General features: G+C 45.6%; 1 protein-coding gene and 1 long non-coding RNA gene across 9 annotated transcripts; one reads left to right on the forward strand and one right to left on the reverse strand.

The window, feature by feature from the left end:
* Positions 1 to 8921: 8921 nt before the first annotated feature.
* LOC125687203 (uncharacterized) lies at positions 8922 to 61599 on the reverse strand. 4 transcript variants are annotated; one of them, XR_007374021.1, is made up of 5 exons: positions 61448 to 61594; positions 57965 to 58046; positions 39389 to 39509; positions 13090 to 13579; positions 8922 to 11885 (listed from the first exon to the last, which is right to left on the reverse strand). It is a non-coding gene; the product is annotated as an uncharacterized LOC125687203 (long non-coding RNA). The 4 variants fall into 4 exon arrangements; XR_007374020.1 differs by having other exon boundaries at positions 8922 to 13579; positions 61448 to 61598; XR_007374023.1 differs by lacking the exons at positions 8922 to 11885; positions 13090 to 13579 and adding an exon at positions 26254 to 33280 and having other exon boundaries at positions 61448 to 61599.
* Positions 61333 to 103629, forward strand: KATNAL1 (katanin catalytic subunit A1 like 1). 5 transcript variants are annotated; one of them, XM_048931967.1, is made up of 11 exons: positions 61333 to 61461; positions 71336 to 71511; positions 77907 to 78067; positions 79982 to 80150; positions 87230 to 87357; positions 87856 to 87961; positions 93606 to 93764; positions 94521 to 94647; positions 95608 to 95742; positions 98569 to 98695; positions 100103 to 103629. In XM_048931967.1, exons 2-11 carry the CDS (start codon positions 71350 to 71352, stop codon positions 100299 to 100301), a joined length of 1473 nt encoding a protein of 490 aa, XP_048787924.1. In that variant the 5' UTR covers positions 61333 to 61461; positions 71336 to 71349; the 3' UTR covers positions 100302 to 103629. The 5 variants fall into 5 exon arrangements, with proteins under 5 accessions (XP_048787924.1, XP_048787960.1, XP_048787933.1 ...); XM_048931976.1 differs by lacking the exon at positions 61333 to 61461 and adding an exon at positions 67511 to 67961; XM_048931986.1 differs by lacking the exon at positions 61333 to 61461 and adding an exon at positions 68801 to 68889.
* Positions 103630 to 131118: the final 27489 nt, after the last annotated feature.

Raw genomic sequence — 131118 nt, forward strand, 5'->3', positions numbered from 1 at the left:
GCACGACGCGAGCAGCGCCGAGGAGCGGAGCCCGCCCGCCTCTCCGGTTACCACGAGGTGAGTAAACAAACACGTTTATCGCAAGGCAGCGGGGCGCTCCGCCAGCTTTGGTTAAAATTAAACAATAAAATCATGACGGCATGAGAAAAGTCCTCCACGAGAACGCTTATCCACACGAGCACCAGAAATACATCTTGTCACCGCGCCGGGCCCCCACATCTGTTTTGCCACCAGAGGATTCTCCACCAACAGCGGCTTTAATGGGAGCAAGCAGCCTGCTTGCAGACACGGGCTCCAAAAATACATCTCCTTTCCTCCCCGTGCAGTCCCGTGCTTGGCAGGGAACCAGACATAAGGTTCAGCTCCCAGTTCAAAAAGCCCTTCTGTAGGAATCGGTTGGGAGCTTGATTTAATAAAAACCCGCCCAGCTTCCTCCCGGGGGGCTGACGGGATGCAGAGCCCCGCAGCTCGCGGGCTCCATCGAGGCACCGCGCTGCCGGACCCCATGGCTGCTCCCAAGGCCAAGACGGGGCGCTGAATCGGAGCTGTTGCCCCAGGCTCCCCCCAGGCACTGAGGAGGAAGAGGAGGGTTTCTCGGTGTGCAGCACAGCCGTCAGCCCCGGAGTGCTGGTCTCTGATAGAGCGTAGCACAGTCGCAGTGCAACTCACAGCTGAATTATATCTTGAGTGTTGGAAATCTTGTAAATGATATTCCATTGACGAGCATCTACCCGCTCGTCAGCTGCACCACGCTCAGGAGGACGTCCTGCCCTAACCAAATTCCATCTCCATGTGAGCGCAGAGGTGGGATCGGCCCTTGGAAGGTCCTTCCTTCCACAGCTACGGAGCTGCGTCAGCGCCCTACAACCCAACACCTGGGGCTGAGCCACCGTGAATCCAGCGCTTCCTTCACCTGTTCCAAGGGAGCAGCAAAAAGCAGGGAAGGCAGCACAGGCAGCACGGGAGGCAGACGCAGCCCAAATAGTAAACATCGAAATGAGCCCTGCTGAAATTCGTAAATTTCCTGGATCCGTTTCCCTCCTTTCCCAGCGTTTTGCTGAGCACTGTGGGATTCGAGCCATTATTATTTTAAGCAGTTTTTTGGCTTTTCTGGCTGCAAAAATAGTCATCACTTGTAAATTTAAGGCATTGCTGTCTTATCTGGTGTGCAGCCAAAGCGGATGGAAACAATAGAAGAAGTGTGAACTTTCTCCTTCATCTCAGTGAACATTAACTTCAAAGCCTGGCTGTAAAGTCTCAGATGTAATGACTATTTGTCCAAAGGAGAAACACATCAGCTTGATCAATGAATTAAAGTTATAAAACACAGAGGTTACATTTGCTCGGCACTTGTGAAAAAACACATGGCTGTGCTTGGGTGTGGGGCAAACTGTTACCGAGTTATTGGGGAGCGGCTGGTGCTGCTGGGCTTTCTGTCCCCATGGTCCCTCTGTCCTCGGGCGCAAGATGGAGCTCGTTTTGTCACTGAGGTTTCCCTGCAGCACTGCTAAGCTCTAGCAGCCAAATGCCATGGGACGTGGGCAGCAGCGCTGGCACAGCTACGTGAGGATGCTCAGGGATATCAAAGAAATGTGGTAAGATCCCTAGATCCCTCATTTTTCCCACATTTTCCATTTTTCTACCAAATAGTCCATGAAAATCTCCTGGGCACCCTGCTCTGGGTGTCCCTGCTTGGGCAGGGCTGGGCCAGGTAGCCTGCAAAGGTCCCTTCCCCGTGAAAAAGGACAAGAGTCCAAATCTCTTTTTGCTTCCGTAACTTCACATCAGGAACCTGAAGGGAAGGACACTTCTATTATTTGAGTTTTATCAACTATTTTCCTAAAGATGACCACTCCATGACCCCTTCCAGAAAACACTCCTCCTTTCCTTGTTGTAGCTGATGTGAAGAGCCCAGACCCATCCCATTCCCAGGCAATGGCTGCATGGGTCTTGTCTGGGAGGTTTGCCTGTAGGAACATGGCCTGGCTGGCTCTGTGCTGGCAGTCTCCCTAGAAGAAGCAAGCAGAACCCTGCCATGAGCACCACTTCTCCCTCCTGGGCAACAGGGCCGGGCAAGTGGAGCACGCTGCAGCTCTGCCTGGGGAAGGAGAGGAGGAAGTGCCGGAGCATGAAAGGAGGGTTTGTCTGAAAGCTCCCTAACATCTTTTGCCAACAGCTTGTTTGCATCAGCTCTGGGCGAACACGACCAGGAGAGCTGTGTTGTTCTTGTACAGGAGCTGGGTTCAGCTGGAGCAAACTTCACCTGGCCCTGCTCTGCTTGGCCTCCAGAAGGTAAGTTACCAAGAGGCCTCCTCCATGCCATCCCTCCACCCCATCAGTGTCCCCAGGGAACAAGTGGTGGGACTGGCCATGAGGGGCTGGAGAGGGCACCCTCCTTCTTGTCCTCAGTCCTCAGGAGACCTGGGGATGTCACCACTCCTGGGCTTGTACGTGTATTCGATCTGCTCTTAGCAAAGGGGTCAGTGACAGCTGTCCCCTTTCAGTGCTCCAAGTCCCACTTTTCATCTCCAGTAGGTCAAGTCCTGGGCTTTGGAGCAGAATAGGAGCAGTGACATGTTGTGTTACACAGTCAAAAAGCAATGGTCACTCTCTGGTTCAGTATGAGGCCTCACCTCGAGTGCTGTGTTCAGTTTTGGCACTCAGCACAGAAAAGACATGGAGGTGCTGGAGCAGGTCCAAAGAAAGGGCAACAAGGCTTGTGAAGGGCTTGGAGAATATGGCCTATGAGGAAGGCATATTTTGGGGAGAAGGAGGCTGAGGGGAAACCTTATTGCTCGCTTCCAATATCTGAAAGGTGTTTACAGCGAGAGCGGGTTGGTCTCTTCTCACTGGTGACAGGTGGCAGGATGAGGGGAAATGGCCTCAAGTTGTGCCAGGGGAGAGGTTTAGGTTGGATGTCAGGAAACACTTCTTTACAGAAAGGGTTGTGAAGCACTGGCATAGGCTGCCCAGGGAGGTGGTTGAGTCACCATCCCTGGATGTGTTTAAAAACCGTTTGGATGTGGTGCTCAGGGACATGATTTAGCAGAGGGTTGTTAGAGTTAGGGTAGGACGGTTAGGTTGTGGTTGGACTTGATGATCTCTAAGGTCTTTTCCAACCTGAGCAATTGTATGATTCTGTGATTCTATTTGTAAACAGAGGCCTGACAGACGCTTTGGGTGGGAGGCGTGAGATTTATCAGGAAAAAGCAAGAGGAAAGCAAGAACCTTGAAGGCTTATGATCTGGCTGTGCAGCTGCAGTGACAGAGTGAACTCAAGATCAAAGGCAACGCACTGTTGCTCTCCAACACCTCGCCTAGACCAGGGATTAGACCCAGTATTAGTTATCAGGCAGTATAAAAAGCACAAACATGCCCTTTGCTCTTTGGAATATACGGAACCCAGAAGGATGCCAGATTTGATTTAGGAAAGCACATTTGCATGTGTTGGTTTCTTCAGCCCTGCACCGTTCCTCAGAACCCTCTGCGGCTCTGGGTGGAGACAGAGCAGGGCTTCAGACTACTGCTGCTGCAGGAGTGTAATTGCAATTGCTGCTTGGTGCTTCTGCTAATCTCTGAGACCTGCAGCAAGCAGTCAAAGTGCAAACTGGGAGTGTTTTGGGGCAGGGATGCACTGCATAAAACAACCCCACAGGACTGGAAAAATCCCACGTGAAACCTTTTGGTGCTTGCATTTCACTGAAGGAAAGGAGGCCAGACTGAAGCCCAGGCTTCTCACTTGGATTTCGGCTGCTTGGAGAGAATCTCCAATACCCGGTTTTGCAGCAGGGTTTGCCCAGTGTGCTGAAGTCTCAGTGTGGTTCAGCTCTCAGCCCAGTCTCTGACCAGAATTGTGCCATCATTCTACAAAACTCATTAGCTCACCTTGTGTGTCCAAAGGGGTTTTTGGCTTCTGGGGCCGCAATAGGAAGGTGGCAGCAGTGAAAACCCGTGTCAGCCTCTGCAACAACCATGCTTCAGCACAGGCTGCCTCTAAAAGCCACGTACTGCAGAACAGATGGTACATCTGTTTCTATTTCCAGTATGATCTCACTAATCACTTTTTAAGAATCTAGCATTCAGAGCTAATCAACATGAGCTGAATTGCAGTAAATGTTCCTACAACAATGGAAAACCCTTTGCAACTGCCTTTCCCTAGGTTATCCCCTCAGGAAGCAGAGTTTATCCTCTGCCTGAATTTGGCCAGAAGCCCCATGATCCCTGCAAAGCCAGGGCCTCTCCCTGAAGAGCTTCTGCCTCATCTAGGTACTTGTCTGTTTGACAAAGTAGAGCTGACTTTCCAGTTCAGTAGTCAAACCAACAGCTAAACGCTCACTTTATGGGTCAACCCCAACTCCTCACAGGGATGGAGGGGAGAATCCCCACGGAGACCTTGCCATGAGCACAAGGCTTATGAAGAAAAGCCATCGTCCTCTATAATCTGCGATGTACAGCATAAGCTCAAAGTTCAAAACCCTCCTGTTTGTCATACAGAACAAGATTTTTAAAGAAGACTCCTGGAAGCAGTATCATGTCCAGCATGCCAGGCAGCCCAGAGGCACATCAGATAGCTGAACTCCCCAGGTGACTCAAGGATCCTTGCCCCTGATGTCCCCTTTGTGATGGATGTGCCTGGGCTGTCCTCTGGAGATGGATAAGTGCAGGAGCATTGCTCTGGGCATAGCTACTCCCAGGACAGCTTTCAAGGGCCCATGGGCAAGCTCTGCCTCCCTGCCAGATGGTGCTCCTCCAGCATGCCCCACTGGGCTGTCCATCTATCCACCAGCTCTCCTCAATGCTTACATGCCTCAGCCCAGGGCATGCAGCACCCTGACCTTGTCACACTGCAGAAACCCAACACTGGTGAGTTATGGCATTGCTGTCACTATTTCAGGCATTAGGACCTAAGAAAAAGAAAGAACGAAAGAAAGAACGAAAGAAAGAACGAAAGAAAGAACGAAAGAAAGAACGAAAGAACGAAAGAACGAAAGAACGAAAGAACGAAAGAACGAAAGAAAGAAAGAAAGAAAGAAAGAAAGAAAGAAAGAAAGAAAGAAAGAAAGAAAGAAAGAAAGAAAGAAACACCCCAGACCCTAAAAAAATCCATTTCTTTCCTAGGTCCACAAGCACAACCCACAAGACCAAGCAAGACCTGAGATCAGACAGAATCACACAGAATTGTAGGGGTTGGAAGGGACCTCCAGAGATCATCGAGTCCAACCCCCCTGCCAAAGCAGGTTCCCTACAGCAGGTCGCACAGGTAGGCATCCAGGCAGGTCTTGAACGTCTCCAGAGAAGGAGACTCCACCACCTCCCTGGGCAGCCTGTTCCAGTGCTCCGTCACCTCACTGTAAAGAAGTTCTTGCGCATGTTTGTGCGGAACTTCCTATGCTGCAGTTTCCGGCCGTTTCCCCTTGTCCTGTCTCCACTCACCACTGAAAAGAGTCCGGCCTCGCCATTCTGCCCCCCACACCTTAGATATTTATAGACCTGGATCAGGTCCCCTCTCAGTCTTCTTTTCTCAAGGCTGAACAGACCCATTTCACTCAGCCTTTCCTCATAGGGGAGATGCTCCAGGCCCTTCACCATCTTCGTGGCCCTCCGCTGGACTCTTTCCAAGAGATCCCTGTCTTTTTTCCCTCCTGTCTCCTCCTGTCTGGGGAGCCCAGAACTGGACGCAGTACTCCAGATGAGGTCTTACCAGGGCAGAGTAGAGGGGGAGGATCACCTCCTTTGACCTGCTGGCCACGCTCTTTTTAATGCACCCCAGTAAGCCATTGGCCTTTTTGGCCACAAGGGCACACTGCTGGCTCATGGCCAACCTGTCGTCCACCAGGACACCCAGGTCCCTTTCCGCAGAGCTCCCCTCCAGCAGGTCATCCCCCAACCTGTACTGGTGCATGCAATTATTCCTCCCCAGATGCAAGACTCTACACTTGCTTTTGTTAAACCTCATCCGGTTTCTTTCTGCCCAGCTCTCCAGCCTATCCAGGTCTTGCTGAATGGCAACACAGCCTTCAGGCGTGTCAGCCAATCCTCCCAACTTCGTATAATCGGCAAACTTGCTGAGGGTGGCCATTATCCCCTCATCAAGGTCATTGATGAAGATGTTGAACAAGACCGGACCCAGCACAGACCCCTGAGGAACACCGCTAGTTATAGGCCTCCAAGCGGACTCTGCACCACCAACAACATGTTGATGTTACATGAGATGTAACACATGGCAGAGAAATCCTTGCTCTGGCTGAAGTGTTCTCAATTCCCTTCCCAACATGACTTGTCATTGATGTTTCGATGCCCCTGCTCTCAGGACACGGCTCTTCATGACTCCATTAGGTTATTACATTCACTGTCTGTCTGATTTTAAACAGGGACAGGTATCAACGCAGCAATGCTAACTTTTATTTTCAGGACACGGCAATGGGTCTCAATGGTGCTTTGCCACATGTCCTGAGAACACATTTCTTTGTCCCATTTTTTTTTGCTGCCTCCATCAGCATCCATTGCTGGGGTCACACAAAGCACAGCGGAGCTGTTACAAGCCTTAAAATGGCAACCTCAGCATTTGTAGAGCAACTACTGACTGCAGGGGGTGGTAGGCGTGCATTTGCAGCTGTGTTCCTTTTAAAGCTGATTTATTTTAACGAGAATTTCACGGCACGCAGCTGGCAGCAGCCGATAGACACGGCAGTTTCCAGTTTCTCTGCTTTGGAGAAGTCTGAGGTACTCAGGGCCTTCTTTGTCCTCATCTTTCCAATGAGACCAGGAATCTGGAATCTCAGAGTCCTGGGCAAGTCTGGAATAAGACTTACCCTGTTGGTGGGACCTGATGGGAGGTACCCATGAGTGCAGGGAGGGAGTTGGCCAATGTTACTGATGAAGTATAGACTAGATATGTAAACAGTGAGGTGGATGTGCAGAACTGCCAGGCTCAAAGGATTGTGACCAACTGCATGAAGTCCTGGTGGAGGCCAGGCACTGACAAAGTGCTACGGAGTCAGTACTGGGTCCAGCACATTTAACATCACTGATTTCCTGGAAGATAAGGCAGCATGCCCTCAGTGAGTTTGCATAGGGAGGGGCAGTCTGCAGAGCAGGACCTGGGGTCCTGGTGGACACCAAGCCAGCAATGTACACTTATTATGTAGAAGACCAGCGTCCTCCTGGTCTGCATTGGGAAGAGCATCACCAGCAGATGAAGGGAGGTGATTCTTCCCATCTACTCAGCACTAGCGAAAAACATCTGGGGTGTTGCGTACAGATTTGGGCTCCCTAAAACAAGGGGGGCTTTGATACACTGAAGTGAGCTCCTTCAAGAGTCACAGTTAAGGGACTGAATCAACTGACATGAGAGGCTGAGGGTGCTGGAATTACTGACCCTGGAGAAAGCTCAGGATCTTATCACAGCGTCTAAATCAATGTGTTTAACCACTTGATACTGAGATTCAGAAAAGAAGACTCTTCTAGGTAGTGCCCAGCTCAGGACAAGAGACAGTGGACACCAACTGAGTAACTCTTTTACTATGAGGGTGGTTGAGTGCTGGAAGAAGTTCCCCACAGAGGTTGTGGAGCTCCCATCCTTGGAGGCACCAGACCTGACTGGATGTGATCCGACACATTCTGCTCTGGGTGTCTTTGCTTGAGCTTGGGCCAGATGCTTTCCAGAGATGCCTTCCATCTTCAACCATTCTGTGAAATATGTTTAATTCTCCAGCATACAGCACAGTTACTTTAAAGTATTTCAACATTTTTACCTCATTACAAGAAAATTGGCTTTAAAGCCCAATAGCACAATGAATCTTTGTCAAACTTGTGGGGCCAGAGTTCCGAAAGCTCCGAGCTTTAACAATCTAACAAACTAAGGTACAAAATGCACCACGTGACTCCGATGTTCCTAGTGCAACAACCATGCAATCAAAAGCTTCTCAAACATAGCCATTTGTTGGCAGGACAGTGTGGAGCCAAGTTGCTGTGATTCAAGTTTTAGAAGAGACTTTATAAAATGTCAGGAGTTACCCAGTGCCATCCAGTGTTGGTAGGTAGAAAGGATAAACATGGTTACAAATGGGTGTAGCCCAGTGGAACAGGAAAACAGAAAAATCCCAGTTCTTCCTTTCTGTATCAGGGGTCAGTGATGGCACAGAAGATGTGCAGCACTGAGGTCTGTGAGGCAGCTGTTCCTCAGCAGAGATGTGCCTTAGTTGTCTTGTTAAAAACAATCTTTCCCCTTTTACAATCACTTTTCAAACCATGTAATCAGTTTGAGAGAGATGTAGATGGCCCCTTTTGTCATGAGGCACGTGCCTGTAACATCAGTCTAGAGAGAAAGTCGTGCTGATTATCCTGGTTAGATGTTCGGGAATTTAGATTAGAAAAAAAATACGTAGGAGGTGTCTCCTTCCTGAGATAAGTGTAGTTAAAACATTACCTTTTCTCCTCCTTTATCTCAGATGCTGCATTTGACCTGCCTTTTCCTTGCAGCCTTTTAAATTTCACAAGATCCCATGCATATCAGACAAGGAAACACTCTCCCAGTCATGGTCTTTTGATAACTAACTGTACTTAGGTTTTGTCCTTCAGAAGACTGCATGAAACTCAGTCAGCACCATGGTCCCACTTAACAGAGAAGGAAACTGTGGCACAGGCCCCGATCTCCCCAGTACAGCAGAGAGCTGGGCTCTGTCTGGGGGGCATGGAGAGAAGCTGGATCTCACAGCCCAAGTGAGAAATAGGAGAAGGGGAACATGAGGCACTGAGATGCCTCAAATCCACCAGGGTTTGGGTGGTGAGGGGATTCCAGGGTCATGATTTCATCTGTGGTGTGCATGGCAGAGAAACCCTCCTTCAGTCACTTACAGTACTTCAGACTCACTTCCTCTGCCCTGAAGCACTCTGATTTCCCACAGAAAAGAAGACAGCAGCAATTTGAGCAGTTCTCTGCCAATTCTTTATTTTACCCCCTAGAAGACAAAAGGCCAAGGAAAGACAGCAATGGGAGTACAGCTCAGATTAACACATCACAAAGAGTAAAATGAATGGCACTTGCTCTCCAAAAGACCACATTGCACTGTGTGTCTGGAGGGCTCCTCACATTTTTCTTTTCTCCTCCACCCACACACCTCTGCAGCAGATCCTTGCTGCCTGCTGCCAACAGCCCACCTTCCTACCTTACCTTCTCCTGAGCTCCTGGAGATGGGCCAGGCGGTGTGGCTGCAGCTCACGTGCTGAGAAATCCTGTCCTGGAGCCAACATGCTTTTTCTTTTCTGGACAGTCCCAAGAACCTGGGAACTGAGTGGCCCTGAGTGCCTGTAGGAAGACCCCTGGCTCATTAATAATATCTGCACGCTTCACTGGGGCCACACACCGCCTAGGTGCTCTCCACAGCTACAAGATGCTCAATCCACCTCATGCAGAGCTTTCAGCTTGAAGCCCAAGGCAGAAAATCACTAATTCCTATGATGACTGCCCAACCTGGGCCTCAGCAATTCTTCAAAAAGAGAATTTTCCGTAACAGGGGCCACAGGACAAAGCACAGAAGGAGCTGAGTGGAGAAAGGACACTGGACAAATATAACATTCATGGAAAAACAAACCAACAGTGCGTATCCCCCTCATTGAGAAGGTTTATAATGTAAGTTTGCAATGAGCCAGTCCTACTCCAGGGGTTTTAGAGTCTCAACAACCAGGATGAAATAAGAGGAGTGGGAAGGAGGCAAACCTGTGATTCTCTGCATTACGCAGCATAACTCTGCTTTGTTTACAGGTTGGAGACTTTTTTAAACCTATAAATAAACTGGGGATGTTAATGATACCATTAATCTTCGCTGGCCACCGTCCCAGCTGTTTTCAATGCTGAGGTTACCTTGCATCCCTCAGCAAACACCAGTCTCCAGGGGAGGACTGGATGCTGTGTACCCAGCCCCGGGCCACTGCTCTCAGCAGGACACTGCTGCGTCCCTGGCTATGCACCAGGACGTGTTCCCAGTGCTGGCCCTCCTGGCCACGGGCCTGGAGGAAGCAAAGAAAATACTCAACAGGGAATAAATGACAGGAGAATGCACGATCTCCTTGTCTCCTGCTAGGAAATGCCCTGATGGAGACCCTTGCTTCTCTGGAGGTCTGGCAGCCTGCTCCCCTTCGTCTACCTTTCCAAGGGGAGAAAAGTGACTACATATTGCTCTTCTTCCGCTCTCATACAAAGCTGGTCTGAAATAGCTCAATAATATAGGGACTGCAACACATCCTTGCCTTGTCAGGTATGGTGGGACACAGAAAAAGCTCCATCTCTAACAGCATAGAGCTGCACCACAGGAGGGTCAGTCTTGGTTTTAGGAAAAGGTTCTTTACCGGAGGGTGGTGGGTATGGAAGAGGCTCCTCAGGGCAGTGGGCATGGCCTTAGCTGCTGGATTTTGAGGAGTGTTTGGACAACAGTAGCAAACATAGAATTTGAATTTTGTGTGTTCCTGTCTGGAGCCAGGAGTTAAGCTGATGGTCCTTGTAGGCCCCTTTCAATTCAGGATATTCTGTGATTCTGATTCCTCTCAATGAGGCGTCAATATGGCATTTGTTGAGGACAGCAACACCAGGACCATGTCTGCTAGGTATGGTGCTCATGATGCACCAGGGGCTGGTTTGGCTGCAGATGCTAGTCTGGCAGTAGCTGCCATGCTCCCTGGATTCACCTCACAACTGTAATATGCTTTTGTTTATTATTTCTGCTACAATATGCCAGAAATATGAATTCCTAGAAGAGTAAACAAGGATTTCTCTCCTTTTAGAAACAATGTTCACACTTAGTGGAAATAGGTCCCTTTGAAAGCCAAGCCTACAGAGTTTTCCTTTGAACTCCCTGCTTGGATACCCAAGATGGTCAGGGTACAGCCACATGTGGCTAGAGAAACAAATGTTCCTGTACCACCAGATAATGATGCTGGCCACCCTTCTATTTTCTGTAACCTGCCAAGAAGTTGCAACACTCTCTCAGCAGTAGCACAGAGTAGTCATTCACACCCTGGTCCCAAGTGATGTTTGGCTATGGAAGTTATGAGAATTTTCTCTCCTGAAGCACTCAGCATTGTGACGCAGTTTCCTTACATTCTCAGGAAGCACACTGAGTTTTCTCTGTGCTGTTTACTTTGTGCTGTTTACTGTTATTTCCCAATTCCATAATACCTATTGTTGTCTGGATGCCACTTCCTATAAAGTATCCACAAAGGACTATTAAGAGAAGTTTGGATGCTTTTCCTTGCCTTACCAATGACATTTCTGGGCCTGTGTCAGCAATTTCTCCGTGGAGATCCATCCCTCCTGACCCGACTTGCAACTCACAAGTAAAGCAACCTGCTCTCCCTCAGGAACTGCAATGAAATTCATTTAACTTATTTGGGTTTTACTGTGCTTCCTTGATGATACACAATGGACAATCTGAAAGCACTGTTAATGCCACAGCTTCCAAGCTATCTAACCTCTTTTGGGGTTCCTAAAGACAGGGAAAACCATATGTAAAGACCAACGGCAATTCATCAGATGAGTTGCTCTCCATATAGAAGATGGCTGCATTAGAGAGTTAGCCATCTACACTCTATTGGGATAAACTGGAGTAACATCAGCCTCAGAAAGGGAGTGGGGAAAAAGCCCCTCAAAATCCCAGCTTTTCTCCTCATATTATTCTGTGCCTAATGAAACAGTGTGTCTGGTGAGAAACCAGCTGGCATCAGACACACAGAGGTCCTCCAGACAGACTCAACTGAACATTCACCTTGACGAAGTAATCAACTTGTCAAGCACAGGAAGTCCTCGCAGCCAGACCGATGATGGAGGGTAACCAATACTCCATCTGCAGCATCAAGCAGTCAAGGATTTGAAATATTACAAGGCAGGAGACCTGAAACGTTAGAGAAGAAAGAGTGTAGACAAGGGGATAGATTAGCAACATGTATAGTCCAGAAAAATGAAAAAGAAAAGCCAGCAATGTTTCACACTGGCCCCAAATGAATAGCAGCCTCATATGAAGTGGTTACGGCTTGTTGCATATGGTGAAAACACAGGCTAAGCCAAGCAAACAATCTCAGGCTAGTGGCACAGAAGAAATAATCTCTCCAGAGCAAGAAAAGGCATCTGTTTCTTCACCCCAGATATGAAAATGTCCATGCCCAATGTGAGCAGTGCTGAGTGCTCTGTGGGCAGGTGACACCATCTCCCAGCTCCTGAGGGGGACAGACAGCCACTGCCCCGGTGTGTGATGCCTGCAGGCAGCCTGACTGAGCCCCAGCACAGGGGTTGGATGCTCCTGCTCCTGCAGATCCCACTGCTGCAAAGGAGGGCCACTGGCAGTGGTAGTGTCAGGAGATTTCCCCACGCTCTTTTGAAGCAGCACCTCAACAGAGACGCTTGATTGCATAAAAAATGCTCTTAAAGCCAGCTAAAATAATTCCTGCCTGTTGACCCATTATTATTGCTTAGAAAAAACACCCAAATAAACACAAATCCTAAGAGGGGGAGTTCTCTGCTTAGCATACAGATAAAGCAGTGCGATCCAGGGGTAGGAAGGTGCAGCTACAACAGGGACAGGTGGTGCTGCCAAAGATTATCCAAACGGTGGCCATTTCTTTCCACGTTCCCAAAAGGAGGGAGAGAAGGGCGACAGTGCCTCAGAGGGACAACTGGAGCTGAGCCCCATGCCATGCAACCCACAGCCTGTGCCTGCTGCCTGGAGAGCCAGTGGCTGAGGATCCACACCCTGTCTGGAGAAGACACTTGGGAGACTGAGATGTTATGTACATTGGACATAGAAATGTGAAACTCACTTGTTAATGTTGATAATTAACTACTGTTTGCCTAGGAGAGTGTGCTGAAGCTGTTTATTTGGAAGGCTGCTCCCAAGGCAGCAGGAGCCCATGGCTGCGTTGTGTAGGTCACACCAGACTCACAGATGAAGAAGTTCCTTCTTTGGTCCTAAGTGCTGCTGAACAGACAGCAGGATTCAAGAAAACTGGAAATGAGCACTGCTCCATAAACCCAGCATTTCAGCATACTATGATGGAACAGAGCCTCCTACCTGCAAGCTGTAGCTAGGTTGGGTTTCTCACCTGTCCTGGAGGAGATACTGGCCAGTTGTGAGATTCATTCTCTAGTCAGGTCTCTGTAGTAGTATGATTGTTTCCTTCCTCTATAACCACTCAGTGGGAACCAGTGCTTTCTCTTCTGTATTCAGCTTTTTTTTCTTTGTTGGATGCAAAAACTTTGACATTCACCTTAATGATGTTTCTTTTGAGTTGCTTCATGTTTCCCCTTGTCAAGCTCTTCCAGCAATATTAACTGCAACTAATGCATTAACTCACAGCTGAACCCTGCCAGTCTTTTAAACCCAGTGCTGCTTTAGATTGCTGGTTTAATTTTTAACCCTCCTAGAATTGCTGCGTTCAAGCTATCCCAATGCACACCACGGTCTGGAGCAGGTTCCTGGTTACACAGCACAACAGCTGTGGGCAGTACACATGAATCAGGCACGCTGGGGGACTCTGCTTCTCCTGCAGGTTATCCACAGGAAACAGTTCACAGCAAAAGTTCATCAGAATCCTGGAAAACAAAGAGTCTTACTAGTTTAGGCATCTGAAAAACGATGCAAATGATGAGCACACATTTCACTAGCATTGTACACGAGCAAGATTAGGCAAATGGACATTTTTCCAGATCCTCTTTTTTGTTTCTCATTTCTGAGCACATCCTTAGAAACGAACGGAGTCCAGAGTTTTAGGTTAGGATCCTTGTTTGATCCTACACCAAACTGGACAGATTTGCAGACGCTGCCCTCTCAAGTCCCATGACTACTTACAGGGTCTGCAGGTGTTCACCTGCTGTGAAAGCCAGGATATTTGTATTTTGGTAACTCGCAGGTGGTTCAGGCACCCAATTTTCATCAGTTTGACTTTAAGTTCTAAAATTCTGGCCTAGAGGTAGGCAGAAAACTGGAATTTGTCGGCCAGAGCCTGGAATCACACTGGCCATTTGAGTGCCGGAGTTCAGGCTGAAATGAAGGCTCCTCACTTGTCAGAAGGTTTAAAACAAAACAGGAAGTTATTAATATCAGAGGCTGAGCTGACTGGAGAGCCAAACAATATGAAGCAGAACGTGTCTCCCCATTTTCCTGTTTATCTCTTGCTATTTTAGAACTCAGGGGAGATGAAGAGTCACAGTTTCTCCATTACAGTGCGGTGCTACAAGGCAGTGAATTCTGTCCATCATCACAGTACAGATACAGAATCTCCTACAGTCTCTAAAGTTTTTGCCACGCTTTGAAATAAATATGCAACTGATTTTGAAATGATGGAGTGGAACACAACAAAATGATGCAGTGCAGCAGCATGCAGGAGTTCAGAGAAAGTGAGCAGTAGTGAAACTACAGGGGAGGGTGATAGCCTGCCTGGATATAATTATCTTAAGAAAACACTGGAACTAACGAACTTTGTCCTGAGGAAGAGCCATGAGATTTTTAATTAACACAGGCATTAGGATGGTTTATCAAAAAAGACAACATTGCTCACAGTGGGAGGAAAGAAAAGATACCGTACGTATTGAGTGACCACTTATGGGACAGAGATGAGCCAAACTTGCAGGCCTTACAGCCAAGCCTCAGGCAGTAGCACTGCAGGTGACACTTCCTAGTGCAGCTTGGCTTTTCTTAAAAAGCACACTGGTGGTAGATAGGCGTCAGCTCCCTCAGAAAGTTTTCCACTCTCTGGGGGAGACTGGGTGTGAAGGTTCATTCACTCGGTCTCTTCCCTCTTGCAGCATTTTTCTCTTATTCAGAGACTGGGGGCTTCTGCTTCCCCCCTCCCCCCCTACCTTTTGCTAAGCCACTCACAGCTGTCTGAGGCAAATTCCTTGAGTCAGACTATCACCACAGAGCCTTCCTCCTCTCTAACTTATACCAAAGCACTACTGGTGGAGAAAACCTTTACATATTAGAAACAATTTCTTCTCAGGAGTGATGAGGCAGTGGCACAAGCTGCCCCCAGAATCTTTTCTCCTACATGTACCACGTAGGGCTATGGAACAAAGGGAGGCTCAGCACACGATTGCAAGGCTCCAGGCAGCAGTGGTCATTGCTGCAGCCATTGCTAGATTCTTCCATCATCCCAATCTTCATCCCTACAATGGAGGGAAGCACAGATAGAGACAATGGGGGCACAGAATGACAAAATGACCATCTCACCAGCTGGAAGATACAACTTGGTGTCACAGCAGCACAGCTGGTGGGGAGCATAGTGATGGGTGGCTCCTGCCTGAGCTTGTGATGGAGCAGCAGGAGGAGGAGGGCAAATGTAGGAAGGGCGGTTTCAGATGAAGTGGAATTAGGCAAGGCTAATGAGTGGCTACTAGGAAAGGAAAATTAATGGTAGAAAAACAGTTATTAATCATTTTCATGTTTTAAACAAGAAATATGAGAGGCAGGTAAATGAAGACTAGGGAAGTCAAAGTGTCCTACAGAGTATATTAGAGAGCTTTAGGACAGCGCCTTAGCTCTCCATACAGCTCCAACCAAACATCACTCCGCATTTAAAAGGCAGCTACTGTAAGTGCTCTGAAGGATTCTCTTTGCTGTCCAAAGCATGCAGTCAAAAGACACCTCAGAGCAGATCCACTCAGGACCTGGCTTTCCCCAGTGCCACATCTGAATGCCTCCCAGACTCTTATATATGAATCTTGTGTGCCCTAAGGTACAGAAGTGCTTTTCTTAGAGAATAAGGGAAAATGGCTGACAGCCTACCAAAGGATTCACTGGCAAAGCAGAAACCTGGCTGCAGCTTGTCTAACACCTGAATGTCCTGACACACCCTCTTCTCCCCAAAAATGTGGGAAAAGAAGAAACAAAAGCAAAGCCATAAACCGGTGGTTAAAGTCATTTGCGAGCCCTCACTGCAACCTCCCAGGCAGTGATCACTGCAGATCCTGGCTGGTTTTACTGCTACCACACTACCTTTCCCCTCTCAGGGTTTCTGCAGCATCCCAGCACGAGGTGGGAGCTGCCTGGGGCAGAACCTTCCCCATCATTTGCATGTGGCACTTGGTATAATGGGGTCTGAGAGTCACGTTATTTCATGCCACTCGTGTCTGCCTTGTGAAAACTGTGAGTGGCTGACACAAGTGAAATATGCATGAGAGAGTGCCATCTGTGCACACCAGGCAGCTTTCACCTTCTCTACTTGCTCTGAGATTTTTAACTTTTAGGGAGATTATTTAGGGTGCAGACGATAGCTCTTGGGGGTGACGAGGATCTGGCCAGTGAGTCAAACCGAGCCTAGAAGCCCTGCATGTGGCAGAGGAATTTACAGGAATAAGACCTGGCAGATGAATTGTTTATGAAAACTCTGACATCTCAGCTGCTGCCGTGAAGGATTTATGCAGTAGAGATGTGCGTATTCCTGCTCCACTACTGCCTATTCCTGTGTATTTCTCTCTCCCTGCCTGTCAAGGCTTTGCTTGGGATATATCGATGTACACTGTTCCTGAAGAGTCTTGGGAAATAATCTAGCGGGTAAAGATTTGCTTCAAAGCAGATCTTCAAACATCTGTTTGTACTTACTGCACAAATATTTAGTGCACTGCAGGACAGAGCTGCCTGTAGCTTCAAGGCAAACACAAATGCTAAGAGGTATTAAATGCTCTGCAGTATAAACAAGATAGCCTGGAATAGCTTACTGGCTAGGTGGTAAGGGGAGGGGAAGCCACACAGTGTACTTCAAGCCTAGTCCTTTTCCCACTATATTCCCTTGTGGCATGTTTTATTCCCACTCTCCTGCCAGGTGAATGAGGAGATCACGTGGCTGGCTGGAGTCCCTGTATCACCTCCTGGAAGGATCTGCAGTTCTGGTGCACAGCGGGGACAGAAACACAGCACTGATGCTGTAAGGACATGGCATCAACACTCATCTTGATGGGCACAAAGCACCACGAGCAACATCTCAGTATCTCTAATTCACAGTCTTCTGTACGGTCTAACCCCACCTCCTTGGAGATTTCAACTAAAACACAATTTGGAACAGCTCTGCCCTGTATGTATGTTATCTCCTGCCAACTGCTGCAGGGACAGTCATCAGTGCCAGCAGAGCAGTAATAAACAGCTGGGCTGGTCGCCTTCAGTCACCTCGGCGTGATTTGCTAGAGCTCATTTGTCAGAGCCCTAAATCACAGCACAAATGCTGGAAAACAGCCTAAAATGGATACACACAGATCTCAAAACCTGCAAATTCTCTGAAAGCATGCGGCGTAGGCCAAAAAGCAGTGCCTTCCCTAGGACAGCTGATGTTGGTTCTCTGATTCAAAAAGCATCAACAGTCACATTGACACCGGTGTCTCTGGAGGTACAGAAACATCGCTGCCAATGACAAGGTACTGCACAGGTAGAAGTTTCTAATGCAGATCGGATTCAGTTCTGCCTTTCTGGAGTTGAAGAGGGCTTTTCTATCATGCTGAGTTAATGCAACTGAGCCAACAGGGATTAGAGCTATGCCCTTTTCTGCCTGTTGAGACACAGTGAAAGAAAGCAGCCACCTTAAATCAAAGGGTCCAGATTCAGGGAGGTGCTCGAGCTAGAAATCAGAAGGCAGTTTACAGATACTTTGATAACTTGAGCTTTTATCATTCCACAGGCCCCGGAGATCAGTTGGTGAGAGCTGAGTGAGTTTCCTCATATGGTATTTGAAGGCAAAGTCAATCCACGTTTGCTTCCCAACAGGCAAGCCCAGACAGCTACAGTGAGTTATAAAAAGGAGAGATTAAATACAAGTTTTGCAGAGCTACTCTCTGAAGAGATACAATCAGTTCTATCATTTGTGCTTAGGAGTCTGAATCAGATGCAGGCAGCTTTGAAGCACCAGTTTTGTCAAGAATATCCCTTACTTTGTCCTATCTTGAAAACTTGAATTGTTTAGCTATTAAAAGAGATTAATGTAATCTCTCTGTCTATGAAATTGGATTTTGAAATTGCTTGCTCACTGTACTACCGTGAGTGCTGTGAATAAAGCCTCTGCTCCTTCTCGTGTTGCTACAAACTATGGGTCACACCTTGTATGGGCCAAGAGCATGTTGGCATCACACAAGGATAAAATGACAATATGAGAGGCCACAGAGCCAGGCTGGAGTCTGGGAGATCATTATGGACATTAGGAAGGCATCTCCCAGAGAGAGGAACTCCCCACCCCTGGGACTATCAAGATTTGGCCAGGCAGTGCCAAGGCTGACTTGACCTAGAGCCATGATGCTGTGCTGAGAGGAGCCTCAACAAGCTTGCGACCTTCAGAGGTCCCTTCCCACCAACTGTGTTTGGTCATTTTCCTAGTTCAAAGGAGCTGAACGCTGTTAAGCTACGTGAATATGTATCCTTGTACGCTACCTAAGGAGCTGAGATCCCTGCAACAGCATTTAAAAGACACTTCAGAAAAATGTTTTCTGGTTTGGAAACTTTTTTGCTCCAGCATTCAGCCTTGGTTTACTACAGAAAGCTCTGGAAAAAAAATCCCCCAACTTTGCTGGCAGCACCAGATCTCAGGGCATTTCCACATCTTGCAAAAGGCCATGGTGGCCACAGTTGGGCTCTGGGAAGACAAACGTAGATAGACAGCAAAGTGGTAGCAGTGGAATGAAGAACAGCACTGAGTCAAAGCAATAGGCTTCTGACATGCATGCACTGCTACACTGCTCAGTGGCACAAACATTCTTCAACATCTCCTCTCTAGGGAGGAATGTGCTATGAGAGGTGGGGATCATCACCTATCCCATTCAGGGCTGCCTGCAAGATACACCATGGGAGCCCCAGAATAGCATCTCTGGGCTGTACACTAAGGAGGACATTGAGACACGGGTGAGAAGCATGAGGAAGATTCTGCTGGCCATACAGCAGCTTGGGGAAACTGGGGAGCTCATAAAAGCTGCCTTTGAAACCTGAGAAACCAAAGGTGAGGTTGAGTCTAGGGAATCAGGGGTAGCAAGGCAAGGCAAGGCAAAGCAGCCCTACTGAATGCTGCATTCTTTGCCTCCCGTTCTTCCACTACTTTTTTTTTTTCTTTTCTTGGCACACTCTTTTACCTAAGGAGGGTAATTTAAAATGGGTATCATTATCCATGCATAGGGGGGGGGGAAATCAAGCAAGGTTTTCCTCTGCTGGTTTAATAAGCTGCTGGCTGCCAAGAAACTAACAGTAAATGTTAAGAAATCTGAGCCCCTCCTGCACGTTGCTTCCCTTCCTGCTGCCAGAAGCAGCATGTTGTGCTCTCCTCCAACAACCTGGGAAACACGGCTCACAGTCCTGTGAACATGATCTCGCCACAAGTGTTGACAGTCCAGTGGCTTCACTCAGAGGTAAATGGTAGAAAAAGAGATATCTCAGGGCAGGAGGCAATTGCAGCAGCATCAGAGATTTCTGCTTGTCGGCAGCTCACTCATACTGTGCCTCATTGCAGCAGCTTCTGTTCACTTGAGGTTCCTGACTGTAATGACTTTATTACCACTTCCACCACACACTACGTATGCACACCACTTCATAGGCACTTCACCTTTCTGCTGACAGAGGGACAGTGATGCATCCTCTTGCAGTCTGAAGCAATTGCTCTTTTCAGCTCTTGGGTATCCTTAGCCAGGGATCAGCAACTCCACACTCCAAGCTTTGTTATGTCTGCAAGCCCCATGCATCCTCTGGATGGTCCCTGCCAAGTTCCCTCTCTTGGGAGAAGGGAACCTATTTGCAGAGTAAACTCACAGTGGCAGCACTGACTTCTGACAAGACATCCCTGTGCAGTGCCCTACAGTGCTGTTCCTTAAGGGTGGGGAGAAAAAATGAAGAGACATAGATTTTAAGTGGTTGTTCTTTCCTTTGTGCAGCAGCTGGAAATCTATGTTTTTTCCTGACTTTCCCAGAAGTATCCTTGACTACAATGGGTTGAGAAGCACCCTGGCAGGAACAAGTTTGTTGTTAGTGACCAATTACTCCAGGATGGTGGAGGAGTTGGTGCTTTTTGATTTTTAGGACCAGAGGCAATGTTTTCAAGCTACGGCAGGGGAGATTCAGGCTGGACATGAGGAAGTATTACTTTTCAGAAAGGGTGGTCAGGCACTGGAATGGACTGCCCAGGGAGGTGGTGGAGTCACCGAGCCTGGGGGTGTTCAAGGAAAGGCTGGATGTTGTGTTGAGGGACATGGTTTAGTGGGAGCTATTGGGAATAGGTGAACGGTTGGACTGGATGATCTTTTAGGTCTTTTCCAACCTTGGTGATTCTATGATTCTATGATACGTGGAGAAGGGCAGAAGTCAAACTAGCAGGTGCTTGTTTCGATACATCTGGTAGAGACTGCAGAAATGGTTACATGACTGACAGGAGTACTAGTGTAATATGGAGGGCCCTACACCCCGAATCACCACAGGCATAGTCAGAGCCACCATCAGCATTAAACTATCCAACACTGATGGAAGGGACAGAAAATAGTCAACGTTACCATTACTTTCAGGCAGAAAAAATATACTGCATTTTCTTTTCTTTCTGGACTTAGTTTTAGACACTTTATACACAGTTTGTTTTGTCTTGTTGGATGCATCTTGGGTTTCTTCCGTCTGTCCAGTTTTAAGCACTTGCCCACTAATTGCTGCTTCCTTGATGAAGAGCTTTGCTTTTGGTTTCTGAATTTCATATTGAATTGAGAGCACTCGTACGCTGTCCCAATGCTGCTCTCAGTATGCCTTCAGGACTCTGAGATGCCCCCAGGGTCAGACTCAAACCTCAAAGTGAATAACACGGCACAGTCATGCTGCCTTAGGGCTTCCCAAAGCCCTAAGGGCTTCCCAGAAGCCTGGATGCTTGTGTTAGTCATCAACCCAAACCTGACCCATACAGACGGCAGCCTCACAGCCTCTGCTCCCTGTCCCAGGAGAGCTCTCTGTAGCAGCAGTGCTGTGGTAGCTGTTTGTGATGGTCCTACTAACACAGAATGAAGAGAAAAAAGGGATGGCAAAATCAGCATCATGGAGGAAGATGCAGAGAAGCCACAGTACCTACATGTCCTGCTTTTTCAGCTGGCAAGGTGACTGAGGGCTGATGGGAGCTGCTACATACACTGGACTGTATGCATACTTTAAGAACCCGCTGCTGGGAACTGACAAGATTTTATATGTACGTGAAGCTTTACACTGTCTTACTGGTACCTGAACATCTGCTGCTGCTTAAAAGGCAACTCAGTCCTGACCGACCCACAGAGAAGACCTTGAGTATTGTTTTTTTTTAAAGTAGTGGATAGGTCAAAATGCAAATGTTATTAGAAAAAACTCAAGTAAGCATGTAAATGTTACATTTGTCTCTACCTGCTTCTGATGCCACACTCCTGCCCATATCTACCTGTTATTCCTTATAGTCAGAACTCCTTAGAACACACAGGTTTTGTTCAGAGTCCAGAGCAGCAGTATTGACTCCTCGGCAGTAACAGTAGTAATAGCATTTCATTAACCTAGTTAGTAGAATCCCTTTGACAAGATATCTGGTTATATTACTAGCAGAAGCCATCTGTATTTCTACAGAACTATCAGTTAATGCTGCTCTCTCTTTCACTAGTGTAGCATAGCTAGGATATAACAGTAGATTTTTACTGATAAGATTTCTACTGAGAGAAGTTCAACTGTATTTTCCGTCAGCCATGTGACATTAGATACATTAAACGAAAGCTTACTAGCCACCAACCAACAACATAGTGTAAACACCATAAAATATGGAAATGTTCTTCCCTCCAGCTCAGTAGGGCTGCCACTTAGGTATTTCTGAAATTTAATTAACGTAAACGTCATTATCCCTAACACAGACCATCTTGCAGTGAGCACATTTTCAAGTGCTCAGAGCAAAGCAGAAAGGAGTACAAAAATCCTGAGGAGTTACAAATCATTCCCATATTAGGTACTATTTCCATAAAGAGCCGGATTCCCAGTTTATCCATTATCATTATGCCTATTTATTGCATATTAAGCATGAGGGATGCATGTCTAGACTAAAACCCCATTTTTATAGATGCTACATAAGAAAATCATGAGACAGTCCCTGCAGTGACTCTGTCAGTGGTGCTCAATGCCAGGACCAGAGGCACAAACCAGAACACAGAAGGTTCCCTCTGAACACCAGAAGCACTGCTGTGCTGTGCAGGTGACGGAGCACTGGCACAGAAACTGTGGAGTCTCCTCCTTGGAGATCTTCCAAAGCTGCCTGGACATGGCTCTGGACAAGCTGCCCCAGCTGTCCCAGCTGGAGCAGAGGTTGGACAAGATGACCTCCATAGGTCCCTTCCCGCCTCAGTCATCCTGTGATTCTATGGATTTGTTTTCCAACAAGCATCTGTTTTCCAGTGTCCAAGCATCGAGCTAAAAAGCCACGAAGGACTTCAAGACATATCTCTACTGCAAAGCCTGAGCAAGGTGAACAGCAAAGCCTAAGCTGCCCCTGGATCAGCATCACAGGCTTGGTCAAGGCCTGGTTGAACGAGCTTTGACCTTTCTGATGCCATGTAATCTGGTGTTAACACAAATATACTGCCCAGCCTACTCTTGTTAGCACCTCTGCAGGCTGTGGTGCAGCAACAGGTGGTGACACTGGTTTTGTGACTGTCAGCCTGGAAACCGCTGATGCGGGATACATGTGCAAGTCTTTATGCCACTCCATCTGCTGGAGGGCCTTAGTTGGCCCTTACTCCATCAAGGTGCTCTGAAGACCCATTTTAAAGGGGGTCACAGAGTGCAGATGGGAAAATTAAGAGGGAAAGGCAGGTGAGACAGTGAGCAGAGGTGAGATCAGACACTGGAATCTAAAGGCGTAAGGCAACATTATTAATGAAGAGGCTTGTGTTTGACAGTCCTGGTTACAAGAAACCTCACTGCAAACAGTGCATATAAAACATGGCATTGTGAGATCTTTGTATACAAATGCAGTTCAGAGAAGAAAATTATATAAGGAAAACTTTGCCATATTTCTGAATATACACTCTGAAAAGCAATCTTGACAGAGCCAGAATGGGCCTGATATATCCAACTCTCATGTGCAGGTCCTCATTCTTATGGTTTAATAATCATAATGAACTATAAGGGGAAGGTAAATAGTCTTCATTCCACACAACTGAGGGTAATAATAATACGGAAGAGATTTCAAACATTGGCAATGACTTGTAGAACTGCACATTGCTTAAAACATTGAACGCAAGCCAAGAAATACCCCTCAAGGCTGCAATCAAAAACTGTTTTTGGCTCTACACTGTGAACAGAATTTGTATTTGATCAACAGAGCTATTGCAACAGCCTCACTGTTTAGCCTTTAGAAGCTTGTCTCTGAAGCAGCAGCCCTCACTGCATGGTAAAGCTTGGTGCTAGTGAAACTGCAGCTTCTGCTAATAGCTTTGGGATGGTCATGACAATGAGGAACATCTCAGGTTCTTCCCCTTTTGCTAGTTCAGGAGCCTGTGTAACTTTCCATGGGGAAATAGGGGAGATCTGAGGATGGAAAGAACGTTCTTTTAGAGAACAGATGTTGCTTTGGGAGAATGAAATCAACTGGACTGAGTTTTGCAAAGTGTTTCACAGAATCACAGAATTGTAGGGGTTGGAAGGGACCTCCAGAGATCATCGAGTCCAACCCCCCTGCCAAAGCAGGTTCCCTACAGCAGGTCGCACAGGTAGGCGTCCAGGCAGGTCTTGAACATCTCCAGAGAAGGAGACTCCACCACCTCCCTGGGCAACCCTGGGCAGTTTCAGAGTTTTGCCCTCAGGAGCTGTGCAAATGTAAAGGCAATCCCTGGTGCAGGGACCTTGCAGGCTAAAAAGAACACAGGTAGGTACCCTCCTACTGCCAGAGAAGAAAAAAATTCCTGCCTGAGAAAACTAGCAGGAAGAGGAGGGAAAACTTGAAAATATTTTTTAACACACGTTTTCAGAAAATGACACACCTCACAATATTTTAGATTTGTTTTTTTGTGGTTTTTTTTTTGTAAGTGTGGAAATGTGAAAGGTAGGAAACACTTAAATTGAGAAAGCTGATGGCTGATTCATATTCATATCTGCCATCAGAGACATGTTTCCTGCTGGCATCTCTAAGGAAAAGGAAGAGTTTAGAGAAGACAGATAGTTGTTAAGCACAGAGAGTGATTTTCAGCGGGGAACAAGAAGCTGTATTGATTCACGAAAATGAAGGAGTGTTACTCACTACCCCTCAATACAACATACCCTACCTGGATAAATTATTTAGTGACATACAGGAGATTAGTATTTCGAGGCTGATGGCTTGGTGATCTGGCAAACTGGACTTTCTCCAAACATGGGAATAAAATTTAAAAAATTAGCAGGCTCCTGTTCAGCAAAAAGAAACTAATAGGGCAGGAAAGCTGTGATCTGTCGCAGACATGAGAGCTCAGATGTAAAACAGATCCTTAGGAGAAAATCTTCAGGCAAATATGCCATAGGAGAGAGTCCGGAGCCCAAAGAAGCAACTGGGTCCTCACAGAGACCATGAGCAAAGGAAGGACCAAAACACAACAAAACACTCTAGGCAATCCAGAAATAGTTTGTGTGATACATATAGAGAAGGCACCCCAAGTCCTCCGTAAGCACAAAAATAAGAAGCCCGAAATGTGCTGGTTCTAAGAGTTCAAACTACCATTAAAAGTCACATGGCTTCTTAAAGTATCAGCTCTGATTTTCATCAATAGTTTGCATTCTTATTATATGAACCTGGTGGGCATTTGCTTTCTGCAGGGTTGCTTTGGATAGGCACAGGCACATTCCCAGCACTGGAGAGATAAAGATCACAATATCTGTACAACCGTTACACCCTTACTGCTGAAAAAACCAACAGACTGGTGGTGTGTTGCATATACAAGCACCAAGCAAACTAAAAGAGAGCAGAGGCCACCCCAGGCGGCTAGGATCAACTCTATGAGCAGTTAAACCCCTTAAAAAGGATTGGCATCTACTTGTGAACAAAAAGTTCATTTGTAATTAAAATCGAATCCCAGGAAGGGTGTGTGTTGCATCTCTTCGAAGCACGTGTGGATTTGGAGCACAATGGGGGAGATCAGCAGTGTTCACACTGCCTTTTATCTTCTGCCCTAATAACCCCCACAGGTGGTGATCGATGCCTGCCATGTTTCCTATGCTTCCTTGTCCATGTGCTAAGGACAAATAGCGCAGCACTGCTTCCATTCATGCTACTGTGCAACCATGAGGATGTGGCTGGGCTCCAGGACTGTAAATACCTCACAGAGATCAGGTGCTGGCCTGGTCCCAGGCCAACTGTAATAGCATAGGATCACAAAGGGATCTCAAAGGCTTGTCCCTTCTCTTGAAAAAAGGGCACTCAATCAAGAAGGAGTTCTCCCATTTTCACTGGAACTACTGAGATCTGAAAAGCAGAGAGGTCATAGAAAGATACCACAAGTAGAATCACAGAATATTTCAATTTGGAAGGGACCCATAAGGATCACTGAGTCCAGCTCCTGGTTCCAAACAGGACCACCCAAAAATCACATAGATTTGAGAGAGTTGTCCAAACACTTCTTGAATTCTGGCACTGCCCTGGGGAAGCGGGACTACAGTTGTTTTTTGTCTTTCAGTATAAAATTGCCTTCTGCAACCTGCCTTCCCCCCTGGGAGCTCCTGGCTGCCAACCGTGTTCAGACTCAGAGCGCTGGGTGGGAGGGAGGTTCTGATGGGATGGCTCCCAGTTACAGCTAACATCTGCTTGTTGAGGAGAGCTGGGAACCAACACTGTCAAACAGCCCCATCCAGTCCGTGCAACATGACTAAACAGATCTGCACAGGCAGATCTCTGCAGACTGAGCGGAAACCAAACACACACAGTGCAATGCAGGCTGGCAAGCAGTCTTTTTTTTTTTTTTTCCCCCAGATGAAACTCATCCTTCCCTTTTTATTTACTTCCAGTGGGAGGAAAGACTGGAAAAAAAACCTACTGTCCCATCACTGAGGTGTCGCACAGCGTTCCACAGTGCAGCTATGAGGAATTCCGCCCTTCTTCTTAAAAATGAGCACAGCTGGCACTTTGCAAAAGGATGACGAGGAGGAGTCGTCCTTGCAGGGGGAGGCAGAAATCCGTAGGGCAGCCTGGAGCAGGCAGAAGCTCTGCCTCTTGTGTGAGAGAAGAGAGAATTGCTCTGACAAGTTGCATGGGCTCCTACAGCAGCTGTGAATCTGATTCTGTAAAAGAACCAAGTTATCAACAACATAATCACATGCCCAGATCACATGGCAACAAGGGCAGTGCACAGTAGCAAGCGGTGATTTTTGTTTGTTTGTTTATTTTTGATACAAAATGGGAATGAGAAGTGAAACCTGGGTGGAACTATTCGCTGTGAGGGAAAATAACGTCTTTGCAGCATCTCCTGCCTTTGCTCTTGTTGACCATCTTGAGCATAGAGCTCTCTGGCTTTGCCGGGGCTGTCCAGGCTGCTTTTTTTCCCAGCGCCTCACAGCCCAGGTAGCTATGGTGTGTCTCACCAGGTCTCCCCACCTGAGCTGGGTTAAAGCAGGAGTGCGGCTCACTGCATGACACAGGTGTGAGTGGCAGCAGCAGTACTCAGCACAGCTGACTGGCCACCAGCAGGAACAGGCTGGGCGGTGCTGGGGAAGAAAAAACAACAATCTCAGAGTGGGAGGCGTTGAGATTCCAGCCTGGGGAGGGGATGCTGGAAGAAAGTCAGAGTGGAGAATGCCCTGAGTCACACCAAGGCACCACAACTGCGCTGCAGCCTGCTCAGCCTCACTGCAGCTGGGACCAGTACTGGCCTCTCTCAGGCAGTGGCAGGAAAGAAATCCAGGTTGCTGCCTGCGTCCTTCAGCCCATGGTGATTTAGACCTCCCTGGAGAGCAGGGCCTCACTGGCAGACCAGCTTCAAAACAGATCTTTAGATGCCTGGTTGGCTTTTACCACCACAGCTGGTTATTTTTTTCAGACACACCATGTACTTTCAAATCATCCCATCTTGAAGCGTCTCAAAGTGAAACAGCGTGTTTTAACTCACAGAAACCTTTTTGAGTTCTGCACTGTTCCATCTCCACCTCTCTTCTCGTTCTGTGGTGGCACAGACCCCAAAGACTCAAACCAGCAAAGGAACCAGTTTGTTGTACTGACGGTTTCCAAAGGAAAACTGTAATTTCTTTTCCTGCTTCTCTCCTATGATATCTATAGATCTGCAAGTCTTATGCCTGCCTCTTTCCTTGCAGGGATCACAGCAAATCAGCCTTCCACCGGCAAAAGGCTTTGCTGTGTTATAGCAGCAGGGAGGGCCTCACGGAGACGCAGGTTCTCCTGGCAAGGCTCAGCTTTACTGATGAATTGTACATGCACACATGGAAACACTACTGTAGTGAAACAGCATAAGCATGCCCACTCAAAGCTGGAAGGGCTGCTTGGGCCCAGGACCCTGCCTCCTCCTGCCCTAAGCCACAGGACTCTGAGCTGCAGGACACGCTCAGCTCAGCTGTTTCCTTTTAACTACTCCAGCATGATTAAAGTAGCACAGACCCCAGTGTGGCTACAGCGATACTACTGTAAAAACACAGGAAAGAAAACTAGTTTAACAGAGCATAGCACCTTTGTGCTAGTACTGAGTGTGCACACTGCTACTTGAACCAGCACCGGCCTCCTTGAAAAGTACAAATTGTCTGTTTAACTGAAAGTCCTGTACCAGCACTGTGGGGGAGGTGACACCTGTGAGCTGTAGCAGGAAGAGTTTGCATCCTGCAAAGTATCCTTCTGGTTTACAGGAACCAGAAATGTAAAGGAGGATATTTGGCTTTCTTTAAAAAATAGCCTGCTCTAAAGAATGCCTTTTTCAACCACAAGAGGATACAAGATGGAAGGGATACAGGCCCTAATAACCCACCTAGAAATACTTTGTATGGAAAAGCTGTTCAGCAAGTTTGGGGATTATGCCAAAGAATTATCAGACAAGCCTTGCTTGATTTGGGTTTGTGGGCAGCTTTTTACAGCCCAGCAGGATTTCCCAAAGCTAAGGTGCTTTTAAGCTGCCCTTGTATGTGCCTGGCCCTTATTGCAGCCCTGGCTGCTGGCCAAAGGGATTCTGTTTGTGAGAGAGTGAACAAGTAAGGATCATTATGACTTAGAAGATGCTCAGTTCTTGCTCACTGAAGACTCTGGAGATGCAGAATGGGATAGAAAATTAATCAAAATGTGGGAGCCACTAGAGTGATGGCACGGTCCTGAAAATTTCAGCTATTTTGGACATGGTTTGCAGACTATGGAACAACTTGCATACAGAAGTAAGCAAACTTTGGATGCAGGAGGATAAAAGGCTTCCGGCAAGATTTGTGTGTATCTCCAGCTCTCAGGCAGTCACACATCAGCAGATCTTTACCCTGACATGGAGTGGGTTCCAGTAGCTGCTTAACAGCTGTGGCTCCACTCCTAATCCTTCATGGTCACAAGTTACCATATGGGCTGGGCAGCAGGAACAGTGTGTTAAAGCACCAGAGTTTTCAGAGGTCTGCAACAGAACCTCTGCTGTCCTCTCTTCAAGAGGAGGGAAAGCAGTGCAATGGAAAGGTAAAGAAAGAAAATAGCTACTGTAGTTTTTCAAGTTTGAAAGGATGACTATAAAAACCATCCAACCTCCTGCAGACCAAGACAACTGAACTCTGACATCCATGAGGCTCCCTGGCAGCACTTCCAAATGAAAAGTTATGGATTTTTGAGCAATCTTGGTTTTGGGGGGAAAAAGGGGTGGGGAAAAGAAAGGAAGAAAAAAAATTAAGTTCCATGGAAAGCTGCCATTCTTCATTGAATCAAAAATAGAACTTCTTGGAAGTTTACCAAGCAGGCATTTTTGTGTGGAAAACACTAACTCTTCAGATTGGGCACTGTCCCAAGGAAAAATACACACCAGTTTTGGACAGGGATAGAGTTAGGAGTCTAGATGCAATAGAGAGACTCATTCACTCTAAAATACTTGCCAAAGAGTCCTGCTATGGCAGGACATGAGACACTTGCAGCGCCTGCTGTTTTTCTGTAGCACATTATAGGTCTGTCTATAAGTCTCTGACTATGCATCCACAAGGCTTATGGGAAGCATTAGTGAGTCCTGGAGCACAGCTTGCCTGTTACAGTCAGTGGAAATCCAGTCACTACAGTTACTGGAGTCCCATGAGCATTTATTTGAGCTTGACACTTGCATTTGAACAGATGACTTATGCCCTGTGCCACACTGAAGTGATGAAGGCTGAAGGGAAGGTTGTCAGAGTGATTTTTCAGAGCAGGTAACAGGAATGTTTTGTTTAGTCAAAGTGTCATGTTTAGAATGAGGCAAGGCACAGAAGGAGTAAGAAACAAGCAAAGAAACTGGCTGTTCCCTGGGCCGAGATGGGATGCTGCTAAAATGATTCTTAGGCAGTGTTCCACACTTGTTATTTCTTCTTGCCGTGAGTCTTTGGGCAATGGACTAGGAGAGGAAACAGGACAACAGATTTTATCTCAAGGGGCTTCCTCCACCCATTGAAAAGTCCCAGACCTATCCTTGCTCTGTATTTGATCTCTTTCACTGTAAGGAAATTTTTCTTGTAGTTCTCTTTGAACTCTCCCACTTTCTGCAATGCTTGTCTTAACGGTATCAGAGTACCCACCTTCTCCATCTGCTTGGCTGCACACACTTGCCCATGCAGTTCCTCTCCCCCATGTTTCACCCTTTGCTGAAACACAGTGCTGTTTTCAGTGAGTCAAAACCTAAGAATCATTGAGACCACCTAACTTTCACCTAGAGAAGGCAGGTGATTAAATTCCTCTTTGCTTCTGTACTGTGAACAAATTCTTTTTCCTGATGGGTTTGTATTCCCACAAACCACACATCTTTGCCGTTGGAGCCACACAACATGCATATTCCCAGATAGTACAGTCTTCCACCTGGGCCTGCACTGAGAATATCTGATTGTTTCTCTTTTATTTGAAGGGAGAATCCTGTGTTAGTATTCTTGCCTGGGGCACAGCACAGCTCTTGAACAGGACTAGTATTTCTGGTTTCTTTACAGTACTGGCTTTATCAGCCAGAAGAAAGCTGAAGTTTTTTCCAAAGAGGGTCACAACAGGCTTTGCTGGAGCCTCACACCAGTCTGAGTGCCTGAGACTGCACCACAAGTGTGGTTACTTGTGCAAGCAGCCTCTTGCCATAAACAAAACAGCTCCATCTCCTCTTCCTTCTGTACTTTCATGCTCCAGTTGCTCAGAAGGATGGCAGAAATCGCACAGGACGTGGCAGAGCAAGAGCTACATGTATATTTTTCTCTGTATGTATGCAGGTATATGCATATTAAATATGCATGTGTATTAAAGGTAGACTAAATGGAATTGTTTTGTTGTTGTTGTTTTGTTTTTGAGTGGTATAGATCTAGGACTTTTGCTGCTAACTTCCACAGTATAAAGGGGCACAGTAGAGCTAACCTCCCCATTGTATTGTCCCTAACAGAGCAAGAGAACCAGTCTCAGGCATACCTGTATCAGCTCAAGGCTGCATTCCCTGGAGGAAGTCAAATGAAAGGCTCTGTGCCTGTCTGACAGCCTGTCACTTGCACGGAGATGCTCAAGAAAGACTAACCCCGAAAGAGCTAGTGAGAAGAAAGATATTGGTAATGTACTGAGAAGGGCCCTGAGAAGGAGAAGCAGAGGTGGACAGAGGAGACAAGCCTGTTCCTCTGTCCACCTGTTGAAGTTTTCAAGCTCAGAAAGGCAGATGATGTTCTTGATCATCATGCAACACGGAAGAGGCTGAGTGCAGGGAAAAGGGTAGAAGGCTCCCAAGGAGCTGTACAGATCCTTGGCTGCAAGGATCCTGCATCAAGGTGTGAGCAGACAGATCAGGATAACAACTGAGCAGAAAAATTACACTAAATATTTTTTATCAACTGAGAAAGCATTGGAAGGTGGTGACTGACCCTCAGGAAAAGGGTGACTTAGAAAGCAGCTGTGATAAGGGAGTGGAGATGCTATTAATGCATTCTGTCATGGGCTGGCATGTGCTCCATCACGTTCAGATGGCTAAAGCTTAGGGAGCTGATTCGCTCTTCTTTTTATGGGCTGGCAACTTGTGCTGATGCAGGCAGATAGTCTCAATATTGTCATAAAAGCACAGCAGCTTTGAGAAAAATAGCGATTAGGAAGAAACTTTGTGAAACAGTCCATGAAGTTCTGAAGCTCTCTCCCAACCCTCATTAGATGCCAGTTCTCTTACTATAAGATTTCTATTCCAAAGTACATATCCTTCCCAACCCTCTTCCCCAGCAGTATCCTCCTTTTCCCCTTCCTCCTGCCCACTCCGCAGCTCTTTCTGCCCTCCTCAGGCTGCGGCAAGTAAGTGAGGGGCAGGTCGTCTTTCTTTAGCAGAGGGCTGTATAGGTAGTGGGCACAGATGAGCTTTTTACACCAGAAACATCTGGTTTTGTTTTTTTGGGGCACAAACAAAACAGGAAGTCTGCTATTGACCAAGGTGTAGTCACGCTTGTGGAAGCCACTGCAGCTCCTCAATGCTCATGACAGCCATGTGCAGAGGACCCTGAGAATGAGGAGGCTGTAAAAAAAAGCTCTGGATATGGCTAGCTTTTCTCTGAAATGCCTGACATCCATGAACATGGTAACAAGTTTGTTCATTTTAAGTACAACAGCATGGGAGAGAAGTGCACAGGGAGAAATCATATTCCCACTGCCGGTGATGTGAGGACAGCAGTAAGGGAATACTCCTGCCAGGGATCTTACCTTGCAGCAACCAGTTCTGCTCTGACTCCTTCCTGGGAAGGACCGGACTTGCAAGGCACCAAAGACAGCAGTCAAATCCAGCACTGTGGATGTAACTCACCAAGTGTAAGGGGGACACAACTGTGGGCGGACTAGAAGAGAGTGTGCAGTTATTTGGGGTGAGAAGCGATGTGGCTGCCTGCCCACCAGCCCTGCACTACCATGTGATCTGTGCAAGGAGATCTCACAGTGCTGCAGGGCAGAGAGGACTAAGCAACATGATCTAGATATAAAGCACCACAGGACAGCAGGGTGATGGTCAGACACATGCCCACACAACCCCCAAGGCCTACAAACTCTTTACTCAATGGATTTACTGTGGCTTTACAAGGAAAGATTATTTATTAAGATCATCTTTTTTTTCTTTTTTCTCTATAAAGGAAAATGTGGCCCCTCATCAGAAATGTAAGGCAAACAAACTCTATACAGTAAAGCTGCTGTGTCAGGAAGTACAGAACAAACCCACATCTCATCAGAACTAACCTGCTTTTAGCTTTGCATCCAAAAATATTAGTCCACTTATTGCCCATTAAAAATTCCCTTTGTCTCTTCTCAGTTGCGGTGCAATGCTTGAGATGTTAAAGCTGGCACTGTCAGCCTTTAAAGTAATGTTAGAGATTTATTTACTCATTAACTTTCAAATGCAGGACACTTTCAAAACCTTTTCCTGAGGGCATCCCTGTGTTCTGTTTCAGAGAGTTACTGTTGTTTTCCCACCTACCCTGAAGGGCTGTTTACGATAGCATCTCTCCCTTTTAATCCTCTTTTCCTTTCATGTCTAACAAACAGCGTTAAACAGAACACAGAGGGAAAAGACAGATCTCACACATTACAATCAGCTATATTTATCTGAAGAAAAGAAATGCTTTGCAATTAGAGATCTCATTTTGTAAATTAATGCTCAAGAAGCTTTTTCCTATGCATTTTCCAGATAAAACCAAGCCCTAGGTTTGAATGGATAGAAGCTCAGATGAAGGGTTGTTAGAACTCCATCCTGTGAATTGATGCACACTCTGTACAGTGACTGGGCTTCCACAGAAATGATTTGTTTTAGGAGAGCCTACGCAGAGGATGGTACACACAGACGTGGGCAGTACTGACATGTTGAACTGTGACAGAAAACTCTATGTTTCAAAAGTGGCCATTGTCTGTGGTGTTTTTGCACAGGATGCCTTGATTTCTCCACCTCTTTTTGCCCTACATCTGAGCACATTCAGACTGTGAATATATTGATCTTTGCAGCCTTTCTGTGGGGCAGTGTGGGACTTCACTTTACACAGAACTGAGAGGAAAAGACCAAAGCTATCATTTCATGAACACTTCTTTCGGCATCGGTGCCAACATAAGCAGCTCCTGATTTCCCCTTCCCCTATCCCAGCAGTTACTCGCTCCTCAGTTGTGCCATTTCAGAGTTGTGTGTGAAACAAATTGCAGACCACATCCAGGTTAAAAATAGCTGGAAAAGACAGAGAGGGAGAGAAATGATTTCCAGAACCTGGACTGACATCCTAAAGGTACATCCAAGGCCAATATGACAGAACATTTTAGCTCAGATTCAATGTGCCCATCCTGCTCCATTAGTCATTTCACCTGTTTTCCTCTAGAACAGAAAGGTAGAAGTTGCACTGACTTCCTTGCTAAATTTTGCGGTTGGCTGGGCAAGGGACAGAGACCTCAGTTAGAGAAATGCAGCCAGCAGCTGACTAGTTGGTGCAGGCAGGCAGGCTGACCATGCACATGTTAGCTGGTTAGCTGGCACCTACAGATCAGAGTGCTGCTCAGCAAAGAAACATAAGGCACACAGGGAGGGGAGAGCTGGGCTTGTTGTCTGTGGGAGGAATGAGGAGAAAGGGTCACAGACCCGTGGGAAACCAAGTGTTATTAGCTCCACTGCTCACTTTTTTGTTACAAAAAAAAAAAAAGCAAAATTCTACAAGTAAGAGCTCTTCTACCACTGAGCCTGTAAATCAAACAAATAATTTATCCTCCAATTTGTGAGGAAGCTGCAAGCTCAGCCTCGGATTCCTGTTCAGACTCCAGCAACCACTTCTGCTTTTAGCACTCTGAACACAAATGAAAACCACAGATACTGATTTCTTTCCCATACTCAAACGTCACTTGAAGCCCTTGTTTCTCCTGAATAACTCTCTAAGGCACTTGCTCTATCTCTGTTCCTACCTGCCTTCTTTTTAATCCACAACAGCTAGCCAAGAGCTCTGCTCTGTTCTCTTCGTTCATGTTCTTCCTGCCTTCATTCTGGCTGATCCATGGCCTCAAGCTTTGGTGCTGATTGGAACACAAATGCAAAGTACCTGATGGGCCTTACACTGAGAGCTGCGAAAGGACTGCTTGCTTTAGGAACTGCCTTTGTCAGGCACAGACTGTGCACTGATTGTGTGGATGAACCCAGAATGAGCACTTAGCAGATTGACACTGTGGCAGTCTCACTACTAGCAGGTGTTTTGAGCATCTTATAGCCGAAAAAGGAGTATTCTGGTATTGATGAAAACAAGCTCTTCTTGCCTGTCTCTTTTCAGCAGGAGACCTTTTGCTGGGCAGCAGAGGGGACAGGGTGGGATGGGAGCCACAGGGTGGGACAGGAGCCAGGGATCACCCAATGAACTGTGGCTGTAGTGGAAAGCAGAAGCAGAAGGGTCCTTATGTCTGGTTGCTCACATCTTCTTTCCAGTAGTCCTCATGAATGAAGCTTTCGCCATCGGCTCTGGCACTTTGAGGTGCCAGTAGTAGAGATTATCATCACCATAATAGGCCTTGGACTTCTGCAAATGGGAAACCAGGGGTTTGGGGCTGGTGGGGATTTTCCTGATGTAGTGGGAAATCCCCAGGTGGCAATAATCCAGCATAACGGGCACTGTGCCACCCCCTCTGCAGACACCCAGGAACATTACTGGGAGCTGCAGTCAGTGTAATCTGTTGGCAGGTATGGTGCAGATCTGAGATGACTCCCAGAGGATCTGTCTGCATTAATTCATGGCCACGGCACATCCATGGGTCCGCTCCCACTCATGCACTGGAGAAGCTGCTGGGGGTCAGCTCAGCTCCTGCAAGAGGAGGGTCTGCACAGGGCTTTCTAGCACTGATGGCACTTCCTGAACTAGTTTATTTATGGATTTGTTTTTCTCAAATAGAAGAATATGTAAAGCCATTATGAAAAGGCACTGCAGTGCAACTGTAAACCAGGCACAGCCGAGTAGGAGGTGCTGGGGAACCCCTACCAACATGGAGCAGGCACATGCAGAGTGAAGCAGTCCTTATATTGCTGAGATGTTAGGATCTGGTATTATCCTCTGGCAACTACTGAATCTGGGGAAGCAATGGCAAGGGAACATGATCAGAAGGCTGGCATAAACATTGAAACTGGTGCATCAAAGATCTCCTCTCCTCCAGTCACATTTTATCAGTACCGTTTTATTCTACGTGTCTATAAACAACAAAATCATTACTGATAAAACTTGCCTTAAGCAACAAGACACATGCTAACAATAAAGCATTAAGAGACATATTTTCAGAAGTGTGTGTGCAGAAATGCCTATTGTACAATGTACAAGCAGCATGTGGTCTGGATGTGGCAAGCAGCAAAGGGAGAGGAAAAGGGGAACAGATGGAACCTGTATATGAGTGACAAGATTGAATGTAAGCTCAGATCAAGTTCTGCAGTATGCAGAGGCTGAGCTTGAAAAGCCTTAAACAATAACCACATTTTAAGGAGGACTGTATCAGTGAGGCACACGGATGAGTGTGGTGAATTGTAAAACTGCAGAGGACACAGCAGTGGAGACAGTGATATATTTAGAACACATGAGAGGTTCGGTCTGACATGCTGGCTGTGCGTACAATCAAAGGTGTGCGCATTTCAGAAACATCAGCATCCCTGAAACCTCAGTGACTTAGCAATAAAACATCAGGAAACAATAAATCAGGGCCAGAAAGGTCTGAGAATTCCACACAGCTGAAATAAAGATTGAGCAAGAGGAATTAACATCAAGAAACCAGATTCAGATGTTTAAAGCTGATTGTCTGAACCAAGTTAATATAATGTACCATGTTTCACTTCAAAACGTTTGGATCATGCAGCTGGGGAGCCCTTCCCACAGTTGTGAAATGCAGCAGCCCACTTTATCTGAGTGTCTGGATATGAGCAGGGTATAAACAATGAATTGGGATTACAGCCTTTACTATTCTGGTCTAGTTTTGCTATTTCCCTGGGCCACTAGCACAGAAAGCCCAGCAGTGAGGCTGCACAAAGCTCCCATCTTCACATATTCTGGAACTGCCCACTCCATCCATCTCCCTTTGAACTGAAAACGCTGTCTCTCTTTTTCATGACTCTGAACCATTTTGCCGATCAGCATCCCTTGCTCTCTTATTTTCAACATATTCAGGCATTTATTCAGCTATCTAGTCTTTCCAAGAGAAATTATCCTCTTTCCTTCCCTTTCACCATTTCCAGTGCTGAAGTTCAGCTCTCTAGAAAAGTATATTTACAAACCTGAAGCAGTACAGAACAATCACGTTTTCACTCCTTTTTGTGCATGCACAAAAGAAGCCTTTACTTGTATTCACCTGTGTGAGGTTTGCACACTTTCAGTGCTAAACTTTTGATTCTACCAAATCTCACATGGCTTTATATGAACTTACAGTACACACGCATTGCATAAGCTCCTTCAGCTGAGTGAAGTAATCCAAGAGGCTGAAAGTGGCTGCCCAAAAACTGAAAAACCACACCTCCTCGTGGGGAATGAAGATCCCATTGTTAAAGAGGGTTTTGCAGCCTGGCAATTCATTTGGTTCCTAGCTCTGTTGAATTACATTGCTAGTGGGAGTGGCTCTTCCCTGGGATGAGATAACACACTCAGCAGTCCTTGGATGTGAAACTAATTAACTGGAGACAAGTGTTGATGCTGTAACAATACTCCTCCATGCACTATCTATTCATGGTAACCACTTTTTGATTGGGGTGAGGTTGTATAGAAAAAAAACCAGACAATGCTGATATTAAGGTCTCAGATCCCAGATCTTTCCCCCCCTTTATTCACATGTGTTTTCATGGCAGCTGTACATGCGTAATGCTGTTATGGGATAAAAATCTTTCTGGCACATCTCTGGTGAAGCTTAAGACAAATTTGACACTGTGATTTATGTTGTAAACAAAACAGACCAGGGTGTGTTCTCTCGCCCTTCAGCAAGTGGCAGAGCCCTTATATACAGCAAGCTCCCCTCCCACGGCCACCCCTGGAACAAAAAGCTGGCTTTATCCAAGCCTGGAGGAACAGGGTCTCTGGAGGGCTCAGAGGCAATGGCCAAGCTGTGCTGGGAGACATGAGGGCAGCGAAGCAGTGTGGCTGTGCTGCTGGGACTGTCCTGATCCCATCTGTTTTACAGGGTACGTACAGCCAGGACAATCTCGCTGCTGTTTCACAGTTTCTCCAGCACTTCCTAGACTCAGAAAGCTCTGTTTAAAGATCAGGGTCTCTGATCATTCCAAGCTGAAGTGCACAGCCTCTGCTACGGGAAGTTGGTTGGGTTCTGCTCCATTGCTGATTGCTCAGAATTTCCATCCAAAGGTCCTTCCTATTTCCTTTTTAGACATGCACAGTGTAACACTCAGACAGACTGCACAAATTTACCAAAAGGGTGACAAGAGAGGACATCTTGCCATCTGGGTCAGGCGCTCCCTGATGTTTTGTCAGGTGCCCGTACCCACAGTGTGGAGGTCCTAAAGGGCACTGATGGTTTGAGCTGTGTGCCCAGAGCCCCTATCCCTCTAGGAACTCCTCCTGCTATAGTCAGGCAGCAGCACTTAGTGGCTGGGGTGGTGTACATCCCGTGTCCCTGGCATGGGATGAAACCTCCAGGAGGGATTCCATGGATGGATATGAACACAGCCCCACTAGAAACAGAAGTGGGGTCTGCTCCCACTTCACACGTGCCACACAGGAAGGCAGGACTTGCTTCATGGAGCTCATACCTCCCAACAAGCTTCAGCCTTGAGACCTCCAAACCATATGGCACACAACTGCACTTGGAGACCTCCCAGCCATACAGCACTCAATCCATACATGAGGCTCCAATCCATACAGCACCCAATAATATCTGTGGACATCCTAGCTCTATGCACCCAACGGTACCTGGCAGTGCTGCTGAAGCCTGCAGCACTGCTGCCTCACTGCAGTGATGCACAGGAGCTGTCATCATCCCTGGTACCTTTTCTTGTCCCATTCATCAGCATGGAGAGTACATGGTGCCAGCCACATTGCAGCTGCACAGGAGATGCAGCATCTAAAAGCAAACCTCCTTTGCTTTCCCCTTGCAAATCATATTGCACTTGCCACTAAAATGACCAAAACTACCCAATGACGTCACCCATCAGCTATACAGAAGCTCAAAATAGGCAAATTCCATGTGGAAATCACCCAAGCAAATAAGCTCGTCTTAATGCTTAAAAGAATATGCCAGATCGGGTTCCTCTCTTCCAGGCCATGATTCACTCCCCATTTAGTCCTGGCTAACCACATCATGGGAGCTTTGGGATAAGAACTATATTATTCTTTGCTCTGATGCAGGAAGGCTCTGATGTGCTTCGGAATGTCTCAGGGTTGTTGCAATTAAAATTCTTGCTAATTTCACAGAGGAGGCATTTTCATTTGTTGCCTTTTTACAGATGGCTTTAGCAGTCCCAGACCACCAGAGTCACAGCACAAAGAAATCAATGAACTCCTTGGCATGGTGCTTTCCTTGCTTGAATTTGCATCAAGCTTGTTTACAGTCTGTGGGCCAGGAGAAAGGGGTCATTTATAATATGTACCCAAGCATTGCTTGCCTGCATTTTAGGAGTCAGCAACTCTGATAAATTCTTGACGCAGCTTGCAAGCACAGCTAAGGCTCTATCTTCTGCCTACTGCAGGAAGCTAGTTACTGTATCAAAGATCAGAGTTGTTCATAACAACACAGGAAGGTTATATATACAAGCACAAAGGAACAAGGATGCAAGGTTTTGCTGCTGTGCACTACTGGTCTCTAAATTTGACCATAAACTGCTTGAATCAATTCAAAACAAAACACTTGCTGCAGCACCACCCAGATTACTCATAGACTAATTCTCCTCTTGCAGAGACAAGACACTCCATTATCAAGATGTTTGTTTGATACGACTTTGAAAAGACGAGTTTATCTAAAATTGCATTAGAGTCTTATTTAGAGAGTGTAATGACCTTAAGTGGCTGTGCTTTAAAAAGGCTAACAAAATAGTACATAATCTCAAATGGGCACACATTGCAAGGAAGTAATTTCCCTCTGTTACACACACAGCATCTGTGGAACAGGCAAATGTTTATCAGGAACTGAAGCTCATCAAATCAGTTAATTATTTCATGGAAATGAACGAAGAGAAGGCTACGTATTATTTATATATTTCCAAAAAATCACAAATGCAGACAGGACCTTTTCAAAAGACATTCCTGCAATTGAGTGTTGTTGGGATAAAAACCAGCAAGGAATTACTGCTAAGAAACCTTTAGTCAGCTCTGGCAGATCTGATGCAAACCTAAGTGTTGCAGGAGTCACGTGCTGCAGAACTGACACAGAAGAAAAGACCAGTGGAGGAATGCAGCCAAGTGTGTTTCCTCTCTCTTCTCTCTCCTCCTCTCCATTAAATGATAGGAAATCTGAGAAAAGACAAATAAGCCAGGTTTTAAAACTGTTTCAGCGCCTCTCAGGGGCTCTTGCACACAGACAACATTCACACTTGGGGCTTATTTCCTTTAGTTTCTGCTCTTTCTGCATCCCTGTTCTGTTCTGGTTTACAGTCTCCAGCTCCCTGTACAAACAGGATCTTTCCTCAACAGTGTGCAGCCACATCATCTTCCTTCCTTTGTATATAGGCTGATACTGTGACACCATGCTGCTTCCTAAGCACCTCGTTTCTCGATGCTAGCAAAAACAGGAACCAAAAGCAAAGCAGCAATAAAACACTAAATCCTTACCACAGCTTCAAGTCGAACCCTTAAAAGTTTCCGAATCGAGATGACTTTTCAGCCAACTGATTTTTCTAGCTCAGTGTGCTGTGCACCACGCTGCACAATCAGCCCAGATGCAGCACTGAGACATTTTGCCAGATGCAAATGCTCCTGTAAGGTCTGTCCCACCGACCCACACTTTTTCCCCTTCTTTCAAGTGCGGTGAAAAGTGAAGCCAGCTGAGCAAAGTGCATGTGGCGTCTCTGTTAACCTTTTCTCTCCTCTCCTGCAAATCCTGCTGTTTGATTTTTTGCTCTGAGGAGATTAGATAGCATGTCTTCAGGGAGAAGAGAAAACCACAGAGCACGGTGCACATTGCACAAATGCTCTTGTTATTCTGAGGCCTGAAAAAACAAGGAAGGAAGCTTGAGGCTGGTGGTTTGGCAGGTGTGAGGCGTTTTTTACACAGACATCTGTTTTAAGTGGTAGCTCTGGGATGGGGGATGAGCACAATGCCCATCATCCCCTTACTGTGGAGCGGCACAAGGGTTTGAGGCTTCAGAAGAACCAATGGCTCTGTGCCTCCTGCTTCCTTACACTGTGACTTGGGATGCTACTCTGCTGTATTTGTGGGGTAGGGCTGCAAAGGAAGAGAATTTCTGTTGCAAACCGACAACTGGCTAATGCAGCTGTTCCTCTGATGCATTAGGCAGAGGTTTCTGCTGCTGCACTGGCACTCACAAAATGGATGAGGGTGAGGACAAAATGGGTGAAGGAGAATACATATGCTAAGCTCAACGTAAAGATCTGATGAAAACAGTTTGGATGCTACCGCGTATACCACATCAAAATTCACTTTTCTAATCCCACAAGATTATTTCTAGTGGTTTGGGTAACACTGCTGGTAATCCCTTCACAGCTTTGAATGAACTGCCTCCTTTGGCAGGATGCTAAGACACGCTCTGCTACGTCTTGCCCTGAGTTTGGAGGAATTCATTAGTGCCTGGCAGTTATTACCTATTTTAAAACATATCTGTGATCTCTACGTTATAAACAATCTGCAAAAGAACTGCAGCTTTTAGGGCAGGATCCTGCTCTGCTACAAGGCATGCAGGGAGGAAAACGGGACTTGCACAACATCCTCTCCAGTGGGGATTCTCTGGGGCAACTGTGCCTTGAGCCACATTATTATTTTAAATGACAATAAGCTCTTTCTCCAGCAGCTGACTGTCGACTTTAATGAACGTTTAGCAACTTAATTACCTTTAAAACCGTTAGTGGTCTGTTAAAGATTGCTGGAGTTGATCTGTGCACTCCAAAGTGACTGGGGAAGGGCAGATGGGAAGGAAGACATGCTGAAACGCATGTATGCAGCTGCCATGCAAATTGCAGAAGCCTCATTTCCAAAAGAACTCAAGATGAAGTCATTTCAAGGTGAGGGACTGTGGTTAATCCGTCATTAATACGCTCATTAATACGTCCCCAAACTCATCGCTATGTCTGCTGCAGGAAAGCCATCTGCACACAGCTGCAGCTGAGGGGATGAGCAGAACGCATCAGCGATGTGTCCTGAGGTTCTGCTAGATGAGCGAAATACCTGAGAAATAAAGGGTGTTGGCATTTTGCAGTTCTTGGAAGAATTTGGAGGTTTCTAGAATGTATGGAAGATAACTTCCTGACCCATCTCAAATACCGTGTTCACTTTCAGGCCCCTCACTACAAGGACATGGAGGCCCTGGAGTGTGTCCAGAGAGGGGCAACAAAGCTGGGAGGGGTGGAGCAGCTTAAGGAGCTAGAACTGTTCAGTCTGGAGAAGAGGAGGCTCAGGGGTGACCTTACTGCTCTGTACAGCTGCTTGAATGGAGGTCGTGATGCCGTGGGGGTCGACCTCTTCTCCCATGTAACAGCAACAGAATGAGAGGGAACGGCCTCAAGTTGCACCAGAGGAGATTCAGGTTGAATGTTAGGAAATACCTCTTCACAAAGAGAGTGGTCAGGCGCTGGAATGGACTGCCCAGGGAGGTGGTGGAGTCACCACTCATGGAGGCGTTCAAGAAACGCTTAGATGTTGTACTGAGGGACCACGTCCCTTGCAGTGCACCTGCGAGGAGCACTGTTACACAGGTCAGAGAAATCTAACAAACTCAGGGAGTCTCACTCCAAAATAACATTTTATGTTCTAAAGATTAAGAAAAGAAAGACAGAAGATGAATCCTAACATTCCTGGTTTGGTATATTAGTTTTCTTTCCTTTTTTTGTTTGTTAGGTTTTCTTTTCTATTTGTAAAGTAACAGCAACAAGAACCTTCCCAGTTCACACTGTGGCCCTAAATGGTACCACTAACATATGGTTGCAGTCAGACAACACCTTCAGTAGGAAATGGCACCTTGTTACTTCCCAGATTATCTGCTCCCTATGGGGTAAATATCTCCAACATCAGGAATGTTTAGCATCAACATTCCTATTAAAGTAAATGGGATTTGAGTGAGGGTAAATCCAAGTGTGCAGTGCTGGGATGTTATACCTATAAATCTTCTGTGTCTTGTGCTATCTACTTTATTTGCTGACAAAAGACAAGCATTTGCTGCCAGCATAGGCTTCAGTAAGCACAAAAGGAGGGTGTGTGTTCAGCACTGCTTCCTGTAATGCTGACTGCAGCTATAGCAAGGAAGCATGAAGCAGGAAGAATTACAGGGCATTCCTCAGCTCCTCAGCAGCGCTGCAGCTGTGAGAGGGGAAGGAATCCGGCTTTCCGCTGCAAAGTGTGCTCTTCACCTCTGAACCGCAGTTACATGGCAGTGAAGCTCCCTTTTACAACAGCAGCACAGCTTTGTGGGCCTCTTCAAGGTTACTGCTCTCATATTACGCAATTTGTCTGAAAATTCTGTTTCTTCTGCTCCTGTCCATCCCACTCTGGGAGGGGTGGACAAGCACCCCAATTTACTGAGCAGCAAAGGCTTGGACAGGCCCTTTCCTTTGGATTGCTACCTAAAAACAAAGGGCTTAAAGAACTTGTCTGATTTTGGAAAGAAACATACATATATAAATAACCTGGTAAGTGTAACCTGAATGTGCAGGACAATAAAGCAGCACTTTGTCACTTTGCTAGATGACGTGTGGCTAGGCCTGGTAGGGGGAAGAAAAGGGAAAAGAATTAACTCAGTGTGCACTGTGATCTCACCTCTGATGTGTATTTAACATGATATTCAATGAGCTGAAACTTTGGTCTGGAGAGCCCCCTTGAACTAGGAATGGAGCAAGACTGGTAGAAAAGAGTTTTATTAACCAAACCGTCTCAAAGGGAAAACAAGGCTTTGGAGACACAAGCTCTTCCAATCTAAAACAAGCTTTGAAGAAGGGCTGTGAGGAGATCTGCACTGTAAGCCTGGTCAGCTGGTCTAATAAAAGTTCTTATATCCACATACAAATTATGCCTTGCTTATAGCCTGACATCATTACTACTGCAAATTACTGAAACGATATCCAAAACGGGATATCATTGTTTTAAAGGCACTCTGTAAGTTAACTTGTGTTCTTCCTTTCTCCGGTGCAAACCCCAGTGTGACTATCTCCTTTTGTTCTTGTACGAGCTACTGATGGCAGCTGCTCTGGAGAACAAGGCCCTAGCTCTGCCCCGAGGCACTTATTCCCTGGGGATAACACTGGGTCACCCTCAGTGCACAAGTGGTCTGAGTCTGCTCCTTTCTGCTTGGGAATGATTTCATATATCTCCAAGGTATCAACATTCACTGCAGAACTATTCGGCTCCAGCACAGATGATTCTGGTTCCTGATTCTGGCAGCCTGGGGACTACAGGAATGTGCAGTTTCACAACTGGTCTAAGCTGATCCACTGCTGATCTCCTGCCAAAAGGCAGTTCTCCCAGCCACGTGCCCATGCTCCCTCTGCGCTGACACTTGTGTTCCTTTGGCTGGGCAGACTGTGGCATCGGGGGCTGACTGGTCTCAGAGCAATCCTCCCTTCTTCCTCTCCCTTTGGTAGAGTTAATCTTTGTGTGGTTCAGCTTGCTGGCTGGGCTGTGCACCTGATAAGGGCTTTCAAGGTATCTTGCAGACCTTCCCAAAAGCTGTGGGGGGTTAGGGCAGGCAGCTGCCTTGGGATGGGATGCATGCATTCCTCCATTCCTTTGAACATAAAGAAAATGGGTTTAACAGCCATGTGTTACATAATGGTGCCATACATCTGATATACATGTAACTGAGGGGTTTTCCTATGGTATGTAGGCCTAAGGTGTTAACTGATTTACCATCCAGCTATACACCCATAGTCTTTCACACCAGCTCAATGCTGGTGCACTAGATTTAACACCTGCAACATCATGGTTATAAAATCATAGAATGCCCCAAGGTGGAAGGGACCTACAAGGAGCATGGAGTCCAACCCGCCTCCACACAGCACCACCCCAAATCCAATCCCAATGCCTGAGAGCGCCGTCCAAACGCTCCCTGAGCTCCAGCACCTCAAGGCCGTGCCCACAGCCCTGGGCAGCTGTTCCATGCCCACCGCCCTCTGGTGCAGACCCTTTCCCTCACCCCCAGCCGCCCTCCCCTGACGCAGCTCCATGCCGTTCCCTGTCGCTGTCACACAGAGCAGAGCTCAGCGCTGCCCTCCACTCCCTGTGAGGAGCTGCAGCCTCCATCAGGCCTCCCCTCAGCCTGCCCTGCTCTGGGCTGAACAGACCAGGGGCCTCAGCTGCTTCTCATACACCTTGCCTTCTATGCCTTGCGCCAGCAACTCGCAGTCTGGCTGTATTAGTTGCTGCAAGGTGCACAACTCTCTCTCAAGGGAACAAAATGATATAGGAATACCTGGGCAAACATTGGCAACTGGCTGAACAGGACCCCTCAGCATTCCCTGAGGAGAGCTTGTTCCTCCTTTGCCGTGTCAAGTCTGTATAGGCACTGTAGGATGAAGCTGCATGGTAACACACCTTCTACCAGGGTTAAACCACAGCAGCCTCTCCAGTAACCCTCCCCTGAAGCCATGATGGATTAGAAACAAGATAATAACGAGTGAGAAAATCAGGGTCCTGAAATGGCTTACAATTAGTTCTGTAAGAGAGGCAAGTCACTACCTAACTTTCTCATTATGTATTTCCATGAAATGCACCTTGGAATCTTTGTTCAGGTTACTCAGCGAAGTTGGCCTCAGTTGTTTCAGCTAACTCATTTGGTTCCCATTTCCCCACGCCACCGCTCAAATTCAGTATGTCAGAACATCTGGACAAGCCCCGAAAAGTGATATCCTTATTGTATATATTCCAAATAGCCTGTGCTCTGGCAATCACTGTATACACACTGCTCTTAGCCACCCAACTCCTCTCAGTTCAGGCTCCTGGTTCTGGGTCCCTCTCTGCTGCTCTTTCATTCAATTATGGGGCTTTCAGAGTTCAAAGCTCTCTTACTTTCATTGTATTTCATCTGAATTCCAAAAATGTTCACATACTTCTCTATGTTTAGTAAAGTTACAGCAACGAGTAAAGATCCCGCTAAGGAAGATGTTTGGGCTATAGAGAAATGCTGCCAACTACTGTAACAGGAAAACATTACAGCTCCCTTTCGCCCAAAAATAACATTTTCTTGCTGTGGGTAAATAGCTATTACAGTTCTTCTGGGAGCAATAATCACAGCCCTCTTCTTCTCCAAACAGAGCATGCAGGGAGGAGCTGATTTCCCAAAGGCATGTCCTGGTTGCATCTGCCACTTGGACACGAGCATGGGGAGCAGCCAGTGAGGAGCACAGTGGAGAAGAGAGCTGAGAGGGATGTTCCAGGGGATGTCACTCCTGCAACGGAACCACATGACAGGAACTAAAACAGCAGTTCTCCACCGCACTGACACTCAAAGCACTTTGTCTGGGCTCCTTTCTGCCTGAGAAAGGATCTTATCTTGGTTTCTTCTCTCTCTACTCCATGACCTGGAACCAGTAATTCTAAAAGCTGAGTCTGCTTGTGTGGGCAGCTGCTGAGAGGCATACAGTATCCTGGTGTTCAAGAGATCTGGGTTGTGTCATGCAGTATCACCTCATTTCGTTGTCTTGATGCAAGTCACCATACCTCTTCCATTTCCCTATTTCGGTTAATTTCACATCTTGCTCAGGAATGTCACAGGGTCCTGGTGTCACTGTTTTCAAAACACCTAGTGAACAATGGCTTCATTGGAGACAGGGCTCCCAGGAACAAAATAAAGTAATGGTAAAACGAGGAGAATAATGCCATTTACCAAACTCTGTTACACCATGAACAAGAAAGAAATAGTTACCATAAACAAAACTTAGTCCTCCAGCTACTATTTGGTATCAATCTGTGTGAATTTTGCTCACAAGACTTCCTTCCTTCCTAAAACATAGTTCTTTAATGAGGTGTCAGAGCACAGTAATTTCAAAGCAGCTACTCCAGTTCCATTGGTATCAATATCTCCTGAGAAGAATGTTGGCCTCACTCACCTTATGTTACTTCCTGCCCCACTGTTCATCAGCTAAAGGATGGCGGTGATAACACCTAAGAAACAATGCATGTAGTGCTTAGAGCAAAAAATGGAGACAAGAGAAAGGAGTCCCAGCCATTGACAAGATACGAATCACTCCCTGCCCCTGTTGGTTTTTTCATTTGTTCTATTTGTAATGAAAGTAATGCTGGTATCTCGTACTGCAGAGTCAGGATTACCACTTCAGTTTGTAAAATGCTTTGAGATGGTAGAAGCACATCTCAGCAAAAGTACGAAGCACTACCGGCACTTCTGAAGTGCCCTAATGAAGCACTTTCTGACCTGACACTTTGCACAGTTGGTCCCTGGTCAGGTCTACCAAAATACAAGCCCTGTTTTGGCTGAACTATATATCACATATATAGCATAAAAATCAGCAAGTAAAAAAAAACAAAACAAAACAAAAAACCCAAAAAAACCAAAAAACAAAAAAACAAAACACCAAAAACTCTAACCACCACCACCGCTGACAAGAAAACACTTTCAGAAGAGTCTGCTTGGTTTTAAATCACTGCATATCTCAAATTTAGGTTAATCAGAACACCAAATACATGGCCTGAAGCAGAACTGATGGAAGATTCTCAGTCCTTTCTACAGCTGTGCTTAATGCTTAGTGCAGTGCAGCCCGGATCCTTAACGCCAAGAAACTGGCTAAGGTCTGCTGCCATAAAAACTACTCGTTGATCATGACAACAGCATGATTTAGCAGATTACATAACTGACAAGCTAGTCACATCTCGGTAGGCATAAAAACATTTATTTTCTTGTCACCCAGCAATATGACAACTGATTGTACCTGTTTCTCTCAAGTCTTGCTGCAATCTGTTATTTCTCTGCCTGTGCTCTTTCAGCAAGAGCTGGTGTACTGCAGAAGGGCAGACAGCTCTGGATTCCTTGTGTGAGGCCCTGATTCTTAGGCTGCAGATGGTTGTTGCAAGCAATAAAACTCTTTTAAGGTACGCCCAGCTCCCTTCACAGTTTATGCTGAACATTTCCACATAACACGGAGCCTGATCTCCACCACAATGTTTCTCCTCCATATTACTTTTGGAGAGGAACAGGATTTTAAGCAAAAAGCAGGTTACCTGGTGCAGTCAGGAATGAGCACATTTGAGCAGCTCCTCAGCAATGTCCCCTGTTTGGCATCATGGGGAGCTGTGCAGTGTGTGTTGCCCCTCACCACTGACAGTGGCCAGGAAGTGCTTCCGCACAGGTTCTGGCCATAGGCTCTGATGCCCTCTTCTGCAGATGTGACTGCATTTACTTCTGGAAACACAGGGACCCAGTATAGGAAATGTGCATCAGATTCCTATCAAACGTTGCTGAAGCAGGAAATGCCTTAAATACATATCAGGCCTTGCACAGAATACCAGAACCACAGCCTTCTGCAACATGCTGTGATACGCATGTCCTCTGCTCATCCAGAACTGCTCCACGTTGTCTGTGCACATTACAACTCAGCCTCCCAGGGGAATGCTGTGTTTGCAGTAACATTTGCACACCAGCCAGCAGTTTGCTTTCTGCTCTGTGAATGGTGTATCCAGAAACTGGCTGCTATGCTGGTATTCTTCAGAGGGGATAATGCCATCCTTTTTCCTGCTGTTTATTGTTTACCAGAGGTGCCTAATTTCTGACAAACAAAAGAGATGGATTCTGGGCAATTTAGCAATAACCAAGAGCAGGATGAGCAGGGTGGCTTCGCAGTATGTACAGCATTGTGTGTATGGCTCAACAAAAGCCTGGAATACTAGGCATCTTGCAGCAAGCCTTGGAGTTGCTGAAGCAGGGCCCATACACTGCCACATTAATGACAACAGCAACAAACTTCATCTGTCCTGCAAATCACAACCATAGTGTAGAAACCTCTCAGCTAGTGGTGGAACCACTGAGTGGGAAACCTATGACATAAAACACGTGAAAGGGAAGCTGTCTGCTGTGGGAAGGAATTGAGCGTGTTCAGCACATAATGGGTATGGCTCATGGGACTATTTAAAAATCACGGACTGCTTTTGTCTACTGGCTTGTTCTGTCAAAGTCAACACAACAGAGACATCAAAACTTTATGCAGATGAAGTTTACTTAGGTACAGAGGAGCAGAACATGCCCTCCCACATTGATCAGTCATCCAGATCCAAGCCTTGGTGCAGAGATTTCTTTTGTTAACAGGCTTGCTTCTGAAACACAAAATCACGAGTGGAGCTGTATGGCTGAGGCAGGGTGGTCAGGGTAATGCGAGGGAGTGGCAAAGCAGAGAGGATAGGACAATAAGGTAAACATCATGCACTTCTTGGGCCACTTCTTCATGTTGGGACACAAGCTAAACCATTTCAGTTATTTTGCTGTAGTTCTAGATACAGGCTAAAATACAAGGCGCATGAAGGGATAAGCCCAAACACAACAGAGGAAGCTCTAATATATAGTCTGCACTGGAGTAATGCTCATTGTGTGGGTAGAGTTCATTGAACAAATGGAGATGTTTAAACTGTAGGCGTCCATTTGTGAGTTAATCACCTTAGGACTCCATTTTAAGTCACAGATAAATTGGCACTTTTAGCATACATTAGAAATTCAGACTCAGTTGAGCTAAATTGTGTCTTGTAAGCTCCTGCTGCTCTTTGCTAACAGTAAAGGCAGGCAGGCAAGACCAGCCCACAGGTAGATGTCTGTATGACAGACATCAAATGTTGGGTGAGCGAAATGATGTTCCACATGTCTTTGTTCTGACACAGGGATGCTACACACCACTGAGCTGCTGGAGCAGGGCTATGCAGGGTTCCTGGAATGTAACAGCAAAGCCCAGGGAGCCAGATCCAGAGGAGGAACACAGATGCAGTGACAGATACAGCAAAATCCCTTGGGAACGTGGCCACTGAAGCAACCATGACTTCATTAGACTTGCTCAAGATGCCCTCTAGCCTAGACCTTTCACCTCATTTAATGGTTTCTTGGCCTCAATCACTCATAATTCTGAAATGAAAAAAAAAATAAAAATCTTCTGACTCCTGTTTTCAAACCAAGGCTGTTTGATTTGGAACACTGCATTGAAGTCTGTGCTACAGATTGATTTCAGGTTTATTATATTTTCCCCTTTGAAACATGCTACAGTAAAAAAAAAATCTGTACACTTTGTCGTTTTTCATGTAGCCCCCTCCCCTTTTTTTTTTTCAATCTTAGCAAATGCTCAGTCTTTTCCACTTCAATAGCTTGAAATTCTCCCCTGGGAACCCTAAGCTCTTTAAATATTTTTAGGTTGCCAGATTTCTTATGTTCTCTCTCCAGGAAGCCAATTTTGTTTCTAAGCTCTCGAGAGTATCCCAGCTCCATCTTTTGCGTATTCACTGCATCACAATAAAATGCTGCCTAATTGCTGCCTCAGCTGAGTCCCAAAGGTGCTGGGGTTTGTCTCTAGGCTACAGTTGTGGACAATAAACTCTTCTTGGGCTGGAGTTAAGCCTTTTTATTATTTAAATCTGAGTCATGTAAAATTAGTTTACTAGCAAGTAACCCACAAAGATCTGGTAGGGAAAGAAACTCCCACATATTGTTTTCCAACACAAGGAGAGAATGATCAGATATAAAGATCCACAAGCAGCTCATAATATAAGACATAATAGAAAGACCAACATTTAATTCAGCCAAAAAGACCAGAGAATGTTTTTGTGAGACTTGCAGTTTGGAGTTCTTTAGCTTCAAATTGAAACTGGTGGTATGAAAAACTCCTTTTTATTTTCCTCTCACTTATCCATAACCTGAAATAACTAAGAAAGAGGGAAAGACAGCTGTAGATAACAAATGCCAGATGAGCAAGAGCTTTCTGTTCTCCATCTAGCACAATAGGCAGAGTATTCACTGAGCACTTAGATAGAAAATTATCAAAAATATACTAGGACTGGGTGGCCACACCTTCAGTAAGCTTGAGAAAAGTCCTACAGTATGGAACAAATGGACAATACAGGGAGAGAGAATGATCCTTTTTCTTACCAGGACCATATTCAGCCATCCTCAACAGCAAAAAGAGGACAGCTGTACACTGCATACACAGTTGTTTTCTCCCTTTGTGTTCCTTTTTTCATCTATATTTTAAATTGCTTACTTCTCTTGTAGCATACAGCTTTTGATGACAGTGCACACTTCATGAACATTTTAGTGGAAAGATTGCTCAACAATTCTTTGAGACTATTTTCTCAAGACAGCACTTGTTTAGAGCTGCACGTGGTGCCATAGAGCCAAATGTGCCATCTTAACTAGACACATACAAAGCTGGATGAGATCTCTCAATTTGCTCAAAAACGTTAGACTGTCTTTTAATCAGAAAAGGTCAAACGATAGCAGGACCTGACACAGGCTTTGTGGAGGTCTTGGCACTACACCTGTAACCTGGGACACTCGCCAGCGAGGACAGCACGCATCCACGTCAGTGCAAGCTGACTCAAACAGCTCTCATATGGCTCATTTCGTCAGCACAGAGCGTGTGCATAAAAGGCAGATGGATTCATCTGCAGTAACTGCAAGGAGACTGTTAACAAGTACACTCACTGTGCAACGACCCCTCCTGTTGCTGGGGTCTCTCATTCCTCATTTAGATTTGTCTTGATCACTTCTTGAGAACATAACAGCAGACACGATGTGGGCTGCAGAACCTTCGTTACTAATAGTGACGCACAAGGCAGGATGTGCAGGTCTGAAGTTGATTTTGGCAGGCAGCAGTTGGAAAAGCTAGCACACGATTTCAGCCTTATTCGGATCAATGGGAATTTGCCACTGATGTCAGTGGGACAAACACTTTGCTCCACACCTGACTGTAATCTGAGAGCACGTATCCTGCAAAGCCTGGAGCCTCACTGAAAATGGGACCCCACAGAATTCACTGTCTGAAATGAAACTACATAGATTCTTTGTGCCTCCTTCTAGTTATCTGTAAAACAATGATGATAACTTTGACTGCTAAACAATACAAGGTGTGTAGGAAGACATAATATCTTTTATTAGGCCAACTGATATAGCTGGAGAAGAACAGGCAAGCTTTCAGGCTTGTCTGAAATGCTTTGAGATGCTGCGATGAAAGGTGTTAGAACTGTGCAAGGGATCATTAAATTACGTTCTTCCTCTCTCTGGAAATCATTTAGTGCTATTTCAAAGGAAAAATGCTGTAGAAAAATAACTGACTTCTATTGCAAGTGCTGTCTGGAGCTAAATATCTTCCTTCCTCTTTATGAACTAATCTATAGAAAAATATGTTTTAAATTAACATGTTAAGAATCATTTTGTGGCATAATGCATGGTCCTGTGAAATGTTCTGTATTAAAGGTAGCTTTCAAGATCCTTAGGCAATACACACAAACAGAACAACTGGATTTTTCCTTGTCTTTGATGAAATTGTGGAAGTGTCACTGTAAGTAAATTAGAAAGTGTAGAAACCCAGTGAAAAAAGAAAGTGAAAAAAGAAAGATATGATACAAAAACTACATTATGCTCATAAACACTGACTAGCAAGTCCCTAGATTTTCACTGTTGAGTGTAGCCATCGTGCCTTTGGAAGCTGTGAACTAGTAGGAGTTCATGAAAGGGTAACAATCAATCAAACACTTAATCCCCACCTCCCTCTGATTTATCAGAAAGGACAGAATGAATTGGGATTACTCCATCTAAATTAGCATGGAGTGACAGAGTAACAACACAACAATATTGCAATCGTAAGTGTACCAGGAAATATCAGTGCTCTTATGGAGTCGTTGGATGACCTAGATTACTGGGGGCCATGCAGATGTTGGCCTGGTTCACTTTCTAAATTCAAATAATATGGAACAAAGAGGAAGCTCCAGAGCTCTAATGTCCCCTTGCCTTATAACCTCCATCACAGTGTGGTGGACAGGAACAATGAGAGTCCAGGGTCAGGTGAAATCAGTTGCAATGCTAAAGGGAAAGGTGAGATGGAGAACAACCTCCACTCTCCCCTCATCCAACCTCTAGATTTTCACTCCCCTTACATTTTGTCTGTGAGGCTTAACTGTACATAAATCCCACTAGCATCACAACAGTACTTTATTTCAGTCTCAAGACACAAATGGTGTCAAGAACAGAGAAAATTAGGAGGGAACTGGGAATAATAATCTCGAAATATGCAAAATCATGGCAAAGAATAATGAAATAGATGCTCTTTGTGTCCACTAGGACAAGCAATTGAGTTAAATTGCAGCAAAGGTGATTTACATTAAGTATTAGACAACTGCCCAGAATTAAGCTGTAAACTGCCCAGAGAAACAGTTAAACTTTCATCACCGGGATATGTAAAAGAAGACCTAAATATTATCAAAAGTTTTGTTATTTCTGATTGTCTGCTGAAGCAGAGAATACAGGTGGAGATTTGTTGAGAAAGGTAACAACATATGAACAGCTTTTCCTGTACGCATTTCATTTTCCTCTAGAAGATACTGTTGAAGATTTCTTGCTTGTGTGAAGTTCTGAGAGTCATCCCTCTAAAAATGTTCGGCCAAGTCTGGAGGGGCCATCTATCTTCTGAAATGGCTGTTGCCCTCCACTGACCACAGGTGCAATTGGAGATAGCTGACTGGCTCAGAGCCCACACCTTATTGAATCTGTAAAGTCAGAAAAGACAACTCCCACCCTTAACAACAACACTGTGTCCTGTCCATACATTAAATGTATTCCTGTATACAAGAGTCAAATCTCCATTATTCACTCCAACTATAATTACTCGTTTTGCACGTATGAGGTGGGACCTGTAACACATAATCATGATGTTATTTATTGTCCTGCAATAGTAATTTTATCACGTTACAGTTGGATACCATATGGTATAATGAAGAATATAAGCATCCCACGCAATGTATGAAAAGCTTCCATACAACAATTAATTTAATCTACTCCACTTTTCCACTACCTCCCCACTGAGACTATCATTGAATTATATGGTATCTCAGTAAGGAGAATTTTATTTTTAGATCTAAGAGCCAGTCAAAGCTCTGCTGAGTTGCAGGTAGAGCTACTAACCAGGAATGTAAGTGACTTTATTTCAGCAACATGCATGAAATGCTAAGGTGCTTGCAATATATGCTATTAACCACTTCTGTATTCAAGGTCTATTTACAGCTATGGTATGTACTGAGGTAACCTGTATGAAACTATGTGCTTATGTCCTATTCACTCCATCATAGAACTAAGCTAGGCACTTAAAACATCTACACTGTATCTACAACACAGCCAAGAGAAGCTGAGCATCCCTGCTGCCTGTCAACTTTCTCCTTTGTGATCTGTTTGGATACAGGTCTTGCCTTTAAGATAAGGCATGAATCCTGGGTAGTTCATTTGCAGGACTACTCCCAGATGACAATAAAGCCTAGAATGTCCTATCAGGTATCCTTGGATCCCCGTTGTGCAACAGTGTCCCAACGGGTTCAGCAAATCCCCTCCTCCAAATGCCCTCACTTGTACCACAGGGCACGTAATACTACATTTCAAGTTATAACACCACCACTCTACAGGATGCTGTACAGCCCTCACACTCTAAGCTGAAAAAATACATTAAAATAACAACTCTGCTGCAGGACCAGGTAAATACCACAAAGTACACAGATAAGATCCAGTGTACAGGGCTATGTGGTGCAGGCAGAGCAGTCAGCAGCAGTACTCTGCAGCTGGGGCTGAGCCAGTGATTCTTTATGAATGTTTTCATTCTTACTTTCACGGAGAAGGACTGTGAGGTGAGACTACAGCCAGAAAAAGCAATTAGCCAGGTCAAGTTACAGAAGGTCATGGATAAATATATAACTAAACAATCTCTTCACAGGTTATTAAGAAATCTATCCTGATGGCTACAGGACTTTAAAAAGCAGCACCCAAGATGCCATGTAAAAATTATTAACTATTAAAACTTATTAACAAATTTCTCACCTCATTGGGTTTGTGGCCAGCATTCCTAACTGTTTTAAAAGGACACTATTAAAACATGATACAGTAACAACATGAAATGCCTTAACTGTTAGAGACTGCAGAAGTGTCCGAGCAATGGTCACTGGTGGCATGGAATCCCTCAAAAGTGATTTTTAATAATCAGAAAATGACGTTTTAGTCGGTCATGCTTGCAGCCAAGTGTGAGTGGCTTTAGAGGTCAGTACATTCCCTGCAGTCTGTGGTGCTAAGTATGGGGAACAGCCGTGCTGTCTGTGGGTGGGATTCAGCTGGCCCAGCACAGCTATTTCCTAACTGACGTAGGCAGTTCACCTCCCTCCATAGCCAATGGAGAGAAACTGGACCTTATAGGACTGCTTCATTTTTTTCCTATAGCATACATCTAACAGGTTGACTGAAGCACCACTCAAAAGGCCAGACTGTCCAATAGTTTTGAAAATAATCTAAGGCAATTAGCTCATGCACAGAAGTAAATCGCCTTTAGTGTGTCTGATGAAAGGGGGGAACTTCTTCAGCTACTCCAACTTGATTGCAGTTGCTCTATGTTAGTGACTACACCGTGCTCTCATGTATGCTCATACGCTGTCTTCATACAGTTTAACACACCTTTTCCTGGTATGTTTCTAAATCCTACATGCTGTTTTGTTAGTGAACTACAGCTATTTTCACATGAGTAACAGATACATTAGGTTAGACTATCTGTTTCTTACAGTGATGCAAACCATAAAAACACCTCTAGGATATTTTTGAAACACTACTGATACAAAAATAATGTATGTGAACAGAATGATGCTTTGATAAAGGACTTTGTCTCCTGAACTTAAACCCTGAAGCTGAATACATCTTGTTCCTGGGGGTACACTCAGCAGACAGGTCCCCAAGTTCAAAAATTCATTTCTGACTCTTGCTAAAGCTCATCACTTCCTCAGGCACGCAGGTTAAATCGTTTACAAAGTCGAACAATAAAACAGATCAGTGGTGTGGTCTGAATTAAAAGCAGCATCTTTCTCAGAGTGTCTTTCACCAACCTAGCTGCCAGTGCCACCACATAAACAGCTGTGCTGGCACAAGTGACAGTGATAAGCAAGTGTTGAGGGGTGGAGATTAGTTCACTGGCAACATTAGTTTTGTTGCCAAGGAAAAGACGCAAAGAATAGCATAGAACAGCTCTCAAAGCTGAAGAGGCTCCTCCAGATGATAATTCAGAGCCGAAGCTTCACTAACATAGTCTGAATTGCTCTCTGGAGGAGCCTCTCTCACTCCTTCAACTATGCAAGGCATCTGGAGAGACAAGCCTCCTAAATTAGGCATCTAAGTTGTGTGTTTAAATGCATGCAGTGAATATTCCCTCCAAGAATGTGAACGGGATGCTATAATAATTTAAAATAAGTTTAACCAAAGCTATGATAACAATGCCTGTTCTTTTATGAGATGCAGTTGTGTTGCTGACCCTCTGCTGACCCTCTACTGACACAATTGTTTCTCATTTATTAAATAAATGAACAGTTAACAAATGCACATCTTGCAAGTACAGCCCAAATTTCAAAGTTAAAAAAAAGATTCCCTTTTTTTGCCCCTCAAAATATGAATCAGATTAAGTCGTTCACATGGAAACCACAGTATATTCCTTACAATAATCACACCAGAAGACCAGAATGGGGAAACATGACCATTGAAATGATGACTAGCATATCTTATTTAATTTTTTTTTTGTTCTCCATAAGCACTTTTTCAAAGTCCATTAGTAATTTTGGCTAAAGTTTCATTAGTAATTTTATTTTGCCATTTACTACATTGCTCCTATTCTCTCAGAACTGCTAAATGGAGGTAAGAAGTTCTCAGTGAATGGCAGAAGTCATTTTTTCAATACAAATGCACGGCCATTGGTTTGCTTACCTTCTGCACTCCTGACTTGCAGATTCCTGATACTTGCGTAAATACCAGAGCACAATTTGTTCCTCAAATGTTCCAAACATAACCACCATCACTGCCATTGATCACAGTATTATTCAAAGGGATGTTCAAGACAACCCTGAAAAGGATTACTGATACCTTGAAGAACACTCTTTATATGTAGCTACCTTCTGTTCTGGATGAATGTGTTTACAGGAGTGGATTGCTAAAGCCAATTCATCTTCCAATATCTCACACTGCAGAGCTGGAACTAAAATACCTAATAAATTGAATACGCTGGACAAGCCATTAATATGTATTAGACTGTGCTTTGTTTATTCCACTGGTTTGGACACCTAAGCAGTGTGTAAAAAGCTGCCCAACTGCTCCTGAATTTGAAACTACCACTTCTAAATTAGAGAAGTACCTACAGGGGAAGGAGAATAATATATACCAGCATGACCTAAATTTATGCCCATTTCTGAGTTAACAGGCTCAACTGAGATAACTGTTTGGTTCAAGCCATTGGAGGCTAGTATCCTATGGCTTTGTAATTGTTTCCCCTCAGCACTCATACTTCAACAAAACAGCTGCCTATGGGTCATGCATGCAACCACAGCTGTGCACAGAGGTGGGTGCTGCAAGCAGCAGTCTGCATGGAGCAGTTGGTCACTTAAAACATCCGGACTGCGCACCTTGTTGCCAAGTGAAATATTTAACATCTCATTTCTGCCTACCTTGCGCTCAGCAGAAGCACCAACTGTGCCCATTCTTTCTACCACACCACTTACTAAGAACTAGAAGAAACTCAGTTATCATTAAGGCATCAACCCTTTCGTCAAACGTAGATGAAATTATACAAAAAGTTTCAGAATTACTGCAGAAGGACAGACTCCAGAATTGTCATATCTTTAGCACCACAGCCTAAAATCCACAATTCACCATGGAAGAGTTATACTAACAAACATTTTTTGCTTAATTGTGTACTGCAGACAACTTCTTAGATGTCAGCCCCAGCACACAGATGAAATTTGTGAAACTCTGCCACCTTATACCATCAGGTGAGGCACCACAGAGCTGGGATGATATGAATAAACTTTTTCTTTTCCTATCCCAGTTTTGAGGTAACAATTGCTGACACACAGCTTCATGGGCCCAGCTTCACTTTCTTTAGGGTTTCCATTGCAGTCTTCCTCTCTGACTATTGTCAGCTACTTTCTTACTCCTTCTCCAAATGCTATAGGAGATGCAAAATCCTTTTGCTGATCCAAAAAAGACCAAGAAACACAACATCCTAATTTCTGATAATCCTTCTAATTTCTGTCCAAAGACCAAAAGCAGAATCACCATTTTTCCCAACTTACTGTGGATTTGCTACAACACAGTTGAAAGAGCTACCTTTTTTCTACCTGCATTTTCTACTGTTCAGACATTGGCTTGTTCTTTGTAATTTCAATCAATTTAGTTGTAACTGTCCTGATATCTTTTTCTTGGACTCTAACAACACAACAGACTCCTCTCAGCTGACTTTATGCATCTACAGAGCAGGCACCTAATTTCATGGTGATTGGCTTACTCCTCCTGTAAGCACTGGAAAAAATTAAACATACAACACAGTCCATCTTGGTCAGAGAGGTACCTCTCTCTCTCCACTATGAAGAAAAACTAGAGGAAGCCTAATTTATACACACAAGTCAACAAGAAGATGTTTACATTTGAACAGTTAAATACAATAACCATTGGCCATTCCTACCCTCATTTTCTGGCAGAATGGAAATCTCAACAGCTTTCCCTTGAACTGCTCTTCATTAACAATCCATTGCATTTGAGATGTACCTTGTATGAAAGATGTTGACTACATCCTTCTGTGTTGCTGCTCCGTCACAAATTCTGGAGGTTCAGGCTCTGATGGAGTTTCCTAGAAAAGAAATGAGTAGATGTCTCAATATGATAAATTTCATCCAATAAAAATCTCTAGGCAGGAGAAGAATTACTGTGTGTGTATAGAAATTAACAGTGTGTATCTACTGATGCCTTTACTAAGTTGTGCATATCTTCCCCTGAAGGTTAATAGCCATGAATATGCAACATCCTCCTTCTTTTCTCAATTGCCTCCCTATTGTTTTTTTATCTTCTGTTATTACAGCATTTCTCAGTGTAACCTATAAGACCTTTGGTGAAGAGTTATGTCTGCATGTGAGCATTAAGCATTATTACAAAGGCATAGTAATTCCAGCAGTCAAGTTAAATATAATTGCAAGGGGAAGAGAAGACAAAAGCAAATGGCAGTTCACAATTCATAGGTATCTCACTTCACATGCCTTCAATCTTTTCCTGCAGAACTTTGTGTGTGGGAGAAGGTTACAAACGAAGTTCCCTGCAACTCTGTGCTAAAAGCCTGCACCAACCACCTAAGTTAGACACAGTCTATGGAATTTACGTAACGATAACCAAATCAATTTAGAAACCAGTTTTGTTAATCTGACACAGACCCTAACTGTGAATAGCTTTAAACTTATCTGACAGTGTCTGCAATTATTCTACCTTAAGAGACACTTTTGAACCAAATCAAACGTTCACAGCAAACGAGCTCCATTAATTTATATCAGCTTCTGACTGAACTGACTAGAATAAATCAGAGAAAGAGGGCATGCAATCAGCTCAGCTGGCAGATTTGCAGATCGCTGCAAAGGGGCATGATAAGTCTCTGGGGTTCAGCTGTGAGTAATGCCCTTCTCCACCACCACAGCTGGAGCCTGTCTAACCACAGCCACTGACACCCACCAGCATCATCTCTTATCCCAAGCTGCTACATATATAACCTTTATCAAGAAAATAAAAAGAAGTAAGACCTGTGAATACACCAGCTGTAAAAGAAGTTTCAGTGAAGCATCACCCTCACACAGAAACTTCCTTCACTCTCCTCGCCTGAGATCACTGTACGACAGCAAGTTGCTGAAATGAAATACATGCACGAGTCCCAGCTGTTTTAATACGATGTCCAACAAATTAGCTCAAACTGTAGATAAAGATCAGTTTAATGCCATATTTTACGTTAAAATGTATTAGAAACATTTGCGCTTTCCATTCCTGGGACTGTTGTGGAGGCAATAATCTTCAGTCCAGAGGCAGAACAGACAGTCAGGGAAGTAATATTTCTTAGGTCACCCCAGCCAGGTAAGCTGGAGTCTGTCTGATCACAGCAGCAGTAAAAGCTATAAAATATCACACTCATGGCTACCATTCTTTTATGTTATTAGCGAATTTATTAATTCCTGATGGCTGTTAGTCCTTCTTCATTTTTCCATATCTCATATCAAAGACCATACAGACATAAAGTGAGAAAGAGACCGGACTAAGTGACCTTCCAAGCCCCTTTCAGCCTGAACTATAATCCTTACATACAGCTAGTGTACATGGCTAGATTTTGGAGAAGTTGTTCTCTTCCTGTTGCCACTTCACAGATCTTGGCAAAATGTGCAGACGGACACTTCCCAAAACAGACCTTCCTTCTGAGAGGTCCAACAAGAGTGACAAGGAATCACTACTGTGTTCAGTAACTACTCTTCAAACGGAGGCCAATGGGAGCAAGGATATCCTATACCACTAGAAAGCAGAACAACTTGCCTCAAACACTACTGAAAACACTGAAGGAAAAAACACACACAGAGATTATGACTAACTAACTAACCTTCTCTCTGTTTCCCAGATGAGGGATATGAGCCTTGGACAAAGCAGTTTATGTGCTGTCTAATGTGATAAGAGGTACAATAAGTCTTTTGAGAATGGATTATGGCGGCACAGGGCTGTGTAATGTCTGCTTTCCCTGACAAGCACTGAAGTCTCCAATGTCCGCATAGCATCTGTGCTTTTGTATGTGACAGAACAGCAAGAATTGATGTCCTGGACAGGAAAGTTTGAAGAAAGCTGGAAAAAGGGGAAGCCAGAGCTGCAGCTGTTATGAATTCATCACAGCTTTGGCTCCAGTTCTAAAATAATCAAAAAGGCCTAAGAATCTCCACATCAGGGAAGGGAGATACGTACATCTATGAGTGACACATTCACACATGCTGCATTAAGTGATGCTCTCAGCACCTAGTTTCAATCCCTGCTCTTTCACTTGCATCAGTCAGCATTTCTGAGAACTCCACTGTGAGATACAACCTCATGCTGCTACCTTAAGATTGCAATTTACATTTTCCAGACAAATCATGTTGCCATCGGGAGCTATCACCAGGCTGTTATTAGCAGGACGCTCTCAGCACTGTCACACAGGAGCTGTGGCAGCAGGGAGTGACTGCAGCAGTGCAGCTCAGCTCTTCTGTGGTCTCAGTGGGCTCCTCCTGCCTCCACCTCCATCCTCCTGGTGCTCGCTGCAGCTCACCTCGTTCAGCAGTAGGCTCAGCTGAAAGCCAGCTGTTTTTTGGAGGGGCATAACTGGCTTTCAGCTGGGTTGGACCCCAGGCATGCCTCACCAGATGGCAACATCAGGGTTACTGCTTTGTAAATAAACAGGACAACCCAACCAGGATTGTCAGAGAGGAAGACAGGACTGCCCATCCGATGGCAATATACACAGGCTGGCCTGCACTAACTGCAAAACTACATCCTCAGAGAGGCGTGTGCCTCTGTTCCTGCACGGGAACCAGGCTGCTCACAACATTCACCCTCAGCAGATGATGCCCTGTAAGGCCATCCGCCTTACCAAGCACTGCCCAAGGAACAGCCAACTCCCCACATCTACTACACAGAGGCGACGAAACCCCCTAGCAAAGGCCACATCCAGCCTCCTCCTGCGTGCCAACCCAGGACAGCAGTGTATTTTCTTTCTCCAAGCCGCCCCGCCAGCTGACGCGGAAGCAGAGGAGCTCCGCATTCTGAGCGAAGCACGATCCCTGGAGGCACGCAGGACACGCCCGCCGCCCCCCGCAGGCGCAGAGGGCTTTTCCTTTGTTTGCAGCCGGCCGGAAAGCCGCGCCCCTTCCCGCTGCGAGCCCGCGGGCCGTTAGCGGCACATCCCGGCCGCCTAACTCATACCGCCGAGCCCGACCCAGCCCCGAGCCGTCCCTCACGGGCAGGGAGCGAACCGCCCGCCCTGCGGGGAGGCCGCGCCCGGGGGTGGGCTTAGAGGAAGCCGCGCCCCTCCCCGCCGCCATAGCAACCGCCCGTCGCCGCCACGCGCCCCTCTCTTCTTCCCCTCGTCCCCCTTTAGCTATTGCTCGACCCCTCCCCCGACCCCCACACCCCTCTTCCTCGCTCTACTCGAGCGCAGAAAAGACCGCGTCCCCCTCCCCGCTCCGCCGGCGCCAGAACACGCACCCCGCTCCTCCCAGGTAATGGCGGGGCGGCTCCCTCGGGGCGCGGATGAGCCGCGGTGCGCTGCGGCCCAACGACGTCCGCCCCGGCGGCGCTGGGGGTGGCCGTGGGCTGAGGTAGGGGTGGGCTGCCGCGGGGCATGCTGGGAAGCGTAGTCCCGCGGCGCCCGCCGCCCGCTGGCGCCGAGCGGAGGAGCGGCGGGTGGAGACTACAACCCCCGGCGCGCTCCTCTGTTGCGTTGCGGGGGGAATCGGCGCTTTGCCCTCGCGCGGGGGAGCGCTGTGAGGAGGGGTGGGTGCCGACAGGTGCGGGCGGGGGGAGATGGGCAGGCCCGGCTCCCTCAGCTCTGAGGGGACGGAGGGGCCGCAGACGCGGGGATGGGACCGGGCGAGGGGAGGGGGAAAGCGAGCCACCGGCGGGAGGGAGCGTGGTCCACGGGGCTTTGGAGGAGGCGGGAAGGCCAGCGGAGGGCAGGAGGGTGCCGAGGGCTTGGGGCTGGCGGCTCCGCACGGCGTGCATCGCGCCCGCTGTGCCGTCACGGTGTCCGTGCGTTTGGCTCCTGTGCCTCTCCGTGTCCTCTACTGATGGCTTCTGTGCTCTCCTTTACCTTACTGTAGGCGTGGAGACCTACAGTTCCTGTTCAAGATGATATGTGAAATACTAATATTCATTGTTGGTATGCTGTAAGGATTTAATTATTTATTTATTTCCCCCCTGGCAATCTGAGAAGCATCCCTGCAGTTGTTTTCCTGCATATATTAATGTGAATGCCTGTTCCCAATACGTGGCTCTCAGAGTAGGGTTTCTATCCAGTGGATGCTTGATCTTTATTGTAGTTGAAGGTTTGATTTATCATAGAGGCATTTGAGTTGGAAGGGACCTTTAAATGTTGCCTCATCCAAGTCCCCTTCAGTGAGCAGGGACACCTACAGCTCCATCAGGTGCTCAGAGCCCTATCCAGCCTGACCTCGAGTGTCTCTGGGGATGGGGCATCCACCACCTCTCTGCGTGACCTGTGCCAGTGCCTCATCTCTCTTATTATAGAAAACTAGAAAAGTTTATTCTTATATACAGGCTAAGTTTATCTTTTTTTTAGATTGAAACCATTTCCCCTTGTTCTGTTACAACGGACCCTTATAATGAGTCTGTCCTCTCTTACAGCCCCCCCTTTAGATACAGAAAGGCCGCTCTCAGGTCTCCCCAGAGCTTCCTCTTCTCCAGGCTGATCAACCCCACCTCTCTCAGCCTGTCTTCATAAGAAACTTATTTATTTGTTTTCTTTCGCTGACATCAGATGCAGCCTGGGCAGGCTGAGGCTCCCCAGCAGCCCTGGATGCTCCCCAGGCCACGGAGTCTCTGCTCACAGGTCCAGACTCCTCAGTGGTCACAGAGGAGTGTGTCCTGCCCTCAGCTAATGACAGTCTCAAGGTGGAGAAGTAAATGGAAGGATCAAATGGAAGGAACCAAATCTGTGATTTTCTATGTAAATAATTGTAGAAAAAAAATATTCTTTGGAGGACAAGCTGAGAAATCTGACAAGACTTGATAACTGCAGCTCTAACAGCAGTATGCATATACATTCTAAAGAATACTGACTGTTTTTTCAGAAGACTTTAAAAAAGCAAAATTCTAAGTTGAAACATTCATAGTCCTAAAGAGCAAATTCTTTGGAATTCAAAGGGGAATTTCAAAGAAGGGAAAGCATCCAGCATAAATTCTGACCTTATGAGTCAGGGTTATAAACACATGTGTGAGTCCATTAAACCTGCAATTATTCATGGAAAGTTTATCTGGCTTGCAGATCAGCTTCACTAGGAATGTAGCAGCACCAGAACTGAATCTCTGTGCAGCTGGCTTTGCTCTGACAGCGCTTGTGAGTCGCAGTGGTGTGGAAGCATGGATGTGCTGTATCCAGGGCCAGGTGCAGGAACAGTTTAACTTTACTGACTCAGAGACTGACCTAACAAACACTTTGAACCCAAGCTGGTTCTGCACAGACCCATCCTGGGAGTCTTTGGTGGCATGTTTCCTCCACTAGAAGAGCTTACGTGGAGAGTTTGATGCAGAGAGAGACAGAAGGGTTACTGATCTGGACTGAGTTTCATTTCCCTGAGCTCTGGACAAGCCCTGCAGAAGCCTTGAAGCATCTGAGCTGTGCATCTTGCTGAAGGAGGGATCCACCACCTCTAGGCTGGTATCATGTGGGCACTTCAAGCTGCTCTGGGTTTGGTGTGGCACTAATGCTAGAAGTGCAGGAGACCATGCTGTAGAGGAGAGATGCTGAAACCAACTTGAGTCCAGATAGCAAAGAAGATGCTAATACTGTCACAACCTAAAGCACATGTGCATGGAATTACGCTCCCTCAAGTGTCCCATTGCATTTGCATTCGCTGTTCTCATTTCAGTTATCTAGGCTAGTTGATGAGCACGTCATTACCTGAAGTAGTGCAGATGTGACTGTGTGGATGAGCCCAAAGTTGGCACATTAGGTACTCTGGAGGAGAATGCAGTTTGCAGTCAGTTGTAGGAACAGCACAGCAATTTCTGGAACTTCTCTTTCTAGGTAGTTCTGAGGCTTTGCAAAAGGTCATTGTGCTCTGCAGGATGCTCACTGTTCAGAGCAATAGCATTAATGCACTGACCAGCTGTTTAGGGAGTTCTTGTGTATTTGTGATTCCTATTAACCTGAGGTGAATGTCTTCACTTCATTTGAAGATTTTTTTCTTTCCACTTGCATTTTAAGTCAGCTCTTGGAATAATCCACACCAGTTGTTTGAGGCCTTTGTGCATGTCTCATCTTACCAGTTCCATGCACATTTTCCCATTATCTCTGCATCTAATGTTTCCAAAGGGGTTTTCAGTGCAAAGAAGCCCAATGCCACTTAAGAGAAAGCAGATAACCAAACTGCTGAAACTGAGCCACATGCTTACTTATTCACATGTATTTTAGCAGAAGTAGTGATGCAGTGAGATAACGATTGTTAGTGCCCATCCAAGTTCGTGGAGCTGCTGCAGCAAGTCAAAGGAAAGCCAGGTTACTGGGGAAAGAGATTTTGCTGTGGAACTTTGTGAGCCTGTCTGGTTGTACCTCTCTGACAGTGATGACTCAAAATGCTTTTGTCACACCAGTGTAATGCCTGACAATTGTCTGTGACATTGGTGAACGCTTCTCAAAGGGACAATTAATTACTGGAAATGGAAACCAGTTGTTGTGTACTCACATCCATCATGAAAATGATCATCTAATAAAACTGGCAAGATTTTTTTCTTAATGATTGCATATTTAAATAACATTCTTAAAAAAAAATCAGTTGAAATACATCATGCCCAGAAAGAAATGCAGTCTGACTACTTCAGTCAGAAATACACTTCTGCAGCCTTCTGATGGGGATTGCAGGTGATGCAGTAATAAATGTCTTTCCTCCCTGATGACATTCCAGGTAGTGTTTCAGTTCACACTTCTACTGTTGTCATGTCATTATATGTCTCTATTTTGACAAATTTTAACCTTGAAGGGAAAAATGTAAAGTAGGATCCTTGGTTTGTATTAGGTGAAAACGTAATTGAGGGAGGATATCTGAAACTGGTCAAAGCTGACTTTAGGAACAGTATGGCCAGAAATGGAGAAGGACAAGTTTAGGTTAATCATAAGGAAGAGCTCTGAAGCAGCAAAAAGAGAAGAAAGAGAAGAATAACTGGCAGTTCATTGCTTAGAATGTGGAAATAAAAATAAGTGCAAGTGAAAAGCAGATAAATTCAAGTGCTGAGACCACCTACATCACAGAATCATCGAATGGCCTGGATTGAAAAGGACCTCAAAGATCATCTAGTTTCAACCTCCTGCTATGTGCAGGGTTGCCAGCCACCAGACCAGGCTGCTCAGAGCCACATCCAGCCTGGCCTTGAATGCCTCCAGGGATGGGGCATCCACAGCCTCCTTGGGCAACCTGTTCCAGTGCGTCACCACCCTCTGGGTGAAAAACTTCCTCCTAATATGTAACCTAAACCTCCCCTGTCTCAGTTTAAAACCATTCCCCCTTTCCTGTCACTATCCACCCTCATAAACAGCTATTCCCCCTCCTGTTTATATGTTCCCTTAGAGTACTGGAAGGCCACAATGAGGTCTCCCTGGAGCCTTCTCTTCTCCAAGCTAAACAATCCCAGTTCCCTCAACCTTTCCTTATAGGAGAGGTACTCCAGCCCTCTGATCATCTTAGTGGCCCTCCTCTGGACCCACTCCACATCCTTCCTGTACTGGGAGCCCCTTTTTTAATGCAGCCCAGAACACAGTTGGCCTTCCGGTCTGCAAGTGCACGCTGTTGGCTCATGTCCAGCTTCTCATGCACCAGGACCCCCAAGTCCTTCTCCGCACGGCTTCTCTCAAGATCTGCCTTCAGTTTGTATAAATACCTGGGATTGCGCCGACCCAACTGCAGCACCCTGCACTTGGCCTTATTGAACCTCATTGGGTTTTCATAGGCCCACTTCTCCAGGTCCCTCTGGATGGCTTCCCTCTCCTCCAATGTATTGACCGCACCGCTCAGCGTGGCATCATCAGCAAACTTGCTGAGGATGCACTCGCCATCATCTGTGTCATTGATGAAGATGTTGAAGAGCACCGGTCCCAAGACCAACCTCTGAGGGGCAGTGCTTGTGACTGGCTCCACCCTGACACAGAACCATTGATCACATCCCTTTGGCTGCGTCCAGCCAGCCAGTTCCTAATCCATCGAACAGTCCATCCTTCAAATCCACACCTCTCCAATTTAGAGAGAAGGATGTGGTGAGGGACCATGTCAAAGGCCTTGCCAAAGTCCAGGTAGATGACATCCACCGCCCTTCCCCCATGTACCGAAGCTGTCACTCCATCATAGATGGCCACCAGATTGCTCAGGCATGATCTGCCATTGGTGAAGCCACACTGGCTGTCTCAAATCACCTGTTTATCTTGTATGTGCCTTAACACAGCCTCTGGGAGAATCTGCTCCATGATCTTTCCTGACACAGAGGTGAGGCTCACTGGCCTGTAGTTCCCCGGGTCTTCCTTTCCCCCTTTCTTAAAAATGGGAGTAACATTTCCCTTTTTCCAGTCACTGGGGACTTCACCAGACAGCCATGATTTTTCAAATATGATGGAGAGTAGCTCGGCAAGCACATCAGCCATCTCTTTCAAACCCCAGGATGGATATTATCTGGCCCATGGACTTGCACATGTTCAATTTCATGAGGAGGACTCGGACTTGTTCCACTGTTAAGTGGGACAGAAACCACTCCCCACACCCTTACCTAGAGGCTCATGATTCTGGCAGATACAGGAAGCCAGCGCCCATGAAGACTGAGGCAAAGCATTTATTGAATAGCTCAGCTTTTTCTATGTCTGAGGAAGCCTGCTCCCCATTACCTTTCATCAGAGGGGGAACACTCTTCTTGGCTTGTCTTCTCCTGCCTATGTACCTGTAGAAACCCTTCTTGTTATCTTTCACATCCCTCGCCAAGTTCAGCTCCATCTGCGCCTTGGCTTTCCTAATCCTGTCTCTACACACATGGACAACAGCCCTGTATTCCTCCCAGGATACACAACCCTGCTTCCACTTCGTGTACATTTCCCCCTTTTCTCTCAGTTTAAGCTGCAGGTCCTTGCACAGCCACAATGGTTGCCTAAAACTGGAATTCCCTTCCCTACTTTGTTTCGTGAGATAAATGTTCTGAGGCTGCGTACTGGCTGCGGCCCATCATGATGCTGTTGAGGGAGGTGTGTAGTTGTGCACAGGATTTCAGGAGGGTTCTGCCTAAAATTGTGTTTGATTTTGGGCTACAAGAAAGGCATTGAGGCCTTGGAGGCCCAGAGAAGGGCAGTGAAGCTGTGAGGGGTCTGGAGCACAAATTTGATGGGAAGTGGCTGAGGGAGCTGGGATTGTTCAGTATGGAGAAGAGGAGGCCCAGGGGAGACCTTACTGCTCTGTACAACTGCCTGAAAGGAGGTGTGGTGAGGTGGGGGTTGGCCTCTTCTCCCATGTAACAGCAATAGGACAGGAGGGAATGGCCTGAAGTTCCACCAGTGAAGGTTCAGGTTGGATATTAAGAAAAATTCGGGAAGAGTGGTGAAGCAGTGGCACAGCTGTCCAGGGAAGTGGTAGAGTCACCGTCACTGCAGGTGTTCAAGAAATGTGCAGATGTGGCACTGAGGGATGTGGTCAGTGGGCATGGTGTGATGAGTTGACAGTTGGACTTGGTGATCTTAGTGGTGGTTTTCAACCTTACGATTCTTTGAAGAGCATGGCTCTGTCTTTCGATATTAATCAGGTCTCTCCCATTGCTTTTCTGGCTGCGCAGCATTGCGCTGTGTATTTGTTCTGCAGATAATGAGAACCAGAATTAGTAACTGGTCTTCATCTGTGGATGCCCAGGCCTTGCCAGATGTTCCGCCGCCCAGTCAGCAGAACTGCACAGCTGCTATGACGTGCGACCATCTGTCCAGAAATCTCAGGGAGCTGTGGAAAATTTTTGGTCTGCTCAGGTCAGCTTCTGGTCAGAAAAAGATGCAAGTCAAGGTTAAAACATAGAATCATAGCATCAGAATTTGTGTATTATAGCCTTATCTGTGGGGAAACTAACAGTGATTTGAAGAGAAGTCTGACTAGCAGGCAGCAGGCAAGGCTTGATGTGACTACTGAGCCTGTAAGAATAAAGAAGAAATGAATAACGGCACAATTTAATGTATGTCATTTTGCTCTGTGCAGGAGTCAAACGCCTGTGGAGAAAATGGGACACAGTTGTGTAATTGATTGTCTCAACACATTGGCATGAACGAAAAACAGAAAGATTGCAAAGATGCTTTCTGTGTTGGCATTTGCAAATTTGAGTGTGTAGTAGCAAGCAAGAGGAAAAAATCCTGCTGCAGACCCTGCCTGAAGTGAGGGCACTGATTGCTCCTGGCAGCACCCAGTGAATATGGATGCGGGGATGGCCCTGCACGCTTCAGCTGGAGATGGTGTGCAGAAGGAGCAGTGCCTGCGCTCCCCCTCCTGCCCACCATTCTCACTGGTATCTCTCTGAGTGTCTAATATTTTAATACTTAAAAAAGAAAAAAAAAAGAAAAAAAAGACCATCTTTTGGATCTTGCTCAATTGTGCGTTGCTTTGGCTGTGGGAGAAAAATTCTTTCCTGACCCTAGCTAGGGATCAGCTCAGCTTATGCTCCGAAGAATGGAGATTAATATCCCCTGTGACCTTTTAGCCATGCTGCTGCAGAGTTTTTAACAAGTGGGCTTAAGACCCTGTGTGTGGCAGCTCTACTGATGGAACGTCTGTAATGTCTCTGCTTGTCAATGATCCGTGAACTGAGGAATCTCAGAGCATACCTTGATGTACAGGGGAGCTGTTATGGTCTGGTGCAGGAGAGAACCATACAACGCTAAGATGGGAAGCTGGTGTCACGAGGAACGTGTAAGTTGTCCTAAATGTACTTGACAACAGTTGTCCCTTGCTACACATTTACTTAAAGTATGCAGCTGTGGCACAGCAGGAGAAGCAAATACTTAAAAATGACACAAAATTAATTATGCACTTTCTATTTCTGGTTTCTTTGATGTACACAGTGTATTAACTTTATAATTTGATGCAAAGCAGATAATAAAAAAATGTGTATAGAATATGGAAAAACCCTCTACCTAGTTCTAGCTGCCTCTTCTCACTGGTGTGTAGCTGTCTAGAAAACAATCCAGGAAAGAAGGCCTTCCCCAAAAGACCTGATTATTTTTTTTTCCCTGAATTGTGGGCATGTTCTGCCCTGCTTTCAAGTCTGGCTGTTCTGAATGAACCATACCATAGCTAGTAGGTGTAAAAGGACTGCATTTTGTTTAAACAATTTTTTGCCATCAGTTTGAACTAGTCAGTCTTTTTGCAGTAGGGCCTCAGAGCATTGCCTGGTCATAAGGGGGAGCTCTTTCTTAGCACTGAGGTCAACAGTTACTGTTTCCAACACATCTCACATAAGTGGATGATGTTACAGTCACCTCTTCGTGTCAGTATTACCTGATTTGGTGTCTAGAATAAGTGATAAGTAAAACTGAAATACCCAAATGCAGAAGATTCTGCTAATCAGACTAGTTCTCCAGAACATATAATAGGCATAATAGGCATTTCCCAATTGATAGGATACCGTAGGAGCATATGAACATGCAGTGACTTCCCTGTGTGCTTCAAGTTACATAGAATCATTAAGGTTGGAAAAGACAACTAAGATCACAAAGTCCAACCATCAGCCTATCCTCTCCATGCCCACTAACAGTGTCCCTCAGTGCCATCCATGGTTCTTGAACACCTCCACAAAGTCTCAGTGCCTCTGGGCATGCAGAAGCTCCACAATGTGGTGTATCAGCCATCAAGCTGTTGCTTGTCCTTCTGTGTCACCAGCATCACACTGGGAGCCTCCAAACTCATGGAGGAAATGGGAGATTATTGTATGGTTCCCATCACATTTTTAAGCCATGTAAATTTTTCCACCTCCTCTCCAATTATTACTAGTCAGAGTTCTACAACTAGAACTCTCCATCCTGCCCTCCCTCAGCTCCGAGAGAGAGCAAATTACAGGTGGTTGCCACATCCACCTACATTCTGCATCCACCTCGAGGTTTCCAGCAGCCAGAGACAAGAGGCAGGGAGCGGGGACAAGCAAGCCCTGGTGCCACCATCATCCTCAGGGCAGTGGGAGAGCAACAGATTCTTGCTGGGACATTCACCAGTAAGGAGGCCATGTGACTGTGGGCTTAGTGACAAGAGGAGTGGGCCTGGTGTGTGGGTTCAGGCTGACCTCTTCTCCACTGATGTTTGTCTGCCTTGTATAGCTATTAATCTTACTTTTGATTTCCTGATATGTCCATCCAGATGAATGTTGGGAACTTCATGTTCTGAGTCAAGGCAAGGGAATTGAGGCTACTTTTGTATGGCAAGGACTTAGATGTGGGGTTATGGGGGATTTGGATAAATTCGATGGGCAGGCAGGCACTGCTTGGATCTCGAGCCTTAAATACAGACCTTTCTGATCAGCGCCTCATGCTTTCAAGTCTATGGTTTAATATTGCTTTCTCAAGCTTTTTCTGGGAGAAGTTGTATATGGGTTTGCCTACAACTTGTGCCATGATTTGTTGCTTATATATGAAAAAGTTAGTGAAAAAGTATTGATCCTAAATTGTTTGAGGTACTAGGGAAAGGTTGTGCTTTGGTAAGTGTCATTTTAAGAAGTCTTAAATGTGCATGCTAACTCTGCTGTAAATCCCAAAGGGACATGTTAGATTTAATGAAAAAGTGCAAGTCAGCATCTGGATGCTGATGTACTTCACAAGAATATTTAAACAGAAAGAGGCTCTCAGCTTTGCCTATAGTGGAGCTGTCATTCAGCAGCCCTGCAATCTCATTAGGGTGAGGGCTCTCAGAAGTGCTAAGTGCAGACTTCCATGGTGCTGGTTGAAGCATTTAGGCACGTATGTAATCCAACAGCATAAAAAGCAATTTAGTGCCTTGTGTGATTTGTGATTCACAGGTTGATGGCTGCTAATATATTGTGGTGATCTACAAATTAAAGTTTGGCAGGTTAGATCCTTGAAGTTCAAGGTAGGCAGGGCATTTAATTTTCTTGCATTAATTTAATGAGATTGGGACCAAAGGCAATGAAGAAGTTGTATAGCCCTTTGTTTGTTTGTTTTTAATCACTATAAATGAGTTGTGATTTATGATCTCAAACCCTAGGCTTGATGTTTCAAGAGCTAAAAGCTTGGTAAAGAAAAAAAAAGACACAATTCAGCTTTGAGAGAAGTAAGAAAGCTAGAATTTCACAGACTGAATTACTCTAGCATGTAAAATTAGTTTTGCTGATGATTATATTCTCTTCTAGGTTTCTGAGTGAAGATGAATTTGGCAGAGATCTGTGACAATGCCAAAAAGGGAAGAGACTATGCACTCATTGGGAATTATGACTCTTCTATGGTGTATTACCAGGGTGTCATCCAGCAAATCCAGAGACATTGCCAGTCCATCAGAGATCCAGCAATTAAGGGCAAATGGCAACAGGTATGGTGAAATAAGGTTGCCTTTATTCTGTTACTTCGTATTTGAAAAATATTCTGTACTTCCTCAAACTTTTATAGTGTAGAGGATGTGTATTTCAGCTAAGTTTATAACGTTGCCTACACGATGTTGAGTTGACATTTATAGGGAATGATTTCTTGTGGTGTATTTGAAAGGAATTTTTATATAAATGTATAACATTTTTTGCTTTGTTTTCACTCACGATGTTTGGCTAACCATTGGTCTGTTCATGTGTGACTGTATGCTCTGGAAAAATTGTTTTGCTGAGAACTTCCCTTTGCTATTTTATCTCTTGTCCATCTAATATTCAGCAAATTAAGGTGTGAGTTGAATGGGTTAGCATCAGTAGAATGGCTGTCTGAGTAGCAGGTAGATATGCACACTACAACATGCAAATTGTATGCTCTTGGTCTGGATCATGTATCACATATGTGTAAGTATATATACACACATATATTTCACTGTAGAAAATGTGCTCTATCTAGAAAAAAAAAAAGAAAGATACCAACTCAGAGAGCAAAAATGTAAAAGTGTATTCCAGAAAAATAATCATATTGTATAAATAATGTTTTGAAAGAACATAACTCTTATGAAGGATATAATTTTGCAGTAGCTGAAGAGATGATTTCAAGGAGCATTTTTCTAAATATCAATGTTTAACTAATGCTATTTAAAAACGAAAGAAAAATCTTTTCTTTATTGCAGCAGGTGCTTTGATCATGATTTTGTGCTTGAATTGTCTGCTTCTTGCAGTATTTTGTGTACTGTTAGCAAAAACTGTTAGCAATCAAATGATAATCAAATCATAATACTATTCATAGGTCTTTATTGTGAAACTAATTATTAAAGCCTGTATACTGGCTAAGGTCTTGATGGAAAAGAATGTGTGTGCACAAACAGCAGTGATAGTGCCTAGCTTTCCTGGTGCTGAAAGAAGCTGAACATTGTATAGGAGATGCTGACACTTGTGTTTGTATTCGAGCTCCTCCCCACTCCAGGCCACACTGAGTGGTATTTGTGCCCTGATCTTGTTCTTATTTCCTGCCCAATTTGTAGCTGATGTGCAGGTAAAAACATGAGATTTTCCTTGTTCTGCAGCTGCATTTCTGCATCACCTTCACTTTTAGTATTTTGTGTTTCCCCTGATGACATTAAATCTTCCATTAAACTTTTAACAGCTTTTGGCTTATGAAGATTACTTCAAGTCTCACAATCTCCTGACATTGCATGTTATTTCAACTGCTGCCTGTGCACCATGGAATGTATGCTGTACATTGGATACAAACCTTGAGTATAAAGGGACCTTCAATGCTGTTTCCAGGATTCTTTTCTAGGAAAGGCAGTCAGCACCTTACCAGTGAATCTGAAGTTGGCACCTTCTCAGAAATCACCTCTTTTAAGTAAAATCAGAATTGCCCTAACAGTGTCTGTACACAATTTAAAAAGCACTATCCCCAGAAAGAGCATCAGCAGGTGGAGTGCTGTCATGCTGTGTGTCCATGCTAATTCTGAAACTTCTCAATACAGGGGTGGTACCTAAGCTTTGTCAGAATCTAGCTTTACCATTACTTGTGCCAATCTCTGTTAAAAGTAAGAAGTGTGGAAAAAAACCTGTTCTTCATACTCAGACTGTCTTCATTATTTATAGAACTACCTGTAGGCTTGGGAGCAAATGATAACCCTGGAATCCGCAGTTTTTTCACACTTGCACTTCCCTCACTGGGACCTAGAAAAATTGACTTGCTTTCTAACTCGCTCTTCATAAATACTTGTGCTTTCTCATTCTTTGAGACTGAATAAGAGGGAATTTGAAGATCTGGATGTTAGCACTGCTTTCCAACTCCAACAGCAACTACCTCCAAACTGGCAGTGCCATGCAGCATGTCTGACAGACTGCTTCTCATGAAAAGTGTAAACCCAGGAGTTACATTACCAAGAAACTAGTGTTGATGCTGTACACATAAATGTAGGAAAATTCAGGTCTAACCCACTTGGTAGCAGCAAAGTGCAGAATCAAAATCAAAATATTCCCCTGCCCTCTTGAAAAGCAAAGCAGTCCTTGGGTCGTGGATAGGGTAGAGTGCAGGGAATTTTTACCTAAAATTGTCTCTCATCTGGAATATGGAACGAACCTGTTCTTTAGTTACTTCACTTTCTTCATCTTCTGATGAAAGTGAGGACAGTAATGCCACTGGTACTTTTTGGATGTGGAGTTTGGCCATCTCTAGTTGGGCAGATCTGTACCTGTTGGGAATGGTCCATGACATTAATATACATGTAGGTAAATGCTCAAAGGAGAAGAAAGGATTATTGAACCAATTCTTTAGGATCTGCAGTCTGTACGCATGCTCACAATTCATCTTGATCCTTGAACCTCCTGAAGGATTCCTAGGAAATGGACACTGAGGGAAACTGGCAACATCAAACCTGCCCCTTTTTCCTGTCCAGTTGTGGACAGTGCATGGTTTTTTTCTGAGGCAGTGAGCTCAGTTTCAGGTGTTGTGTACTCATTCCCTCCTAAAATTGGAATGTCCCTAAGAGTAACATACCTCCAAGAATGGTTAAGCTGTGCCATGGCAGTCAGTTAGCTTGCCACTTGTATGGACCATTATTCTCCCCCACACAGTCACTTCTCTGTAGGGGATTTTCCATTGGGTGAATCTGCTTTGTGGCTCTGTGTACTAACAGGATTTTGCCAGCAGTTTTTTATTGAGTTTATTGAGAGATGTAGAGCAGAGATGAACCACAACTAGGTGAGATTTTGGGTCAGACTCCCAAAGACTCTTGATCTACTTTTCTTTGCTTAGGTGACAGGATTTTCAAATTTCTAGAGGCTGGTCTAGTCAGAACGATGCTCAGTGCTGCAATCCAAGTATTTAGTAGGTTGTATTTCACACAGCGCATGTAGACAGCTTCAGCTTTCATTGCCAGGAGTTCTTGTGCTTGATGCTGAGAGGATAATTATGAGGAGAAGGAACATGAACACACATCAGCTCCACTGGGAACAGCTTAGGGATGCAGGTTCACTTGAGGCAATACTGCTTCTAGAGTGTCAAAACCAGTGCTGACTGGGGATTGTTATTAATCTGGAACAACATGCACAACTTCAAAACAACAAAAAATGCATCCTGGAGGTCATTGCAGGGTCTGCCAAAGTAGCAATGTGACAATATGAGAATTCCCCTAGCCATTTCATGGGGTTCATTTTCTGATTACTTGCTTGGCATGGTGATATTGAGCATCACCTGCTAGTGAGACCCTTACTTGTTTTATATCTGGAGGGTTTGCAGCTTATTCTTGGATGGCTCAGAGTAGCCCCAGTCAAAACCTGAAGTAACTCATCTCTATACTTCACAACTATAAAAGGTAGACTTTCTCTCACGACTGCTACTGTGAACTTTACTACTTCTGACATTCCCCTTGTTTACTCCAATAGAGTTTCTTGGCTCTTGTAGTCTTTTTACTAGACAGCTGGCTTGTAGGAAGGAGCTGCTTCAGTGACAGTTCAGCAGCTGCAGAGTGACAGCTGAGCGTGCCCCCAGAAGATAGCACGGTCTTTTGTCAAGGCCAGAGGCTGTTGAGCAAAACCTGCTGCATGTTATGACCGCGTGCTGTGTGTTGCACGGTATCTGAGAGCACAGGAGCTGGAGCTAAGGCGGAAAATGGACGATTTTCAGAGTGCTGTGAGAGGCCAGCAAGGCACCCTTTGCAATCAACCCCACTGCAGCAGGTGATTAGGTGCTCTACGCTCTTAAATTAAAGGTTAATTCTGGTTTTATAATTTTAAATGCCTGTCAGTCAGTCTGTGCCTCTGTTGTTTCTGCCTCATGCCTGTCTTATTAACACTACATAAATTGTTTCATGAGTAATTAAGGAATATTCTGCATGAAGACCTGTGAATACTGTGCTTTGACTCCATGGGATCACACAGAGCATCCATTTTGGGTATGACTGAAGGAATTGTTATTTTCAGTTTTTTAAGTGGAGCTTGTTGAACAACTAATGCTAATTACAGGCAGTAATTTCAGGTTTGGAAAATGCTTTCATAGAAACTCTATCAGTTTTGTTCCAGCATTATGCAATTAAAAAACAGCCCCATGCGTTACATGCATTTACCAAAATACAAAATATTCATGTTATGGGAGGTTTAGGCTGTAGCATAACAAGGAAGAGCTGGTCTCAAAGGTACTGCAGTTGCAGGATTGTGGAACATGGAGGAGTTCTGAAACTCTTTGGAACTACTGCAAAGAGAAAGTGAACTGAGCTCCTGGTCATTGTGTTTATACCCATGTGTTAGGATGTTCTTGATGCTGAGTGCCCAGCAGGGCCAAGCTCTTCCCACCCAGACTTCTCTCAGCAGCATTAGCTTCTCTCCCTCCTCTGCACCCTGCTGTTCTTTGTCCTGGTATTCATCTGATCACAAGCTAGCAAGCCAGTGCAGTTTGCCAATTCAGCAAAGCTCCTTTATTTATATATTTAGTTATGACCCTCCTAGGGTTGTTTTCTGCCAGAATTGAGTCCAGAATAGCTGTAGGGAGTGTGGTTATGCAGATGTGAAGAGGGCGAGATCTTTCTTTTTGGCAGTGAGAGCTGTTAAGTCAGCCTATGCTTAAACACAAATAATGTAAAAGGATTTTTGGGGAGTTCTCTGTAACCTGAATTGGAGCCACCTGGGAGCCCTTACACCTGAGGGAAGGTGAAAAGAGACTGGGTGAGCCCAGACCAGTGATTTCCCTGTTTGCAGCTTTCATGGGCTGCTGCAGTCACACTCATCCCTCAGAGGCTCTGCTCAGTCACCTCCCTAATTATGGCATAGCCCCTCTTGGTTTGTATCTGGCTTGTTTGTTTGCCAGCTGCAAGAAACATTTTCTGCACCTGTTTCATCTGACTCAGACTCTTCAAAGCCTCTAGGAATTTGTCAAATGTTTTTCCTTTGTGGTTGTCTTGTTTAAGTACACTGAGGGCATTTGCTTCATTTGCCAGGTACCAAGACAGTGATAAGGGCTGTGTGTTCCAGAGTTTGCTCAGGTCTTGCTAACAAATGGGCAGCAGCTGTTAGTTTCTTTTCAGCTTCCAAGGCACCAAAAGCTCACTTTCTCTACATTTTCATATTCTACCCTCCTTTCTGCTCCAGGGAGCTGAATGACAGTGCTCCAGTCCTCAGTGAGGGGCTGCACATCGTTTCAGTAGTCCTGAGTGGGAGAAAATGAGTGTGAGGGAGAAATGGGGTGAGCAGATATGAGCCAAGTGTGCTTCTGCACATATGCTGGTAGGACACAGCAGCCTGCACTTGCCTACCATGGTTCCTTTCTGAGCACATGGGAGATTATAGGTTGCTAGCTGTATCAGTAAGTGCCATTAGGAAGAACATTGGTAAGGTGTGGTGCTACTTAACATTAATTTCCTTCACAAGAGTGGAGGTTGGTCCTGCAGGATGGAAAGCATCATTGAACAGCAGGTGGAAGACTGGTAAAATGCCATGCAAGTGCACTTAGTGAATCCAAGTACATCTTAAGCTAATGTACCACGAGCTCATGTTTTTGAGCAAGAATGTAGAGTGCCTTTTTGGCTGCCGATGTGCACTAAGGAGTGGTGACCTTAACACACAAAACTTGAACTTGCAGTAAACTGTATTACTTAAAACTTGTGAAGTTTTTTCCCAGACTTAATGGAAAAAAAAATAATGAACAAATATTCATTAAATAATTTTGAAATTACTGCAGAAATGCTAATGGTGGCAGTGGAAACATTAAGTATAAAATTCAACTGCGTAGTTCAACAGTTTCTTCCTGATACATAATTTCCTCTCATTCTTTCCTCACCTGCTTTGCTTATCATTTGAACTTATGCTACAGGGTGTTAAAGTTCCCCTTTTTTTTTCTAGTCTTCATAATCCATCAATGAATTGTTTTCTGTTTTGACTGTACAGTAATACTGTGCCCATCAAAAATCACTTTTATTATAATTTATTTTACAAATTTGGCCAGTTTTCTAACTAGAACCCTGGAGACTGTACTCTGAGAAGTTCTTTTATGCCAGAATGGAAGCAAATGTTAAAGATCTGCAAGCAGGACCCTTATGCTCTAAAACTATGTCTTAAGTGTGCACGCGTGTCAACAAGCACACGTAAATTTTGGCAATTGCACATGTTAAAATTGCATGGTGTCAATCCCTGCATTAGCAGTCATGTCTCCAAGTCTCCTCAGGCACTCACAAGCAGGAGGATAAACCCAACTGATTCAATTGTTGATGCTGCTGTCAAGACTCTTGTCACCCTGATGTGTTTGGGGTTTGGAATGGAAACCCCGGAGTCTGAGATTTTGAGATTTACATTTTAAAAATGTAACCATTTTTAAATGATGTCTGTGTTTCTGAAGGTTCAGCAAGAATTAGTCGAAGAATATGAACAAGTTAAGAGCATTGTTGACACTTTAGAGAGTTTTAAAATGGACAGACCTGCAGATATCCCTGTGTCCAATCAAGATGAGCCTTTTAGAGATCCTGCTGTTTGGCCCCCTCCAGTTCCAGCTGAACACAGGTAACGAGTGGCTCAGGCAGACTGGTGGAATTAAACCAGGCTGCCTTAATTTCATGTTCTTTTTAGATGTATTTGTAACATGAAAATTGCATTTCATTTTCTAATAAGGCATAAATATAATTTATTGGGCAAAAATAAATATATTATAGTCAGATTTATTGCTGAAGCTCTGAAAAAAAAAATCAGTCCTTTATTCTGGTAGGAGGGATCTTGGAGATAAATGAGCTTTTGGTGGCAGTTGTTTTTATCATGTGCAGAGAGAACATTTTTCCATTCAGTTTATTTAAGCCATTGAACTCATTGGTGGCTGAAGAATCGATAACGAACTGAAGGATCTGGAAGGATGTGTTGGTTAGAAACTGCTCCATACCCACAGCTAATATAGCCTTTATTGAATCAACTGGTTAATTTATTGCTAACCATGTTCTGCTCCACATGGTTCTTTCTTCTGTAACCACTCCAAAAGTTACTTCAGTTAACTAACAGTTTTCTTAAAATAAACTGCATGTGCATTTTGTGAAATTCTTATTTTTCTCTAATAAAATTTGACACAGGTGGTTCGAAGAAATGATCTAATTTTAATGTGGTTGGCAACTTTGCCCACAGCAGGAGTTTGGAGCTCAGTGATCTTTAAGGTCCCTTCCAACCCAAGCCATGCTCCAATTCTAAATGCAAGAATCAAATTTTTCATGCCTGTGTGTTTCTATCATTTTAATAACAAATAATGTTGATGTTTGTGTGCTCATATATCCAAAGGAAGAAGGTAAAGAGAGATCTGAGCAGAAAGAAGTGCCAAGTTGTGTAAATTCATGTGCTTTATGATTATCAGATAAAATGATCTTTACATTACAAAAAAAAACCAGCACAAGAATGTGAAAGTAAAATAATATTAAAATTGATTGCTTTGTTGAGTGATATAAATGATTATCAGAGTTTTTGTGGTAAAGCTGTGAGAAATACAAGATATATTCCTTCTTGTATCTTTTATAGAGCTCAAAGCCTAACAGTTCATCCACATCTTTAAGCTGAAATTTAAATTTGTGCATAAAAATAAGGACAATTAGCCACTATCCTGTGCTGTTAAGTTTGAAGAAATTGTTTGAAAGCAAAACCCAGGAGTGCATATAAGTATGTGCTGGTGTTAAATCGTATTCCAGGGAAGTGGTTTTCTTGCAGACCATGCAGAAGATGAAGCAGGGATCACTAATTAAAGTTGGGTGACATTTCTGGCCACGGATTTCAGTTCTGTGTTCCAAAACCAATCCCTAGAGCAAAATAACTGTGACACCTCGTCTTAAAAATACATTCCACCTCCTCCTGCCGCTGCTCTGTTCCCTTTGACATCGTGGGTGATGCAGAGTAGAGGTGCTTGCAGTTTGGCTTTGTTTACATTTACTTTTGAGGCAATTTTTATGTTTTGACATTTTTACACAGGGGAATGAAGATGGCGGTAGGAGGATTGTTTTAACATTCTGTCTCTCTGTTTTGGGGCCTGTCAAAGCTATTAGTCAGCTTTTGTTTTGCTGGGGATGTCTTCTGGCTGGGTAGAACTTATGCATAGGACTGTAGCCTGATATATTCTCCTTATTCAAAGTCAGAAACAAAACTTAGTAAGTTGTATCCTCTCTTGTTATGTGCATGCTCATTTCTTGTAAGATTGGTGTAATAGTACTGACTGTTATCATTCTTTCCACTACTGAAACTTCTCTTTTGTATATTTTCTTCTTTCTTCGTGTGTCAGACAGAAGCAGAAACAGGCTTCTAGATTTGCAGATATCAATGCATAGGACAGGAGCTTGTCAGCTTTGGTGATAATACACCAAGGCCATTAATAGAATATTAGAACCATTCCTTTTGAATGTTGCTCTTTTTGCTGTTTTTAGCATCTCATTGGAGTGCTTGCCTATTATCTAGAGCCCCACATCAGATCAGGCGTCCCAACCGAGGAGCAAAGCCCTCGAGGAAGGAATCCCCAGGCCTGCAGCCCCGTGGGCCCGTGGGCAGAGCACAGCCAGCAGCGAGGAGCGACAAATCTGCAGGCAGCCGTGACAGGGAGCCGAGGGCCAGAGGGAGGGATGACAAGGTGAGGAGCGCGGCCGAGCCTGGAACCATTCTTAGCTTGTTATCAAATAATGAAAAACTCTGAGGTGGCTGTGTAAAGGCCCCTTCTGCCTCCTGCCCTCCCCCACAACCCTTCTTTTTTCTTTAAAGAAATTCAAGTCAGGTTTGTAAAATGCAAAAGTGAGACCAGTGCCCTTCTCTAAACTGTACAAATAGGATTCCACCGTGCTGTTGCTACTGTCCTGCCATAGTAAGATGTGCATGGAGGTCTGGGAGAGTTCTGTAAGTGCTGTGTTATGCAGGTGTGCCAAGTTACTTGAAATTATAGATTTGAATGTGACGTGAGGGAGACATAGCAATTGTAATTTTCTTTCATTTATGAAAACGCTTTTGTTTTTATTATTATGTTTAGGAAGATACTTCTGGGAAAGGGTTTTTTGTTTTGAAGAATAAAATAAGAAGAATAAAAAACAATAATGAAATGAATTGGAATAAGTTATGGATTCTTTCTTTTGAAGATCCATGCCAAAGAATCAGTGCTGAAGTGAAAGAGGCAGTGATTCACTGTCAAGGAAGGGCTGTGTGCCTGAAAAAAACTGCCTGTGTGTGCAAGTCACTGTTTGAGATGCTTGCATTTTAAATGTAATTGCGGAGTCAGTGCTGGGAACCCAAAGAATCTGTGGTATGAGTGATACAAGTCCACAGTGTGCTGAGAGGGCTTTGTCCTGACAAAGACGCAAGCATCCCGTTCTGTGCAGCATGCAGTTTTGTAAGGATCTTAGTAAACAAAGAAGAGAATATTTAGTCCAGTTTTTTTCCAGATGACTTTGGTCAGCACCCTTGTGGCTTTTCTGTTCCAAGCTGCATCTACACAGTGCAGAAAGAACTCAGAAGGTGCACCCTTTCCACTATAAACAGCTCTTCTGATGCACAAGAAAAGTGATAGGATATACTAACCCTTATTATTAGTAGCACATAAGGCCAGGCATATCTTTAGCAGTGCCACTGATGCACAGATGCACAGATCAAGTTTAGTCATTTTAGAAATCTAAAATAAACAGTCTGTCACCTGCAACCTAATAAAAAGCTTGTAAGGATCTGTGAGATGATTTACAGTTGTGCCAGAGATACGTGGTTTGTGACAGATTCCCCAGATGTGTTGATGCCAGGTAGCCTTCAGAGCCTTAACTGTGATGAGGGTGGGCTTCACAGTGATGAGCATTACTGGGCTTTACTGTGAGGAGCTCACAACAGCATGACTTGTACAGCAGTGTTGGGGAATAACACAATTAGTTACAGCACCTGCTGTCAGACAGAGAGTCATGAAGGTCTTCCTTTTAATACGGTGAATTTTAAACCCTACCCTCATCTGAATAAATTGGTCACTAGGTGGCAGAAGGAAAATAGCTACCAATGCCTGCTCTTCAAGAAACGTGTGCTCTTCTTTTTGTGTTTTCTAACTAGTTGGTAGTTATATTAACTTCTTTCTGTGGGGCATATATGCAAAAATCACATCAGGTTACAACTTGTCATGCGTTTTTCAATGATTTTTGTAAAGAACCCATGATTTTCCTATGAAGATAGTTTTGAACTATCTTGAAGGAGGAAATAACCAGGTGTGGGAAGTGAAAGAAGTTAATGCAACTTTCTGTATTTTCTGCAGAGGCGTAGAAAATAGGTTTAACTTCCCTTTCAGTTTTATCCTTTCTTATTTTGCGTGTGTTGATAATTTTCAGTTTCTGGAGTAAAGCTCTGTATGTCAAATTAAAGACGTTCAGTAACTGTTCATGGTTGGTTAAAAACAATGGAGCAAAACTGAAGCTTCAAACTAAGTCATCAGATATCATTTTTCTCACAGTAATTAAGCTCTTTAGTTTTCAGGCTTGGGTAGAGCTACTAAGAACATACAATGAACTTGGGTGACAGACCCATTTCCTGAGATGTGGGCTGCAGTGTAATAGGTTGTACTCTTTCCTGGCTGTAACATTACCGTGTAATATGCATATTTATTTGTAATATTTTTCAACATAAAACATAAATAGTGAGGCTATATTTAGGAGTATTTTGCTTTGCTGTGTGTATGAAGCTTTCTATCACTGTTCCTCCTTCCCAGCATATCATCTTTTCGTTCTGACTGTAATCACCCTGGGATAAGGATTTTTAACCCAACTCTGCCTGTAAAATGCTATTTTGTAATGCTCCATAAAGTAATTTTGAGCTGGAGCCCATCTTAATGGTTTTTATCCACTAAACCCTTATATTTACACATTTCTTTTTCAAAAATACTACTTTCAAGTGCTTTTTCTTCTGAGTTCCATGGGAAATTGTTTGGTTGCTTCTCAAGGTACTTTCTGCTGCATAATTTCCAGGAGTTTTAGCTTCTCTTCAGTAACTCAATTTAAAGAGGCAGCATGACTGTTACCTGGTATGTCTTTGAGAAATCTCATGATGCAATATTGTACATTTTTTAGAATTAGTCTTTAGATAATTTTTGAACCTCGGTGGATGAGGATGGTTGATATTATGAAGGATATGAAACAGAAAAGGGCTATGCTGCCATATCTGTGAAGGGAATATTAAAATTGATCAAGATATGATTGTTAAATATTTTTTTTCTTGATGATGCTGATAGGCAATATCAGAAGCAATGGCAAGGCAGGTTATAGGAAAATGAATGTGAGATGAAATAGTTGCTTTTAGGTGGAAGTACAGGCATCCATAATACATGCATTGTGGCTGGAAGGCTGCATAATCTCCATCCCAGTACTGTGCAAGAACTGGAGTGAGATGGCAGCACTGGAGCAGAGATTTCCAGTAAAAATTGCTGGCTCTGATATTTTCTCACTGAAATGGCAAATTGTGTTGGCCATGTCTGTATTTAGAGGTGAAAAGGTAAAGTGATCCAGGCAACTGCAGTTTTTAATTTTATCTAAAAAGCGTGCAAAGTTTTAAAACAAATATAGAGCAGAGGAAAAGTAGAAGACTTGGGAATAACCACAATAGAAGAGTAGTGGAATAGAGCTCTATACATCCTTTCTTAAGCATAGGTGTTGCCTTCACTAGCACTAACACTTAGAGAAAGAAGTTAATCTACCTGGATGCCACATTGGAAGTAATTAGTTAATCTAGAGAGACTTAGAAGATCTAGAAGAGGTATAGAAGAAGAGTAGTGGAGGAATTAAGCAGCAAGAGGAATTTAGACAAGTGGTACTGAAAGATAAAGTAACAGTCAACTGGCAAGTTATTTATGGATTTCTTCAAGGCCAGAAACTTACTCTTGGTTTAGATTTAAATTAATGACTGGGCCACAAAAAAGAGACAAGCGCTGATTAAACTTGCTGATAACACTGAGTTGGGAAGAACCAACAGAGAATGATGAAGGTGTTGTCGAGGAAAGGTTGCATGACTGTGCTGGAGCCATGGGAAATGGGATGATGTTCCATGATGCAAAGCAACAGGCCATGTACTTGGAGATGGCAGTGATATTTTCTGCTAGAAGATGGGAGCTCAGCAGTTGTGGAAAAGCTTTAATGTATCAGCAGATATGATTATAGAATCACACAAACACCAAGGTTGGAAAAGACCTCTAAGACCATCCAGTCCACCTGTCACCAATATTTCCCACTATTTCCCATCAGTACCACATGTAAATGTTTCTTGAACATCTCCAAGGATGGTGACTCCACCACCTCCTTGCAGCCTGTTCAGCACTTGACCACTCTCTTGTAGCAGTAGTATTTCCTAACATCCAACCTGAATCTCCCCTGGCGCAACTTGAGGCCGTTCCCTCCTGTCCTACTGCTGTTACATGGGAGCAGAGGCCAACTCCCACCTCATCAAACCCTCCCTTGGCAGTTGTACAGAGCCATAGGGTCTCCCCTGAGCCTTCTCTTCTCCATACTGAACAATCCCAGCTCCGTCAGCCGCTCCCCATCAGACTTGTGCTCCAGACCCCTCACAGCTTCCTTGCACTTCTCTGGACACACTCCAGGACTTCGATGTCATTCTTGTAGCGAGGGTCCTGTGGTGGTACTAGTTCAAGTTAGAGCTACCAGTGCCATTAGGGGTGCTCATGGTGGCAGTGGCTGGAGCATTTTGTGTGCATTCAAATGCCAAGCTCCAGGAAAATGTGCTCATACGAGAAGAGAGGAGAGCAGAAGGGCTGCCAAAGTGAACAGGGAACTGTATTCAGCTGTGTTCCCAGAGGATGCTGGTTGATATGGAAAATGAGGCAGTGCACAAGGCATGTTTTCTGCCCATCAGGGTGGTGGACACATGGAAGAGAAGACTATGAAACCAATGCACAAACCTAGTACAAGAATAGAAATAGGTTCATTTTGGAAAGGAGAATTTATATTCCAGTAGGTCAGTCTGACACTCCTTCATGATGCATTTCTACGTGTGTTTAAGTCAGAACTTGCCAGAGGGGGAAGCTTGGTGATATGATGGCCAAAGGGAGTGGGTGGGATCAATCTCTTGAATACTTGTGCACCTCTGCCTACACACATCCACACACCCCCTTACTGAGAAGTCATCACAGCAGCTTTAGCTAAATCTGTTTTAGGAATGAGATGAGGATCTGATTGGAAACATTATATTTTATGACTCCAAGAACATGTAACTCAATCCTGCCTGCATCCAGGTGACAGATTTTTCTTTCTTTCTGGTCTCTACTCACCTACTGACTGCAGATTGCATATTGGACCAATTTAGGACTGACATTAATAATTTTATTGCACGCAAAGACTGTAAATGTTTTAAATTTTGGTTCAATTCCAGAACTGAAAAACCTGAAACACTGAATTTCATCAAAATGACGATCAGCACAGTGCTGAGAGCATGCCTCCCTTTTCTCACACCGCTGGCGAGGTAGGCACAGGAAGCAGGAAAGATGACCATCCAGCTTTTCTTTGGAGCTGGGCTCAGGCCTTATGGTGGCACCGCTGTGAGCTGGTGGCTGGGCATAGGATCCTTCCTTTTTTCCTTTATTTTGCCTTTTTCTGCTTTACTTTTTTTTTTTTTTCTCCTTTTTCTCCTTTTCTTCCCTCTTTTTCTCCTTTTCTCCCCCCCCATCCTTTTTTTTTCCTACTTTTTCTCCTTTTTTTCATTCTTTTTTCTCCTATTTTCTTACCTTCTTATCCTTACCTCCCCTTTTCTCCCTTTATTCCCCTCTTTTTCTCCTTTACTCTTTTTTCTCCTTTTCTTTTTCCATTTCTTTTCAATTTCCTTTTCTTTCCTCCTTTCTTTTCCTTTCCCTTCTTTCAGCTGCCACATGGAAGGCTCACCACTGCCTGCACCACTTCACACACGTGCTGTTCTGTTCAGTTTGTCCCACACAGCAAACATTCTGCAGGCAGAGTGACCCTGCCTTGGCCGTGGCTTTGAGCTGCTGCTTCAGCCTCCTCCCCCCGTGCCGAAGCTGAGCGACCTCCCTCCCATTTTGCTTTGCAGCCTGCCTTGCTTTGCTACACCCTGCAAACGCCAAACAGATGACAGGTTTTGAGAGGCTCAAGAAAAGTCTTCCGCTAGGAAAATCAGTTCACTGCAGAGGAATATGAGAGAAATGTGTAACAAATACCTTTCATTTTATTGTTTTTTTTTTTTTTCTTCTTTTTTTACAGTTACATTTGGATTCCATTTTCTGTCTTCTAAAACCTTCCAAACTCTACAGGGCTTTCTCTCTCTGTTTCCTTTTTTTACACCACGCCATTACATTTTTTACATCAGCTTTTTGTTCTGAACACAATTCTCAGCTTAATTTCCATTGCAAAAGCCCTGATCTGGGAGCACCAAACAACACTGACTCCACTTGTAAGTGAGAAATAAAACCAGAGAGGAGACAAATGGCTCCTTCACGGGCAAGTGGTGGGCATGCTGCAGCCGCTGCCTTTTTGCAGTGCTAAGTTCGTTGTGTCTCCATCTGCCTTTCAGCCTCTCTGCAAGGCTGCCTTTGTGCAGCCAGCTGAGATCCTTTAACTCGCTGCTGAGGCTGAGTGAGGAGCTCGAAAGCTGCTCCCTGCTCAGCCCCCTGCCTTACAGCTGCTTTCCCAGCATGGCTGAGCACTGCCATTTAGCTGGGAGGGGAAGCGGTTTCTGTCTGAAGTCCAAGAAGAGGAGTGGGGCTCTAATGCATCAAAGGGAGAACAGTGCTTTGCCCCACAAGCTCAATGGCATTGTGGAGGCATTAACCAGAGACCTGTGGTCGTTGGGGGCAGTGGCAGGGCTGAGCTTGGCTGTTGAATGGATCTCAGCATGGTGCAGAAACTGCTGGAGTTCAAAGAGGTCCGGGTGACTTGGGAGCTTCCTTAGGGCTCTCAGTGCAGTCCTTAAATAAACATGACCTTTTAAAAGCATTTAAGTCTTAATGGAGCTGGCTTCAATGAGAGAAGGGAAGTGGATAGGTTGCAGCTGAGGAAAGGAGAAATGCTGGGCAAGAAGGCCTTAATTAAACAGTGAGAGAGATTCTTCTTGGTTCTCCTCCTTTGAAGATTGCATGTGTCACAGCTTTGTCATGACAGTGTGCCAGGGGTTTAGCTCTGGCAGGTAACGTGGCAGATGGAGCATCTTCAAAACTGACTTTGGGTGGTCTGGTCTTCAGCTGGAGCTGGACTCAGTGATCCTGATGAGTCCCTTCTAAGCCAGGATCTTTCATGACTTTTGTGTGCTGCAGCTGAAGCCCCAACGCTAGCTGCATTGTTAGCCTGCTTCTGCATTCCTGTGTTTGGTGTCAGTTACCTAAAGAGTGGTTTAGCTTTGTTAAGAGAATCTGGTTTGCTAATAAATAAAACAAAAAAAGCAACTAACCAGCCCACCTGCTGTGACGTTTTGTGAAGTCTGGTGGGCTTTTGTTATTTTGAGCAGCATCCACGAAGAAAGCATTGTGCAGTTGTGGTGGAAGCAACCACAGGTGTTTGGGGATGCTTCTTGGAGTGCAGGGTATGAAAATATTTGCTGGCCTTCGTGGTGCTGTGATGGCTGTGTTAAAGCTTTGTACCTTGCGGCTTGAGGAGAAGCAAAGCAGACAATATTGTTATATGTTACTAGTAAAGAATATGTGCAAAGAAATATGTTCTTATGTACATCTGTGACTTTCACTTTTAGGGAAAGAAAACACCCCAGGAAGGTGTTGCTGATGATGTTCCAAGATTTGATGGAGGAGTGGGTTATGACAAAGACTTGGTCGAAGCTCTTGAAAGGGACATTGTGTCGAGGAATCCAAGCATTCATTGGTATGAGGATTGTCTCTATTGAAGTGTTTTTGCTAGTGTGGAGAAGGGGAGGAATTATTATTCTCCTAAATTTTAAGATAGGGAGACATCACAGTTTTCTGCAAATGAGCAATGCAAGGTCTTTTGGCTTTAACAGTTTATTAATTTGATTACAGTTAGGCTTTTGTGCTAACTGGTATTTTTTGCAGTACATCCATTGCAAGTACTGCCATAATAGAAGTGCACTCTAGAGAACTCTGAAGATATCTCTTTGGTGTTCACACTGTCCAAATCAATTTTTAATTAAGCAACTGAGAGTAACTTGAGCTGAAATTCATTTTTTCCCTACCTTTCACAAATGGATTTAGTTTTAGGTCACAGGATTGTAGGGGTACTCTCATGAGGCAAATACATGCTAAAAGAGATGGTACTGAGGGAAAAACTTTATTTGTTCTTCTGTAAAAGCAGGAGAAATATTGTCATACAGGAATCTCATAAAAGTTTCTTTCTTTTGTACAGGGATGACATAGCAGATTTGGAAGAAGCCAAAAAATTATTAAGAGAAGCTGTTGTTCTTCCGATGTGGATGCCTGATTTTTTCAAAGGGATCAGAAGACCTTGGAAGGTAGGGATTTATTTGGTGCTTTAGTAAATGGCAAGCTGTAGTTTTGTATGCCTGCTGCTGTAGGATGTGTGGATGCCTGCAGTGGGTACCTCAAATGCCAAACAGGAAAGTTCAAGAATTTGTTCATGAAAACCTCTCATAATGATTCATGTAAAATGCACTGAAATAAACAGCTGGAAGTGTATGCAGGTTTCACACTATATAATTCTTTTGTGTTTACTCAGACATTGCTTCTCAGTGTGAATAGATCAGCCTGTGCATGGGAGCAGACATGTAGTGCATATTGAGAGAAACAGAAATGCCTAATGGAAAGCTTGATTTGTTACAGTGGTTGCTTCTCAACCAAGGAAAGCAATTGTTGGACTGGTTTTATTTCTGTATGTGCCAGCTCTCTCTTAAGCTGACTGCACTTTGCAGGCTGCATGATGCAAGGAATCCAGGAGAGAGAGAAGTCTGGTCTGATGATTTAGCTTTACAGCTGTGCTTGCAGCTAGCCTGAGTTACCTGTGGAGTGGTGGGAATTCAGAGTGGGAGCATGAGCTGCTGCAACAGTAAGCTGTTGTAACATGGGGCTGAGCTGGGCTGGGTGATGGACTGGTGACAACCGTGGCCTGGGCCTTGCTCAGAGCTGAAAAGGAATCAGAGGGAAGATGTTGCTGTACACAGAGAATAAAACTATCTTGCTTTAGTTGTGGGATGGATTGACGCTTGTTTTAATAATGACTGGTCACAGCATAGTGGCCATCTGGTTATGGGGAAACATTCAGTGATAAACTGGGACAAGAGACTGCTGCAAGCTGTCTGTCATTCTGAGTCTCCAAAGACATGACGTGTAGAGAATGCGATATACATGGCTGGTTTCTGCAGCAGTTCAACATACATCAGACCTTGTGTTACTAGTGCTTGCCCTGTCTTTTCCTGTTTGGCCCTTAAGATTTCTCTGATTTACACTTAGGACTGGCCTTCAAAGCTGTCCTTCAGCCTGAGCTGCTCTTGAATCCTCATTGTGCTGTCTGTTTACAAAACAAAGTCATGCAGCATTTGAGTAGAAAACTTGTCATTTTGGGGGCCTGTGTCTACAGACAGTAAAGAAGGGAAGGTGAAAGGGTGGGAGTCAATAGCAGAACCTTGGGATTGCTGCGTGAGTTATAGAGTCACAGAGGCTTTAGTGAGTTGCAAGGAGGTAGTCCAAACCTGGACTCAGCAGAACTTGTGGGCTGGAGCTTTATGGCTGTTGGTGTTTAGCGTGATTGTGGTTAAGCACCAGGCTTGAGGTTGACCTTGAGGTTAACCAAGGTATCAGCTTGGACAAAGATATCACAGGTCACAAATACAGGGTGAAATTTTAGTATCTGTTAAACAACTGAATCTCTTTTCTTTCCTCTCGGTGCAGAGGAATTTGATCCATACCCTCATTATAGGCTACAGTAACCCCATCTGTCCAGTCTTCAAAAACTTTGAAGGGAGTGAAGAGCTGCTATGCTGCTTTTTCACCTCTTAGCACGGCTAGAGGATGTAGTGGCCATCTGTCTCTAAGACAGGTATCTCAGCAGGCTGCAGGCAGCATGAAGAGTGCTGCTGATCCTGTCTCCAAATACTGTGGCAACAGGTAGCGAAATAGCAGCCTGGTTGTCAGAGTTAGAGTCTCTTTCTCTTTGCATGAGATTATCTTTTCCTGCTGGCCAGTATTGCTTCTGGAAACTAGGTGGTTGCAGACGTGGAAAAAACGATACGATTATTTCCTTCCTTCAGTCTGAAATGCAAATTGATTTCTGACAAGTCCATGAAGGGTCTTCATTGTTAGCCTTCTCCCTGGTGACTCGTGAAGCTGTAACTCTCCCGTATTTATTTCTCATGCAGAACAGCATGCATTTTCCTTACTGTTGACCTCTGACTGTGCTACAGGGATGAGAAGTTTTGAAGAGAAGGCTGTTTCTCGCAGTAATCAGTGTAGCAGCAGGCATTTGTTGAGCCTAGGCATTCAGGACAATAACTCAGGGAAAAGGCAGCCAGATCTGTTTTTGGATGTTCAGACTCTCCTGAGAGTAATTCCCAAGACAGTCCTTGCTGTTTGCCCCTGCATTCAGAGGACAGTGCCTGGTATGAAGGAGCCAGCTGCCTTCCTGATTCAACACAGGTGCTGTGTGGTTGCAGCTGGGTCTGTGAATGTCCACAGGCTTGCTCTTTCTTTTTCTCTGAACTGCTTTGTGCCAAGAAGGCCTGGCTGCTTGCTGTGCTTCCCACTGCTCTTCTAGTGATTGTTACAACAGCAAGAAGTAACCCTGCAGTGATTTCATCAAAACACTTACTCCCTGCAGTGTGTTTCAGCTTCTTATTGGAATACTTTGGATTAACAGAGCCTTAGAGGAGGAATAAAGAAGTCTTTGTGTTTGTCAAGGATTTTAACTAGTGAGTAAGTGGCAGCCTCGTAGTTGCAGAGAGAAAGAGCGTCTTGATTCTGTGTTTCTCTTTGCAGCCATGCACATCTCATTTTGCAGAGAATTCAAGGTGTGGCTTTTTTTTTTTCTTTTTTCTTTTTTCTTTTTTTGTTACTTTTTTTTTTTTTTTTTTTAACTGACATTTCTTTTCTCTTTATCCCCAGAGAGCTTGGTGTTCCCCTGACTTTGCATCTGGTGTGACTGCATGGCACCTTTGTTAGGTCCATATATAATGCCCCCAGTATCCTGTGCTAGGTAATGCCCACTGTCATAGCTATGCAGAAGGTGCAAAGCGATGGGCTTTTGAATGAAGCAGTGAGCAAGATGTGTGACTGAAGCTGGAATTTGATCTTCCAGAATAATGGGAGACCAAGGTGACATCCAAAAAACTACCGTTAGCCTTTGTGTCACCAGCTCCGACAGTTTGTCAGGAGCAAGGGCTAAGTGTGATTTGATGTAGATGATATTTTAAAATATAAAAGTAAGCACATTTGAAACTTAGAGAGAACAGTAAGTCATCTCTGCCCTACCTATCACAGGCCAAGTAATTTTCACCCAGTCACTCCAGGCTCACACTTGCATTATTATAATATTATTGGTATGACTGTAGTGCATGTCTGAGTGTTCATAGGGAGAAAAAAAGAGTCAGTTTGCTTGTCATGCTTGTTGCCCTGGAGTTTAGGAAACCTTGAGCAGCCTGAGGAATGACATTGGACTGTTAGCTGTTAGACGGTTAGCAGTATGAGCATTTCTAACTTAATTTACCAATGAATGTACATTGCGCTTGCATTAGCTAAGTGTTAAATGGCAATAAAGGTATTAAGAGTTAATGGGAAATGGAGTACAGAGAGGCTATTGCTTCTGAATAGTACATTTTTGAATAATTGCATTCCCGGTTGATTTGTTTTTATAGATCTCTTTCATGTCATTCTGTGTGCTTTTTGAAGTAAATTTTTGTGAGGAACAGATGAAATCTAATTTGCTATGTGACTTGCATTTAACGGATATTTTACTGCTATGGTATTTTATGTAAGATATTAATTGCAAAGCACATTATGATATGCAATTCTAATTCTAGCTAATTTGATTACCCTTGCAACCCAGTACAACTTAATTTTAGCAAACTCTTGTTAGCATGTGGTAAGATTTTGTAGTTGGGGAAAAAAGGCTACATTTTTCATAGTGCCATGCTCAGAATCATAGTGCCCTGTCCTAATGCTGAGGGGGTGGTACAGTGTGTTGCTGAAATGGTCAGACTATTCATAAACATAAGTATTTAAAAATATGATTGTGAACTAGCCCTCCTTGGAGTCAGCAGTAACTTCATGATGGAAGGAATCACTTATTTTCAGAAGCTTGTGTTGTTTCTGTTGTGTCCCACTTAAAAAATACTGTCTTTGAGTCATGGCTGTCTTTGATTAACTATTCTTGGTGCTTCAGTTTTAATGGTCTTAATGTGGGTCCTGAGTGCACTGTGTATGTAGCTAAAAGCCTGCTTGCGTAGTGATGAGTAAATAAATTGTGGAATCACTGAATGGTTTGACTTAGAAGGGACCTTAAAGCTCATCCAATTCCAACCCTCTGCTGTGAGCAGAGGCACCTCCCAATAGACAAGGTTGCCCAAAGCCCCATCCAGCCTGGTAGTGAACACAGTCATTCACAATTTCTCTGAGCAGTCTGTTCCAATGCCTCACCACCCTTTGAACAAAGAACTTCCTCCTAATATTTAATCTAAATCTCCCCTCTTTCAATTTAAAACCATTATCTCTTGCCCTATCACTATGCTCTCTGATAAAGAGTCTCTCCCCTGCTTTCCTGTAGACCCCCGTCTGGTACTGGAAGGCCACTATAAAGTGTTCCCAGAGCCTTCTCTTCTCCAGACTGAACAAGCCCAGCTCCCTCAGCCTTTTTGTGTGGGAGAGGTGCTTCAGCTCTCTGATCATCTTTGTGGTCACTTCTGGACTTAATGCAGCAAGCCCATGTCCTCCTTGTGCTGCAGACTCAAGAGCTGAACACAGTATTGCAGGTAGAGCTTCATGAGGGTGGTGTAGAGGGGAACAATCACCTCCCTCGATCTGCTGGCCACCTCTCTTTTAATTCAGCCCAGGATGAAGTTAGCTTTCTGGGCTGCAAGCGTATATTCAGTTTTTTGTTAACCAGGACCCCCAAGTTCTTCTCCTCAGGACTGTTCTTGATCCACTCCTTGCCTGTACATGTACCTGAGATTGCCCTGACCCAGGTGCAGCACCTTCACTTGATCTTGTTGAACTGCGTGATGTTCACATGGGGCCACTTCTCGAGTGTGTCCAGGTCCTTTGAATGGCACCCCTTCCTTCTGTTGTTTCAACACAGGATTCTCCACAGAATGCCCTGAGCTGGAGAAGTGTGTATTTCTTACTCTCTTACAGACAGAGCGCAGGTAGAAAGGCAATCTAATGATGTGTTTGCCAGGCTGGGACTTGATCGTAGTTCAGTTGTCCAGGTGGCATTTTTTAAAATAATCACTGAAGTTCATATTAAATGGAGTTGAGCAGCAGTCCACATAAGCCAAAAATTGTCCAGCAGTGTGGTGAGAATGGCTTTTCATCCAGGAGGTGGTAAGAAGTAGTACTTTGGCCACAGAAATACTAAGATGGAGAGATTAAGCAGTAGGACAAACTCTTGTGTCCAATGAGTGTTCTCATGCAGACTGAATTGTAAAAATCAGCCAGATTCATATGTGTACATGGGTAGGATTTTTTGACAAAATGTTTTTCTGTAGGAAAATGCTCTACTGATGAACACAAAAAGCATTTTGGTTTCGGTGGAGCTTTCTTCATGAAGGAGTCTTCCAAAAAGATGAATTCATTCTCTTCATCCTTCTGTACAGCCACTTGTAAGTTGGGAAAGAGCCAAGTTCAAGTCCAGGCCATGCCTGATTCAGAGCAAGTCTGTAAATCTGTCACCTGCTTCCCAGGTGATAGCTGCAGCAATTGCCTTTTGTGATTTTGACTTCAGTGGGGCAGTAAGGAGAATAAGTCACAGAATGCTTCCATGCTGTTCTCATAATGCAGCATTCTTTTGTTTTCCACTCATGATGATGATGATGATGATACTAAGCAATCAAAATACTGGTTTTACTGGTTTTATTTTATTTTGAGATGTAGTATAAAGGACTGTTGCACAAATTTTACTTGTTGTTCATCACCTTTGTTTTCATCTTTCAGGGCGTGCTGATGGTTGGTCCTCCTGGTACTGGCAAAACAATGCTAGCAAAAGCTGTTGCTACAGAATGTGGAACAACGTTCTTCAATGTGTCTTCCTCTACACTGACATCTAAATACAGAGGCGAATCTGAAAAGCTTGTCCGACTCTTGTTTGAAATGGTATGTCCTCAATGATGTGCTCTGGGGATCAGTGAGGTGTGAAGGGGCCTCCCCCTCTGTTCCCTGCCCCTCCAGTAGCACACTGAAAGTATTGAGTTTACTGCACTAAGCTTCTCTCATCCAGACAGAGAAAAGACGACGTGTGTATTCATCATTTTCTGAAATGTCACTGAGGATTAGGAGGGAAATGGCTCATCACTCATGTTGAGGATAGTGCTTTCCTGGCTAAAAGCAGGGTGGTGATCTTGACAGAAATTACACAAAGTTATTTGAAATTGGAAAGAACTGAGAACTATGATTCTAGGAGCAATATGTAGTCCTGTTTCTGTTCTGAGTGATGGACAAGCTTCTCAGTGTTTTTGAGTGCAGTCCATCATGTGGGCTGTGTGAAGGACATACCTGTGTGGGCCTATACTGAAAGGGTTGTTCCTGCCTTCAGGATCTACTTCTGGCATACTCTCAGTTGCCATTCTATCCCCTTTGCCTTGCCCTCACCAGCACAAAACCTCGATATTAAAAACTGCCTTTTTGTGATTGTGTTTCTTTTCCTCTTTGAGAGACCTCTGACTTGAGGTGTACAATTTAAAATACATAAACTTAAGCATGTGCCATACAGATTGTGAATCAAGGTCTTGAATTACTTTCTTGTGACAAGCAGGGAAGGTAATATATGTAGTAGCCAAACTGGGTCATGGTCTGATGAGGGCTTGTGCTTTCTGCTACAGTCTTAATGATGATGTTTTCATTTGAATAAAGGCAAGGTTTTACGCTCCAACAACAATCTTCATTGATGAAATTGATTCAATCTGCAGCCGCAGAGGCACATCTGATGAGCATGAGGCGAGTCGCAGAGTCAAGTCAGAGCTGCTTGTGCAAATGGACGGTAAAGATTGCTGATTTAGATCCGTGCTTGGGGCTGGGATGCTGTTTTCTTAGAGATGGGAATGTAAAAAACTTGAGCAGTCTGGAAAGCCTGGTTTTATGGATGGGGGAGAAGTAAGGCAAAATTTGAGAGGAATGCATTCTCTGAGAATTTGAAGGCGGATAACTGGAAAAGGTGCTCCGCTTTATTTTTTCTAAAATGACCTTTTTAGAAAATTGAGAACTGATTTTGAAGGGATGCTTTACTATAGGAGAAGCAGGTAATGGAGATTTGTGAAGTTTATACAGGTCTTTCTTGTTTTTTTTTTAAGCAATTTAAATAAATTTCTTCTCTTTCATAGAGTCTCCTGCTCAGGGACCTCATCATCAGATCTGGTTTTGCTGTTAGCTGTGGTGACAGCTAATATTACCTCTTAGGTATATTCTGTACCTGTTCTGCACACGTGCACGCAGTGAGGACCACCACCCAAGGAATGTTCTGTGGTGTAGTGCTTTGATAACCACCTGTATATAACAGTTGCTATTGAACCACTCTTTGTTTATAACGTCCTCAAATGTTCATTGTGGTAAACCCCATGTAGGCAACTTATTCTCTCCATGTGAACATTTCTTTACAGTCCTTGTTTGGAAGGTCAGGGAGTGATTTTTGCTTCTTCTATGGCCGTATTTGACAGATGGTATTTTTGCTGTTACTAACAGTGCTGCACTTGCACATGACTGTGCTGGTAGCACAGTCAAAGAAAGCCCTTCCTTGTCTCACAGAAGAATGAACTGTTCCTCTTTATATGGCAGTGATGGTCCTGCTACATCAGCCATGTGAAGGTGGAAGGCGGCACTAGGAGTGCATGGAACAGCTGCTGAGCTTTGTCTAAGCTTTTGTAACATTTGCACAATTTCTTAGCAAGCATCTTGATCAATAATAGCAGCAGAGTGAAATCTCTTTAAATTGTTGTGCTTACAGGGGTAGGTGGTGCTTTGGAGAATGATGACCCTTCCAAGATGGTTATGGTATTAGCTGCTACAAACTTTCCTTGGGATATTGATGAAGCTCTCCGACGGAGACTGGAAAAAAGGATTTATATACCTTTGCCCACAGGTATGTGGGCACTGAGCACTGGTGAGGCCGCACCTTGAGTACTGTGTTCAGTTTTGGGCCCCTCACTACAAGAAAGACATTGAGGCCCTGGAGAGTGTCCAGAGAAGGGCAACGAAACTGGTGAGGGGTCTGGAGCACAAATCCTATGAAGGGTGGCTGAGGGAGCTGGGATTGTTCAGTCTGGAGAAGAGGAGGCTCAGGGGAGACCTCATTGCACTCTACAACTTCCTGAAGGGAGGTTGTGGTGCAAAAGGATCTGGCCTCTTCTCCCAGGCAAATAGTAGGACCTGAGGAAACGGCCAGAAGTTGTACAAGAGGAGGTTTAGGTTGGATATTAGGAGAAACTTTTTCTCTCAAAGGTTGGTCAGGCACTGGAATGGCTGCCCAGGGAGGTGGTGGAGTCGCCATCCCTGGCAGTGTTCAAGAGGTGCCTGGATGAGGAGCTACGAGAGATGGTTTAGTGCTTGTGGTACTGATAGGAATGGGAGGGTGGTTGGACTGGATGATCTTGCAGGTCGTTTCCAACCTTGTGATTCTGTGCGATTCTATGTTTGGTACAAGCATTTTACTTTACAGTGTCCCAAAGCTGCCATAGGACTACTCCAAGACTGTTGGATTTGGGAGGAGTTTTTGTTTTTGTGATGAGCAGTGGAATTCAGGAGTTAATCACTTGGTTGGATTGCTTTATTCTTAAGAGAGTGAGAGAAAGGAAAAAAAAAAACCAAACACTTGCTTGGGGGTTAAAAACAAAGAGCTGCTGCACTTCATTGCAAACCAATTGATGGGTTCTTACACTGAAAGAGAGTTAGTTTTAATGAGCCTGGAATTATTTTAAATGTTTAACAGCCAATCCTTGAGTGATCATCAAAGACAGCCTTTGGACACATTAAGAAATACTGCAAATGCACTCGTGCCCTTGCAGACGAATGCAAGGAAGTGGATCCATGAATTTTCACTTAGAGGCTTAGTTCACTGTAAATCACTGCTTGCCCGCTGTTATGACTATGCTGCGAGTTGCTCAGAATGCAGCAGGCTGATTGCTTTCCTGCCCCGAGCCGTCTCAGCTTGTATTGTCTTTCCCAGCTGTCATTCACCTGTCCTATTAATTTTGAGATTCCTATCGCTTGAAGTTTGCATAGCTTTGTTCCTTCTTGGTACAGTGGATGTTTCATCTCCCTGCATGAGCACTCAAGATAACAAGATGCGTGTTCGTGCTGACAGCAATTGTGATTGAGTTTAGCAGGTATAAGGACACTTAATAGCTGTACAGCTTGTCTGCACAGCTCACGGCTCCTAACAGGATGCCTGTCTTTATGACCAATTAGTTTAAAATCCTATCAGCTCTTGCTCTTGTTTCTAATTAAACAAGATTGTTTTTTTGACACAGTAGATTACACCCTGGACAACATGCGAGATGTGCTCCTGTTTTATTTCCAGTCTTATGTTCCCTTGCATTTATTCCATATATAAGAGGAGTTGAGCTGTTCTGTGCAAGTCTCAGTGATGTTTTTATTAACTGTGCTGTGCCATTTGTTGTGGTCAGGCAATTTAATGAACAGAATGGCATGTCATATATACACCTCTGTGTTGAGGCATTTGGTGCACGCATACGTTCTACCCTTTTTTTTTTTTTTTTTTTAAATACTGCAAGAGCTTGCTTATCCCAGTAGAAAAATGAGAAGAATATTCTCTGATACAGGAGGCTCTCTGCAGGTATGCTGTGTGTACACTGTGCTCTGTAAATAATAAATCCCTACTTCATAGCTGGTCCCAGTGGTGCGTGATTGATACCCTTCTATATTCTTGACAGTTCTGCAGAGCACTCCAAACCAGCAGCCTTAGACAAGCTTTCTGTTTTTTTTTTCCCCCTGCTTTTTTAAAGGAGGGCCATCAGTGAATAAAACATGTGCAATGTTTCCTTTCGACTTTTGGCTTTTCCTAGTGCTGTTCCCTCTGCCAAGGTTGTCCTCTGTTCTGAGTCATAACAATTACTGTCTGTGGAAGTAAGGGACTGAGCTGGTTGGTGATTCTGTACAGCAAAAGCTAGGAAAGCATTTATCCTCCACTTTGCCACCATTAAGCAGAGTAACACTGAGGCCTAAGCTGTCAAGCCTGGAGTGTTTAGCATTTGGGCTGAAATGCACATATGGATGTGCTCTCCACAAGACAAATGGTTAATTGGCTGCATCGATACTCATTTACGCAGCTGGTTATCACTGTATGTTTGCTACACTTAGGTCTGAAAGTGGAATGCCAGGGCATTACTATTATACATACATTATTACGTTTACTGTACTAATATATCTGTTTTCTATCAGGCTTCAGCAGCTTTCTTGGGTCCCAACTGGGTAAAGTGCTTAAACACATATTTAAAGTTCAGCCTATTGTTAGAGGCTTTGTGTTGTCTAAAGCTCTCTTAATAGAATCCTCATTGTGTTTCTAATTAAACTGTGTGAATAATACGCAATCAAACACTTGAGCAGAGTGAATCCAAAGGGATTTGAGAAGAAGCAGATTATTTGTAGGATTGTGCTTTAGTGCCTTTGGGTAGCGTGTCACCAAATGCGTTGTCACCTGAGACATAACAGGCTTTTCTAATGATGTACAACTTTGGAAAATGCCTTTTGAATGCACTATCTTAATATACAGATTGAAACTTTATCCTTTGCTGTATTTGATTCCACACTTTACTGTGATTTGTTGTCCCATTCTTTTTCTTGTATCAAACCCTTTTCTTTATATTCTTCACTAAAAAATCTAAATTGTTCATGTTTTGTTTTGTTTATAATGTTTGCAAGATTTCAAACACATGTTTTTATATCGTAGCAAAAGGCAGAGCAGAACTGCTTAAGATTAATCTTCGGGAAGTAGAGCTGGATCCTAACATCAGCCTTGAAGAAATTGCTGAGAAAATTGAAGGCTATTCCGGTGCTGACATCACTAATGTCTGCAGGTATCTCCTTCCCCTTAATTTGCAAATGAGACCACGTGTCAAGTCATCATTTGCATTATGTGATTAAAAAAAAAGCAATACCACAGCAGCTGAAGCAAGCTAACTGTGAACATTTTGGGGGCCCAAATCTATTTCCTGGAACCACGCGTTACTGGAGCAGTCTAAGCAGCGTGGTGTTTTGCATGAGATGTCATCAAGTTTGCTTAGATCTTAAGTAAAAGTTATCTGAGCAGATCTCCTCTCGTGTTACCCTTGTCTGCATTAACCAAATGTTTATTAACATAGTGCAAAACAGGTTTGGATTCTTTTTTCTAAATCCCATGAGATCAACAGCTAGAATTTTGTAGTTCTGTGACAGAAGAGAGCTTCTAGTCTGCTTCTTCAGGGCTTCGACACGTTTTATGTTTGGACAGCCACCAGTGCAGCAGTGTCTTAAGTTCTCCCTGGATGTTATACATGTGAGGTTGTTACAGCTAATGTATAACATTAGTATTGAATTTGTTTCCATCACATTCCCACAGCATGTTTCAATTTTTGAAAAATGAGGCTTTTCTGGAGGAGGATGGGTATTTGAAAAACTTATCAGTAGGAACTCTGCATCCCTTATAGAGATAGGATCCCTGCCTTTAAGAACATGGCTTGGGAATATTTTTTGCTTGCTGCTTTGCTGAAATTGTGAAGCAGCACCACGGTTTTGAAAACTTTGGTATGTATCACACGGTGCAATAGTTAAACTACCTGCTCTCCCTGAGGCCTGTGTTATCCCCCACTGGGAAAAAACCTGGGGAAGGAGAAAATGTAATTTCAAACTGTGTGTGGGCCGTGGTGTGAGAAATGAGCAGTGCTCTCTGTGGCAGTGGGCCACGCTGACGGCTCCAGAGCTGGGGAGGAGTGGTGGAACAGGTAGAGCATGGGGAGCCACAGGCACCGATGGCCTCAGCCCCAGGGCCACGTGGTGTCAGTGTCTGAGTGCTGCGTGTGGGGAGGGTGTTGAAATCGTAATGGCATGGGGAGAGATCTGCAACATCCAGAGGAGTTTTGGAAGAGAAAAAGAAAAACCCTTCAGTGCAGTTCTTCTCCCGCCCTGCCCTTTCCTGAGCTGAGAAGTCGAATCTCATCTCTATGAATCATTATAAAAGGCTTTCAGTTTTATAGTTTTAATTATCTCTGTGCATTTGCCATATGCTTAAATGAGTTTTGGTGCCAGTGCATTCTTTATATTGAATTGATGTTGGGATCTGGGAATGCGAATGCTAACAAAGATGTGAACCGCATCTCCTCTGGTAAATAAATGCTCTCTGAAGTGTTCCTGCCAGTGGTTTCTAGCAAGAGAATACAATCAAAATTCATAGGCTTATGGCACATGCTGCTAGCAATTAGCTCCCATGCATTGTCCTGTATTTCCAGGGATGCCTCTTTAATGGCAATGAGACGGCGTATTAACGGCTTAACTCCAGAAGAGATTCGGGCACTTTCTAAAGAGGAACTTCAGATGCCAGTTACCAAGGGGGACTTTGAGTTGGCTCTGAAGAAAATCTCCAAATCTGTTTCTGCTGCAGACCTGGAGAAGTACGAGAAATGGATGGCAGAGTTTGGATCTGCTTAATCTCACCGACAGCTTTCCATTGAGAGTTTATGGCTTTTGTTGTTTTCACTTGCAATGTGAGTTAGAAGTCTTTTCTAAGGTTTAATAAAAGGTCTGTTGTTCTCCCCGTCCCACCTCCACCCCTTCCTGGTGACAAAACCTTTTAAACTCTGTTTGCCGTTCAAGGGAGTGATATGGTTAAAATTAAAAAAAATAAAAATGTCCAAAATATTAAAAGCAGCCAAATGGGAAGGGAGTAAATATACTTCTGAGAATAATCACCTTATTTTCCCAATGAAGAGCAGTGCTGTTTACCTCCCTGTACTCATCTCTCATGGCTTGAATCAATAAATCAGCTGGGGAATGTGACTCCAGAGGAGCTAACAAGGGCTCGCTTCCCCCCCGCTCCAAGTGCTGTGTTCTGTTGGGCTGCCGACTCTGCCTTCCCGAACGTGGCATCGAAGTTGCTGTTCCCTGGTGCTGTTTTCTTGCATGTCCAGAGCAAAGCCTGAGGATTAACTGGCATTTACACAGAAGAAGTGAGGATCAGTTTTCCATCAAGATGCAGGCTCAGCTCTCCTCTCTTGTACACGCATTTGGCTTTGATGTCACTTCAGATTGGAACGATGTTACCTATGACTTCTCCTAATGGAAATGAGAAGGAGAGGAAAGGACCTTGATTGCTTTCATTCCATGCTGAGTATGGTTTGTACCACTTTGACCATCAGGCACTTTGAAGTTTGAGCAGTAGGCACTTTGACTTTATATTGTGCATTTATGTAGAATCTTGAACTTTGCTTTCTAAATATTATTTAAATAACAGTAGTGAAGACACTAATATGTCCTTAAAATGCATGGCTGTGGACTTCAGGTCTTCTAGTTAGGCCTGAGCCCTTTCCAAGCTTTACTAAGCAATGGTATTTGCAGTTGTTTATGTTGTAGAACTATTTTTGTTATACCTCTTAAATGAAGGTTTCTTAAAATGTATAAATGCAATTAATTTAGGGGAAAGTAACCTGTACAATCTCATTTATATTCTTATGTGTTTCTTCCTGTCCCAAGCGCAAGTGCAGGGATGAGAAGGGTTAGATTATAAACTCTAGCATGATAAATCCCCTCTCTGGAATGTAACTGTCATGCTGACAGTATGGGATTTTCACAGCACATCTGACTCGTGGGGGTTTCCTAATGTAGGAATGGGAAGGATAGGTAAAATTTACAGAGGAATATTCAAGCTCTGAAATTATTGGTGATGTTGTAAACGTGACTCAAAGTGTCTTGGTTGATCTGAGCTGTCCTGCAGTTGGGTGAGTTCTGCACCCTCTGTCTCTGCTGAGATTCATGATGACATAGCCAGGTGTCATAGGCTGGACTAAGAAATTGATCTTGCTCAGAAATGAAGCCAGGTATTCAGAATCACCCACCACATCTTGGATGGGAGTATATTTTTTTGCTGGTGCTTGCCAAATAACGTTTGTAATCCAGCACGTTGGTCTTTTGAGCCATGACCTGTGAACCACTAACGTAAATGCTTCTTGAGCATGTCTACTGTTCAGGAGCAAGGACAGTCAGGATATGTGCTTGACAACTCTGCTGCATCCTTCTGATTATGTGAGCAACTTGTGTGGTTGTAGTGTCCTCTCTGCTTTGTCTGTCAGCAGTCCTTTTTCTTTCTCTCTCTGTAAAGACCACAGCTTGGATGGATCATGCCATTTTAAAGGGCTCTGCTAATTGGCATGGAGAAACACCACAGAGATTCTGTAAATCCTGCATTTGACACAAGACAGCTGGGGCTGTAGAGGCCTGTTTTGTGTGGCCTTTCAGAAATATACTTTCTGGTGCCCCCAGACTGGTTGAAAAACAACTGCTGTCCCAATCTTTCCAGGGACAGAGCATCTCCACTGGCTTTGTTACGATCTTGACCAGGAAGATTGGAGCAGGAAGAACATCAACTTTTCCCTTTTCACCTACAGAGAGAATAAAAGCTCCAGTTACTTTTTGCCTGCCCAGTTTGCACCAACTGCACATTATAGCCTTTGCTCTTCACAATACCTGCAACTGTTAGAGAGAAGCAGTTCTGTCTGCCCTGGAAGAGGAGCAAGTGCAAAGCTGTATTTGACTATCATTTTTGGCTAAATTACTACCAGGCCCAGTCTGTTCCTCCCAGGGAATTGCTGGACCCTTATAGAAAGAAAGCTTTGAAAGCGTTGCCACAGAGTGTCATTTCTTCCTTATGAAAGCTGTAGGCTGAAGCTATTATTCTTTTTTCCTTTTTTTTTTTTTCTTTTTGTTTTACTGCAGTAGAAATAAGGAAAGCTGTAAGAGTCTTCTGTGGCCAGTGCCAGATTAGCACTTCAGGGTTGCTCCCTAGTGAGACAAGTACTGCCCAAGGAGCTTACTCTACACAGGCAAGATCTAGAAGGAAATAGACATGAATGCCAATAACTCACACCATTCATCTGCCTGAGAGCAGCACTGGATTCAGCAGTTGCTACTTAGGAAGATGTAAGTACCAGTTTTCTCAGTTTCATGTTGCAAGCAGCAGGGCCCTTGCTGCTGTTGAAAGCACAATGTTTAGCAGAAATGTCATTCCTTCCCTCAAGGTGTTGAACTAACATCTCACACGGTAAGCAGAATTCACAACACTGGGCATTCCTTCCAGTGGGAATTATTTGGGTGCTGCAGTTTTTCTCTAAAGATCATGATTTTGTACCTTAAAAGTGTTCTTTCTGTACAGGTCCATTCATTCTTTTCTACTACAGAAAAACAAAGTGAAAGTTTCCAGGCCATAGATACTTGTCTATGCAATGCCTGAGTGTTACAGCAGGCTCCTGTGGATCAGGCAGTCCACAAGGCAGAGACCATCCCTTTCATGCTGAGGCTCTTCAGTGTAGGTGACTAGCTCTAATGCCAACCCTTTCATCTCCACCCAGTCTCACCGTTGCACTTAAGTGGGCTTGAAGGTTGAATCGTTGCCTCTGGAAGAGAGCCAACAGTGAGACGTAGCAAGGAGCAATTAGGGGAGGAAGGCCAGGCTAACAATGGGAGGAATGCAAGTCCAACTTGTGTCCCTTTGGGGGAAAGCCTTCTTTAAGGGTGCTTAATTCATTAGAGAACAATGTACTAGCATCTCACAGCCTGCTGCAACAATTTGGTCTGTGTATAGAGCTGCATACACGCCCGTGTGTGTATGTGTATACGCACACAAGTTTGTACCTATGTGACATAAAATCGAGTTCTAAAGCTGTGTTTACATGTCTCTTTCTCAACGTCTGTGAAAGCCCTATTGGGTGGCACTGCTAATTTTTGTACAATAAGCAATTTGATTGTATGAAGTAATAAATGTACATACAGAGTCTGTCTGTCTCTGGGCCTGTGATTGCTTCTCTGTAGCTGCTTCCAAAGGCTGCTGTTCAAAGCAAATTTTTTCAGCATGTCACAGTGGTGTTGGATTCACCAAAGTCTTGGGCGGAGAGCAGTTAAAGCAGAGCCTGGCTTTTTTTGGATAACACTGTCAGCAATGCTTTCCCTCTTAAATTGGCCTTTCATTGCCACAGGCTATAAAATGGTGAATGTTCCAGTGCCCAGCACTGAGGGAGAGGAAAGTGGAGGCTCCAGCACATGTTCGGTGTTAGCACCTGATTCAGACCTCACAGCACTGGGCAGGTTTTTTATTGCTTGCCCCGGGCTGAACGTATAATCAGACTCTAGAGAAGCTGTATCTTCAGCTACTTGCTCAACAAAAGACTTTCAAAAGCAAAACTTCTATTAGGAAAGAGCTTTCAAAGTTGGAAAGAGACCCCACATCTCTTGGGGCCGAGTTGATTATTTGAATTTTCTCACTAACTTCCTTCTGGAAGTATGTGTAGTTTCCAGTGTTTCATAATGCCTCCGACATGAAAGAGAGAGCAAGGGAAATTGCTGATCAAGGCATTTCAGGAGAGGTCACATCTTTGCATAGAAAGTTCAGCTCACCCCAGTTTAAAAGAGACCGCACAATAGTAAAGGTGCTCTGACTTGTTTTGATCATGGAAAGATTAAAAGACTTGTGTGATGTAAAGAAATCCTCCATCGAGCGAGCAAAGACTGAGCTGAACAATCCGGACACGAGGAGGTAAAAGCAGCAGAGGAAACAGAAATAACTTTGGTCTGTTTTAGGAATAGGCTCTCCTGGATCAGCTGATGGGCAGAGATTTTTTTCTGAGCACGATGAAAATGCAGGTGGCACGGTGGTGCCACTGGAGAAGGAAGGATCCTGGGGATGCAAAAGCAATTCACCGGTGTCACTGGTACCACTGGTGTGCCCGACAGGCACAGGCAGGAGCAGGAGCAGTCTCAATAGCCCTCTGATGGAACAAATGGGCTGTAGGAAACCACCCAGGTCTGTGACAGCAAAGGTTGATTGAACAAAGACCTGATGCTCTCCAGGGATTTGTAGCTACTGGCCAGTAGTCAGAAACAAGTATCAGGAGCTTGCTTTTCCCGTGGCTGGGAAAAAGGATGGTCGTATCTGATCTGCACAGCCCGTGTTGCACCACCTGGTGGCATGCTGGGGGAAGCTGATGGTGGAGGGACACTCCAGAAAGCAGGGCATGTGGGTTTTTTTTCCTCTCATGTTGTTCCACGAAAGCACAGCATGAAAAGTTGGCCATGGCTGCAGATGCTGTGATCACCTGCATTTCAGAGCCTAACTTCCATCTGAACCTTAGCTAGCAGAGCTGCAACAGCAAGTGATGTCCTCTTGTCTGCACAGCACACATCTGTGTGATGTTCTCCACATTCCTGCCTGGTCGCACAGACCAGGGGTGAGCTGTCCATCTGACCCACTTGCTGCATACACCGTTGTTCCGAGCGCCCTGAGTGCAATACAGAGCTGACAGCTGGCCAGCTGAAGCATCGTGCTCCTGTGTATGTATTGGACAGCTCCAGGGAATTTCCTGTTCTTCTTTAAAAGGCCCCTACTAGCGTTGAGAGCACATGGAATGAGATGTCTTGGCAAAGCCAATTGCCCAATACAAGAACTGTTTTCCTCAACATGAAGAAACTGCCACTAGAAAAGCTTTGGTGCTGTTGTGAAGAGGTGAAGTGCTGTGATGTTCCCATCCCTACTGCAAGGGCAGGGCTAGAGCTGTATCATGATCAAGCTCCATTTTCTGGCTTCTGTGGTTTTATGTCTTTGTTGTAGTAGGAACATTTCTCCTCCAAGTTAGGGAGAAGCCATTTTCTCAGAGTTAGAGAGTTTTGTTCAGTGTTTGGGTTAGGGCTTTGGGGATCCCATGGTCTGATTGGCACATGAAGGTGTTGAGACCATTCCCAGCACTGCTGTGTTTGAAGACTGTTTTCCTCCAAATGCATCCCTCTTGTCTGTCTTGTACAGTGACTAGTAGAGCTTTGTGCAAGGTCTCTTAAAATAGAATATTAGTTTGATAAGGAGACAAATTCTTAGTAGCAGATTACAGCTGTGTTGCTCCCATTTGCGAGCAGCCCCTTGCATAAGTTGTTCAATGGATGTAAAAGAAACTGTCTTGGAAGTAAGAGCTTCTTTAACTCGACTTTGCAGAACGAGAAAGGTAGGAAGATACTTGCTTTTAGGAAGACAGCAGAGTATCTGAGATGTTAGCAGCTGAAATTTCTTCTTGTGGCTTTCCTCTCTGTCTAGCAGTTGCATTGCTGGGACTGCTCTCTGGTTCCAATTTGCATGGAAATAATTACCATTGTTTATCTGAGAGACGGCATTTTGCAGATGAATTGGTTCCACAGAGCCCTCTTCTGCCCTGGCAGTGGGTGTTCTCACACAGCGTGCTGTGTGACATCTAATTGAACGGGCTGATGGCGTGAGATCCTCCTTGTGAAGTAAAGGTCATTGGAATGGTGAAGGTGAGAGGAAACGCGCTGAATACCAATCGGACTGACGGTATCAGAAACCATAGCAACTCTGCACAGGGTTTATAAATATAAGCGAAAAGAAAAAGGGAATAACCTTAAGAAGGTGCTGACAGCACTGCAGTATGCATGTTGATGAAAGTGGTGGTCTCTGCATCCTTGCCAGTGAGGAGAACGTCTGTGAGAGGATGGGAGCGGCTCAGAGGACAAAGGGAGCCAGCTTCAGGTGCTGCTGATAGGTTTCATCGCCTGCCTCCCTGCCTAAAAACGTGCCAATCCCCAGGGCAGGTTTGTTATGGCCACTGCAAGATCCGCCGTTCATCTCCTGGAATTTGAAATCCTAGTAGCTTGCTTCCCGTCCTTGAGCTTTGGGATGAGCTGGGGCTGCAGTGTTCCTCCAAGGCGAGAAGTGCAAGTGGATGTCAGTGGATGCGTTCCTATAGGGCGCAAGGCTCTGTGGCACTGGGTACTGCTCCATGCACAAGGAGAGATGCTGTGATTCCTGCAGGGCGCTGCAGGGGTGAATGGTAGGGGAAGGTAGAGGTGAAGTGATTTGCTTGGGCTCCTTGGGTCAGTGGAAGAGACAAACCCATCCCTGTGACTCCTGGTCCTGGTCCTACAGGGTGCAGTAGTGCTTTTCAGTGCTTTTGATCTGCAGCCCCCGAGCATTTTCCCTACTGAGGCTGAAGATCCCTGAGCTGTGAATTGAATCCTGTAAGTCTGATTTTCTTCAGTACCTTCTGTAGGCACCTTACAAACAGCCTGCGGTGCTCCTGGGGGCGGCAGCCGATAGCTTCAAAGGCACTGGCCCATGTCATCCTAAGCTTGTCTGAATTTCTTATTGAAGGGAGTGCATAATAGATGCAGTTGATTTTATTTTCTTGTTAGTTTGCTCAGAAAGATGAAGCTCGGTGAATGCAAGATGCTTCTGGGGAGCTTATTTACAGGGTATTTTTTTCTGTGCAGATTAGCATTTTGCCAGCTATGGCATGCCCGTTTAAAATAAATATTTGCTTCCCTTTAATTTATGCTTGTGTAGAAAGATCCCTGAGTGTGCATATCTATTCGTCTGTCGTACCTAATTAGACATTTCTGCTGCAGTGCTGGGGGACCAGGAGGAGCCATGCAGGATCAGTGAGCAGTGCTGCTGGGTCAGCTTCCCTCTCTGGATCCTGGAAAGTTTGGTTTGAGCTGGGAAGTGTGCCCAAGCCAAGCATATGGCAACACAGTAGTGTCAACAAGGGAAGAGAGGAGGGGAGGGGAGGGGAAAGGAAAGGAGAGAGGAGGGGAAAGAAAAGGGGAGAAGGGAGAGGAAAGGACAGGGGAAGGGGGAGGAAAGGGGAAGGGAAGGGGAGGGAAGGGGAGAGGAGTGGAATGGAGAGGAGAGGAGGGGACGGGAGGGGAGCGGAATGGAGAGGAGAGGAGAAGAGAGGAGAGGAGAGGAGAGGAGAGGAGAGGAGAGGAGAGGAGAGGAGAGGAGAGGAGAGGAGAGGAGAGGAGAGGAGAGGAGAGGAGAGGAGAGGAGAGGAGAGGAGAGGAGAGGAGAGGAGAGGAGAGGAGAGGAGAGGAGAGGAGAGGAGAGGAGAGGAGAGGAACTGTGGGTGTGCTGCCTACCCATGTTCACCAACAAGGAGATGGTGAGGACAGGAGAAGCACTCCCACAGGCTCCCACTTAGGGAGAAGAGCAAGAAACCTGCTTTAAAATGAATGAGTAAGAAGCTCAGCAGTTTGGAGGTGGAGTGGAGCCGACTGCCACCAGCAACCCGGAGCTCTCCTCCAACTCTGTGGCATAGCCAGATGTTTTGTGTTCTCACAGGCGGATGGGAAACTTGCTGCCAGTTTCCAGTCTACACATACCCACATTTGATTTGTATCTGTCTGATCTTCTGCTAATACCATCTTGTGGCAGATAGTTCTTTTTCCCTCATACAGATATAGATATATTTATAGAGTCATCACATAAAGCAAACACCCTGTGCTTTGTTAGCAAAGCTCCTTCTGTCTCTTTTTGTAAGACAGATCCTCTTCAGCAGCCTTTCCTTCCACCTGCACCTGCTTGGATTTTTTGATGCAGATCAGATTCACAGTTTGTGTGGCTTTGGTGGTTAAACCGTTGTTTCTCACAGCCAGTGCATGGTGAAAACGGTCCCTGGGTCTGGGCCATGGAAGGGCTCATATCACCCACAGAGCATGGTACAGTGTCTGCCCTGTGCTTTACCAGAGCGAGGTGTCTGTGGCATGAAAAGCCATGACCTCTGTTAACCCTGGAGCAAAGTGTCCTGCAGCAAATCCTCTGGCACCCATCCCCTGATGCATGACAGTTTCAGCCTTTGGCTTTCTGCCTTGCTCTGTTCAGCAAGTCCAAGCTGGAAATTAAAACTGGCTGCCAGCGGGGACACCCGAGCTGCTGAGTGAGCTGCTGGGAGGGAAATCAAGCCACATGGTTAGGGACAGATTCTTCTCTTAAGGCTCATTACTTTCATTTTTCCAGACCCTCTCCTCCAACTCACTGCGAAACCTCAAACAGCGGAGCTGTGGGATGCAGCCTGGGTTGAGGACAGGGACCTGGAGTCAGCCAGCTGCTGTGCAGGGGTACTGCCACCTCCTTGCCACTGGGACACGGTTTGGGGAGGGGATAATGGGCAGCTGGAAGCACGGGCAGGTGGAACATTCTCTTTATCCATGGAGTCTCCTCCTGCAGCAGATGTCCATCCCGGGCTGCCTGCTTAAATCTGTCCCCTTCTGCAGGGGGGGGGCACCCTACACCCCACTCTCCTCAAGGCATAGCAGTCCCATTGCAGGGGAATTGCTGAGAAAATGTGTGTTCCCATGGCACAGCATCTCTTCAGAGACCTGCATGCTGTGCTCTTCAAAATCGTTTTTACCTCCAGACAAATTCATTTCTTCCTCGAGAATGAGCTTAGCGCACTAGGAAACAAATGCTTCAATATCTTCTCTGGCCTCTCAGGACTCATTATGAATTTATGTTTAAGCCTTGTTTTTTATTTAAGCCTCAGAGTTTTCCATGTAATTTTTCTGTACAGAGAGGAACACACAGCTATTGGGGTTGCGGGACAGAGCACTCAGCCAGCGCAGTCCCTTGGAGGGAGTCTGTAAGCCATGTATGCAGAGCTTATAAACCTTTGCTATAGGGCTCCTCGGCATGTAGTGCTTGCAGCAGACTCGTAAATATTGAGATTTCTTAAACCGCACAGAGGCTGCAGAGCACGAGAGCTCAGCTGGAAAGGACTCAAAGCCGTGCTGAGCTCTGAATTCTTGAAGGCCACTTGACTCTCTGAGCTAATAGAGTCCTCCCAACTGTGCCCATCTGCACAAACACGTCCTTAAGAAACCAAGCAATCATCAGAGAAAGAAAAGTGTTCTGAATGTTTTTGAGATTCTTAAACACTTGAGGAAGTTTTAAGGGTTAGAAGCAGCTTAGTCGTTGCTGTACATGCCCAGCAGCCCTTCAGACAGTGCTCGGGGCAGCTCTGGCCATTACAGATGGGTCTGGATGCAATTACAGAGCTCAGGGCTGGAGCTCAGAGCTGCATCCCCACAGAAGTCAGTGCGCAAAGTGCAGATATCCTCCCCGATAAGCCCAGGATGAATGCAGGGGTTATATCCTTCTCTGTGTCCACTGGGAGTAAAACAGTGGAAAATTGACTTTAATATATGGGACATTTGTGTTAAATAGCAAGGGGAAGAATTGCAAGTGTCCCAGCATCAGAAATGGCCCAGAAATTGTTCATCGCAGTGGTGTGGGAAATGTTAAATTTCATGAGTGCAATGACATTGTCCTCATCAGAAGGGGTGAGCCTTTTAGCTATGGCCATGCTGGCCATATGGCCATCAGAGGAAAAATGAGCCTTTTAGCTATGGCCATGCTGGCCAGAGCATGGCTGCATGTAAGTTCTGGACGTGGCCCTGGGCACCCTGCTCTGGTGTCTTTGCTGGAGCAGGGGTTGGGCCAGGCGGCATTCAGAGGTCCCTCCCCACCTCACCATTCTGTGATTCAGGGATGCCGAAATGCCTGTATTCATCCTCTAGCTCCTTGGCCCTTTAGGTGTTCACATGGGAGCAGCTCCACGGCATCTATCTTCCTACCCACTTACGGTGAGAGCCCTGGTTCTCCCTCCCCATATCCCTCTCCAAACTATATCCCTACCCAGGCTGTGTTTGAGCAAACTCACCTTGATTTCCCCCCAGGAACCCCTGCCTCTGTCCTGAAGTGCAGAATTAGAATTAGATTAAAATCCAAACTTGTCTTGAACCCATCGCTCACTTTGCAATTTTGCTCTGACAGCGAACGTCCCTATGGTTAAAAAGTGTGTCTGGTTTCTAATTCAGCTCAGTGTTCTCCATCGCCCACCACTGCCTGGCTGCGTGCCTCTCTTGGTCTCAATTTTTGTCCCCCTTACCACCAGGGGCTTTCTCTCCACGCATGTACTTACACACATCATCAAATCACCTCTCGGGTTTCTTTCTGACAAGTTACGGAGGCTGACCTCCAGAAGTCTCTCCCTGTAAGTAGTTTTCCTCAGCTCTCAAACCATTTTTTATGGCTCTTTTCTTCACTCGCTCCATTTTATTTTTTTTTATGTTCTCTTTAAAATATGGGTACCTCAGCAGGATGCAGTATTCTGGTGTCAGCCTGACCAAGGACGGACACGGAGATAAAATCACCTTCTATTCCACTTCACAGACCCGTTGCTTATACACAGAAGGACCAAATTAGCTCTTTCTGCTACAGCAGCCAGAAAAATAGGTCTCACGTTTAAGAACCAAAAAGCTAGATAGCTGTATTAAAAAAAGAAAAATGAAGCCAACATAAAAGCAGAATTATAAACCAGGGTGGCGTTAATAGCACAGTGTGACACTAGCCTGAACACATTAGTTGAAATAAAATGCTGAGAAAATGCTTTCTTCCACTTCAGAGCCTATTAGAAGCCTGTGCTGTGGCTGTTTCGGGGAACCTGGACACCAAGGACACTGTCAGTGCTCCACTTGCTGTGTGTGCTTCTCATGGAACCTGTGCAGAGGAGCGTCATTCCCTCCGGAGGGGGATGAAAGCCATGCAGATGAACACTCTCATATAGAGAGAAATGCTGGGGGGCTGATGCACTGGGCACACCAGTTGGAGGGTCACCAAGGTGGCTGGAGTGCATGAAGTACCAGGAGATGGTGAGTTACTCTTGCTCTAGCATAGGAAGAGAAGGTGAAGGAGTGGCCTGACTTTGCCTGCAATGACCCAATATGAGATAATAGGGAAGCCAGAACCTTCCTGGAGATGCATGGTGAACGTATGACAGCACAAGTTGCCCAAAGAGGTGTGGATATCTGTGCCCTTGGATGTGTTCAAACTCATCGTGGCCCTGATCGGTTTGCTGTAACAGAGCCTGCTTTGAGCTGGAATGGCTCTTCATCCTTGTTAATGCTCAGGTCACTAGCAGGGAAGAGAAGACCAATACGCATTGTTAGACAGGGTGACTGGGATAGTGTGAAATGAAGCATGTGGTGAGAGTCATCTCACTCAGCTCAGCTCCCAGGGACAGGGCATCCTGGTCTCCTTGTCATTCGTGGAAGGAGAGATACCCCCATGGGATGATTCAGCTCAACCCAAGATATGTGTCTGATGTTGGTGAGTTGGTAGTGTTGATGATGGTACATGGTGTTTTCTGTCTTTATTGGCTAGGGGGAGGTACTCTAAGCAGGAGATCAGGAGGGGAAACCAGCTTTGGCGTGGCCATTTTGATGTTTGATGGTAGGTGTATCTTAAGCTCCATGGCTCTTTGTCCTTGGGAGGGGACTAAATCCCCCCGATCCTCATGGGCATCAGGCCCAGCACCATGCCTGTATCTCACCTTTGTGGGATCAGGAACCAGAGTTCTAGATGGCTAAAGCTAATGAAAAAGTGTCTCATTCCCAATACAGTGTGCCACCATCCTGCACTTCCGCTCTCAGTCCTTTTTCCTTACCAGGTAGCTGAACGGTTGCTCTCTCTACTAAGAAAAGCAACTTAGCCTTCCTTTGGCAGAAGAGCTGCCCCTCAGCCTGCTTTGCGCTGGCCACCGAAAACATCCACGCTTTTTGTTCTTTCCCCATTCTTCTTTCTTTCCCCCATTCCAGGCACCTCCCCAGTATTCTGACACCTCCCCAGAATAGTATTCATTGTGGAAATCTCACACTACATTTAGGGGGATCCCCACAATCTACAGTCAAACTACTGCACAGCAGTGGGCTGTTCCCAGGAAGGCTGGGTTTCACCCAGTGCTCCCAGCAGAGCAGTGGTGCTGGGAGCCCTGACACCCAATGAGCTTTTGTTCATTGTAAAATGTTAATGGAAAAGCAGACTTGAGCTTGTTCACAAGATATGTGAAATCAGATGTGCAATACAGATGCTGTTCCCACTCTTGCAAAGCAAAGATCTTCTTGTTTCTTAAATATCTGATTATGTATTTTCAGTCCCAGCATAATGTCGTGGAGATAAAAGCTTTCATTGCTTCTCATTGCTTCTTCAGTATTTCACATCTTTGTAAAAACACTTTTTTTTTTGGTTAGGTCATAAGGATTGAAAGAGCATCCTCTACTGATGAGACAGCTTGAAGGATCACAAATGCTGGTTCATCTAGTTCATCTGCTAGTCCATCCTCCCCAGGTTCTCCTGTCCCTTCACTTGCTCCACCCGAATGTCTTCTGGATAGCAGTTCAGCCTTGTGGCTCCTGCTCCTGACCCATCTCCCAGCTGAGATGCAAGCCTGCAGAGCTGCATGTCTCGTGCTCCAGGCGGCGAGCTGCCAGCCAGGCCCAGCACCAGCATCTCTGTGGGTCTGGCAGGTCCTGAGGACTCAGGTCAGATAGGAACTGCTCTGGAGGCAGCATCTCAAAAGTGGAGCCTAATGGAAGCTCTAATGGCAGCCTAATGGCAGCTCTCCCTGCTGCCATAGAAACTGCACAGACTTGACAACAAGTTGTTACTTTTCTCATCTCCAGTAGCTCAGCATCTGAAGTGACTTGACCTATGAGGACATTTGCATTAAGTATCACTTGATAGCTGGAAAAATTAGATTGAAGGAAAAAAAAAACCTAAGAGGAAACTTTTGAATCTTGTGTGAAAGCCATGGGAGGCATTTCTATGGGGTAAGAGCAAGGGAGCAGAGAGATTGTTAGCAAAGAGTCCCTATGCAAGGAAAGCCTTTCTGCTATTTGTGAAACTAAAAGACCTACAAAGGATCTGCAGAGCTCTCAGGCACAAGTATTACAGTTTCACAAAAACACACGTGGCAAAGATGTCTGCTTGTAGGCTCCTGACTTCACAGGCAGGGAAAGCAGATAGCTTGCAATTCAATTCCTGAAGGCACAATTTTGCAGAATAAGGCAGTATGACATTAAAACATTGCCCCATCTATGCCATTTGGAGATGCTTTTCACTTCTGACATCTCCTGAGAGCATCTGCCACTCAGTGCATCACAGGCACTAATTTTTGAGAATTTTTACAAGTATGTCCCCCATTTTAAGTCCTTTTGATAAACCTATTTCAAGAATTAAGATAGCAGATTGTGAAAAACTAACAATACCAAGTAAAAGCACCCCTTGAAACCCAGAAAACCATGGCAATATCAAAGTTTCATCATGTAACACATGTCAATCACAAACAAGTGTCAAATGGGACTGGTGTCCCAACCATTTCCTTTGCCCATCAAACAGCTGCCTGGGGTGATGGTCATTCAGTGTTTGGCATCCTGAGGATTATTTGATGCATCCTGAAAATCTTGTGAACTTACATGAGCAGCAATGCAGTCTTGGCACAAGTGTTGTTCAATTGTCTTGGGATGGGTGTTGTTTGGTGGACTTGGGATGAGTGTTGCTCATTTGACTTGGGATGGGTGTTGTTTAGCAGCTGCTGCTCATGTGTGTTTGTCTTTTTTTTTCTAACCTGCTCACCTTTTGTTGTCTCAGAGCAGCTGGGAGGCTGCCCACAGACATGTTGTGACCAGGTGTCCGTCATGCTTGGACGAAGGCAGAGATTTGGCTGTCATGGTTGCAGGCACAAACCTAATGGCTGCAATGTGCTGCTGCACTTTTGGCTTTCACAGTGAGGTCACAGGCTGTGCTGGAGCAACATCCAGCCTTCACTGAAGATCTTGCAGAATGCTGTAATAACTTAGCTTCCCCTGGGAGCAATCATAAAACAATAAGTTGTCATTTTGTATTCTTAATGTGGTAGTAAATTAGATGAGGAGTTCAGCATTTAATTGTGAAGCTCAAAAAGCCCCATATTACCCATGAGCCCTGGCATTTTCCTGGTGATATCCTACAACCCCACAGTGTACAGTCGCCGGTCAGAGTTCATCTTCTTCCTTATACATCCTCTCATGATGGTGAAGGTGCATCTGGTGAGCAGCATCCCAGCATGGCTACAATCTGAGCACCAATGTTGATGATGCCAATGCTCCATGCCTCCCCATTTGTCTCTTTCATGAATGTTTTCATGAAGCATTTGTCCCTTTTGAATGAAGCATCACAGCCATCCAGAAGCTGGAGCTTGCCCCTTCATTTCTTGAATGTCCTTGACAACCCTGACAGCTAGGATGAGAGAGCAAGAAACCTCTGTTTGGACTAATAATAAGGTTTGGTCTAAAATCTTCTTTTGTGCTCCATTTATTCAATGTCTTCTTTCACAAAAAGTTAGGAGCTTGGTGCATGTTTTCCAAATAACAGCAGCATTTTTATAAAGGGCAAACAGACAGTTCTTAACCTGTCTTCAGCATGGGTCAGCCTTCCTTGCAAAATAACCTCTTATGTGAAAATAATGAGATGGGCTATTGTGGCATAGAATGGAGGGACAGAAGAAGGAAGTTGGACATGGAAATTGATGGTGAGCTCAAAGGGGCCAGGAGGGGAGCTGTGGGCAAAGGTGTCCTGGACATGGCTTTCAGCAGGGAGCTGATCACCACCACCAATCAGTGGACTATGCTGTGCTCCACTTGTCTCATCCTGACACCAGGAGCTCAGGATGTGTGCACAGTGTCCAACACTGCTACCTTTGCCCCAGGTGGGCCTTCAGCCCAGGCACCCAGTGCTCTTCCATCTCCCCAAGGGGCTTCCCAACATCTAGGGGTAAAACACCTTGTTTATCCAGCCATGCTTCCAGAGGATGCTTGATGAGTGCTTTCATAGTTTGTGTTTCATAGTCTTGTTTCTGTCAGGGCTTGGAACTCAAGGTGGGATCTCTTGGCAGAGCCTCCAGTGCAGCAGCCCAGGACCTTGCAGTTGCACAAAGCCAAAATGCTCTTCTAGATTAATTCTTCATAAAAATTCATACAAATATGTAATGCTGGACCTCCTTTTGACACAGGACATTGTGGCTGTATCTGTGATGGAAACACACCCAGGGCCATCCATTGGCTCTGCAGCAGCTGGATCAGGGTGGCCTGGTAGCAAAACAGTGTGGCTGCACTCCAGCTGCCTACTGGTAATAGTTTAAAGGATCATAGAATCACTGAGGTTGGAAAAGACCTCCAAGATCATCCAGTCCAACTGTTCACCTACCGTCACTGTTTCCCCACAAAACCACGTCCCTTAGTACAACATCTAAATGTTTCTTGAACACCTCCAGGGGCAGTGCCACCTCCCTGAGCAGCTCATTCCAGCACCTGACCACTCTCTCAGAGAGGAAATTTTTCCTAATATCCAACTTTAATCTCCCCTGGTGCAACTTAAGGCCATTCCCTCTAGTCGTATTGCTGTCACCTAGGAGAAGAGGCCTACCCCCACCTCACCACAACCTCCTTTCAGGCAGTTGTACGGAGCGATCAGGTCTCCCCCGAGCATCTTCTTCTCCAAACTGAACAACTCCAGTGCCTGTAGCTGTTCCCCATAAGACCTGTGTTCCAGACCCATCCCAGCTTCATTGCCCTTCTCTGATCATGATCCAGGGCCTCAATGTCCTACTTGTAGTGAGGGACGCAAAACTGAACACAGCACTCAAGGTGTGTTATCACAAGTGCTGAGTACAGGGAGATGATAATTAAAGCTTTCTTCTGCTGGCTGTGCTACTTCTTTTACAAGCTACGCTCATTACTTCACACAACACGACCCCAAATCCAATCCCTGTGTCTGAGAACTCTGTCCAAATGTTCCGTGAGCTCTGGTACTCGTGGCCGTGCCCACAGCCCTGGGCAGGCTTTTCCATGCCCACTGCCCTGTGGTGCAGACCCTTTCCCTCACCCCCAGCTGCCCTCCCCTGATGCAGCTCCATGCCATTCCCTTGGGTTCTATTTCTCATCGAAGATTTGGCCGAAAGTTTGAAGTGATATTGCAATTTTTGATCCAGCATGCGTGCATCTTTTGTCAGAAGGCCATGATGTATGCGAATACGTGTTTGCAGGAGCCATGTGAAGTTGCTGGATTTACCTTGGCATCACAGATGCTGAGAGGTACTGCTGGAAGAGCAGGGCTCTGCCCACACCCCAGGTAAGGAGCTCTGCTTTGCCTTCAAACCAAACAGAATCAGGCCCTGCTGCTGCTGCTGCTGCAGGCTGCAGGCACAGAGGAAGAGCAGCCTAGGATGGAGGAAGGGAACAGAGGGGCACTGCAAGAGAGAGGTGGTGGTGCCCACAGATCCGGCCATTGCTCTGCCCCACCTCCCCAGCACACCTTGCTCTCCCGATTGAGGGCTGCCCCCTGCGAGGTGCTTCCCAGCGGTGGGCTGTGCCTCACAGTTATTTATAAGCCGAGCAAACAGGAAGAAGAGATACTCAGGCAAAAAAACCCGCAGCGTGCATGACAAAGCCGAGGAGCTGCTGCCTTCCGCACACCGCCAATTGCACAGTCAAGTAAATAGCCCCGGGGCGCTAGTGACTCCAACGCCGCATTTTCGTGTCTGAAAAACGGTTCTATTTATTGAACATTCATTTTACACTTGAGAGCTAAAAACTTCCTCTTCCCACCTTCTGTCGGAGGCGCGTGCACCTCCGGCGTGTAACTGAGAGCGAGCTGTGTCTCTTGGGAGAGCAGCTTAATGACTCATGGAAAGTCGCTCTGCACGCAGCCTGTGGGCTGTGATGCTCATGCGGATGTGATGCTTCATGGAGGAAACGGCTCCGTGTTTTATGGATAGAGCCAGGAGAGAGATGTGAGGGTCTCTGACCTGGGGCCATGTGGAAACTGCATGATCAGAGAGGTTGGCTTCTGGGATGGAAGTCGGATAGACGGGGTGCTGCTGTGATGTGCAGGTGATGGAGCACTGGCACAGGCTGCCCAGAGGCTGTGGGGTTTCCTCCTTGGAGACCTTCCAAAGCCACCCGGATGTGGCCCTGGGCACCTTGCTCTGGGTGTCCCTGCTGGAACAGGGCTGGGCCAGAGAGCCTCTGGAGCTCCCTTCCAGTTCAGCCCCTGTGAATGGCAGCACACAGTGCTGTGTGCCAGCTGAGGGCTGAGGTGCCCTGGAGGCTTCTCCAGCTTTGCAAGCACTGCAGGCCTGGGCTGGTTGTAGTCTGTTTCTGCCATCAGCCAAACCGTGCTGAGAAGCATCGCAACTGCAGCTGAAGAGTGGTGAAAGGCAGGAGTTGGGGCCCGAGGAGAGCAGAGAAGGAAGACACCTGCAGCAGAAGAGGTTCCCATGGCATGTGCCCACCTTAGCTCCAGGGAAGGTGATGTGGTTAGTGCTGAAGTCAGCAGGAGCTGAGTCTATTTCATAGAATCATAGAATGGCCTGGGTTGAAAAGGACCACAATGATCACCTAGTTTGAACCCCCTGCTATGTGCAGAGTCACCAACCACCAGACCAGGCTGCCCAAAGCCACATCCAGCCTGGCCTTGAATGCCTCCAGGGATGGGGCATCCACAACCTCCTTGGGCAACTTGTTCCAGTGTGTCACCACCCTCTGGGTGAAAAACTTCCTCCTAATATCTAACCTAAACCTCCCCTGTCTCAGTTTAAGATCATTCCCCCTTGTCCTATCATTATTTGTCTCCCATGGGTGCCATTCACCCAACAAACTGTCTCAGTTATGTGTATTGAGAAAGAAAAGAGATCCTTTCTGGTTAAGATCCCTGCTGCTGCCCCTCGCTGCTGCTGCTGCGGCAAGAATTTGGGATCCTGTGAGCTATTTACCAAGGAATGCTTGGAGAAAACACATATTCAATGAGGGTGTCCTTTCCCGTAGCTCTGTGAGCAGGAGGCAGTCCTGTCACTGTGACTTCCTCTCTTCAATGTGCCCCTACCTGAGGCCCAGACCCTTTGCATGAAGGAAGGTGTTTATTGCTATTTTTTAATATATATTATAATTATCATATTATATTATCATATAATAATATGATATCATATATCATAGAATTATAGAATTGTTCGGATTGGACGAGATCCTTAAGGGTCACCTGGTCCAACTCCCCTGCAATGAATAGGGACACCTACCAGGCTCCATCACGTTGCTCAGAGCCCCGTCTAGCCTGACTTTGAGTGTCTCCAGGGATGGGACATTCAGCACCTCTCTGGGCAGCCTGAGCCTATGCCTCACTGCCCTTATGGTGAAAAACGTCCTTGTATCCAATCTAAATTTCCCCCCTTTTCAATCTGAAACCATTTCCCCTTGTCCTGTCACAAAAGACTGTGCTGAAGAGCCTGTCCCCTTCTTTCTTATGGCCTCCCTTTAGATCTCAGTACATATAGCTGATTTTTAGCCTGAGCAGCGCAGACTTTCTCCATGCAATCCTCAGCACATCACCTCCTGCCTCACCTTCGCGTGCAGCGCAGACAGCATCCATGTAACCCACGTTCGTGTTAGGCAGGGCGGAGCTGCCCTCTGCTGTCTCTGCTCTGCACAGCTGCCTGTTTGTTTGTAACTCAGATTAAAGCCCAGCCTGGGCACGCTGATCCGCTTCCAACAGGGCTGTTTGGAACCCAGTCCCTCTCCTCTAGTCATGAAGGCACACGGAGATGGCACTTTGCTGCCCGGTGCCTCCCCAGCTCAGCCACAGCCATACGACCACGGAGAAAATCCATTTGGAGCTGTGATGCATGGAGGGGTGAGAGGCACCTGGCCTGGCTTTCTCAGTGCTTCAGTGCCCCTGCATTCTGCTGGTGCTGCGGGGTTTGCTGGTGGCTGTATGCTCGCTTTCAGACCTTCTTCTTAGCAGGGAGAGCTGGCTGAGGGCTGGTTTGTTGGGATATGAAGCCCTTGAATAAGTCCCCTGACTAGAATTATTTTGAAAAGGACGCATACAGATCGCTGTGCGCAATGCCAGGCAGAGGCTGTGCAGGGACAGCTCTGGAAACGTGGTTTTCATTTACCCCCAAAGGATGCCCATGTTGGGAAGGCATTGGAAGGAAAAAAAGCCCATGCTGTGGGTGTGTGATGGGTGTGCAGGGCTCCCTGGGTGAGATGTTCCACTACAAAATCCAATGGCCACCTCAGGCCCACCATGGTGTGTGGTGATTCCTCTGTGTGTGTCACTTCTACCAGAACTCGGCTCCCTTCTGTTTCTCTCTGCAGTGGCTCCCAGCAGGCTCAGCTCTCACTGAGGCAATGTCATCCATCCTACTTTGCTTCCCTGTTGCCTCTGCTGATGCCTTGAATTTGGTGCTGTTGTGGGATGCTGCTCCCCATCCTACACTGGGACTGGAGAAGGCAGCAGCTTGCTGAGTGTGGGGTGGGCAAAGTTACACCTTCTCCAAACATTTCTCATTCCCAAGCAGCATCCCCACACCTGGAGCCACCTGTAGGGCATCAACAGTAAAAACCAGAGGGAACCCTGGGGGTGCTACTGGGGAAGTATAAAAACTTTATTTCCATTGCTCGTCTTGGGCCAAAACCAATGACTTAAACCCAAACCCATTATGCTCACTAATATCAGATGTCTTTTGGTTGGACAGATGCAACCTTTATGAATCTTTAGGGATGTGGTTTAGTGAGCATGGTAGTGCTGGGGTGACGGTTGGACTGGAGGGTTGCAGAGCTTTTTTCCAACTTTAATGGTTCTACAGTTCTATGAACACCTTGGTGTCATTTCTGGGAATGGGAAAAAGGCTGTGTTGTTGAGGCATTGAATTTTATCCACTGGAGTGAATAAAAATAACACTTCCGGGGCACCTTGGAGTGGATATATTAAAAGCAGGTGCTGCTTTCAGGAAATTGCAGATGGAATGGTTCAACTTTAAATGTGTCAAACATAACTAGCAATGCAGTAGAGTTTTAATTAAAAGTGCCTGGAAGTAGTTAATTATTTTAACAATTCAAGCAGGAGATAGAAATGAGGTTCCCATCCTTTATAAATCACTGTGCTTCTCTGTTAGCAGGATTAGCTATTCAGGGATAGCCTCTATTTCAGAGAACACAGGTATTAGCTCAGGTCTAGGCTGGCAAGAAGCCATGGAAAAGAGAATCGTTTCAGCCACAGTCAGCCACCAGAGCCCAGATGAGGGTTGTGCTCCTGCTCCCAGGTTGACACCAGGGCATCGCAGCCTGCCCCCAGTGCTGTGAGGTGCTGCAGTGGCAGGACCTACTCTCACCACAGCACAAGCCCTGTGTATCCCTTCTGCCCTGGCTCTGATGCAGGACATCCCCTGAGGGGAGGAAACCAGATCCTGAGGTCTGGTTGGAGGAATTGGATACCAGCATTTTTCTCGTGGAAAGCAGGTCTTTGGGGCAGAATCCTTTTAAGAAGAAAGACTTATTGCCATCTCCTGCCTAATGGACCTCCAGCAGCTGTAGCCGTGCTGTAGCCCCTGGGATGGATGGCCAGTGGCAGGGGCAAGGCAGGAGGCTACACAGTGCCCTGGTATGGACATGGAATCATAGAATGACTTGGGCTGGAAGGAACCTTAAAGGTCACGCAGCCCCAAGCCCTGCTGTGGGCTGGCTGCCCTCCACCAGCTCAGGCCACCAGGGCTAATCCAGCCTGGCCTTGAGTACCTCCAGGGATGGGATATCCACAGCCCTCTGGGCATCTGTGCCAGGCTCAGCCTCAATGCTACTATTTATGCATCTGCTATCGCATTCTCATTTGTAGGAGTGGATATCTGCAGGCATTTCCCTCCCACTCTCCATGGGGAGGCACTGACACACATAGCATGAAGTTCTCTGGCCACACCAGTTTTTTCTCTCCGCTACAATTTCTCAAAGCCTCAGTCTTTTGGCTCTTTGCTCATGCTAGCAGCGATGTGTAATGCTGCAGATCCCACTATGTGCATAATTACCAACACGGGCGCCTGTGCCAACCTAGCAAATTAGAGGACAGGCAGCACATGGCAACCTCTAATTGCAGCAACAGCCTGGGTGCTGGGTGCAGGTACTGCTGCTGGAGAGCACAGCCCTGAGGGAGCAGGAGGAGATGTGCTGTCTACGGACAGGGCTTGCTCCATGGTGGTTTTCTTTTTATTTTCTCATGTTTGTGTTAGTTTGGCTGGGTGAGCATGTGCTCAAGATCCACTGCTACAACACAGACAGAACAGGATCTCTGCCAGCACACCTGGAACTGACAGCCCATCTCCCCCTGCCCAGCAGGAGCATCCCTGCCCAGGAGTGCTTGGGGGGGACGTGTATTCCTGCTGCCCACCCACAGGTACCAGGAGCCCCCAGGGAAGGCAGGGGCAGCCCCTGGGGCATTCTGCTCCAGAGCGTGTTGGAAAATCTGTCTGCGGACACACTTGGCACATCCTGCTGTGTCAGGGCAATTTTCTCAGTCATTCAGCCCGCATTTCTCCTTTCTTAATTTCATTCTTAATGTTCTTTGCCTAAGCCCCAGGGGCAGTAAATAGCAGGCAGGTTAGCAGGAATAGCTGAGCAGCTGTAATGAGATTTGTGCTCAGGACGGCTTGCCTCGCTGCTCACTGCATCGTGCTGCTGCTGGCTGAGTCAGCATCCCCAGGGACGTGCTGCTGGCTCAGGTCTTCCCCCTGGATTTATTTTTAGTTCTTTCCAATCGGGACCAATTAGCTCCATACGCCTCTCCCTCTGTTTCTGCATTTCACCTGGGGCGGGCTGTAGGATGTTCAGGTCCTTCTGTCCCTCGGTTACAGACAGTCCTCATGGTGACGTGGTTTTCTGTGGTGTTTCTGAGTGCAGGAGATGGGTGGTGATGTGTTCGTTTTGGCATCCGCTTCTCAAAGACACAGAAGTGCTCTTGGGCATCTTGCTGCTCCTTTCTGCTGAAAGAGAGGCTCCAACTTCTTCTTCCCCAAGCTTTATCAGATTCCTTTAGGAGTCATTTAATCTTCACTTTCTTCCTGCCCTACTCTTTGCCCCCCAAAAGCCTTTTACTGGACCCCAAAGCATGCAAAGCACACCTGTGGTGCCATGCTTTGAGAAAGCACTGCTCTGGCAGGGAATGATACAGCCCTCTTGTTATTTCAGGAACTTTGAAACAGGAAAACCACAGACAACAGCAGTGGGGCACAGTGGGGCCCCAAGCCCAGGCCAGTTCTAACAAATCCACCTATGGGAACAGATTGAGATGGGGATGGGCACAGGAGTGGGATGGGGATGGGATGGGGATAAGGATGGAGATAAGGATGGACGTAGGAATGATGAGGAATCATAGAACAGAATCATAGAATCATTAAGGTTGGAAAAGACCTGCAATGTCATATAGCCCAATTATCATCCCTTCCCCACCATGCACACTAACCACGTCCCTTAATGCAACATCCACAGAGTTCTTGAACACCGCTAATGATGGTGACTCCAGCACCTCCCTGGGCAGCCTGTGCCACTGCCTCACCACTCTTTCAGAGGGAAAATTTTTCGTAATATCCAACCCGAATCTCCCCTGGATCAACTTAAGGCCATTATGTCTCATTCTATTGCTTTTACCTGGGAGAAGAGGCCAACCCCCACCTCACCACAGCCTCCCATTAGAGCAATAAGGTCTTTCTTGAACCTCCTCCATACTGAACAATCCCAGCTCCCTCAGCTGTGCCCCATCAGACTTGTGCTCCAGACCCCTCACAGTTTCCTTGCCCTTCTCTGGACACGTTTCAGGGCTTCAGTGTCTTTCTTGTGGTGAGAGGCCCAAAAATGTACACAGCGCTCAAGCTGCAGCTTCATCAGAGCATAGTACAGGGCATCAGAGAGAGCATAGTACAGGGCACCTCCCTGCTCCTGCTGGCTGCAGTATTTCTGATACAAGCCAGGATGCCATTGGCCTCCTTGGCCATCTGGGCACACTGCTGGCTCGTGTTCAGCCTGCTGTCAGCTGACACTCCCAGATCCTTTTCCTCTGTGTAGCTTTCCGGGCACTTTGCCCCAAGCCCTTGGTGATGCATGGAGTTGTTGTGATCAAAGTGCAGGACCTGGCACTTGGCCTTGTTAAGATTGCTTCAGCCTATCCAGATTCCTCTGAAGCACCTTTCTACCCTCAAGAAGATTGATACTTCCTCACAGCTTGGTATCATTTGCAGACTTACTGAGGGTACTCAACTGATGGAGTTGGGATATGTTTGGATATGGGGGTGGGCGTGTGGATGGGGATGGGAATAGTGATAGGATATGGATGGGAAGAGGGAGAGGATAGTCCCTATGACACCAACCCAACCACAGTGAGCAGGTTTCTGTTCACAAAGCTGTGGTGTGGCTGAGTTCTCATGGTGGTGTTTGCCAATGGGGAGGTTTGCTCTGTAAACGACCATGAATAATAATGGGCGCAATAATATCGTCAGGCAGAAATCCACTTCTCCTCTGGCTCTTCTTGGCCTCCTGTTGACCTACTAAATAAAGGGAACCTTTCATCACCTGAACTGCAGGCATGCTGATGGAGAGCAGGATGGTTTGTTTAAAGAGAATTGTGGAGGAGAAATCTTCACGCGTTATGAAATGTTGTTTATTCAACATATTCCCTGCTGTTACAGAAGTTTTTCACTTGGCAGTGTGCTTCAGCACAGCTCAGCTTTGAATTTGTTTGTTTGTTTGTTTTTTTTACTAGAGCTCTGAGATTTGTTTTAAGATGTTGGAAGATTTTTTGGGCTGTGATATGTAGCAATACATGAAAGAGTCCTTCTGGAGTTTCTGTTGACTAGGAGTGTAGGGGCCAAACTCCAATGGATGTGGTCCCTTACAGGTCTATGCCTTTGCCCCAGTGTATTTCCAGCCTCTTCCCATTATGTTTATCACCTCTGAAAACAACCACAGCATTTGAATCAGTCTGTTTGCAAGGTAATTGATGTTATCAGATGCGTGTGTGTCAGAGGAATTTGTCCTAGAGCAATTAGGTCGGTTGTTTGTCTTCCATGAGATCTCCGTGATTTATATAAATTGCAGTAAATATAGGCTTGGCCTCTTATTAGTCAGGCTGTGACTGGTCCAACTGGGCTGATAAAGAGCTCTAGGGTTTAATGACTCTGCACATTTTCTCGTAGGCGAGTTCCTCTTTCTGCTGCCTGTGTGTGTGTGGTGATGGTCACGCGTGGTCCTCATCAAGTCCTGTGCAGTGCTGCTGGTCTCAGACACACTGGAGTCCTGAGTTCTTGGGCAGGTTTGTCCTCCATGGCAGGTTGCAACCATGCATTGTGAAGGTCTCCTGGGCTGGCCAAAGTTGTCCCTTCCTGCCATGGGGAGACCCAGCTCACAGCTGCTCAAAGGGCTCTGGTTTCGCCATCTCTGTGGTTACAAGAAATGGGAACCAACCAAAAATGAAGCAGTACTAGAGAGTCCTGCCATCCTAAGGGCTGTGAGACAGCTCATGAGCATGCCACGTTCATTGCTTTGCAGAGCAACCTCCACCCAGCAGCAATAATGACACTTCCTGTCTTAACGATTTCCTTCCTTCATGCCCTCCCTCGTGCCCCCAGCCTGCAGTGCCCCACATCACCCACCTTTGATGACCATGGACACGCTGCAGCGATGCCCACAGATGGGTGTGTGCTGCCGCTGGCTGAGCTGGGGCACTGACCTACATGTGTCACCTTGGCTTTCCCAGGAAAATACTACTGTTTAAGCAAATCTGGTGACTGTCACCACAGTGAGATGTCACAGAATAGCCAATGTGTGTCAATAACTCCTCAGGTCGAGCTGCTGTTGTCTGAAACTCGCTAGGTCCATTAACCAGAAGAATTACTGTGTCCAAGAAGATACGACTTGGTCATGGCCAAGATGTAGATGTTTTATTGAATATTTCTGTTGGTGGTGCTCGTGTATCTTAGTGATAAGATTAAAAAAAGACAATTTAAAAAGATAATTTTAGGCATCCTAAAACTCCTAAGAGTTGAGAGATTGCATAAATAAACAGAAGAGGAAATTCTAATTCCTTCTGAAACACAACTGTGAAACAACAAGCAGCAGATGACTGCAGAGAGGAAAGACAGGGGGACCTAAAGCAGTGACTCCCAGGGCTTGTTCTGGGCTTCTTCAGAGGTGATGCTCTGATTTCCATTTCCTGATCTCATGCACTGCTCCCAGGTGTAGTCCCAAGTCCTATGCTGGGTATGCTGAGGCCAGCTGGGGCCAGGACAGCAAATCTCAGCATTTCTTGCTGTGACTGCCAAATGTGAGTATTTACTATCTGATGTTTAATCAAATAGAAACATGCATAAATGTAATTATAGTAATAATGATAATAAAAAAAAAAAACAAGCAAACCTAAGTGACAGAGCAGAAGAGGACACCAAATTAGTCTGAAATTAGTCAGACTGTCAAAAATGAGAAAAATGCTAGATGTCAGTGGAGCCCGAATTCCCACTCAGTGCTGACACGTTTTGGCAGTCTTTAATTGTGCCGTGACACACCAGCTCATCTGTGGGGTTGGGGTGGGGATGTCCTGGAGGAGGGAGATGGCAGGAGAGGAGGCTTCAGCCTGGTGTTCCTAGCCAGCTTGGGGCTGTGTCTGAGACCTTCATCGCTTTGCTTGCCCACTTTCTGGGCTGTGTGTCCCCCAGGTGATCCCTGCTCAGGCTTTACAATGGTTAATTTCCTCCCAGGTGTTTCTCTAATGCTGTCATTGTGGGAACTGAGCAATCTGCAGCCACTAAGGAAGCCACCTTCCCTGTCCCTTGCAAGCCACTCCTCTCAGCGCTGTAATGGGGATTTTGGACACCAAGAAGATGACTGTGGCTGCTGCTCAGTTTGGGACACACAGAGCATGACTTTTGTGGTGTGAGGAGCATGTGTGATTGCAGCTGTGTGTTTGAGAAATGGGGAGGCCAAGTCACTTTAGGTTGATGGGCTGGTGGCATCACTTAGAAATGTCACAACTTCAGCAGGGCTAGAGCTGTTTCTTTGGGGTGTTGGCTCCCTTTGGTCACTCTTCCCCTTCCAGCCCCACTCAGCCCCCTCCCTCCCTTTCTAACTGCATCAAGCAGACAGAAGCTTTAGCCATATGCAGCCCAGGGACATTTCCTGAGCACTACTTGTCCTGTCATGGATGGGAGCAGGGTCCCAGCAGAACTCCAGTGTACGACCATGTCATTACTGTTTCTAAAGCACAGATTAGATGAAAGCTGCACAAGCAACTTTACTTGTGAGCCAGTGCAGTACTGCTAAGTGATATATGTGATTGCCTGCAGAGAGAGACTATGGCATATACCATGATAGCAGAAACATGTTCTTAAAGATGAAAGTAGTGGTTTAAAATGCTGATGTATCAGGTTTTGGGGGGACTTCAATTTCTTGTTATTTCCTGTCTGCTTTGACCTGTCTAAATCTAGCTTCTCCTCAGGTTTTAAACTGCAGATAGGCACCGCTTACAGGGAGACCCAGGCTTTAAAAGTGTTCATCAAAATCATGACTGCTTTGGGGGAAAGACTTTTTGTGATCCTCATTGCCCGAGCAAAGATACCAACCTTCATCAGGCTTTACAAAGCAGGGAGAAACACTGCAGCATCTGCCCTGTCACCACTCTTCCATGGTGGTGATTTCATGGTGCGCCTCAGTAAACCATTAATTTAGCAGGACTATTATAGGCTGGGTAATGATAGCTTACTGCCTGGTGACAGGGGTCCTTCTGCACGACGACTTTCTTGCAGAGGTGTGATGGCCACAGGCAGGTTGTGGAGATGTAGCTTTTCCAAAGCTGATGGATAACCCCTGCTGAAAGCCAGCAGGCTTAACCAACCAGAGCTTTAGACCAGCCTGATAGCAGGCACCTGAATGGATCCCTGCTACAATCCCAGATGGAGATGGGCACTGTGGGGCAGGCCACGTGCTGCCCCTCTGCTGCCAATGCCATCAGCTTGTGCTGTGCTGCCAGAGGACACCCCACTGCCTGGTGTGGGGCATTCTTGGCCAATACACTCAACACACATATTGAGAGTCTTATCAAGATGGTGAAGGCATCATGTGAATCCACCTGCTTTAAAAACAAGATATTTGCTTACCCTTGGGTCAGCCCAGAGGATCTCCACTGTCATCTAGGACCGCCACTGTCTTGTGGTAGGGTCTCCCACTGGCTCTACAGCCATGGATGAAGGGCTGTTTGGGGATTTTTGCTTCCCCTAGCAGCAAACCTACCGCTGGGGCATCCTAGGAGACACACGCCTCTCCTTTCCTTATCCATACATTATTGATTCCAAGCTTATGCAGGGAACGAATTCTGATATTCCTTCAATACATTTTTGGCAACACTGATGTCCTTAGAAAGTGAGTGGCACCCTTAGCAACTTTTTCAGTACCTGATTTAACCATAACTGCCTCCAGTAAGGCAGTCTTTTCTCTTGACCTGTCAACACTCAAAGGTTCAACAGCACATTAATCCAACACGAGGGGTTCTCACACAGAGTCTGAAGTTCTGTGGCCTTCTCAGGTCATGAAATTCAGTGTAAGCTTACTCCATTGTCTGCAATCTGTTTGAAGCATCAGAGGATCCTTCTGCTGGGTCAGTTGCTATGTGTGGGTGCAACTCTACCTGTGCAACAGAGGCAGTTTTGTCTGTCCACCTACATCCAGCATGAATGTCACCACAGTCTTTGCGAGGCTACAAGGCACAGTGTGACAGCTGTGTGGTGATGGTGGGAAATGATCCAGGGCTCTGCCAGTCATGACAGTAAGCAAAATAAGGATCAAAACGAGAAATGAAATGTGGAGGGATTTTCCTGCCTCGAGCAGAGGCTGAAAGAGGAAGCAGCTGTGGCTGATGCTGGTGTCAATGCTTTCAGCTGTGGGCTGGCCTGCTGGTCAAATGTCCTGCAAACTCTTCTTCTGAAGAGTTCTTCTGAAATTACAAGCTTACAAGTAGCTTTTGCTGCTGTGGCCTGGTATGTACCCATATCTCCCCATGTGCACCCCAGCAGTGCCTGGCCATGATCCAGCTCCTCTTTCTCAGCATTTACCAGCAAAGCGGTATAGTTGAGCTTTCATCTGCACCCAGGACACTTATGGAAAGCTGACAGGGGATATTGTGGGTGAGAAGAGGTGTTCTGGGGTCTCTCCCTGCACAACATATTGCAGCTGCTCCCGGGTGTTTCCTTCTCTTTCCCTGTTCGAACCTGAGCCATCATCCCTGTGCTCTGCAGCTCTGTCCTGCTCCCCCAGAGCTGCAGCCCTGGTAGGACACGTTTTTCAGAAACATGTGCTCTTCATAATGAAGCACGCAGTGAAATAAACAGGAAACCCTGCCACGAGACACCTCTGGCTCATCATCGTGCTTTGTCACAGCCGTTGCCCCAAATTGGGGGAGCAGGAAGGTTGGGGGATATGTACTGGGGGGCCATGCAGAGAGCTGGCAGTTGCACATCCCTAAAACACATGCTAGCACAAGTTAGATGCCTAGCAAGTTCAAAAGACAAAGTTTGTCTTGCCAGACTGTTCCCTCTATTCACAGTCTAGTAATAGATGCTAATCTGAGTTGTGTCTACTGTTAGTGGATGGGTTCCAGAATGGTAGGAGATGTGATGATAAAAGAGCCTACATTTTAATAACTAATTAAACAGGCTGTATCAGCCAGGGACCGCTGCTGTGCAACTGAGTACAAAACCTAACAGAAATAGTGGCAGCTCTGCCTGAAGCCTTAGCAATGCGTGAACCATAGAGCAAAAAACTCTACCCCTTAGAAGAAGGTCAGGAAAGGCTGACAGCCCTCTTCCAAATCCGGTCTAAACTGGGAAATTAAAAACGCTGAATTTGACTCCTTTTTGTGATGTTGCAGTTTACTAAAGCACATCGTTCCTCCCTGCAGACACTGCAATAAGTCCTTCAGCTGCAAGTGCTCAGAGTGACTTTACCCTCCTCCCTGTGCCTTTCTCTGCTCTCAGCCCGGTTATCTGACCATGCAGCCTTTGCAGCCTGTTGGCACTCGTGGGCCATACTTACTCCAGGGAAGAGGCAGAGATAAAACGGCCCTCCCCGGGCTTGGTATTTATTTAGAGGAACACACTGTGTGTGCTGTGCTTGTCTCCATGAGGAACTGGCAATGTTCGGTGCCTTTTCCTTACATGCTGGTGGTTAACTGAGCTCTGGTGTATGCATGCATTAAATAACTGAGCTACTGTGCCCTGAATCTGGTCTCACATTTACTTCAGGCTGTGGAACCTATAACCCTTCTGCTGATTCATGGTCATGAGCAGGAGCCTGGATCTGGACCCTGACCCACTGAGAGTTGCCCTTGGATCCTTGACACGTGCTTGGAAGGAGACCTTATCCCTTTTGTGCATTGCTGAGCCACCTGGCTGAGCAAACAGCCCTTGGGAAAGAAAAAATGCCTCTGAAAGCCACCAGCACCCTCCCTGCTGGTCCCAGCAGCACCATGCTGTGGGGACCAGGACAGCTGAGCTGGGAGGGAGCTGTGTGCTGGGAGGGAGCTGTGTGTGAGGATGAGTCACTGGGCTCCTCCACTCTCCTCAGGTTTTATAATGAAGTGGTGAGCAAGCCGTGTAACACCCAGCTTAAAGCACAGCTCTGCAGTTAACTAACACAGACTGCAGGCTCACTGTGCTACATGCTTGTTTCTTCCTGCCGTTTTCCTGTGTGCCATGATCACTCATTGTATAAGTCCGAGACAAGTGGGTAATAAATAAAAACATTGTGTTGGCTCCCTGAGCGCATTCTGTGAAAGACAGGTGGGGGAAGGAGAAAGGTGGGCAATTTCACTCCTCGTTACCTGCCTAATGATCAGCAACATCTCCTAAGATGCTGAGGCAGTGCTCACACATAGCGAGTGGGTGGGCTGAGAGTTTTCCCTATGCAATGAGGTTTTGAAGAGCTGCCTACAAGCTGGATTCGGCGTCCTCGTAGAATCATAGGTAGAATCATCGAGGTTGGAAAAGACCTCCAAGATCATCCAGTCCAACCGTCCGCCTACCACCAATGCTGCCCCATTAAACCATGTCCCTCAGTACAACATCTAAACGTTTCTTGAACGCCTCCAGGGATGGTGACTCCACCACCTCCCTGGGCAGCCCATTCCAGTGCCTGACCACCCTTTCAGAGAAGAAATTTTTCTTAATATCCAACCTGAACTTCCCCTGGCACAACCTGGGGCCATTCCCCTTTGTCCTGTCACCAGTTATGTGGGAGATGAGGCCGACCCTCACCTCGCCACAGCCTACTATCTGGAGGTAACACCTGGAGTGAGCACAGGCACGTCCCCGTGCCAGGCTGCTGGGCCAGGGCTGTGGTGGGGTGGTCACCTCACCCTGGGGCTGCTGGTGACACACAGAGAGCTCACAGGGCAGGATATGTATAGATACATGTATAGGGATGTATCCCACATGGTGTGTGGATCCCACACAGATTTCTCCCTCGTACGTTGCTTTGGAGAGATGTGGGCTGTGTTTCCTTGGTGCTGGCTTTGTTCTTTGTTTGGCAGAGGTAAAAAATAGTAAAAGGGAAAGAAAGGAGCATGTGGGAACTGTCTGACTGGCTGAGCATCCCCCTCGCACAGAGGCTGGGGTGAGCCCCGCGGGTCTGCCTGCGTCATCCCACGCTCCCTGCTGCCCCTGTGGGACCGTTCCTACAGCTCCTCATCTTTCCTGTGCTGGGAGCTTCACATCTGGACACTGTACTTCAAATGGGACCTCACAAGGCCAGA

This window comes from Lagopus muta, chromosome 1, assembly GCF_023343835.1.
Source record: "Lagopus muta isolate bLagMut1 chromosome 1, bLagMut1 primary, whole genome shotgun sequence".
Lineage (NCBI taxonomy): Eukaryota > Metazoa > Chordata > Aves > Galliformes > Phasianidae > Lagopus > Lagopus muta.

Coding starts and splice junctions, on each gene's coding strand:
- KATNAL1 (XM_048931967.1), top strand. CDS start 71,350: ATGAATTTGGCAGAGATCTGTGACAATGCCAAAAAGGGAAGAGACTAT. Junction 87,962..93,605: donor GGATCAGAAGACCTTGGAAG/GTAGGGATTTAT, acceptor TTCATCTTTCAG/GGCGTGCTGATGGTTGGTCC. Junction 93,765..94,520: donor TCCGACTCTTGTTTGAAATG/GTATGTCCTCAA, acceptor ATTTGAATAAAG/GCAAGGTTTTACGCTCCAAC.